Source organism: Cyrtonyx montezumae, unplaced genomic scaffold (assembly GCF_038088225.1).
Source record: "Cyrtonyx montezumae isolate F1298 unplaced genomic scaffold, pur_monq_1.0 scaffold_2, whole genome shotgun sequence".
NCBI lineage: Eukaryota > Metazoa > Chordata > Aves > Galliformes > Odontophoridae > Cyrtonyx > Cyrtonyx montezumae.
The window spans coordinates 66,303,114-66,447,292 of NW_027071936.1; the positions used below are offsets into that span (position 1 = coordinate 66,303,114).

The 144,179-nt window shown below is 44.8% G+C and overlaps 2 protein-coding genes across 3 annotated transcripts; both read right to left on the minus strand.

Moving 5' to 3' along the window:
* Positions 1–558: 558 nt before the first annotated feature.
* LOC136048529 (5-hydroxytryptamine receptor 7-like) lies at positions 559–9,426 on the minus strand. The gene is given in 3 exon segments (XM_065736178.1): positions 559–1,330; positions 7,684–8,246; positions 9,322–9,426. Coding segments are annotated over 3 exon segments (1,440 nt in total).
* A 12,173-nt stretch (positions 9,427–21,599) lies between these two features.
* Positions 21,600–108,535, minus strand: SLC4A11 (solute carrier family 4 member 11). 2 transcript variants are annotated; one of them, XM_065735987.1, is made up of 21 exons: positions 108,376–108,535; positions 92,604–92,654; positions 81,666–81,818; positions 70,552–70,598; positions 66,054–66,285; positions 65,409–65,471; positions 64,795–64,876; positions 58,058–58,181; positions 54,981–55,187; positions 50,299–50,383; positions 43,864–43,989; positions 43,151–43,264; positions 42,223–42,355; positions 41,844–41,917; positions 37,283–37,532; positions 36,432–36,538; positions 35,128–35,296; positions 32,290–32,463; positions 27,374–27,569; positions 24,892–25,061; positions 21,600–22,025 (listed from the first exon to the last, which is right to left on the minus strand). In XM_065735987.1, the coding sequence occupies exons 1-21, from the start codon at positions 108,434–108,436 to the stop codon at positions 21,962–21,964; spliced, it is 2,682 nt and encodes an 893-aa protein (XP_065592059.1). In that variant the 5' UTR covers positions 108,437–108,535; the 3' UTR covers positions 21,600–21,961. The 2 variants fall into 2 exon arrangements, with proteins under 2 accessions (XP_065592059.1, XP_065592060.1); XM_065735988.1 differs by lacking the exon at positions 65,409–65,471.
* Between the last annotated feature and the right edge of the window lie 35,644 nt (positions 108,536–144,179).

Sequence of the window (144,179 nt, forward strand, 5' to 3'; positions counted from 1 at the left end):
AAAAAGTTTGTATAAGCTGGGATGGTATGAGTGCTTGGACTTACAATGGAGCCTATAGCTGCTGTTGCGTCTGATAGAGAATGGCAGTCAGCATCATCTTTACATGGTATTATTATGTACTTTCCAACAATCTTAAAGCCCTTTTTGAAGGTGGAGAGCCACAGTCCTATCAAGTTGTTCTGTTTTGTTTTGGTTGGTTGGGAGGTTGCTTATATTTCCTCTTTTATTTATATTGTTTTTTAACAGATGGGGAAACTGAGGCACAGAAAGGTGGTGTGATTTGCCCACAGTTGGTGGTAGACCTTGGAACCCCCATTCTCTCTCTCAGCTGCTCAACTGCCACCTGGGAACATGGTGGAATGACTGCTTGCTTGGTTCTCCCGTGGAAATCTGTATCTCCTCCTGGAGAGAAGGAAAAGTGTCACTCTCAGTGGCAGTGTCTGGCAGAGGACACCAGCACCCGTGTTTTCTGCCAGCCCCAAGGTACAGGAGAAGCAAGAAACCTGAAATGGAAGGGCAGGAGTTTGTTGGTCAGGCACTGACTTGGAGGACACGTCTCTACAGGATACACTCGTGTCTCTCTGTGGCTTTCAGGGCCTCGTGCATGCTGGCTGCGGAGAGTCTCCTGTTGATGTTCCTGTACCTGCACCTCAGGAGGTTCCAGAAAGTAGTCCTCAAGTCTCGGTTGAAGAAAGCATAAATTAAGGGGTTGATGAGGGAGTTGGTGTACCCCAACCAAAGCAGTGTCCTCTCCAGCCTCAGGGGCAGGCAGCTGCAGTGTATACCGCAGATAAAAGGCCGAGCCGTTGACATAAGGAAGAACGGAAGCCAACAAAACGTGAAAGCCCCCACGATTATACCAAGGGTCCTGGCTGCTTTTTGTTCCCGTTTGAAGATGGAAATATTCTTCCGGTCTTGCCGGAGCAGTTTGGAGAGCGTGGCACATTCCTCCACTGCCTTGGTGCGCTTGGAGCTGGGGTGGCCACGGCTGGAGGCCTCCAGGCAGTAGACACCCTCTTCTTCGTAGTGCTTGGGGAAGTTCATGAAGCGATGCTTCTCAGCACTCACCTTGGCAGCTTTGTAGATCCGGCTGTACATGACGAGCATGACTGCCATGGGGATGTAGAAGGCAACCCCCGTGGAGTAGACCGTGTACCCAAAGTCCTGGCTGATCAGACAGACTCTTTCCACGGTGACGTTCTTAGCCCAGCCAAAAAGAGGAGGAAGAGTGATGGAGGCAGACAGGAGCCAAACGATGAAGACCATCTTGGCCATCAGCTTCCCGTTTTGTCTCACGGGGTACGTCAGTGGCCGAGTAATCCCCAGGTACCTGGAAGAAGGAGAGTTGCAAAGCTTAGGAGGGTTTCCAGGCACAAGTACTTCTTATGGGATCATGGAGTCATTAAGGCTGGAAAAGGATCATCTAGTCCAACTGCTCACCTGCCACCAATATTGCCCACTAAGCCCTGTCCCTTTGCACCACATCTACACATTCCGGCTGCTGCTGGGTGATTTCCATTCCCAACCAGCTTTTGAAGCTCTGTCACAGAACTTCAGCCTGGAAAGGGAGTAAGAAATGAATTTCCCAAGAGAAAATACTCCCAGGGAGCTGCAGTATCTTCTGTGAAACTTATTTCACACTCCTTCAGCTCTCTTGCCTAAAAACCCTGTTTCAACTATTCCCTGCTGCTTTCTTGCAGCCTCTCCATGCATGACACAAGAAGTCATTGAATTTATGAGCACAATCTGGGATTCACGTGGTTTCCTTGGGAATAAAAATAAATCTAATTTTTCCACCAGAGATAGTTTATACAGAGAATACGCAACAAATTCCAGCAATAAGATGTAAAATCATAGCATCACTGGAGTTGGAAAGGACCCTTAAAGGGCATTTGATCCCACTCTCCTGCAATGAACAAAGACAACCACAGCTCCATCAGATGCTCAGAGCCCTGTCCTTCCAGATCTTGGATGTCTCCAAGGAGATGGGGTTTCCAATGAATGGAGGTCCTAAGGGGAGACACCAAAAGCACGCGACGACCCATGGATACATACATTTTATAGGCTGAAGTTATGAGTTATCATAGTGTGTATCAACTGTCAGCACCCGGGTTGACAACAACACATGATTTTTGAAACATCCCCCGTGTTGAAAGGGTTTGTATGACTAAGAAATTGTGTCAGTTGGTAGTCAGGAAATTGCAGTCGTACAAATGAATAGGGAGTTAGCCACCGTCAGCCAGCGTTCCCACTGGAAAACTTCTGCTTCCTATTCAGCCCCAACGAGTGCAGCAAAACCCTCCAGCTGCCGTATGGATTTCTTTCAGGTTGCAGCCTCTTTTGTTCAAGTCCTGCCTGCTGCCAGGAATTTGTAAGGGATTTTAGGCAGGATGGAGTCACCTCCTAATTGTCTTAGATAAACTGGGTCAGGCTGGAAAAGGAGTGAGAATGGCAGCTGTACAGGCAGCTTTTTGCTGAAAGCTTTTCCAGGGAAAAAACGGGCTTTATTTTTTTTTTTTTGCTAAAAGGAGAATTTCTGCAGAGAATTGTACCCTTGATGTACCGTTATTTCTTTCTGACACTCAAACCACCTCAGTGTAGGTGTTAGAAGTCTTTTCTTCCCTGATTCTCTTCCCTTCTCCAAATCCTTCCCCCAAGAGTGGAAAAAAGACAGAAATAAAAAATAATCCAATTCTCCCTTCCCTCAGCAGTGCCAAATATATTCTGAGACGAAGTATTCTCCCCTGAATTCCAAATAAAATGAGTTTTACTTCACTGAATTGTTCTTTACCTATTTTCCTCTGCATTTTCGTCCTCTGGCCTTAGTTGCAAAAGACAAGCCAAACCTTATACAACCACCTACGTTGCTGAATGCCTAGCACTTCTACAGGCTGAAGGATGATGTTCATAGGCACAAACTCAGTGCATCCTCTCAGGAAAGCACTTCTAACCCCTTCGTCCCCTGAGACCCTGTCTGCTCATTGCAGGGGAGTTGGACTGGATGACTTTTAAAGAGTCCCTTCCAACTCAAACAATTCTATGATTCTGTGCTTTGAGAACAAGATCTGATGGGACAGAGGCAATGGGACTGGGTTTAGTGCTGTGCTTCCAAAAAATATCCTCTCCATCTTCCTGCCTGATCTGAGCTCGGGGAGAAGTGATGAGCGTGGATGGAAGATGGGGCTCCAAGGGATGGATGGGGATGGGGTGAAGGGTTAGGATGATGAGAGTGAATGGCCTCAAGCTTCACCGGAAGGGGTTCAGGTTGGATATTAGGAAGCATTTCTCCAAAGGAGTCGTAATGCACTGGCACAGGCTGCCCGGAGGGCTGGTGGGGTCACCCTGCCTGGAGGTGACCAAGAACCATGGCGATGTAGCACTGAGGGGTGTGTTTATAGGCATGGAGGGGTGAGTTGGGGGTGGACGTGGTGTTCTGAGAGGTCTTTTCCAGCTTTAATGGTTCTATGATGCTAACAAACATCCCTCCTGCTGTAGAAACCGACTGCAGATGGATATCCTTGGAGCTAGGAGAAAACCATGCCCTGATGCTGCATCCCCAAATCCAGCACCAAAAAAAAATAATCACTCCTCTGCACATCCAGGCCAAGAACTTTGCAGGCTAATATATGCTGTGCTGCGTGATACCCTTTGTTACGCTATTACCGAGTTTCCTTTAGAAGCTGATCCACTCGGGATTTGCTGAAACTTCAAGGAATTTACAGGCAAGCCAAGCAAAATGCACAGTGACAAGATTTAAAAGGCAGGCAAAGCTGACATGTCTCAACTGTGGGTGCCTTGCTCTGCCTCTGCTGGAGGAAATGGGGCCGGTTTGAGGTCTTTGCTGATGGCTGCGATGAGAGAAGGGAGACCTCAAAATAGGGCAGCATGTGCCGCAGAGCAGAGCCAGGCACTGAAATTCAAATCAAATTCCCTCGCTTTGATTCCTTTTTGTGTGTGTGTCTGTTGTTGTTAATCATGTTTAGTGGTAATGAGGAATAAAGGGCAGTTCCTGGAACAGGGATTTCCTTGTGGTTTGTGTGATCTCTGGACCAGCCATTTCAGCACATGCTCAATGGCAACCACTAGATTTTTACATCAGGGATTAAATAATAAAGAGGGAAAATCTCCCCAGCGTGCCCCGTCTCCATGCTGCCAGGGAGAGGACAAAGTTGTACTCAATTGGGTCTCCTGACAGGATAAGAAGGAACTGTTTCAAGTCATGTAAGGGGAGGTTCAGGTTGGAAATTAGGAAGTATTTATCCCCTGGAGGAGTGACTGGACATGGGAACAGGCAGCCCAGGAAGATGGTGGAGTTAGCATCCCTGGGGGTGCTCAGGAATCATGGAGATGTGGCACTGAGGGGCATAACCATCGGGCATGGCAGAGGTGGGCTGGGGTTGGACTTGATCTTAGAGGTCTTTCCCCACCTTAATGATTCAATGATTTTAACTGATCCCAGATGAGCCCAGAGTTCAGGTTTCCTGCACCCCACTGTTTTACCACATCCCATGCTTTCTCTTTGGCCAAATTCCAGATTCCAGGATGATGCTTTTCCTGCCCCATCCTACTAAGGAGGAAGGGACCTGCAGGTGGAGGACAGTGGGCGGCTGGAGGTTGTGGCTTCACGTGTCCATCCCCAAAGCATCCCTGGTTGCTACTCATCTTGCTGGAGATGCATCACAGGGACCTCTCTGGGCAGGGGTGTGTTCGGATGAAGCACATGGGAAAAGCAATTCAGCATAATGCTGTGCTAATTTCATCCCACCAACACTTTCATAGAATCATTAAGGCTGGGAAAGACCTCCGAGATCATTAAGTCCAACCCTGAGCCATCACCTATGCTCACTAAACTTCCAAGAAGCATCCCTTCCATTGAGGACAATACCAATTTGAGGCGTACATCATCTGATCTGGAGTAGGAAACACCAGGAAGAAGGGAGAGCCCCACAAGGACTGCCTGGGAAATGGATGGGTATTTCATTCTCCATTCCTCCAGCAGGAAAATTAGAAGCATTGAGGAGTTTTGTTCATCCATAGCTTGGATTTTTTACAGAGAGCTTCATCAAAACCTGAACATCCGAAAGGTTTTTTGTTTAATTTTTGCCTTTTTAAAAAAATATATATATATAATAATGAATCCATAGCTTTGGCAGACATTTATATAAGGAAAATGCACGGGAAAGATGGATGTTTCCAGCATTTTTCATTTTTGATTTAAAGGAAAATCAATCAAATGCTGCTTTAGACAGGATTCGTTCTACCAGCTTCAATCAAGAGGCTTTTAGAAAGCGCTCTGCATTAATAATCAATAATAGCAGCCTACATTTTAATAGTAGCCATCATTTTGGGCAAACCAAGCATCTTTTATATCTAAGCTAAGCAAGGCATGAGGACACTCCAGCCATCAATAAAAAGGTAGAAGCAGGCAGCTGCCCAGGGGTGCTGACCAATTCAGCATTCAGGAGAGCACTGGAGGAAGAATTTATATGCCTTAGGACATGCCAAGGGAAGGAAACACAGTGCTGTCCTTTTTTTCCTCGCAGGGCAGGAGAAATACTTTTGGTGGTAATTCCAGTTAACCCCTCACTGAACAACGCTTTCATCTCTTTTAGATCAAGTGTTTCAGGCTGTCTGCAAGCTCAGCAATCCTTTTGCTTCAGCCCTGCTTTGCCTTAGTATAGGAGATCCTTTTGGAGCTCTTTCCATCAGGGGTTAAGCCCCGAATCCCACCCAGCCCAAGGTCCTGGATCCACATTCTTCCTCCTTCCACCTCCATCAGGTGCCTGATGTGAATAGAGCACATGGTGGCTTGATAAGGAGTAACAACAATTTAAAGGATGCTTGGAGCAATCCACGCAGCCCACAGCCCTATCTCTAGGGATTCTTGAAGCAGAAAGCAGTGGAATAATACCTCATTCTCTCCTCAGGGCACCAGAGGACATCCAAAATATTCCCCTTCCTCAGGCATGGGACGGACTGAGCCCAAGGAGGACTTGGCCAAGAGGTTCACCCACCCATCCCGCTGCCATATGACAACCTTTGCTCTTTTTCTCCTCCCTGCCTCAAAGTTCATCTTGAACAATTTCCCCCCTGCAGCAATCCATGCATCCAATCCCATCTCAGAGGTGAAGGGCAGATCAATGCTATCCAGGACGTTCGCTTGCACTGTGCCTGCTCACATTGACAGTGGCATCAGGCTGGAGAGAAGTGGTTAACACATGGGATGAGATGCAGTGATTTTCATAAAGGGTTTGTCCCCTTTGCTTGTGTGTTTGGGAGAGTGTTTCTGGAAGGAGGGAAGAAGGAGGGGAAAAAAAGGGAGGAAGAAGGGGAAAAGGGAGGAAGGAGAGGAAAAGGAAATTTTGAAGCCAAAGCCAACCTGGTTAATTTGCATCTGCTGCTTCACTCCTCACACATCAAGAAGAGATGTTCCCACATCTCATTACTGCATTTGATCTCTTCCCTCTGACATAGGAATGCTTTCTTCCTGACTCTGAATAAACTTGCTTTTTAGGAACGGCCTGTTTGTGAAAGCTGGCAGTTCAGCAGCAGAGCTGTGAGGTTGGTGGGGATTTTGCCTTCCAAACAGCAGCACTCTGTGCAGAGCAGCGGCTGGGAAAGGGTTTGGGAGCATGCTGCTGCAGCAGCCAGCTTGTGTCTGACCCTCCTGCTGCCACACCTGAGTGAACCACCAGGCAGGTGTTACCGGCACTGTGGCCAGGACACACATCTTTGCAACCCTTTCCCTTCTCGAGCTGCTTATCACAACCCAGCCTGGCTCAGAAATGCCAGCACAAAGCTAAAGCACCTTTTCAGAAAGCCAGCATGCATGTCAGATCTGGATCCATCCCACCAGCTCATCAGCACGATGTCCCTAATGACGCAGCCTGCTATAATTGGACCCATAGGGTGCTGGCTTGCATTGCTTTGGCAGACGTGCTTAGCCTTTCCCTCTGCACATCAGGTGTGGGAGCTCAAACCAGCAAAACCACACCAAAGCACGCATTGAGCTACATCAGGGTTTTATGGAACTTGGGATGGGGTGGGGAGATGCCAGCACCCTTGGACAAAGCATAGGCCATGGAAGCAGAAGAGCAACCCACACGGTTGGGCTGCAGGAGCTCCATAACCCGGATGTCCAGACTCTCTGCACTTCTTTGGTTGAATAATTTCATTGAGTTGGACTTGCTGATCTTTTTGGGTCCTCATCTGTCCCCTCCAGCTCAGGTTATTCTAATTTTATGAGCCAACCCCCTTCCATGGGGATACGGCTGGACAAACGTCTATCCTTGGGGCTCCGTTCCACAAACCAAGAAACACCAACATACTGTCCGAAGGGGGGAGGATAAAGCAAGAACTTTGAGAAGTTACTTGAGCTGCAAAGGCCACTTAATTCATACAGAAAGCCCTCACCCACCCTGTGCACTTGGAAAACACATGGAGAAGCACTGTGTAGAGAAGTTGTAGATACTCCGTCCCCGGAGGCATTCAAGGCCAAGTTGGAATGGATCCTGGGATGTAGTGGCTGGCCACCCTACCCATGGCAGGGGGGGCTGGAGCTCAATGACCTTTAAGGTCCCCTCCAACCTAAGCCATTCTGTGATTCTACGATCTTAATTCCGACAGCCCTCAACCAACTGCAAATCCCTGCACTCCACCACGCAGCTGCCCCCTTTCCCTTACCTGTCCACGCTGATGATGCACAGCGTCATGATGGAAGCGGTGCAGCACATGACATCCATGGCGATGAAGACGTTGCAAAACACCTTCCCAAAGAGCCACTCTCCCCCCACCAGGTCCGTGATGGTCACGAAGGGCATGACAGCGAAGGCCACCGAGAGGTCGGCGGCCGCGAGGGACACCACCAGGTAGTTGGAGGGCTGCCGGAGCTTCTTGACGATGCAGACGGAGATGATGACCAGCCCGTTGCCTGCGATGGTCATGAGGATGATGATGGAGAGCACCGCTCCGATGACGATCTTCTCAGTGTCCCCATAGAGCAGGATCTCCTCTCCGCAGTCCGTCGCGTTGGTGAGGTTGGAGGAAGGCAGGTCTGGCTCAGCAGGGACGGAGGCTTCCTCAGTCATGAATGGATTCGGGAGCGACTCCCGAGCTGGGTACTGCTGCTCTGCGTTCTCCACAAAGAGAAGATGGTGCTCCAGAAACCTGCGGGGGCTGCCCCTCAGCAACATGCTCTGAGCTCACCGCAGCGGGCAACGGCACGGGCTTCCTCCCAGCACTGACACCTCCAGCGACAAAGCAGAACATTTTATCACACACGGGCTAAGAAAGTCAAATACCACCCTCCAGCTCTCTTTCTTGCCTCCCGGAGCTGCAGATGGAGCTCATGTGCTCTGCTTATTCTGCCTAAACACACAGTTAGATCCGGAGGATGCTCGGAGGAAGCTTGCTCCACTTCTAAAGGAGCACAAGCTGCCCAGTCTTCCTGCAGCGGCTACCTAATTGCCTGCATGCTTTTCCAGACAGCAGCAGCTGATTGCAATTGCTCGCTGTCTTAATCCCTGCTGCCAAACCGTGCTGCTGGGCTTGCAGTTGCGCATCCATACGCCCTGCACATAACACGGGTGGATGCAAAAGTGTGGACGGCAACACAACCCTCAGCCCCAGAGAGGGATGCCCGCGCAGCACCGGCTGCACCTCCTGCATGTGTCAGCGTGCAAACTTCACCCTGCAAACCCATGCACGCGGCGTGCAATGCCAACACACAACGTGCTGCAGCGGGAGCACACGCAGCATCGCTGCCCTCGGTACCACGTCCAGGCAACAGCGGAGGGCTGGGGCATCCCTGAGCTGTGAGATCCCCGATGAGCACACGAGCAAGCGCTCCCACCCCCCAATATTCACCCCTGCAAATGTAACCGTACCACCGATGGGGAAACTTCGGGGCTAGGCTCACCCTAGGCAGAGCTCCGAGCATCGCGCACGCCCTGCATCCTTCTCTTTCTGCTTCCCCCCTGGCAAGGAGTTTTATTTAAACCCAAGCTACCCTACAGCTCCCTCTTCCCCTTTTCTCATTCCCCCCCCCCCCCAAACCTAGGGGTGACGGGGGTCCCGCATTACCTGTGCCGAAGGGGTGAGACATCCTCCAGGCGAGCCCCGCGATCTCCGGGCAGGAGAGGAGCCGAAAGCCCCCGGAGCATCATCCTCACTCCCCTCCCCGGTCCCTCCCACAGCCCCCCTCCACCCCCCCTTCCCCGGCCGCCTCTCCCAACCTCTCTACCCGAGCCCCAGGAAGAGCGAGGAGAGCACAGAGTTGGGGGGGGAGTGGGCTGACAGTGTCAGCAACGGCCGACACTGAACCAGCCCCTACCAGGGGAGAGCTGAGGGGCACAGCTGGATGTTGGGCAGCCACCTCCGAGTGCGGTGCTGCGGATGAAATGCAGCTCTGGGGGCGTGCGGGACCATCAACATCCTTCCCATTTTTTTTCTTGATCAATTATTTTGCAGGAGGAATTGGGAAAAGGTGTGTGTGTGTGGGGGGGGGGGGGGGGGGGGGGGGTCTACCCCTGTTCCGTGCCTTCTTTCTCTTTTTTTCTTCCTTTTTTCCTCCCCTCCCTTGCCAGTAGGAGGTCCCCTATTCATACAGCTCTATGCTAAAGAGATGAGAACAGCTCAGGCTGAGCCTTCTGCTAAGGAAATGCAAACAGAGGAAAACCCAACCTGACAGGAGCACCCAGCCACCTCCATGGGTTCAGCACTCCACTGGCTGCGGGAGCACTGAGTGCCCCATCCCTGGGGGAGGGGGGACAGCACGGGCCCAGGTTTCTCTCTTTGCCCCATCCCTTGAAGAGAAGCACACAGAGCAGTGTCAGAGCACTTTGCACACCTGGAAACTGTTTCCCAAGGCCTAGCTTCGTGGAGAACACACATGGGGAACATAATGGGCATCCTTCCTTTGCCCACCCCAGCCCTATCCAAGCCCCCCCGGGTGCAGCACAGGTTGGTGATGGGAAAAAGCACCTTTATAACTCAAAGTGCAGAACACTGTGGTACCTCAGGTCGCTGCCAGGTATTCCCTTCAAAGTGCATCTGCAAGAGAAGCTGTGCCGAGCTGAGCTGGGGCTAAGGCTGTGTGTTTCTTACCATTTGTGTTTCTCCTCTGCTGTTCGTGCACTGCAGTGCGTGTGGGAGGATGGCTAAAATAGCTGCCTCGCCAGGGCAGGCTGTGCTGAAGCGATGGCTCTTTTGCTTCTTGCAGTAGAGGAGTGGTTGCTGCAGTCAGGTGTTAGGATGGGATGGGGCTGATCCCAAAATTTCTTCTCTGAGGGAGCCCTTCCTGGAGAAAAATGCAAGGGTTTTGGACAAGGGAGTCCAGGGTGCTTGGAGCTAGATGATCTTTGAGGTCCCTTCCAACCCAAGCCAGTCCACGATTTGGCTTCTCCATGCTTGGAGGTGTCTGTAGTAGAATATCACTCACACACTCCTTGGCAATGGCTGCAGCCAAGCACCTCGAGCTGAACCCACCGCAACCCAACACTTTTTGACCTTGGGGGAAGGGAACCTGCACCAGGGGAGCATCTCTGTGCAGCACCACAAAACACATCGGTTTCCCCCTTCCAGCAGACAAGAGGTGAACCAAGTGCTCCAACCCTCTGCCCAGCTGCATTCTTCCATATTCACGTACCAGTGGCCATTGAAGCAGCTATTTTAATAACTATTAATTGTCAACATTAATCTCTATTATCTCTAATGATGAGGTAAAAGTTATTAACATGTAAATTCTGAGAAATCTCATTAACTCCAAGGTCCTCAAGCTCCTAAAGTTTGTGGGATTAGCATCCCAGATCAGGCTTTCTGCATTGCAGGTGTCGATATTTCTCCCTCTGAGCAGGCAGAACAAGTCCAGAGAGATAAAATTACTCACTTGGCCCAATGGGTTTTCAAGGACCATCAGTAAGGATTGCTCTTGCCCTCAGGGAGTATCTAAACTCTCACTGATTTGGAAATGGATGCAGGTAGCAACCTGACCATCTGCAGACCCCTTGGTGTTTTACTGCTGGCTATAGTCAGGGATGAAGTTTTGCCTGGGGTGCTTTGAGGATCTGGAAAGCTTCCAATGTCACCTCCTCCCCAGGGGCTCCCTCAAAGATATCCAGGTCTCCTGATGGGTGCATAAGCCCAGCTCCCAGAGATGTTCATCCAGCAAATGCCACCTGGATGCAGTGGATATCCAAGAGATGGTTTAGGTCTCCCAGATGTGGCACAAAACTGCAGCAAATGAACCAGAGCTTTTTAGGGAAAATGAGCCACTTGAGGTAACCTTTGAAAACCAAACCACAAAGCTAAAAAAGACATAGAAAGGGGCCCTGGTCCAATCAAAACCAATAGGATTTCTCAGCCCTCTTCCTTGGCATGAAGTCCTCAGCCTGGCTTATCGTTCTCCACCTTCCCATTTCTTTTGCTTCCCCACAGCAGCAGCACAGGGCATTACCTTTCTGCAGAATCACGGAATCATTAAGGTTGGAAAAGAACAGTGAGATCATCCAGCCCAACCATCAACCCATTTTGACATGCTTATAAAGCCATGGCCCTCAGAAACCCATCCTCAGGGAAGGAGGTAGAGGCACAGTGATGGGACACTGCTCATCGTGCCCCATGGGGCTGCAGGGACCAGTGGTGGCAATGGTAGCCAAAGGATTTCAAGGGGTTGCAATTAGCAAAGGACTTCCTGCATATAATTCTCTTTTCGTGTAAGAGAAAGCCGAAGGAGATTTGAGAAATAGGTTTGAGAAATTGGGTTGTTGGGTTTTTTTCCCTCTTATTGGACTTGTCCCCAAAATAGTGAAAGAAAACATCCAAAAAGTTCTTATTAACGAGGTCAGCCCACGAATTGTGCTGTCAGAACAGATGGGAAGCAGCTGGGAACCGTGTGAGAAAACACTGCCCCAAATAGAGTTGCAAAACAGCTCATCTCAGCCCAGAGAAGTGGTGGTGCCCCATCCCTGGAGACACCCAAGGTCAGGCAGGAGGGGGCTCTGAGCACTGATGGAGCTGTGGGTGCCCCTGATCACTGCAGGAGGGTGGGACCAGGTGACCTTGAGGGGTCCCTTCCAATTCAAACCATTCTGTGATTCCTCGAGAGGTGTTACAGCATTAGGCATGGTCACGCTCCCTCTGCTGGAGTCTGCACAGACAGCACTCAGCTTTCAGCGTTTACGCCGCCGAAGATGTGCATGCTTTGAGTTACCAGGACCAATTATCACGAGGAATCTCTGTTGAGAGTTATCTGCGTGCCCCACTGCAGCCAACCCCTGTGCTGGTGGTGCCACAGTGTCTTCTTGATGTCCCAGAGAGATGGGAGTGAGCCAGGGTGGGATGGGGATGAGGCAAAGGGACATCAGCTTCAGGATGGAGAGGAGAGGAGCCCCCAGCAGTGCCTGGAGGTCTGCGGAATCAGAAGAGGAAAGAACAGCAGAACTTGAAGAGGAAAAGGTGAAAAATAAGGGATTTAGTTGAAATTTCTAACACCACAACCCTTCAGCCACACAGCGTGCAGCCTTAATTGCTCATTTGCCAGCTTTTATTAGCAAGCTGTTACCAGTAGTACCCAATCTTGACTCCAAGCAACGGCCACACGTTGGACGTGCAGCACTTCCACCTACTGCTTTTCCATCCACTGCCTTTCCCATCCAGAGCCTGACTTGAGATATCTGCAGTGACTATTTCATTTTTAGGGGCCCATATAAGGAACATACCACCCCCTTCAGTGCTAGCACAGGTGTTCCACCTCCATCCCATCCAAAGAAAGGATGGAGCAAAGCAGGCGATGCAGAACATTGTTGGACCAGATGATCTTGGTGGTCTTTTCCAACCTCAATGGTTCTATGGCTCTCCTGGTCAACCTTCTTCTAGGTCTCAAAGGGACACAGCCCTCAGCACAGCAGCAGGGAGGTTCCTCCCAGTTGCCTCCACCAGATGGGCCCAAAGCGATGGTGAAGAACCACGGTGGTGGGCTGAGGACCTTTGGAGGTGGGCGGGTGCATTGGGGTCAGGGAACAAACAGCGCAGGTTTGGAAATAAAACCCTCCTTGTCTTCTTTGGTCTGTCCCCTAGATGGCACCTGCTCTCAGCAGATTAACTCGCTGATGAAAAACAGTAGGAAAAAGATATTACAACAAAACAACCCCATAAACCTCAACAACAAGAAACTAAGAAAAGCAAAGAAAGAAAACCCAAATAATCAAATACATCTGTTAAACAAAACCTAGAGTTTAAAGCTTTTTTTTGTGTGTGTGTGTGTGTGTGTGTGTGTGTGTCTCCTAAAGCAGGAACTTTACATACCTCACTCCTGCATCATTTCTGCTGCTTCTCCCTCTCTGAGTGTTTAATTCCCCACTCTAAATGCCATTAGGAGAAGGTAACAGGCCTGATCCCAGCAGCTTTCTGTTGCAGCAAGGTGACATCCTGGGGCAATAATGGGCCCTATCAGACCTGCAGCAGCTCTCTGAACACTTTATCCATACATTTTCTGGCTGAAGGACGTTAACCCCCCCCTCCTGCACAACTGCCATCATCGTGTCCTGGTGAGAAAGGGAGGATGAGGTGCAGGGAACATGATCCCCATCTGACCCCTTCCTTCCTGAGCACTGAATGGTGAACACTTTCAGGCTGACTGCTGTTGGATTTGCTTCGATCAGGACACTTGGCACTACAGACCTGTAGGATGTCCTGGCTGAGACCTGGTCCTCACGGGGTGGAAGATGACAGCTGAGGGACTGACCACAGGGGAGGCAAGGATTCCCTCAGGAGCTGTTGGATTCACAAGCTGACGCATGAAGGTCTGCATAGCAGCTGGCTTCTCCTTCCCCAGGGAGCCCATCTGCTTTGGTTGTTAGCTCATTCATTCCCAGGCATCACTGCAGCCTCACACATGGAAGAACATCACGTTGGACCACTGGACTCACCCACAGAGTTTGGCTTTAACAACCCAGGAGGAACATCCAGAGCTACACCTTCACCAAGGGCATGAAGAACTTCTTTAAAGTGATGGAGCCCTGGAACAGGCTGCTCAGAGGAATGGTGGAGTCCCCTTGGAAGATATTTGAAACACATCTAGATGCTTTCCTGGGCAACCTGCTTTAGGGAACCAGCTTTAGGGGGTGGGGGCTGTACTTGATCTCCAGAGATCTTTACAATTCTGAGACCCTTCTCTGGGTCCAGATGAGCCCAGGGCTTCCAGGCTTTCTTTGATGGGTTACTACTGCGGGAATGCCTACTTACACAAAGTCATTCAGGTTTGAAAAGGTCATCAAGTCGATCTGTCAACTCATCACCACCATACTATCAGCCCCTGTCATGCTGGACGGAGCTCTGAGCACCTGAAGGAGCTGTAGGCATCCCAGGTCATGGCAGGGAGTGGGACCAGATGGCCTTTGATGGCCTTTCCAACTCAAACCATTCTATGATTCAATTCTACATGCCCAGGACACACACCAGGAGGGACATGCTCTGGCTCTCCAGTCATTTTGCAAAAGTTGGACCACAGGCAGCTTCATATCAAGCACAAAGCCCTTGAGGTTCTCAAAATTTGGGGTCGTTCTCATGCTGAGCAATATAAACCAACAAGAAGTGTTTCTAGGACCCAGGCAGTAGGGTAGAGATGCCTCAAGGCTCCTCAGAAGCTATTCTATCATTGCTAAGTTCTCAGCTGAGAGGGTCACACAAAGCCAAGGAGTCCTTGGGAAGAGCTCTCAGTTAACCTTACCTTCCAGGTAACAGCTGTGTGCTGCTTCAAGAAGGATGAATCACTTGCTGAGTACAGGTGGTTGGAAATCACCTCTCACTCCTTCTCCCCCCTGCAGCCTGTCCATATGCATATGTAAATTATTTTTAAAGAGTCAGCAACATCAGTTGTCAGCTCATGCTGACAGAACTGGTCCTCTGCCCAGAGGAAGATGCACAGCTGGCTCCTTGCACGGGATGCCACCGTGCTCACGCTGTCCTAATCTTTGCTTCAACCTCAGCTCACATTCACCTTCAAACAGCCCCACATCTGCAGTACAGGACTCTTGAGGAGCCTGGTGGACTACAAGGAACTGGAGAGAAACTGTTCAGGCTTGGGTTCATCTCCAATTTGGGCAATACCAATGAAGACAGAGCCATAAAGGCAGTGGTAGCCGGGTCTTGACTCTGCATCAGCTGAAAGGTGCAGTTACTTCTTATTCTTCCTTGTTAACCATAGAGTATCCCAAGTTGGAAGGGACCCATGAAGGACCATCACGTCCAGCTCTTGGCTCACAGCAAAAAATCAGGCCCTAAGACAGGAAGCAATCCTATTGTGGCTGCCCAGGCTCCACCTACAAGGTAACACATCTATTTACTTTCCCAGTTGAGATGCTCAAATGCTGCAAGCGTTGGGAATTATTAGAGAATTATATTTCAGCTACAGGGATTCCTACAAATAGCCAAAGAAATACATATATCTGCACTGGGACAAAGATCCAAGCTGTGTTGGGAGCTGAAGGTTAAATAAAGGACACCGATTAGGCACAAAGTAGAAATATATAAACAGTATATTTCTTTTTATTTTGTTTTTAAAGACAATTTCCTTACACAATAAAGGAATTCCCTCTCTCCTTCCCCTCCCCCGTCCCAAGCAACTCTTATCAAAAGAAATCATCCACTGTAAGAGCAACACTAGATAGAGGCATGTGCTTTGAGAGCGTATTTAGTAAGAGCTGTAGGTCCTACCTCCATGAATAGCAACATGTGCTTTCCTTCACTTAAAATAATTCCCCAGCAACCTGGGGCAGAAACCACCCAGACAGCAAACCCAGAGATGCTTAACCTGTTACGTGGCACACGCAGCAGGAGATGGGGCACTGAGGGACGTGGTGGGGATGGGTTCGGGTTGGACTTGGTGATCATGAGACATTTCCAACCTTGATTTTTGGGGGAAATGAGGAAGCACTTGAGATGCAGCCCCTGCTTCAGGTGGGACCAAGGGGAAAAGGGTTTGGCTTACACTGATGTAGGACCACACACTGGGGGAGGGAGGGTTTGCAGATGCTGAGCTGACTTACTTCAAGACAACTCCTGGTTTAAGGGTAATACCTGTGTGGGAACAAGGTGCAGCTCCACATCGGTGAGGATGGAGGAAAACAGAGGGGAAACACTTCTGAAAGTAACAGAGCAGCTCCACCAAATGCACAAAGGCGGAGATCCTCCATGGGTCAACAGCACAACAGGTTTCTTGCTCTCCAGAAGCTGCATCACACTTTCACCCACGTAGGGAGGGGACTCCACGGTGGTCCCAGATTTGAGAAGCTCAGAAATACACGATGACACGGATAGATGCTTTAGAAGAAATGAAAGAGGAAAAACAGCCAACTACTCCTAAAGGCCAGCTGTGTCACTCAGGTGTCCGTGTCAAAGGCTGCACATCAAGGCAGGACCACACAAGGCCTGCTCCATCAGGCAGGACCATGGTTGCCCATATGAACGAGGGCAGAAGCTGCCCAAGTCATCCAATCCGGTGACACGGATGGAAATTTGATGCTGAAGCACTGATGGTTGCTGATAGATGCAGAGACAGCTGATCACAGCCCACCAGCACGCTCCTGAGCACTGAAACCTATACTCCAGCTGCTGAATTTGATACACTGGTTCTCATCAAAGCCCCGATCACATAGCTCCACTGCTACCAGAGAGCTTTTGTTTTGTCATTTGAGAAGCAAAAAGCCAGCAGAGCTCAGGTCGAGAAAGGGAGAACTTAATTGCCAACTGTTGGTTTGTTTTTTTTCCCAGCACTTTGCCCTTTTGATCACTTTGGGACTCCCACCTGTGGCAAAGCAAGGGATGCTGATGGCCTTTGTGTAGCAGCAAGAAGCATCACATGGAGGACTGAGATGCCACACACGTCCCCTCCTCCTGCAAGGAGATCTCTGCAGCAGAGATGCAGATGGGGAGCAGAAGGCAGCACGTCCCTCGGGACACGCTCTTAATATTTAATGCAGCATCAGAATTGTGCCAAGTGATCCAAGCTCACGCAGAGTTTTTCTACAAGGGAGAGAGTGACAGCCAAGGATTGTCTTTGCTTGGAAGGAAAACACACACAGGCTTGAAGAGGAAAGTGCTAATTTGTAGTTCTCAAGCACGCGCTCGGGCAGCTCCCTTGTATGCCTGCTCCTTGCACCATATTGATGGCTTGCTCTCCGCAACTAGAGCCAGAGTAGTATAATGGACAGGGCTGGCATTTAAATGCCTTAATTAGATATGAAAACAATTAGAGGAGGCTATTCTCTTCTAACATCCACAGGCCTCAGCACAGATAGAAAACGGGGTAAACCCCTCCCATACCGCCTATTTAAGTTGTTTTGGAAGCCTGACAGATGAAAAAGACGACAGCCCAACTGGAACACTGTGCCATAAAGTAATCAACTAAAGAGATGCAGAAGACAGCACAACAGCAGGACAATTACAAATCCTTCCTAATTGCCTATTACAGCGGAGCGAGCCCCAAGGGAGCAGCCTCTGCCATGCTGCTGCTCAAGCACAGGCTCGTGTTCTCCAGAGAAAAATACCCACTCAGCATTTTGGCAGCACTCCTGCAGTTGGGGATGCCAGAGAGCTTCCAGAGGAGGGCTTGGGGAAGATGAGAGCTGCGTCAGGAGATGACATCGGAAGCAGCTCGCACTCAAGGTTTGGAGGAATGAACAAGAGTAAGGGGATTTGAGCCAATTCTCATTTATCCTGTCAGACCATTTTTGGTTAAAAAAGGGGAAAAAAGCATACCAAAGGACAAATACAGAAAACAGTGAACGAGATGAAGGAAAAGCATGAACATGTCCCAGCTGAGAAGGCAGATCCCAGTCTGCCAGCCATTAACTATCTACGCAGAAGGAGCTTGGTGGCACGGTACGCCTCAGGTCCCCTCCAACATCCTTCTCCAAGTGCAATCCAACTTCACATGCTTTTCGTTGTTCTGTTTCTTTCCCCAAAGGGGTGCAGAGAACACAGTCAAATGCAACGTGCACAAGTTCACAAACTGTTTCAGTCTTTTGGTACAGCTGGGGATGGGGACCTCGTGGGAATAACTGTTTGAAGCACAGCATATGGGTAGGCGACCATCCACTGTATTTGTTTTCAGAGCATCTGAGTTCACACAGGTCATTCGGAACGATGCATCACATCCCATGGTTGTTGGGTTCATGTTGAAACACTTCACCAGATGGCACAAACTAGCTGAATTCGTTTTCTCCATTCCAACCCTATCACAGCGATGCCTCGACACATCACCCGATTCGAGTTTGACATTTATTAGTAGCTTTAAATGTTGATGCCAGAGAACGTGGGGGGTTGTTGTTAGTGAAGCTGTCACGCTTGCTTTTCTAAGCAATCCAGAAAGTGCTATATTGCCTGTTCAGCAGTCTGTGTTTCACCAACTTCCCGTCATTTACATGGAGAAACCACCATTTCCATACTTCAGCGCGTCAACCACGTCTTTGAAGGCAACAAAATGAGTCTCAGACCAACAAAACTATTCAGGTATAAATCCAGTTTTAATTATCAAGCTAATTTCTAGCTCCTACATTCAGTGCAAGGATTAAAAACTACAAATTTGAGAATAGAAATGTATTCTATTCCCAGTTTCCAATAGCTTTGGCAACTGACAAAAGGTAACTCCCCAAATCCATTTATTTCAGAAGCACTCTATGACCTTTGTGGTTCCAGGTGAGCATCATGGACTCTCTCAATAGCTACCAACATCCTTCAAACCCAACTCTTTGGCAACAGTTATACATAGCATTGTGCGTATATAAAGAGCTTATAATAAAACTTCTTTTACATTCTAATTGTCTTAACCTTCACAGAAGTATTAAAGTGCTCGATCAACTCTCAACAGTCCCTCCTTCCCTAGTTAGCCTACTCCCTGGAGATGCCTACACTTAGGTCAGCAAAACCAGAAGTGAACAAGAGAAAAGGTTCTCGTGTGGGAGGAAAATCCTCTGCAGGACCATTGCAACCCCTCCACCAATAGTCACGAGGCCTTCGTAGTCCCACATCTCTCCACTACCCCATCTGTTTAGACATGGGTGCAAAACATTTGCACGGGCTAAACCAGCACAGCTTCATTTGTGCAGCTGTGCTGATTTCCCCATCACTCGATTCTTTGGCCCACGCATCCCTGTAGAAAGGAAAACTTTGCAAAACAGAATCCTAGCGATGCTACTGAGAAAACACAAACACTGAACTCATACTGGTAAAGCAAGACCAATAAAACCCCACCCCAATAATTGTGGTGGCTACTGAACTCCCCCGTTATCTGGATTTTAAGCCATATTCAACTACGTTTGACTCTGAAATAGACATTTTCAAATTGACATAGAGACGCTTTTGGTCCTTGTGAGCAGTGGGTTGGGGGACACATCTCAAAACAAATTTCTCTTGCAACACTCATGTAACCAGCTCATCTAAGCTGCTCTGCACTGGAGGGGATTTCATCCAGGGCCTCTGCTCTTCCTCAAAGAGGACCAGAGGTACATCCCAGCAGTCACATCATCTCCTCCTTCCACCCACAAATACAGTTTAAACTACCCTGAAGGGTGAGTTCTCCCAGCCAAGAGCTGAGACACCAGCATCCCCCACTCCCAGGACACCTTCAGGTAATAGCTTTCTCAACCCTAAGTTAAAGCTCCTCATTCTGCTTCTGGTTAAGTCTACCATCCACAAGAAAAACACACTTAAGCACTGTCAGGCCTGTGCAGTTGCTCTTCCACAAGAAGTATTTAATTGTTTGCCATCACCTTTTTCCATTGACTAGAGATCAGAGGTGCTTTTACCACCTCTGCCTTTACATGGTCCCAAAATCCTGTTTGCTGACTGCCCACCTTCTCTTTCTACATGAAGACCACGGTCACAGCCACTAGTGTTTTCAACACAGAAATGACACCATTGGTCAGACACGGCATGAGTTACCTCAGCTGCCTTCAGAACTGACTGAAAACCCAACGTGTGATGGTTTACCTGCTTTGACCTACTGAGTGTCACCCTGACCTGGAGCCTTCTCAGCATTCACACGAGAATGCTGTGGCTGTGCTGCTGCTTGGCTTGCTATGAAAGCTGACAGCTTGCTCTGTGACAGCCCTGGGATGTAGTGACCATGCCCCCAAGGGAACACTTGCTCTTGGCAACGCTTGTAATGTTCTCTTTCATTAAGATGAAGAGATCCCACAAGAAAATTGCCCTTTTCATACGTGTTTTAAATCCACAGGTAGCTACACTGAGATGAAATACCACCTGGTACAACGACACCAAACCTTCAGTGGCTTCAGTCTGCTCATGTGCTGAGATGTTTTCGCTGCAGCTCTACTCCCTCATTGTAAAGCTGGCCTTCCTCACCATGCAGAGGAACACCCGACCTGTAGGGAACTGAGCAAGCAAGCAACATTTCTCTGCTAATTTGCAAAACAATTTCCCCTCCCCTCATTCTGAAAGTTTGATATCTTCAGAGCTCCACGTTTTCCTTAACTTTTTTTTTTTTACCTGTAACGTGCAGCAATGGGCAAGCACTGAACTAAAGGGCAGCTGGTTTCACAGTACTTCAAATAAGAAAACTGACCACTGTACAAGCAAAATTAAATAAACTGAAATATAAAAGACTGCAGAAGTGAGATTCATCCAGAAATATAATATAATGTCTGGGAGCAGGGGAAAAATTGGAGATTAGTTACAGAACAGAAACAATGAAATGACCAACAAATATTGATTAGGCAAAGGAGGAGAACTTTCATTGCATGCTGTACATTAAAATTAAATGCAAAATTCACATATCAGACCGTCAAGACAGAATGATGAAGGTCTCAAGCCATGGGAAGAGGAAAACAAAGAGATGCCTTGAATAAAGCAAGATGAAAAAACACAGTAAAAACAAGCAGCTTCAGAGAGGAAGAAAACCAGAAGTGACCATACATTAAATGAGAAAAAGCAACACTAAAGCAGAGAACAAGTATATGGTCAAGACACCACAGGTAACACTGATTGCACAAAACACTTCTGATATTTTGAAAGAATCAGGCCCATTTGAACATCTATGCAAAATATATACATGAATCCATATGTATATATGTACACATAGGCACTACTGTACATATGTATATGCAATCATTAACACAACTGCCCCTTGACACGTATCAGCATCTGATCCTGGGTGCGAGCAAGGCTGCTGCAGTTGTGCAAAGCTACACTTCTGTGTTTGATTACCGAGTGGTAAAATTAGAAAGAGACAAAATAAATTCCCCAAGTAGCTCAGACCCAGATGTGGATCCACCAACACCACCACGTGAGCCCAACTTCTGAATGTTTCCAGGTCATCTGCAGGAATGAAATACTCATCCAAAGCTGTGGGTTGTAGCAGTACAAATTAACTTGTTCCCAACCCTTCTGCTAACGAGTCTGAAGACACAGACAGACATTTCCCCTGACAATGGTTTACCATGAGGCCATCCCACCTGAGATAACAATTTGGGAATACTGGATTAATAGGAAACAGAATTCAAAGGCCAAAATAGGACTGTCACTCTGTAAAAGGGTCAGCTGCTGTCTTTATAGTGCTTTGGAAAAAAGGGACGTGATGCAAACAAGGGATTTCCCCCACCCCTCAAAACAAGGGAACACATGACAACTCTGAATGCATGCTCCAACTGCATGGCATGCTGTTCTTTGGGGTTTCCAGTTTTGGGATGAGAAGAGGGGGATTTCCATTGAGCTTTCTTGCCTCAGTTCCAAAGATCACTGGCCTCCCAAGTCCACGGCTGTTTTGGTCTGACACTTCAGTGCTCAATTGGTCTTCGATATGTGCATTACCAATGCCATATTAGAGCAGAAAGAAAGTGGTGAAAGAAAGAACTGCAGATAGATTGTTCTATGCCTCAGCAAAGATGCCCCATCCTTCCAACTCCAGAAGAGCCATCCCCACAGCCCTGCATGCAGCAGATCTTGTTCAGTGCTCTGCATCCATAGCATCCAAGTACTTGGCTTCAATGATTCTAGGGAGCAGGTTATACCTAAGAATGAACCAGAGAGAGTGCATTAGAGCCAGTTTAACTCAACTGCTTTGTTTGTCTGTCCCAAGTCTTACTTCAGTTTGTCCACAGATTATGGATTATGGGTACTGCCTGCCTCCCCAGCATAACAGGATTATGCTGGGGAGGCAGGCAATAATTTTCTGCTGTCCCCAGTGTGCCAGTGGATAGACTACTTGCCCATTTGTATCCAGTTTATATTTTCTTAAGTGCTCTCCCTACAGCTTCCCAACACAAAACCCATACCTGTTGCAGCCTTGCATCCAGTAGTTCAACTACATCAGCAGCAAGCATTGAGAGCTCACAGGAGAAACCCTTCCCAAAATTTCAGGGCTGGTACAAGTGCTAGGACAGAAGGGATATTTATCTTCTATTTCCTCAGCCTTCCAAGTACACCAGGTCGCTCTTTCCAGCTCTCCCCACAAAGAAGTTTTAATGGGAAGCCAGCAGCTTCAGTCGGTCTTCTAATAAGCACCAAACATACCAAGCAAGACTTGAGATCAAGAAGCTGAGCAGAGCAGTTACATTCCAGCTGCTGGTAAGGCTCCATGCCTACCTGGCACTTAGCACCCACTTGATCATGGAGGTGGTGATTCCCCAGTTCCCTTACTTTCTTCTATTTTGAAGGGTTGGCTGGCTGTTTACATAAACATCTTCATGAATTAATGTATTGGATGAGAAAAGAAAGCCACTAAGAACGTGGTAGGAAGTTGCTCTCAACAAATCCTAGTGTATTAGTAGTTTGTCACTCTTTTTGTTTAAGAAGGAATCGATTCTTCAGCTGTTCTAACAGGGTACAGTACTAGAAAGCCATTTTAAGAGATGAAGAACAATTTAGAAAAGACAACTCTTCTTTGAGCAACCTTAAGAGTGCCCCAGGGGCAAGGATATGAGTGTAACCAAAAACTAGATACTCCACAGCTTTGGCTCAATGCTGGGAATTGGGTAAAGAAAAAAAACAACACATTTTCTCCCAACAGATTGTTCCACTGCAATAGTAAGTCACTGAAATCAGTTATGTTTCACACTGACACTGGAAAAGATTGGACCCAACAAATGACAACGCAAAGCATGTGTTTAATGCAGTTGGAAGGAAGGGAATGCAGCCTTGAGACAAGCAAACCATATGGCAAGTTTTCTGGATGGGACACTGAGCTGTGACTCACTCAGCTGGGTTTGATCCTTGACTTTGACCCCTGGCTATTCTCCTCTTCCTCCCTCTGCTTCTTTTAAAGAAAGAATTTCTTCTATTCTGCCTCATCTGCCAGATCTTCATGAAAAAGTCATTATTTGCTACAGAGCTATGCATCACAGTGCAGTCTTCTCAGCTGGAGCCCACAGACATTTCATGAAGGCAGTGTGGAATTCAGAAGAAGGAAGCAGAGAGCAAGTTTCTATACCAGGTAGTACCACTTTACCCCTTAGCAGCAGGACTAACTACAAATGCTATTTGGAAAAAGCTGCTCTGGAAAAAGAAACGACTTAGCAGATGTAGTATAAGATGACAGTGCCTTATTTACTCTAAAAAAGATGCATTTGCACCATTTCATTATCTTGCTCTAAGAAATTCAGGTTCTTTGACACGGCACTCTCCACAGTAATTTACAATATGTGTTACTTGAATATTTAGGTAAGGGTGCCCTGAGTTTTCTCTTCTGTACTCAGATACACTGCATAGGCTTGGAAATCCCACAAGAACCCATCATCCACAAGTTATTTGCCAGCCATTACACCAGGCATCCCAAGTGCCATCAATGTGAATGGTGGGCGAGGTACTCCTATCATAGGAGCAATCATTTCAGTGCTCCCTGCTGTTTGGTTCACCTTCCAACACCCAGCACAAATAGCTCCAATTGGGATCCTGTTGAAAGACAGGGCAGCTGGCATTGGCTTTTGTTTTGGAAAGAACTGAGTCCACCTTCAGCAGCCAAGAGGTCTGCCAAAACAATAGCTGCCTTTGCAGATTATCACATTGGTAACCCCGAGCTTCTGTATCAGATGGCAAACCTCCAGCACTGTCAGCTCAAAGACAACTAGATATCACTGGATGCCATACAGGCCTAAAAGTATTCAAGTGCACTGGAAACAGATCTGTTCCATCCAAGATCTTATTATGGCTTCTCATTACAGCCAAAGAATGGAGAAGAAAGCACGAATGATTTAACTGAAGGATGATGGACGGTCACTGTTCAAAGAACATTAGGAAGAAATTAAGCTTCAGTGATTCTCTTTCAGGAATTGGACTTGATGATCCTTACAGGTCCCTCCTAACTCGGGATATTCTATCACTGCATGAGGACTGCAAGGTATCGTGGGGTTCTTGTGGTTTTATGTTGAGTATGTTTTCAAGACTTCACAAGGTCTGTCTGACCTGGTTATTTATAATGGCATTCAGCAGCACAGGTTGTCTGTAAGGTCACTGCATCCCAGCATTACATAAAAGATGAGGATTCCTCTTTACATTCATATGGTGCAAAGGAAAGTTTCCAGCTCTGCCCTGAGTGCAGGTCTCAGGAAATCAGAATGCAAAGCAAGAAGGGGCATTCTCAGTACCAAGAGAAAAGGCTCAGACTGCAGCAACTCAGGAAGACATCTCACAGGCACTGCAAAGGGAGACCCCCCCTTTGCCAGCTAGGTGGTGACTAACCAGACCACATCCCTTTGCACAGCGCTTAGCATCAAAGGCTCTCCATGCTATCCCTCCTCAACCCATCATCATCTTTCAAGATCTGGCTACTCAGGAGAGCACTGGATGTCCTTAACCACTCAGGCCTGCAGCAGCTGGAAGACGAAAAGCATAGGAGAGAAGAAAAAACACAGCCAAGCTTCATTGGGAAAAGTTTCTTACCTGATTGGGATCATTCCTATCATGATGAGCGGGAAGATCATCTTCATGTAGGGCAATGGTGACATGCCAAAACCACAGAGGATGAGGAGCTGCAGGACCTGCAAGCCTGTGAAATAGTGGATCTTCCTTTGGGGGACTCTGCGGATGTAATGTGTCGGAGGATAAGCAGTCTGGGAAGAGAAGAATGGCATCTTAGAAATGCAGCAACCTGGACTTGTGAGTGCAGGCTTCAGAACAAGGGTCTTAAAGCCTGCTTACACCACGTTGTGCATTAATAGTCCCTAATGTGCTCAAGAGCTGAACGTAGGATTTGTAGGGTTAAAGCATGCAACAAACTGATAGCATTGGCAACAACACACAGAAGATGACTGGGCACTATTAACCCCGGGGGAGAAATAACATACAATGAAGATTGCCTCAGGGAGCATCTGGAGCGCAAGAAAATATCTTGATAAGTACAGTAATGAGATTCCCCTGAGTAGGATTATCAGGGCTTTGCAGCAACACATGAAGTGCCTGTGGGGGTGTGCAGAGGGTGATGGGAAGCAGAAATATTCATCCAACAGTCCCACCACTTGTTTCTGCACCTGAAACCCAGCTCTTCATTGTTTTTAGAGCCTTCCTCCTGCTGATCAGACTATGCTTGCCCTGGTGCCACTTTCCAGCTGAACCCTTGGTACTGGAACAGCAAGAGATGAGATTGTGGAGGTGCTGGAAGAGCCTGGACTCCAACTGCAATGATTCTCCACTTACATGAACTACCCGTTTTTGACAAAGAGGAAAAAGTGACATTAATAGGCTAAATATCACTCGTGGTTTCTTCTGACAGTTACTTGCTCATGTCTGAGCACAGGCTTTGACTCACTGTCTATACATCAATGAAGAGTATGAGCGACTGTCTGCTGGCACTGATACAGACTCGATGGATTTCAGATTGTGCCATGACTCATTAAAAGGTTTCCAGAAAAGTGAGAGTTCCATATTTAAGATTACTTTTTAATTTTCCAAGCTGAAGCTTGGAAAATTCCACAGAATTTGTATTGGCACCAGAAATAGCATTCCACATACATCACTATTCAACCACGTAACTACTCAACCTCCATTCAAAAAAAACTGCCATGACAAAGGTAATTTTTACCCAGGTTTCAGAGTTTTAACCTCTGAGATGTAACATCAGGGATCAACACAGATTAGCAGAAGCACACTGCCAAACACCAGCTTTGCTAAGCTCTTGACCTATTACATAAGGGAAGGTGAGCTGGAGACTTGTTATTACTCCCAGGTACTGCCCACGCTGTGAACTAGGGCCTCAATGCACTTGTCATATAGATGGCTTGAAAGCAGATCTTCCAGATTTGTTTTCATCCCACATCAGAAGCATTTCAATAGCACAAGGCATTTCATTTTGAGTTTAAAATACTATCTCATGATACTTCGCACTGGTTGAGATGAAAGTATGAAATGAGGCAGAAATGACCTTTACTGATTTTTGATTCTGCAAGCAGATCTTTCATCATTATAGATGTGGCCTTTTTTTTTTCCCCTAAACTATTCTTAAGATTCACATACACTACAGCTGACAGACACCAGGGGGGTTTTAAGACTGACAAGCATCCCACATGCAGTGGGCAATAGTGTCTGCAATTCTCTCAGGCAGTGTTTGAATGTATGTGTTATATTAATGTGTTTGTGCTCTACAGAGCTCAGGGCAGGACTTCCCTGGTCACAGCTCTTCCAGTTTCTGTCCATGCACTCATTCTTGCCCCCTGGAGAAAGGTGTTCTAGGGCAAACAAAAAAGTGGGATTATCTGAGAAACTATTCCAAGCGAGAGAACTCCAACGCTTTCACAGCAGGGAAAGGCAGAAAGCAATTTATGCAAAATTTGAAAGAAATGAGATGAGGTGCAATTCTCTGAATCATTTAGCTATCACCTCTTTCTAACCCAACAATAACCTCGTCACTTTTCTTCTTTGACACAGCATTATTCTCTCACTTGTTCATCTGCTCTAACGCAGAAGAATTCTCCTGCTCACGTCTCAGTGGCAGTCAGTCTCAATTAGAGACATCACGTTTCACTCTCTCCCTCTCTGCAGAGAAAGGTGAAATGGATATGCAAGGTGCAGGCAGAAGATGGAAAACAAATCAGTGGAGATCAAGACAGAAACCAGCCTCATGAGAATGTAAATTTTGTGGGTAAGCCCATTCCCAGCACACCTAGCTTTCCACACCACATTAGCTCTTGGCACTGGCTGGTCCCAGCCTGTAAACATGACTTCATAGAACCACTAAGGTTGAAAAAGACCTACAAGATCATCCAGTCCAACCACCCACCTGTCACCAACAAGCTCTCGCTAAACCACGTTCCTCAAACACAACATCTAAATGTTCCTCCAGGGTCAGTGACTCCACCACCTCCCTGGGCAGCCCTTTCCAGCACCCGCTTTAATCACTCCACCAAGCTGGTGCAGCAGTATTCATTACCTGTTCTTTGAGCAGCAAAGCCACCCTCTCAAAGAGCTGATTCCCATCAATGGAGGTCAACGCAATGTAGAGGAAGAGGCCGTAGAGGACAGGTTTTGGGATCCATTGGAGAGGGAAAGGGAGGAGCAGGAGCGAGAGGCCAACCAAGAAGTTTGCCACCAGACTTGTCAGCCGGGTCTCCTTCACGCTCACAATCCTGGAAGCAGGAATACAGGAATTAGTGGAGAAGCATAAGAACCCCAAGTACCCACGTAAGCTTATTACCAGGTCCTGCAGCTCAGAGTAAGCTGAGGACACGTGCCACACAGGAAAGGGAAACTCATCTCCACCGCACTGAGATCAGCACTTCTGGCTCCACGCTGACACTGAGCAGGGAGAGCTCTGCTGGATCCAGGCCAGGCACTTAATCCACAATTCAAACAGAGCACCTGGAGAAATGCCAAATTCCCCCTTCTCCAAAAGCTCCACAGATCCTATCCCTGAACTAAATTGCCCTCTAAACTAATTCTGTTTAGCACACTGCGAGAAAATAGGCAAGAATCCTCTTTCTGGGCACGAATCCTTCCCTCAAATTTACCCAGCACATATGCAACTGGCTTCTATCCAGGATAAAACTCCTTGTCTTCTACAGGAAATAAAGAACCTCTTGGAAAGAAAAAAAAATGGATCTGCATTCTCAAGTGAGAACCAACACTTTATATATGCGAAGACCTCCTTGTTCACTAGGAGGGAACACTGAATGCACTATGCAGGGAGCTAGAAATCCAATTCCGCTGTGGATTACAGCAGTCGTGCTGTGAACTGCCTGCTACTGTGCAGACCTTGTAATTCATTAATGCAAATTTTATAGAGTGATAGAACACTTTTTTTAATAACCAGGAATAAAAGACGGACAGGAAAGCATGCAGCAACTTTCAGAGCCTGCTCAGGGGCTGTTTTGTTTTCTTCTCGTTCCAAATAAGCCCAGAACAATGGGAGGAAATAAAACCCTCATCTCTCAAGAGCACTTATAGAGAAAAAGGAGATCCTTAGTGTAATTTATATTTATACACATATTTTAGAAGATAAATCCACAGTATAGGCGGGGAGTAAATCCCCTATTATAGGTGAAACTCTTGTCACAGGCTCTCCGGGCATCATCTAGTGGCTTCAAGACATTCTTTATTAACCCTCTACACAAAGCACTCTGAGGATTAGCACAAGATCTATGAAAACATTCCTCTCTTTTCCATGTGCTGCTGACACTTTGCAATCCCTTCAGTCCTAAAGAAGGTTCCGTCACAGTGAATTCTTTCAATATTGAGAGCTTTCCTTTTAAACAGGGTCAGGTTGAACATCTGTCTGTGCATTCAAGAATGTAATGATGCTGTGGGGGAAAAGTGGATGAAGGAGTCTTCCTCACCTGCATTTAGGGACCAAGGGGAAGCATAACAGCCCAAGGCTTGCTCTTATCCCTTGGATAACATTGAATTAACAAGAGACCTAAGGAAGAATGGATATTACAAACAGAACACCAAGTCCTAAGGACAGCTTAGGACACAGTTCCTCAGTGAGTATTGGGGCAGATCACGTGTGATCCAAGGTTACCAAAAGAGGATGTGCAGAAGAGACACAGGAGGTATTGACCTCTGTGGAACCCCCCTTCTTCCCTCACATCTAGATTTAAACAGCCAAAACCACAGCCCTCCTTATTCCAAATGCACCTTTACAAGTCTCCTAATAGGACAAGCCTCCCATTGCCTGGAGAAGCCAGAGGAGGGGCACTGCTTCCCCATGTTATTTCCAAACTGCTCTGGAAGAACAGGAACATCAGCTGGAGAATATCATTTGGCATCATTTGCACAGCCTCCAGGTCTGCATCACTGCAGAACAGAGAAAGACACAAGCAGGCCTTTAGTGCAACTGCAGAGGCTATTTCAGATTAACCTGATAGTCCAATAAGGGAGCAGTCAGACCACTTTAGTGCCATCAGAACAACTATAAGCCTCTTGAGTGTCACAGTAATGCAGGAGGGAAGGGATGCACTAAGTGATTTAGTTCATCCAGGTACAGAAAGAGTTCCCCTAGCTTTCTCTTTGGGCAAGCTACCAAAGCAGCATTTCTTGATTCTGGAAAAAAGAATAAATCACATCCCCACTTCTGTGGATGCTCACGATCTGCAAAGATCAGAGCATACACAAGACAGCTAGGCTCCTCGTGAGTGCAATGATGGAAGTTGAAGAGCTCAGGATCAAAGTTAGATATGAAACTAGCACATTTCAATCAGAGACAAGTCTGCACAGATAGGAACAGCCCAGAGCAGCAGCCTGGTAATGGATTTTTGAAGTTCATCACGTTCTGTCTGCTCTCTCTTGGGGGATGCAGCAATCACAGCACTGAAGAGCATCTGATCACATACAGGTTCTGCAATGACTGTCACTTGCTGCTAATGCCACATAAAGTAGTCTGGAATTCCTTATCAAAACAGAATTGCCCATAATTCATCAAATTATATATTTTTAAAGCTGAACTTACCCAACCCCTAAGATGCTCTTTTGCCAACTCTGGCACCTTTCTTATTTCCAAGGTAAAGACAACAAGGAAAAAAAAAAACCTCAGAGTCTGGTATGTCCCTTGAGAAAGCCGTCCCAGAAAGCCTGTGCTGCAATGGGAATTATGTAATTAACAGATTATAGAGCATAATCTGGGCTCCTTTCCCTAGGATCCTTTAGTATGGTTAGCGTGGGATTAGCCATTCCCTACCTCCTCCAGGTGCCTATTTGCAGATTGTCAGATTCCCATCAAATTGAAGTGGTTCATCCATAGGAAAGAAAATTTTCCTTTCATTAAGACAGCTTTATTTCTGTTAATGCCATCATCCTCACAAGCTTTGATTTGAGTGCAGGAGAGGAACCTGCCAAGGGAGTCAGCACCAAAAGAACTCCTGACTTTCTAATTGAGGTACAGTAAGTTTTCCTTTTCAGGAGAGCTAAGAAAAATGACAGTGTTGCACAGAGCCTTCTGTTTACAGCTCAGTGCTCTGCACAGAACAAGCAGCTTCAGTCTCAAAGGGAGTTCAGACAAGCAGGCAGCCCTCGTTCCTGTCTTTGCTCCCTATGTTTGGTTCAAAGCACACATTTATGCAGAGGCAGAGCAGTACCACAAAGGAAACTGCTTGGCGAGATTAGGTCATCTCTCAGTTCTTTTTAGGATAATCACTGGATCTATAATCTACGCTAACGCAGCCAAAGAGGGCTCTCCCGTGTTATTTTGGGGGCAGGTGGGTGACAGAGCAGAGGACAAGGACAGAAGGCCCTTAATTTGCACAAGAAACTGAGCTTTTCCAGGGAGAAAGCAGAACACAGTATAAAAACTGGGTGGCAAAAGATGTAAGAGCCACAAGGTATTTGACAGTAGAAAACAACAGGGAGGGTTGGCTCCTGGGTTTCAAAGGGAAAATTGTGCATCTCCTGAAGTGCAGATGTATTACAGAAGAGATTATAGACACCAGGAGAAACAGCATGAACTCCAGAACCATTTCTTCTCCAAAAGAGTGGTGATGCACTAGTACAGGCTGCTCAGGGGAATGGAGTGGTAGAGTCACCACCCTGGAGGTGTTCAGGAACCATGGAGATGTGGCACTTAGGGACATGGTTAGTGGGTATGGTGGACCATCAAGTTGGACTTGATGATCTTGGATGTCCTTTCCAATTGAATGATTATATTCTATGAATACAAGCCGACAAAACTGTTTAAAGCAACTCAAAATTTACTTTTTTTCCCTCTTCTCATAATGTAAGGTTTAGCATTGATTCAAAGCAAAGATATAGTTGTGGGAACAATCAATACCAACACATTCTAATGGGAACATGAGCCCAGGAAGTGATATCCCAACAAAGTGCTGCAAAAGCACTGCAGGGGACAGCAACAATGGATGTGGTGTGTGAAATCTCCACCAGCAACCCAGAAAGCAGACATACCCAGCTGGGTTGGGCCAACAGGCACTGAGAACATAACACCACAAAGGCAAGGCTGAAATTAAGAGACAGATCCACACCATTTCCCTAAAGTAAATGACCACTTAGTCTCACTTTTGAGAAGTGAAGATTCAGAAAACGGCAAGAAAAAGATAGCATAATTAAAACTAATGGCATGTTGTTATGGTTTTGTGATTTTTTGGAGTGGAAATTACCACTTCTGAGGTAAAAGCGCTCAAGTGTAATGTATCGAGATCAAACAGACCAGATAATCTCTATTCTGGAGGAAGTTTCATAAGAAATTGGATTTTTTAATTATTTTCTTAAAGAGGACTCTGATAAGCAAGCATTTGACAACTCAGAGCAGCAAAAAAAGATCTTGTCTTAAATAGAATGGTGTGACCCGGGCATGGCTTCATAGCTGTTTTTGCTTAAGAAAAAGAGAATTCAATAAACCTCTTGCCTTTCCAAAGCATGGTGGAGGACTATGGCAGCCCTGAAACACCGCTGCATTTTTCCTACTCTTTGTAATAACCACTAGACAGGTCCCCATGCGATGAATCAGACTGGATTTTTTCTGGTGAAGATATCGAGAGAAGTCTGGCCAAAACATCTCTTCAGCTTCACGCAGAGATAAAATAAAATTAAAAAAAAGTATTGGCTGACTCTCTAAACCTAGATTTGCTGAATTCCTTCAGGCTGCTTCCAATCACTGAGGAAAGTGCACGTTGGTGGCTCTTTTAAAATGAGCTCTCTAGGGAAGGGGTACGAAGTAAAGCAACAAACCATGGCAGCTGAGGTGGCTTCGGTCCATTTTCCTCTCCACCTTCATCTCTCAGAGCACTAAAGACCACAGCTAGAACCCCAAACATATTCTCTATTATCCCCCTGTACCCAAAGGGTAAGGAAAGCTCAAATCAAACCAAAGAGACCCACGATAGCTCTGTGGTTCCTACTTACGTCTCATAGATGTGTCCATTTTCAACCCTCTCCTCTACATAGGCCAGAGCACGGACGTGCATTGGAGAGTGAGGGAAGGCAGCGTGGATCCAGGGAAGGCCAAAGATGGACAGCCCTGTGTTAATCAGTGCCACAAGCAGGAGGTCCCAGTGGTAGGCTGTTCCTTTCACCAACCTGAAATGGGGTTTGGTTGAGAGCCATCAGACCTGGTGCTAACAACAGCAAGGCTGTCATTGCTGAACCTGAGCCTGAACGTTAAACCAAGTGCACTTCCACACACACAGCAATTTTACACACCTCTTGTTTTAGAGCTAACGTTACGTGGACACAAATGGTAATGAAACTTGATAGCTTTCTCCCAAAGCAATCACCTTCTGGAAAGAGCAACACTGAGCTAAAAGGCAATCCACTAAAATAACAGCCCACAAGAATTGCATCAGCATTTTGCCACTGTTTATTGCTGAGTCAATTAAAAATATACAGATATTCCTGCTAACAGAGCTGACACAGGCAGTAGTGTGAAACCTGGGCAAGGATAGTCAAACCAGCAACAATGAGGTTTCCCACCAGCCTTGCTTCTAACCCTGATATTCCTCTTTCCCCACAGGCAGACCCAGGAACTGAGTGCATTCTTAGTACACCGCAGTAATCCCCCGAAATTACTGCTTCTGCATGATAAGAAAATAGGACATGAATTCATTAAACTTCAGCTCTTCCTCATTAGTCAGCCCAAGAGATATGCTCCTAACTTCAGTTAACGCAGCACAGCCCTCCCCCTTTAGTTTAAGGGATGGTTTCCCTTAAACTAAAGGCTAACCAGGATATTATCCACATCACAATCACTTTGGGCTTCATAGAGAACAGCTGCTAACACCCTCTTCTAACCTCATGATTTTTTAGTAAGGTCTGCCCCCTTCCCAAACACCCACCTGGTACCGTGAGCTCAAATGATTTGAATAAAGTTTAGATAAAGGCTGGGTGGGGAAGTTCAGTCCTCAGGCTGTGATACATAAGTTAAAGGTTTATCAGTCATCGTTCTGTTTCTGAGCAGAGCAAGACAGCACTTGAGCCCACTCAGACACAAGTAAAGGATCAGCTGAAACACTCTCCATGCACCATCAACTACAAAGTGTGCTCAGATATCACTTAGGCATCTTAACGTACATCAGTTCAGAGACTTGGAGCCACCTGACTTGCTCCAGGATAGTGTGTACCTGGAGCTAACAACTAATCCAGCACAGAAAAGATTGTGAGTATGTGAAAACAGCAGCAGATGTCATTATCTGAGCAGCAGAAATCTTGGGTGGAATTCAGCTTTGGAACAAAGACACGTCTCACTGGAAGTGTTCACCTCCATTGAGGGAGGAGGCAACAGGGTGACTAGGTCAGATGGATGTCTACAGTGCTGTGCCTCTGAAGTTGGAAGGTGCTGGCAGGAAGGGTGGGATTCAGGAGGGTTGTACGCTCTTCCTGTGTTGGATTACACTTCGAAAGCATGGCCCTTGCCCATGTGCTGATTTCTCAGAGCAAAGGCATCACCCAGCTCCCCAGGGTTATCACCTGCTTGTCCTATCTGCTGTTTTCTGTGTACAAAGGCCATATGTTCAGTAGAAGCATTATTTTAATACATGTCTCAGTCTCTCAGTGTTGACTGTTGTATATACACCCTTCTGAGCTTCTGTCTAGCTCAACACATACAATAGTTCTAGGTGTCTTGTCCTGGGTTATTCTCATACTATCCCATCAGTCTTACCTCTTGGACTGTCCAATAATATTGTTTTGATTATTCTTTAGCACAGTGTGCTTTCGGGTACATATCACATTTTCCCTGTTTATTCTACAAGAAGAAATTGCTACGTTTGGTCGGACACCAGAGACCATATTCTTTACTTGGCTGTGATAGGCAATGGGATTTTTATGCTGTGTCACCACAGAACAAGCTGTCAGTTTCTATTCTCCTCCTTTGCAAACCCCTGCCCTGACACACAATCAGCATAAGCTCAGCATTATACACAGCATTAGGATAAAAGCCACAAAGACATATAAAATGTTTTTACATTCCTTAAGGGCACCCTAATGGAAACAACAACCCGTTCTAGGACAAAGACAACCCACTCACATTACAAATTTATGTAATGCTTTACCTGAACAGCGGGGTGATATAATCAAGATAACAGGAATAACCATGTAGTCAAAGAAAACCAAATTAGTATAACTGAATTTGAGCTTGTCTTTTTTCCTCTAATTGTGTCACTCTAGCTGCAATGTGGAGAACAATAATTTGCATTACACAAGGAGAACTCTCTCATGCATCACGTTAGTGGAAAACCCTGAGACACTGTAGTTTCTGGAAAGAAAGCCATACACATTCAGTTTCCAAAGCCATCTGACTGTGATTGGAAGAAAAACAAATGAAATATCTTAATACACAAATCAGATCTACCAGATAAAAGTGAAACCACATTAGATATAATTTACTTCACTCTCCCATTCTCAATTAGAGATTAATAGCTTCACTGTCCTAATTTCCAGCTGCAGCATACGAGGCTATGATATTCATGCAGATCACTGACTCAACATTTACAAACATGCATCATTCTGAGAAGAGCTGTGTGCACGTCCACACGGATGTGATGAGCAGGTTTGAAAGAACACGACCCAAATTCAGGCTAGATTTGGATAAAGCTATCAGAAGACAGATAGATTTACTTGAGGAGCGAGGTGAAAAACGTAACACAACAACTTCCTTTTGTTGTTGTAGCACTAGTTGAGATGCCACTGCTACAAGTCAGTAGGTTAGGAAGAGGCTTGAGGACACCAAAAGGTTGAAAGCATTACCTGTTCTCTGGAGCGTTTGTGAGCGACGCCACAATGTTCTGTTCTATGAAGAAGAGCATTGAGAGGAGGAACCCCAGCCCCATAGCACTCATCACCGACCCAATGGAGAGGGACTGGACAGGAGCGAGCACAAACAAGCTCTCAGATGGGTTGTAGTTAAATTTGGACACTGCAAAGAGGAGAAGAACTAAGTTAGGTCACGCCTTCTTGCCACACCATCTACAAGGACTCAAATTGTTCACAACATATTATGATCTATGGGGAACCAAGGCAGAAAATGAGTCATGATGCTCTGGCATGTGCGAGCCAGAAGGCCATACAAGACAGGCCCATCTGGCTGCTTCAGTTCAGTTTATTCCCATACTCTTAGAGCTTGGCTACCATCCTGACTTGATGGGTTATGGCTAGCTCTAGTGAGGCATTACACGTTTTAAACAAAAAAAAAATTGAAAACTTGTTTTCCCACAGACACAAAGCATTTTCTAGAGTAGAAATTCTTACTTTTAACTAGCTGTAGACTCCTACTGCTCAGCTCATCAACTGACAGAGGCATTTCACGTAAAACTTGCCCATGTGCAACAAGCTGTGCCCCTGCTTTCTGCCAGGGGAAGAAATCTATCAGTAGGGGTAAATTACATATGGCCACACATCACTTTGCAATCCAACTGAATGGAATGGTCATCACAGAAAAAAACATTTCTTATGTGTTTCCATACATTTCCTCACATCACCCACTCACGTCACCACAGGACAATGCAATTCCTGTCCCCATTATCACTTCCTGATGTGGAAAAGCTGATCTATGTGGCCAATGAATGGTGTATCATTTTTAGATTTCCTAGTGCAACTTAAAACTGTCCAGATGCTCTGCACCGTTTCACCTAAATTAGGAAAACGTCAAGTGGAGACAAAGAGGACAGACTGGGATCATCAAACTCTATTCTGCTCAACTGGCAACTAACCCTTCCTGCCTGCTAATTACTCTGCCCTTTGTTCTTTGCCAGAAATTGTTGATTCTTTTTATTGTAAGAGATGCACACTTAAATTGTAATTAAATGAAAAGACAAGCTGAAATAACTCATTTAAGAAAACTTTACTCAGTCCTGCTTGATTACGGTTTCAAATGACTTATAATGATGAAATTAGAACTGCAGGAGTGGGAGGCAGTATGCACACTGTTTGAAATACTATGTGGGGGAACATAGATGATTATTTTTTATTTCCTTGTAGCCAAGGTTCTCTTTTTTTTAATTGCAGACCAGATAGCATCCCCTCGTATTCCAAAGAATAAAAACACAACTTACTTTCAATTTCCTTGAAGATATAGGAACCCACAACAGAAAAAGTCAAAACTGAAATTGGTAAGGCACAGTCAGACAGAATTTCACGGACTCTTGCATGCAAATACGGGCTGTAATTTAAAGACAGAAAACTTCCATCAACACCACACTGAAGGGACAGTTGCCCAATCCAGACAGCGTTAACATTAACAAATGTAAAGTCAGTCCAATCTTGCCATTCTAAAGAGATGTCTGGAGTGAAAAAATAGTCTACAATTCAGCCTAAATCCTATGGAATCTATCATCTTTGAAGGTTGACGAATGCATAAACAAAACCCAGACAGAAACAAGAAAATAAGACACAAGCTGGTCCCCCAGCACCAATTGGCATCTGATTTCCACAGCAGTTTTAATCACTTGCTTGGGCAGTTGAAAGATTTTTAAAGGCAACAGTATTAAAGCCCCCATTAGAAGTGGGCATTTGACTTCCAAGAGCACATCAAAAATATCTTCCCAATAGGCTTTCCTAAAACCATCAGGGACCTTGCCCGCTAAACGGTTCAGTGCTTACTTGGGGGAGAGTTACAAGAATTCCAAATGTTCAATATGATTCATCCAAAGCTTTCCAAAATTTCACCTGTGATGCCAAATCAAATACGGAAGGGCATCAGTCAGTGACAGAACATTTTGTCCTGCTCTAACATTTTCCAGGTGGCCAGCCAAGGTCACGTCTGGTTTTGGCTTCCACTGTCACTAATAGGAGAGTTCCACCTGATTTCACCGAGTTACGAGATTTTGGACCTAAACCATTAGTGACTCTTCATAGGTAATATGAAATCATCAGTAGTCTGAGCTCTAAGACTAAAGTAACTCACCTTTTCTTAAACTGATAGAGCGTATGGCCAAGCCAAAGGGTACCCAACATCAACATGAGACTAAGGACGGCAGTTTCACGTCCATAATGCACATCATGCGTGCCTGTTTGATTCTCTAGGGACATGGATCTGCTCACTGATGAATTCATCAAGAAGGTGGTATTGATGCCGAGGCTTGGAATAGCATCAGTTCGTGCTTTTTCCAAGTAACTGTCTCCTGTGCGCCCATGGTAGTAATATTTCTTAAAAACTGTACAAACAACCAACAGGCAAGCATTAGGATAGGTTTGTGACAATCAGAGCAAGTAAAATAATGTGTTTTTTTCTTGCTTGATCATGCAGTATTATTAACGTTATGCTTCACCAGGTTTATAGCTCGACCCCTCAAGCCAGAGAAAACAAATCAGGAGAGCTGCTTCACTTACAAAGACAGCACTTGACAGATTTTTCTTTTCACTTCTTTTACCAAGTAAAAAATTACACTCATCTAAAGCAACAGATATGAACTGTAAGAACTTATGGTGCTAATTATTTATGCGAATTTGTTCCTCTCATTGGAATCACTGCTCTTAAGTATAAACAGATATAAAATTTCAGCGAGCTGCTAAAAAATTACATCAACATCTCCAAAAAAATTAAGAGCAGACTGATTACTTAGACCCTTAAGAGGGCTGCACAATGCACAGTAATTACTTTCCCTCCAGGGCTGCTCCAGATTCAAAGATATATATTCGATGACATGCAAAACCTGGCTGAACATTTAAAAATCACACTGCAAATTGAAATAGAGTTATAGAGCATCTGAAGTAAACCTTCACAAGTGAAAAAGTAATGCCTCTGGAACTGTCCATAAGTGTATTAGATTAGCTCAGTTAAGAGTCATTTATACAAGTAATTAACAGTTGTAAATGTGCTCTTGCTCTTGAGTATTTAGTCGTGTTCCCATTTGTACAGCATTTCCTGGCTCCAAGCATACAAATGAGGTATTGGGATGACTTCATATCTTTTTGGAGTAAAAGCCTAGAGGTACCACAAGGAAAAAGTGAAAACTGAGATGGGAGTTGGCCTTTGTAGTCTTGCTACTCCCAGGATGAGAGATAACGGCCTCAAGTTGCTCTAGAGAAGGTTCAGATCGGATATTAGGAAACATGCACCAAGAGTGGTCAGGCACTGGTACAGGCTGCCCATGGAGTGGTGGGGTTGCTATCCCTGGAGGTGCTCAAGAACTATGGAGATGCAGCACTGAGGGATGTGGTCAGTGGGCATGGTGGGATGTGTTGGACGTGGCAATCTTAAAGATCTCTTCCAACCTGAATGGTTCTATGTTGTCAGACTGGAAGCCAGCAGACAGCAGCTGCTCTCCCCCAGCACCAACAGGGAGATATGGAAGGATGGAAACTATGTCAGAGCTTGGCAGCCCCTGTGCCTTTCTTTGCTTTAGGCAAAATATTCCTTCTGGCTTCACAAGGAAAACACAGAAGTTTAGTGCAAGAACATCTCCTTTAGACAAAAATACAGCAAATTCAGTCCAGAATACTCTTCATAGCATTCTGTACCTTGCACCTTTCTCCACTCCACAAAAAACCCCAAGCACCTCTCATTTTTTCATGCTGTTCTCAACATGAGCAAAAAATGAAAAATATTGTGCTTTCAATCATGAGAACCTCTGCCATTAAGGAGCAAACCAATTATGACCTCCCTTCGTACCATGTATTTCTGCATTGTGTGCTGTGTAAGAGACTCTGCTGTTATTTCCTCCCTACCCTTACAGCTGCATCCAGCCCAGTCAGGACTCCCACTTCTGTTCTGCAAATAGGTAAACTGGGACACAAGATCATTGCCTCAATTTGCACAGAACAGGTTGAAGCGTTCACTGCTTCTGGCTCTGAATACTGAAGGATGCTTTTGTTATCACAAAAATGATAACAGGGGAATTTCCTGGGGATTAGCAGCTGGCCAGGGCTGAAAGCCTGCTCACGGTCTCAGCTGACCCTCACATCTACTAAGTCCTAGAGATGCACATAGTTACTGAGCCTATGATAAACCAACAGTTGCAGAATCACATGTGCTATGCAGAATGCACTGACACGCCTCTATTTAGATATTAAGAGCTGAACTCACACAAAATTCAAGTTATTAATATAAATGTGTTTTGAATCTCGGGGATTGTCTCAGTCCCCCACACCATGTGCATCTCCCAGATGCTTTAATAGATCTAGGGTTGGCCACACCTATGTGCAGCACCTCTGGGACTGCAATTCAATTTGCACCCACCTCAAAACTAGGTTAGGGCTGCTCCTGTTAACCCTAGATTTAAGTGGAAAATTTAAGGGGAAAAAGCTTTCTGGCTTGTTTACTCCTGTATTTTTTTGTTTAGTGCACTGAGGATGTCAAGATAGTGGTGGATTGAGGGCTTTTCTCCGCACAACTTGCTATAAAATATTAATTGCTGCAGATTTTGGCATTTTTGATTGTTTTTCTAACTGAGAGCTATGTGGATCTCACTGCCCCATTCACAGCAAAGCATGTGGTGCTCCAGTTGAAACAGAGCCATCCCAAGCCCAGCACACACTCAAGTTCCTTCCAACAACATTCACTTGTGCTGTTTGCTTCGGCCGGTTTGTCGTCGTTTCCTGCAGAGTGCAGATGTCAAGATCAAACAAATACAGCTTTGGTGGCTGGGCCACATGCTGAAAACAGTGTCAGTGGGGATGGCTGGTGCACCTGGCCCAATTCCTCTGCAAAGGATTGCAACCCTCCCCCATCATCTTCCTGCACGTGTATAGTAACTTGCAAATCCAAGGCTATGAGCAGACTGAAGAGAACGTATCTGAGCAAAAGGAACATATCCTTTAGCCTTAAAGAAGCATTAATGTTGCTGATAGCTGTTACTAGTATCAGCTTTCTCCTTTTACCTAACTGCTCAAACTATATTATGAGAGGAAAGGGGTGATAGCAGCAAGTATCACACCCCTCTATAAGGTTGGAGCGGAAAAGGAAAGACTAGCACGAGGCTATTCTGGTGTCATCTGGTTAAATATGAGCATCAGGAGGGTTTAGGATCAAGGCTGTGCTTGCCAGCATCGCTGCCCTTCTGCACCTGGGAGCCTGGCTGGACATGGGGTCCCATCTGCTGATGCATTCAGTGCTCCCAGGTGCAGCTCAAGCCAACAGAAGCTGGTGGACAAGCAGAGCACTGGCTTGATTTCATTACTGTTGTTCCTATAACAGCCCTTTCCCAGTTCAAGGGAAAAATTAGACTAATTAGACTAATTCACTAATCACATTAACATCCAGCCTCCTCTGCTGTCCGCAGTGCAATACACTGATTGAACTGCTACTTGCATACTCCTGAAAGTCTGGCAGCAAAGATAAATGGATGCTTTCTGCACCTTTAACCCACATCCCCATGCCCTCAACTAGGCAGAATTAGCTCTACACCACAGAGCCACTGTGAACATTTGCTGGGTTTTTTTTTGTTGTTTTTTTACAGAGCAATTTAATACTGTTGAATAACAGCCTAGTGCCACAGGGAGAACGCTCCATGCCTTCAGAGAAGGGCAATGACAGAACACATTTTAAGTGCCACACACAGCTGCACATTAAGCAAGAAAGCAGCAAAGAATCCCAGAGCAGCTCCCTCCTTCACCAAGCTTTGTCTTTGTAGGATATTTGATAGACGTAGGTGTGAAAAAGCCCTCTGACTGCACACCCAAAGCATATGCTCAAGGAGTCATATTAGGCTTCTCAAAAGCCAGGAAATGTCTTGCTTCAAAATGCTTCGCAGTGTCCAGCCTCCTCCTTGAGGGTGTTCTTGCAAACAAGATACCACAAAGAGCCAAGCCTCAGAATCTGGAGAGCACACTACATGTTCATGTGGTTAAGCACATCTTGAAAGATATCAAACTTCGGGTGGCTGAACAATGGATCATAAAAGGAACATAGACTTAGCTAGCTCCTTCTGTTGGGATGAAACGAAAGACTGCCATCCAACACAACACTTCTGTAGATGACTTTTACTTAAGAGTGCCAGAGAAACACGGAGGCTGCTCATCTGGGTATGCAAGTTAACCCATAAATGGGGAGGTGGTGGCTGGAAAGGGATGAATAGCTTTGTGAGCATGCTAGAAGGCACTGCAGTCACTAGGTTACCATTAAGGGAGAAAAGGATCTTGCCCATAAGAACAGACAGCTTTGACATATCTTTTGCCTCTCATTTAACACATTCAACAATGTGGTGAGGAGAAAACTCAGCTTTCAAATAAGACTTGTTTTTGTCAAGACCACTCCCATATCATGGGAAGACTCTCAACAGCAACATTAATACAGTTTCTCTACCTAATCCTTTCTCAGCCAACAGAAACGAGAGCTAATGAATTTTGCATATCCAAGTACACTGCTGACGTAGAGCTGCTTATGTCTCAAGCACTCTGATTTTTTCCTGAAGACCCTGAGTGAACACGGATCAAGGAAATGTCATGCATATTTGCAGCCTCATATTTCCCTGTGGCAACAAAGCAAAGCAGAGATCTGGACTGAAGAATACTGTTGCAAGACTTACCTTTAATAATGCCTTTGAAGGCGTCAAGCACAAAAGTGATTGATATAAAAAGTGCAATTATTTCTTCTGTTGACCTGTGGAAAATTTCCATGAATTAATATAGCTATTAGCAGAGGGTGCCTTCAACTCCATTCAAAGGAAATCAGAATATTCATGCACTCACATCAAAATATACAAATTTCAGACTCCAACTCAGAGGAGAAAACCCAGCAAATCTTTAAAAGCTCCTTTCAAGTTGGAACAATAAGTCAAAATGATACCAGCTTCATCTCGCAAAATACATTTTGCAGCAAGTTTATAATTAAGGAGCTTGTGGAATGTGTAATTTTTCCATTTGCTGAATAATCTGATCAAAATAAGGCTTCTTGAAAATAGCTACCTTTTAAAGAGCTTCATCAGAAGACTGAAATTAAAGAGGGAATACACCACAAGGAAAAAGCTGTTCCACAGTCCAATCCAAGCATAGAAAGCGCTGAAATCCAAGTTGTAGTCATCACAGATTCCTCGAATGACTGCAGAATTGAAGCACCCACACATCAGATTATGCTGATTCTCATTTGCTTGGTGGCAAAAGAACTAATTTTAAGACTTTGCCCAACCACACCACTAGCAGATACCATTAAATGCGTTCTTGTACTCCCTGTATGAACACTGGACCAGACTTACTCTTCCCCTCACCCCCAGCCACTAGAAATAGGGAAAAAAATACTTGAAAAACATTCTCCCACACTGCTCAAAGCATCCTTCCTAAGGATTAAGTCTACAAAATCCCCTTTAGAATTTGCTCTATATGACGCTCAGGTGCTGTTGAGAAAAGGATCTCATGTATGTTTTTGCACCACGTTTACTCTGTCATTCCACTACAGACTAAATCCTTCCAATTTAGTTGAAGTTCATTCAGTTGTTTCTAGAGACACTGAGTTTACTCCTTTACATCTCTGGTTCAGTAATATCTCCCAGCTGTAACTAGAAAGCTATTTATCACACCATCTCAGACTGATAAAGACCTCTCACTGCTGGCTCCTATCCTCAAGGTGGTGAAATGCAGCTCTGTGAGAAAATAACCAGATAAAAAGATTTCCTCCTTGAAGCAGAAATGCTTAGTCTCCAATTTTTTTTCCTGGATGAGTCCATTAAAACCCAGCCTCTTTAACTAAACATGAATCAAGCTCCTTCTCTCAGCCCTTTAAAGCTGACTTAAGAAATGCGACTAAAACTCTATTAAGAGTTGCAAGATTCTCACACAGAGTCACTTTCCACTAATCTCAACCACATCAGCCCACAGTGCACATGTTTAACAGGCTTACCATTAATGTAGAGTGCTAAAGGAGCTGTAGTTAGGAGCACAACCAGAGGCTGCCCCGAAAAGAGTGCATAGAGCAGCCCTCCAATACACTGGCCAACAATTGTCTTCTGCACATCTGTGAGTCATTGGGAAGGAAGGAAAAACAATTTTTCTTCAAACCAAGGAATGTGGTATTCACAGAGCAGATACTGATGGATAGGAGCAATACTTAACGTGTGGAGGTGAGACATTGTGAAAACATGATCCTTTGCTGGCAAACTAGCACAAATATAGCTAAGTGTGGGACCTACCGGGATCATCAAGACTAAATGTGTAATGATTTTGGATGTCAACGCGTTTCACCCAGAAGACCTTTGGGACAACATTTTAACTAAATCCTATGAATTGCTTCAGAGACACAACTGGGACAGAAGAAAGTATCCTCCACTGTATCAGCATTTCAGACACTGCTAATCAAATTCAGAATAAAATCCAGGAGCTTGTCTGGGGAAAATGTTTTGTAACTACACAGTTACCTATACAAGTGTTAAACCAAGAGCGTATTTCCAGCTTTTCACATCTGATGATACTACCCTAAAGTAGTCAACTTGACTTCTCAGAAAACATAAGGTCACTCAGTGGCGCTTTATGCAGCAAACTACAAAAGCTGGGTGACTAGAGCTACAAAACTTGAACACATGGGATGTTAAAGAGACAGAAAGAGGATAAACTTACCAATAGCTCCTCGGGTGTTTTCATCATTGAGGGACCCAAATGCAATAGAAGGAAGGAGGCAGGCAAAATACAGAAAAATCATAGTTGTGATGTATTTTCCTATAGCCTTGTTGTTTCCAATAATACCTAATGTAAACCCAAAAAGTTGTTAGTGCTGCACTTGGAAATCACTGAAACCTTGCTCAAAAAAAGTCACACATGCCATCAGATCTTTTAATACTGAAACACACCAGGAAAAATTTAGTCTGCATCAGTCTAAAAATACAAGCAGCCTTTCACACTTGCTTTTGCACAACTGCATCATAGGTATTCTGTGCTGTGATGCCTCACGGTGATCACTTGCCTTTGCAACACGCAATGCTCAGGGCAGGAAAACATGAAGCACCTCATTTTTCCCCTAGGTAGAAATCTGAGATTGTAAGGCTTGAATCAATAACGTGCTTTTCTGAGCCAATTAGTGCTAGCAGACTTCTCAAAACAAATAGCACAGGAGGTCAGGAATGCGTACATTAAAAGAGTTTTGCTTTAAAATAAAAAAGGCACTTCTGAAAGAATGGCTTCTTTTCCAGCCACTCACCACTTCTCATCTCCATCGGAAAAAACACACTGGGCCATAACAAAAGCAGCCAGAAAGAGAATTAAAGTGTCATAACATGAATTTAAGGGCCTCTGAAGTAGCTTCCCTTCCCTTTCCTGTTTTCAGGCTGATGTCCATCCCCAGTGAGCTCATATCACCCCGTAAGAGAAAGGATATGAGATGAAAACAGCTGATATTGCTCAAGAAGAACACAAGGTTTTTCTTGTTGCTGCACTGAGTAGCCTCAGAATGGTTATGGCAGAAAAAAAATCTCTTCCCAAATAAAACAAGTCAACACACAGACTTCAGTCTGCCTGTGCCACCAGCCTCAATGATGCCTCTGCTGAGACAGTCTCCCTTTTGTGTAAGCCACCTGAGTAGGGAGCTCCCACCCACCTAAATGGGCATTTGGGAGCTTAAGTCTCTACTAGCATTAGCATCTTGCCAAAGGAAGCTACTAGCACAAGAGTTGAAGCTGAGAACAGTGTTTTGCATCTGCAGATGTTGCAGTCACACAAAATCTGGGCATTGCCACAACAGACTGACAATCACTGGAGTGAAAAGCAATCATTCGATTTCTGGATCTTATCTAGCATCTGCTTTGTGCACTGCTTGCAGTGCTGAGATAAAGACAAAAGGAAGATGCAAAAGCCAAAAAAAGATGTGTGTAACGATCAAGCAGCCACGTGAATAGAGGACACCTTATCGGGTCTGCAAACAGGAGCCTTCACAAGTAGGCATGGAGTAAGGATGCTGAGCATCAGTCCTAAGTAATAAGAAAACAGGGAGTGCTGAAACTTGACAGGAGACATCTCGAGCACACAAATAAAAGCCTGACCTTCCAAGAGTCATGGGATCAGCTGTTTCAGGGCAGATTCTTTTCAGTTTATTGTGAAGATTCAGAAACCACAGACCACATTCCTGACCACTCTTGGCAACCACAGGGCCTGAAATGTCCTTTTTCCAGATAAAGTGTTCTCATGTGATCATCTTAAACAGTTACAGGCTTCTACCTCACACTCCCAAGTGTCTGAGACCTTTAGGAAAGAAGAAAGGTTCTGCAGGGCAAAGAGGAGACTAAGCATTAGTTTTACAAGTAGAGACTATCACTCCTCGTTCTGAGAACTACATAGGTCCAGAACACAGTCTTTTTGGACAAAGGAGGCTTTCCAACATGAAAGATCATAAGCAGCCGTTTAAAAGCTTCGCATTCATAAAAGGACAGGCAACAAGAGAAGAAATGAGTGAAAGAAAAGGCTCATTTTCTAAACAGAGAAAGGTTTGTAAGTGGTGAGGTGCTTCCTAAAAACCCAGTTAATTAAACCATGGTGTAAGCAGGTGGAAGGAAGAAAGGAGCCTTGAAGGGCATCACTAAGGTTTATGCATGGCTTTTTGCTTCGGCCTTGTTCTGCAAGCAAGCATTAGAGCAGGAGTCTTTGCCGACCATGGAGATCCTTATGCTGCATTATGGCTGAGTCCAAGATTCCCAGCAGAAGGAAATCCACTTTCAGCCACAAGAGATCCAAAGAGCAAAGAAACCCTTCTGGTGGCCGGAAAATCCATTTCATAATGGAGATCACTACACCAGATTTAACATACCTTTCCATAAATATTGTTGATTGCTCTCTGCCTGCAGTTAAAATCATGAGCAAGTACCTCCCCCTTGTACAGACTCCACTGAGACAAGCACTAAATGCCACCATCAGTCACAATTTACCTTTTACCTTTTTGAAATCAACATCTGGCTAAACATTTTCAGGGGTTATTAGCAACCTAGAGACAGTCATTACTTCATTTCTAAAAAGGTGGGCTGCATTATGATAGCATTTCATCTGCAGCAGGCTCATAAAGCCATTGAAAAATGTGTCACTCCAACTGCACCTTATTAATTTGTAGCCAAAAAATCAACTTAATTACTCAAATTTTGCAGCTGAACTAACTATTACAGAAGCAATCCCTTGAAATTAAGGTACATCTGCACATTGAAAGGGGAAGCGATTATGTTCACTGACATGACAGTTCTATTCTACTTGCTTGAATTTCAGAAGTGTCTTTTTCTTTTTAAAATAACAAGGTTAGAGTTTCAGAGAATACCACGTTTGTTGGCCTCACTTTGCCTGGTATTTTGCATCAGGAATTTAAGCACTAACAGACCCAGGGGCTGGGATTGATGCTCCTTACGTCCACTAATTGTACATTTACTGAATCAAACTTGAGGTGGACATACCATGATTCATCTGACTACTGAAGTTCCTTCCCAATTCTCCAACATACCTAATGCAAAGCAAGTTTAATTAAACCAATTTGCATCACAGCAGCAAAGATGCGTCCATTAAAACCTTGACAAGCAGAAACATCTTCCAAGGGTAAGAAGCTAGAGTGTTAACACTACCTATAAGTCTCCATATTTTAAATCATAAAAACACAAAGCATTATGAACTTCTGCCAAAGCCCTCCAGTTGGGCTTTCCCTTCTGTTAGGAACTGCTGGACTCCACACAACTTTATAAGGTTATGCAGAAGATCAATCTTCCCTAAGTCCTAAGTTCACAAAGTAAATCACATTTTAACAAGACTGAAAACTGGAAGAGGAGATCCAGCTAATCTTGGGGCAGATAAGCCAACAATATGCTCGGCTAGAGAACCTTGAATAAAATCATATGTTCAAATGCCACCAATTCCTGAGGATGTTGCTGGCAGGAGCTCATTCAGGACCCCCTGCAGGACCAAGGACAGGGAGAAGTCAACAGCTCCAGCCAACTCTTCACCCACCACAGCTAGGGGCAAACAAGGATCACAATAAACCTCACCCTTAACTCTTCTGCTCACTCTCCTTCTCTGGGAAGTAAAGGGATACAGCAGAACCTGGCACTGAAGCTCACCATAAGAGCTTCAGACACCTCAAGTTCCCCCGAGAGCTCCATGCTCTATTCTTATTCCTCCATGCTGTCCCAGGAAATATAAACCAAGGAATAAGGGTAGGGACTTTAAAGGGTGGCAAGAAGCTTGTAACTGAGTCCAGGCACAGTTCCCTCCTTTCATTCAAACCAGCCTCAAAATCCAAAGCTTTTCAGAAGCTCCTAAGCTTCAATTGAATAACTGAGTAATAAATAATCAGTAACACAAGTGTTTTGAAGCTGTTGACAGGACCAGGAGGAAGTTCTGTACAAATTTTGCTTCAAAGAAGAAAGTCTCAAACAATGCAATCATTAAGTAGAGACTACGCAACAAATTGACCTAACTCTAGCTTTAAAGGAAAATAACATTTTCTTTAGGCTCAGCAGAAACCCATTTTTCATCTTCATACACTCCTGCTAAAATCTATTTACTATAAGCCACTCATACCATCAATTCTGGAGCAAACCTTGAGAAAGCTCTTTGATCTTTGCACATCCAGAAGTTGAAGACCTCTATAATCCAAAGGAGATTTAAGCTTGACTAATTCCTAATCTAGGAGAAACAAAAAAAATATGACTCCTTTCTGTCCTCTCCCACACCACGACGGCTACGGATAACTTAAAGGCCAGCTTTCTACAGCATGTTGATAAGATCAATCACAAAAAAGTTCAACTGATAAAATACTTGCTGGCCCAACAAAAGCCTTATTTATCACCCTGCTCTTAATCAGTTTATCTATCTCAACCAAAATCTCAGGATGCTTCTCAGATTAAGGATTTAAATTCCAAGCATTCAGCAAAGATGCATCTTCCCTATTCAGAGTTCTTTGATGAGGCACGTGTGATTGTCTGGAGTGCAGATACTTGGACAGCTCAAATCCCTAATGTTTTGGTCCACTGCTGCTTTGAGATGGTCCAGGAATTTCACATTCTTGATCACCTTCGGACTTGGTGGTTTATGGCAGATACTTTCTACTCCATCTGGTTTTCATTCCATGTAGATCCTTAAAGAATTTATCTTAACTTTCAGTTTCTGGGAAGAAGTAGCACTTCTTATACTAATACATTCAGGTTTTTAGAAGCTCTCCCTCCTTTCCCTGTATCCTACATGAAAGAGAGCTTGACTGCTTCTAAGGTGAACTTCACATTTGAGCTGCAATAGTTCCCAAGTTCCACTCAACTCACTTCTGCATCTTTACTCTCCCCAATAGCTATATAGCAGCAGTCATTCCTCATATAGTTATGTTTTACACCAAACCAATTCTCTGCAATGTTTGCAATGCTGCATTCTCACCATGACAGTATTTCATCAGATACAGCCAAAGAAACAGTTCAAGTCAGTCAACCCCAGCATCTTGTTTAGGGCAAGCTGGATCTACTGCATACATTGGTGTGCAGAAAGCTTGCCAACTTGGCTATAGTAGGCAGGGCAAAGTCTGAGAAGAAACTCACTTTGGAGGCATGCAGAAGCAACAACATGAACCCAAAAATGGATTCCCAACCTGCTGTTAGCCTGTGTTGGCAACATAATCCAATGCACTTCTGCCTGTGAACCTGCTGCTCACTCAAGATATGGACAGCTGTAAGCAAAGTAAGTACCCACAGCTAAGCTTCAGCACTCCTCAAAGGATGCTTCTCTGTGCTGCAAGTTCCCTGCTCACTTCCCTTTACAATTATCAGCTGAAGTCTAGCATCCCTACAAAGCAACAGCCATAGAGACAAAGCATCCTGAAACCATTTCAGGGGTGTACAAATTAGGAGTTCATGTCCTCTGACAGATCTGCTGCTAGTGATACAACGGCCAAGAAACTGTGTTTTTAATCAGGTTCATTGCTGCTACTGTGAAAGTAATTTCTTAGCCCTCTTCAGTAAGCTCTCAAATCCCCATGAAAATGTAGCTTTAGCTTGACTTCACACAGACCTGCTCTCCATTCACCTTAGACCTCACAGAAACAGTGCCGTTCCAGCAGTTACAAAGCTCCAGTAGAGAGCATCCAGCACACCCATGACACTAAGCCAGCAGCTCAGTCCATTTCATGCTTCCCAGCAGAATGGGTGCCACCAACTGCAAAATGCCCGTGTACGCACCTTGTCTTCTTATGCCACCTGCAAGAGCAATGCAAGGAGTGTTCTGGCACAACTGTGCCTTGGGCTAAAGAATTTAACAGCAAGAAGGCATGTGATGATCTCCCAGATTCTCTTTTTTTCTCTACATTTTTCTTTTACTCAAACTTTTTGGGGATGATTCCAGATGACTGAATGTATTAACCAACTCCCCCAAAAGCTGTAAGGAACTGAACCCGTTTTGATGTCAGGCTGAAGCTTTGCAATCATGGTTTGCTCTGAAGACTTTTCATAGTTTAGAAGAACCTCTGGAAGTAAAAGCCCACAGGTAGAAAGGGGAAAAGCAACTCTACTATCATGGGAACTACATAGAACCCCACACCTGAGGCTCAGTATAAACATCATATTACTGCTATTATGATCTGACTATAAAAGAGAAGTTGTATCTGTTTTTGAGAGGCACTGAGCTGAAGTTAATGCAGCTCAGGTTTTGTTTAAGCACTCTGCTCCCACTGCATCACCATAATTACTGTTGATGCTGGCTCGCAAGGACAGCAGAAAGGGTCTATTAGGCCACTGCTGACTAATTAGGTTGCAATGAGTTGAACTGTGTTTGCACACAACAATAATCAATCTATTTAATCGCCTCATAGCTTAATAAGAATTAAAATCTTCATCTACGTACAGCTACCATCTTCATTAAGGGAATACTGCAAGCTTCCCATCAATAACGTGCACTGCTGCCTATTCATAGGCTTGAATCAACACATTTGTTTAAATAAGAAATCAGAGAGCTATTACACATATCAAAGAACACATTGAATGCACACTGTAAACAGGACATCATATCACAAATTCAAAATCAGGCCAATGTTTCCATACATAATGGCCAACATACCGTCAGTGAAGTCCAAAGCGTACACTGGAAATCTTCGTGCAATGTCATCAAAAATCCCCTTGCCAACATTGAGAAAGTCATGCAGCTAAAGAAAGGAAGGAAGTCCTGTGTCAGTTTAAAGGCTCATGTATTGTCAAAGAGATTAACCTCTTTATTCAACACTGATAGGAGCAAAACTGGTCATTCTGAATTGGTCATTCAAATTGGATTTCATCATGATAATAAAAAGAGACCCTTCACTCTTCAAACTATATCTTGAAAAGCATTTTCAGAGAGAAAAATTCCCCAGACCACCCTATTTTCCTCCCTTCCTTCCCTCTTTCTCCTCCCATTCATATCCACACCCCTGCTTCGTAGATGAGGGAGCTGATACACAGCATGGAAGTGACCTGTTAAAGATACCCCTTAGCCAACAGCAGGATTAGATCTCAGGGCACAGAGATAACATCTGGGTACCCATAAGATAGACATGAGGATAGCGAGCCCTCCCCACTGCTCCAGACAGCTTGGTGATATATCACACCAGGAAATTCATCCCAAAAGCCACATGAAGTGTCTGTAAGGGGGTCTGCAGGAGGTACTCCTTCCCTTGGCATGGCCAAGGAAGGAAACATCTCAAAATAGCGTAGTTAGAGACTGCATCCAAACTCAGCTCAGAGGGAACAAGCTGAAATAACTTCACACAATCTAGCAGTAGTTTCTGCCTATTAAAAACCAGTAAGATTAAATGGTCCCAAAAACCTGACATATCCCTTACCATTACTGGTCTGGGGGCCTGCAAGGTGCAATATGCTTGTTTATATGAACTGACACAACACAGGCAACAAGGAGCTTTTTCAAAACACATGACATCTGCTACTGACTTACAGTCTCCCAGTTCACAACTGCATCTTTAAGAAAAGCACATGGAAAGCATCAGCATAGACAACACTTTCTTTTCCCTGTTATCCACAACTCAGAGTAACACATACTACTCCAAAAACCAAATGCAGCCTGATACACTTCTAATTACCTGAACTGCCTCGTGAGAAGCACTGCATGTTTCCAGCAGAACAAGGGACACAAGACATGTCACCCCTGCTAAGGGAGCATAAAGGGAGTGTAAAGTCACAGATCAATTCTACATTAACAGACCACCTGAAACCAGCACAGAGGTCATCTTTCTAGATGCTTGGCTGTTTTACATAGCAGTAGCTCCCATCCATTTCTATAGAAAGAATTGATTCTGCCCCGCTCTTAACACACAGCTTTGCTTTTCTTACCTGCTTTGAAGTACCTGGAAGTACCTTTATGCCACAACATAAAGCAGAATAAGAAAACCTCTCTTAACAAAAGGAAAGCACCTTAGCACATCAAACACTTTAGGTTTTTGGGTGCAAAAGATTTCTCAAAGCTCCAACTCCTTTATCAGTCCTTATCACATCTTATGTCTCACATAAGTCAATACTACTGCGTTTTACCAGTATCCTTTTGTTACTTGTGAAGAGTTTCAGCTCTCTACAGTGAACAACCAGGAGGAAAGGAAAACAAATGGCACAACATATCTGCATCTTAAGTATTTCTGGAAAAAAAAGCAACAAACTGTGAACTCAAACCAACAGGCATATTTGGACATCAAAGCCATCTGCACTTAAAAAGCAATTTAATTTCTCCCCCCAGAATGACATTCCTAAAGGCACAAGTCAGCCAGGGAATCACAATGGCTTCAATGACTAATATGTTTACTTGTCTTGCTGCAGTGACTATGGGAAAAGGATGCTCAGAGCAGCTCACCTTTGGGGGGAGAAGCCACACACTCACTGCTTGCCTGGGGCTGAGCAGGATGGAAATGCGCAGACAGGCTGCCTGCTTGTAGGAAGCAGGGAACACAAAAGTACTGATCTTAGTGTCTCACAAGGCACACAGGCAAATCTGAGAGAAGGTGAAGCAACAGGTTATGTTTGCGACCCTTGAACCCTTCTTTACGCATTTATTTCTTGCCTGTGGGCAAGTTTGGCTTGGAGTGAGGATGTCAAGCTAAACCTTAGTGCTGTTTCTATAGAGACCACTGACATTAAATCCGTGTCTAAATACGGGGAGCACTGTTTATCCTGCACAACTTATTCTTCCCTTGCCTTCCTCTTTCTCTAACTTAACATTCAATTCTTCTGAGTTTGAGCCTCTCAGGATTTAAAAATATATAATCTTAAGGATAAAGCTGGCACTTAGTTTTCCCTCTATGTATTGCTTCCTCGCACCCTCAAGAGCTGGGAATTTCTTGGATTGCCATTCCTTGCTTCTTTCCTCATCAGTGGGAAGAGTTCGGCTGGACTTCTTTTCCACTTCCATTCGTGCTAGCAGCTCTCTCGTGGCCCTGTCCCCACAGCAAGCTCACAGCTTATCATGAACTTTCCATCTTCCATTCTACAACCCTCCTCTAAGCCTCTTTCATAAGCTACCATCATCTGAGTTAGCCTACTTCTCTAAGCCAGTACTGTAAAAAGCCAAACAGAAGATATCTGCCCCAATAACTCCAACCACCCTTCTCAAGTTCTCCTCTAAAGTACTGTGGGCCTGTAAAACTGTTTTGGACAGCCCAGGAACATAGGCTATCCTCTTTCCTTCCAACATATGGCCCAGCCCACTCAGCAAATGCACACTCTGCCATATATGCTAATAAAAAGAGCACACAATCACAATTAGCAAGCATCAAAACCATCTCTGTGAGGAGAATCATGATTAGATGCCTCGGCAAACAAAAGGATTTTAGGCTGACTTAATTACAGCTGTGAGGACGCTGTCTTGTCCAAATAAGACCTCAAAATAAGCTGAAACTGATTGTTTCTGTAGGCACAGCATGGTACACAACTGTTGTGTCTCCTTCAGTAGCTGAGGTAGAAATGAACACTTGAAAAAATTCCACTTACACAACATTTGAGGCCCATTTCTCCCCCATCACTGCAGGATCAAGAAAAAAAAAAGGGATTTAGGAAGCAGATTTTTATGCCATCAGGACTTCACCCCCCACAGGCTCACTTGCTATCACAAACAGCTCTGTATTTATTTCAGTCAGGGGTTGTTCACAGGTTGAAATTACACACTTGGTCTCATATGAGCTTGTCCTCACATTAAAGTGGTTCCTTTCTAGAGGACTATCACACAGGGCAGGCAGGAAGGGAGGGCTTCTGGATACGGCTTTCACTAGAACTGATGAACACAGGCTACAAGCTCAATTCAACACCTCACTTCTCCAGGCAAAGCTTTGCTTGCTAGGGACATGGGAAGAGTTCCCAGTCCACCTCCCAAAACCACTGCTGTAAAGTCCCATTTCAGGCAAGGGCAGCTTCTTTCAAAAGAGATGAGAAAGTAGAACTACTATTGCACAGTCTGCATCCCTCGGGAGCTAGAACACATCTAAAAACAATGAATTACTGAAGTCACACCAAGAGCAATCAATGCCAAGAGTAAGTGTTAAAGAAGCAACTGTCACTGTTCCCTGTGCCAACTCAGAGCTGTGGAAGCTCGGCCTGACCATGGCTGCAGACCCAGTGACACAAGCAGAAACCATCACTTCCCAGGGCCCACACATACAAGCGTTGCATCCTCCTGCTCACCAAACCAGAGCAGAAATTCCTCCACGTTTCAAATAGGATGCTCTTATGAGACTTAATTTCTTCTGTGGGTACAAAGTCGGACACCTCAAATTCTCCACCAGCACCATCTTTGGAAGACCACGTGCAAAGAGTCAAGCTTGCTTTACCTACATTACGCTACTGCAATTACTCCTAAAGCCTCCACTCTGAATGACACGTGCTTGAGAGCGTTGCAGGACTTGCCCTGCAAACTTAAGGGCAGGTATGGAGTCCGGCAAAATTAAGTGCTACCTATAAGCAAGGGGATTATGCTGGAAAAAGAATTGCTCCTTTCCAGATGTGCAGGTCAAAACCCCTTAAGTCTTCTTCAGTTAAAAAAAGTTATACATTATCCAGCCTCTGCACTATAGGCACCCCAAAGCTTTAAGCTTATTTGCAATTCAAGGACAGGAACATCAGGCTAGGGATGATACAGTTTGTTTTTCAGGTATGCTGCTTGGTTAAAGAATGAATTTCTGAACAGAAGAGCAAAGCAGTGACCAATACACAGGAAATTCCAGAAAAGAAAGTGGAGTTACAGCATTTCCCTCAAACTTCAGAGTACAAAGCAAATAACATTTTACAGAGCTACAGATCAAACAGCGGGAAGTCAGGCCAAGCACTGACAGGCAACTTTTAAATGAAATTACTGTGCAGGGACAGCCAAGAAGTCTTTTGGCTGCAGGAAAGACAAGCAGCAGCTTCTTCAGAGACTTCTGATTGTAAGGATTAAGTACCTTGGACTGACAGCACACAGCGATCCATTAATCCCATCCACAACTTAGCATCTGGATTCAAAATCCTGTAACCATTTCAACCCCCTACTGTTCTGCATCTCCCTCAGCACCTGCATCTTTGAAGTGCTTCCTTGAGATTTACAGCAGGAGCTGAGGAACGTAGACATGCATATTGGAAACACTTATAGCAACCTCAGTCCTGAGAGACTGCTAGGAAAGTCTGATGGATGCAAGCACCGCAAGCAGTTCATCTCCTTTCCTAAAAACCCTTCCATTTATTCATTTTGACACCGAAGCAGTTGGGAGGACAGCTGAAGATGCTGGCCAGCCTTACCTTGAGTGGCTTAGGACCGTGTGGCATGTGCCCGTCGCTCATTGCTGAGGGCCTCTGATTCACCACTGTCAACAAGTGGCGTTGGTGGACTAAGGCTTCCTTGAACTCCTCCTCAGTTTTGGTTTCCAGCAGTTTCTGCCGAAAGGTTATATCTGAAAACATCGTGGCAAAAGTTCGGCCCACTTCCGTGGCTGTTTTGGTACTTTTCTGAATTAAAAAGAGAAAGAAAAACTTAGTAGTTGTTAAGCCCTACAGTATCCCAGCATTACTCCCACTGGGGTGGAAGGACACTGAAGGCTCCTGCAGGTTGGGGTGTCTAGATGTTGTTTCAGGCAGACAGATTACTGTGCATATAATCTCGATCAACTTATTTTCTGAGCACTAAAACTCAATTAGGTTGGCTTCTCTGCAGCAACACAAGCTTTCAGCTCAAGTAACTACTGGAATGGAGGAAAGCAGAGGAGAAAAGCAGCTGAGCACCCACAAGCAGCAGGGTCTATCCTCACCAAATACCTGGAAGGGACAGAAGGTCTGAAAAAATGAAAAAGGAGCATGCCTGATCAGTGTATTATTTCTGTGAGTCACAGATCTGGTCTTTGAGAGATCAGCTTTAATGGTATCTAAAGCCTGCTCTCCTGTTGCTCCAAGCACTTCAGAAATTAGGAAACAGTAAAGGAGACTGAGATCCTCATCCCCACACAAACCCACTAAATTCAGGCTCCGCAGACTGATCTGCTCAACAGCTTGCATACTTTGGTCAAGGCAGGCAAGATACCTACCAAGTTATGCAGAATCAGAGCTCCTTATGAACTTCTTGATGAAATACTTTTAACTCCCACATCTCTCAACTATATTCAACAGTCATAATGTAGCCTCTGCTAGAAATACCCAAACAACCTCCTTCTTTTAGACGTATTCCTAACTCCTTGCATTACTACAGGAAGTGGGAGTGAGCATGTGATTAATCTAAATCAGTTATAATGATTCATAACAAAGTAGATGAACAACTTCTTCATGAGCACAGCCAGGCAATTCAGTGCTGCTTAATGCAGAGGCATGGAAATGCAAGTGACATTAAGCTAGTCCCAGTCACTACTAACACTATACTTGCTTTGTCACTCAGGGAATCATTACAGTTGGAAATGACCTCTAAGATCCCCAAGCTCAACTCATCCCCACCGTGTCCCACTGAATACATCCACTCTGTGCCACATCACAGTTCCTGAACACCTCCAGGGATGGCGACCCCACCACTTCCCCAGGCAGACCATTCCAGTGTCTGACCACTCTTTCAGAGAAGAGCTTTTTCCTGATATCCATTCCTGTCCGTCTCCACTTAAGCCTACTACCTCTTGTTCTCACACTGCCCTACGAGCACTCACATCTTTCCATCCTACATATTAGAGAAAGACAAGGAACCGAGTTCCTCAGTACAACAAATGCTCACTTTCTGGGCTTTTTCTCCCTCTCCCCAAGCAAAACTCATTTAATCTGTTGATGTCAGCAGGTTAATTACTTTAACTGCTGTACCAGAAATGCGTACTAGAGCAGGCTAGTTACTTGGATTTAAAAGAAAGCACGTTGGCAACCGTGGCTTTGCTTGCCATCCCCTCCCTTTCCTTAATTTCATGCTGTTTATTGGAATTGCAGACTTTCAGGATACGAGCAGACACAGAGCAGTTTGTTTGGCACTTTGCACGGAGTTGGCTAGAGATAAGCTAACTGCCATGCATTAGAAGATCAATGCAATTGTGAGCAGGTTCAGTTTTTGCCTGCTGTTTCTCATAGGGAACGCCAATATGTTTTCAGCCTGCTGGCTTTGAGATCTATGCCAGAAGCACTGAACTGCTCAGTTGGGAAAGACCTGCCAGAAATAAGGAAACACCAGTATTTCAATTTAAACAAAGGTGATGGTGGATGTGCAGGAGACGGACCAGACCAGAAGGTCCCAGGGTCACTCAGATAGCATTGAAGGGCAGGAAGCTGAATCTGGATTTGTCCTGTTCCACACAAGGTCCCAAACCTCCCCAGTACCTCCCAGGAGCACAGACCTAGTAACCCCAAGGTGTGAACAGCTAGCTTAAGCATGCAAAGGTCTTTAGCTTTGAACCTTTCAATCATTAGTTCATAGGACACACCAATTTGATTAGGCCAGTGCTTTCTAAGAAGGGAAGATGTTGATTCCCAATTGACCTTGATGCCTTCCCCCAATACTGCAATAAATGAGCACGTTAACAGGTTATTAGTTCAGCATGTCTGTAGCAGAGAACCACTAAGTACACTCGAGCAAACTTTAACCTTGCTATTTCAAGGTATCAAAGCCAAGAACACACTTCTCAGAACACCTCAGCATAAGCTGACTTCCCACAGCACTCCTCCTACTCCTCACTGTTACAATAAACAGTCTGGGCAACAGCATGCAAAACCTCAGACTTTTTTTTTTAGTCCCTTTTGCCTTAAAAATAAAGATTGTCATTAACTGTATAGAAAGAGACATAGAAAAACAAATGATCTTGGGAAGATCCCCTTAAGTAACAAAACAAAGAGCAATAGCTGAATATCATGAAGATGATCAGAGGGCTGAAGCACCTCCCCCCCGTGAGGACAGGCTGAGAGAGCTGGAGCTCAACAGCCTGGAGAAGAAAAGGCCTGGATGAACTTTCTAGCAGTCTTCCAGTACCTAAAAGGCTTACAGAAAAGCTGGGGAGACACATTTTGTAAGGACAGGTAGCAAAAGGACAAGGGGAAATGGCAGGGGGGTTGGACTAGATGACCTCTAGAGGTCCCTTCCAACCCCTCCAATTCTGTGTGAAATAGTTTTAAACTGGAAGATGGGAGGTTTACACTAGGCATTAGGAAGAAATTTTTTATTGTGAGGGTGGTGAGGCACAGGGACATGTTGTCCAGTGAGGTTGTAAATGCCCCCTCCCTGGAGGGGTTCAAAGTCAAGCTGGATGGGGCTGTGAGCAACCTGGTCTAAAGGGGGGGAATCCCTGCTGTATAGCAGGGGATTAGAACCAGGTGATCTTAGAGTGGTTTAGGTTGGAAAGGACCTTTGTGATTCTACGAATACTCACCATTTTAGGAGGTGCCAGGACTAATATCACAAATCTGACTTCACAGGAGTTCTCACCCCAGTTCTGAGGCCTCTCAAGGCGACTGATGCAAACATGACGTCGCTGAAGGGACTTTATAGTGCAACTGTGGAGAAAGGTGACATAGTTATACACAACAATATAAAAAATGCTGTCCACAATTCTCCCTATTCCATCTGCTTTCTAACAATCAAAAATATTAAAAAGATAGCAATGTACCTCTTACTTACAGTGCTACAGAAACTCTTGCAAAGCAGCCCTCAACATCTAACACCTACATTAAACCAATGCAGTTCACACCTAATCTGATCCAATTTTATAAAATGCTTTTTAGAAAAGGCATGACAGATGCTTCCACCCCTTTCACCTTGGGCAGGTCTGTTCCAATTGCTTTTCCTCTTTGCTCAGAGGTGTTATTCTCCTACGAACTGTACCAAGCCAGTTTTTAAGTTACCACCAGTCTAGACTGCAACACTCCTGTTTTAAATGAAGGCTCATACTACTTCCCAGTTCTTCTAGAAGGCACAGTGAGATGTATCTATCAACAATGAAGTATGATTTCCCACCTCAGAGTGACTTTCTTTCTGGTTTAAAGCCACTCACATTGCTTGTCCCATTTGATTTGTCCAGCAAGAACATATCACAGTCTTTAAACCATCTTCCCTCTTATTTCTCTGCCGTTAAACTAGCCCATCTTTCCTTTTAAGAGATATTCTAATGCTCTCACATCCGTATGGTCATTCCCAGTAGTGGCAGTTGAAGATCTTTGGCTGGAGATTCACTAGCTAGAAGAATATTGCATTCTTCCTCAAGTTCATAACTTGCATACCAAATCAGCCCACCAAATATCTCCTTAATGAATTTACTTCCAATCTGTCATCAGGAAGTCAAGCCACCTATGCAGATTTGTCTCACAAAGGTACTTGCCCTAAAGCAACCCAATAGATTCCCTGTAGTCACATGGGTTATGACTATTAGGACAGTATTTCATACTTTCTGCTTACCCTTTACTGAGGCCCCTTGACCTTTTCCTACTCAAATCATTTGAAGCAGCCTTGGGAGAGGAGGGGAGTGGGTGGGAATTAAAAAATCCAAACAGGTCCCAACATCAAGAATAAGTTCCTTTCAAAGTCACTGAAATAGAGCACAAGCTATCCTTCCCACTAGGTCTGCAGTTCAAAGGCTGCAGTTAGTCTCTAGCATACTTCAGAATTGCAGCAATCCTTACCCTCCTTCTCAAAGGAAGAAATAAACACAAACACTAGTTTTCACAAGTAAACCAAAGCCCTCAGTAGCAATCTTGCTACAGCTCAACAGCATACAAGATTACCTATCTCTCTAAGGGTATCTAAGAGCTTTCCTAGCAACCACCCCAAAATTTTGCATTCCTCTCAGAAGTCTGATATTTCCTTACGTAGAGGGACTGGGAGAGCAGACAATAAGACTGTTCATGCAGTGTTGGAATATTTAACGCTGAGAAGCCTGTTGCCATCATCTATTTTTATCTTGAACAGTTTTATCTACAAATCTGGACTTTAAGACTTCTCACACAAGATAGATTCTTCCAATGCTTCTGCAAAGAGGTCTGCTGTCACTGACACATGCATCCTAGCCCGCTTACATCAGTCAGACTGGGTGTGGATCACTGACCTAATGGTCAACTTCAGGATACAAGTAGTCAGTAACACCTGTACAAAACAAGCTACGTTGGTTTAGTAAAAGTAAACCAGAGGCAAAATTATATACAGGATAAAAGGTGCCTTAAATTGCAGCAAAGGAGGTTCAAGTTAAATATTAAGAAAGAATTTTTCTTGGGAAGAATGGTCAGGCATTAGAACAGGCTGCCCAGGGAAATGGCAGTGAGACCATCTTGGAGGTGTTCAAGAACAATGGAGATGTGGCACTTGGGGACATGGTTGGGATGGGTTGGGTGGGGTTGGACTTGATCTCCAACCTCAGTGATTCTATAAGATCAGAATCAGTGCTACCTAACTGAAATCCAGCTGTTTCTTTGTCTAGCACTTACTGCTCCCACTTTGTTTTAATTCTGCAAATCAGATAAAATGACCCCACACTGAAACCATTTCAAGAACTCTGGAAACACTCGTAAAGAAAATAAAGGAAGTCTATTTGGTTCAAGTGGAGTTACCCTAAGCTGTGCAAATCTGCAAGTAAAACTGTGCAGTTCAGACTGAAATAGAGTCACTTGAAACATTTCCTTCGAGTAGCTCTTGAGTAAATTTCCACTTAAAAAGAAAGCTATCGGGATGGTAAACAGCCAAAGCTCCTCCAGAAGCCTGAAGACTGACAAGACATTTTCAGCTGACTAAATCGAGTATGGTTTGGCCAAAGCCTCCAAGTTCCTTTTCAGATTGGGTTGAGCTAAATGTGATTCTCCTTTGGTTTGGCCAGCAAGCAGAAAAACCCATTTTCTACCCATTATTACTCACATAAGGAAACACTTGGTTATGATTTAAAGAGATGCCAGGTTGCATTCTCAGCAGTTTTATCATTATTCTAATAATTGAGCTCATAATAAAAAAGCCATTTGAATTATAGCACAAATTCCTGCTTTACTGTCCTCCTCCTTCCAGGCTGCATATCTTGCAGTGTCCAGCATGGGACTTGGATGGTGAGAACTGGCAGCACTCCACTAAAATCACCAGCAAAGTCACACATGCCATAGTTCTGCCCCGTGCCCAAGATGTTATCAGATTAATAACATCTCTCAGAGAAGTCATAAAACAGGTCAAAGTATGGAGACCAGAGAGAAACAGAAAAACATCTTTAAACTGGGCAAGAAAGGAAGTCATTTTACAAAGAAATTATCCCCTGCAGTAAGAAAAATGCCCAGTAGAGGTAATCAGCTAGCCAACCTTTTCCTGTCCCAGTGCAGAACAATGATGACACTGCTTGTTCTCATCCACTGCAAATAAATCATCTGCAAAGCAGCTCCAGGCACAGGGCTTTCAGAAAGCAGAATTTACAAGCAAGGAATTAAGCTGCAACCAGCAGGCAAGCTCACCAGCAGTTGGACACTAGGATGGTTTGGAAGTACAGAGCAAAAAAAATCACTCCAGGATGAGTATTATTTCTGAGCGACAAATGTACTGTGCTCCAGAAAGACACACTGCCTCTGGTAGTTCATCTCTAGAGGAGTTAGGAGAAAGCATTTCCTATAGGACAATACAGCCCTTCCTCCTTGAACACGCTTGTAGGCACTAAGATCTACTGTCCTTCCCACCAATGGTTCTCCTTCAAGACTCAAAACTCCCAACGAAGATCTTCAATTTGACAAATCCCTTCCACAATGCAGCATGTGCAGGAGTTTTGACTCTAACATGCCAGTGAGGGCAGCTATAGGTACATCAAAAGTCCCTGCTTTGAACCCAAGCAGCATTTAACGGTGACTGCTGTAAAGTTTGGAGGAAAGGCTCTCGTTTCCACAACTGCAAGTTCTGCAGACATCTGTCTAACAGTTTTTAATTATTATTTTTTGAACAGCTGAACTGTTCAACAGCTGCCTTGTTTGATATCCAAAATAACCTCAAGCTGCTAAGCTTTGAGGGGCTACGTGGTATTTTGAGAACTACCTTCTTCGTATGAATTTTTGCAGTGGGGGTTATCTAAGAATAAACAATTTTATAGCAACAAGGGACACAAGCCATTGTGTCTTCAGTTGCAGGGAGGCTTCTTTCCCTCCTTCATCTGTTCAAACAGCTCTAGTAAATCATATGAATGCGCTGAAATTAAGTCCTTCACTAATCCACATGCCAAATGAAACCAAACTCCAATCCAATCAAAGGAAATAAGCCTTCAATTACTCAAAACAGACTACAGAGCAGCCCGGATTCAATTCTGGAAAGCAGAAATTATATTCACCTCCTGGCAATTAGAGTATGGAGCCTAGAGGTGGTACTGCCTGAGGAGTTCCCCTCTGCTCAGGCAGTGTTTGTTCAGTAGCCCATCAGTTGGTGCTGCTCATGGAGGATATCAGGGAGAAAGACACCAGCACTTAACTGGCAGTGACTTCAGTATGTTTAGAATTACGGATTCTGCATCACATCCCAGGAAACAAAAACATCAGGCATTCACATCCCCACTTGTCACATGGTAAAAGTAGGGCTTGATAAGACTTGGTTGTGATTAAAGCCACTTTTCCATACAGTCTCTGCTGAAAAATGAAGCTATCCTTTGGCTTTTTGAGCCATCAAGTTTGGCAAGACTAAACCAATAGCTCTTATATTGGCTTCTTCCCCACCTAGATGTACAAAGCATCCAGTTTACCCCTTCCAGACTCTGGGTCATGGTGTATCCACCCAGTTTCTAGGAAAATCAGAGCTTCTTCCCAGCAGTATGTGTAGCTACTGCAGTCACAGCTTATGGGAAGAGTATCAGTGTCTCCACAAGCACCTACTAAAAGCAGAGCTTCCTCATGTCAAATGACCAATTAAACATGATTGATAGGGCACTGGGCAGCTTAACCAAGTGCCTCATTTAGTGGCTGGCCTCCCTGAGCAGAGAAGAGTTGGAACCAGATCTCTGAGTTCCCTTCCAACTCAAGCCATTCTATGATTTTATGATACACAAATACTCAGCAATCTTCACTTCTCTGCAGGTGAGCATCGCTTGGCAGTTGGGCACACAGCCCTGCACTGCTCACAGCATTTTAACGAAGGAATGTCAAGGTTTCCATGTGCACCCTGGCTATGGCTTTGGTGAGATCAGATACAGGTAATTCTTCAGATAAATAAAATCTCTGAAGTCTACTGTGAATCAGAAATCAGTTCTTCTCTCTGAGCTGCTCCTCCTCATTAATATAATATTATGAGGACTCAAATTCATTACATTTGCTAGGAAGAAAAAGTTAAGGTGCACAGAAAACAGCAGAGCTCATTTAAATCTGTATGCTTTGTTAAATTTAAGAGCAGTAAAAACCAGTAGAAATCTATCTTAAAGGTTCTTCTCACTCAAAAAAACCATCAACAAATTCCTTTTACTTCAGAGTTTTCAAAGTTGTTTTGCAATCTGACTTCAAAAAAAAATGTAGGGTCTAAAAATACTCTCAATCCATTGCACAATAGCTACAGCAGCAATACAGTGCAATAATTACATAATTACAGTTAATAACTCATCACTGCTTTCTCACCACTTTCTTCTCCCTCTTCAGAGTAACAAAAGGAAGAAACGAGGAAGTTTTGCACAAGACACCTTCAGGCTGTAAGCTTGTTTCTCAGATCATGGCTTGCCATGGAAGCCAGCATTACTCACATAGATATATTCAAATTTTTGGCTCACTTTCTACAGAAAAGCTGAAGCTACTCTTCTCAGCTTTGTGTATATCATCACAGCATTTGTATTATCACAGCATTTGTATTGTGACCTCTGCAAGTGCTTTGTTATTAAGTTGGTACTCTCTAAAGCTTTACACAGAGCCACGTCACATGCCATGGTAGGAACTCCCACCTCTGCTCTCCCTAAAGTAGCATGCAGGTTCTCTATCACATCTGTGGTACGCAAGCAGGGAGAAAAAACCGCTCAGAAGCCCTCTATATTGAAGCACAGAAAGACAGTTTTTGCCATATGAACTCATCTCACTTGTGCAAACTGCTCTGTGCATCCCTGGGATAAGAGTAGGAGCTGACAGCAGCACACACAGCACAGACATTATCCGACTGACTTACTTCATAGGACAGACCTCTGACATCCAGGAGATCGCTCTTCCAAGATTTCAAATTCAAAGCAACAACAACAAAAAGTCCATTTCCAAGGCAGAGTACTCTTTTTTTCTCCCCCTACTATGAACAGGAACACTGCTAGGAGAAGGAAAGCTATCGTGACAGCTGTACTACCAAACCATTTTGCTACAATGCATGTCTGTGCTCTGTGAGAGCCTATAGGCACCTATACAATATAGGTTAACCCCATTCCCAGATAAATGACTGTGAGATCTCGTGACAACTTGACTGGAGAACACATGAATACAGAAACTGATTCAAATTAGATTGCTTCAGTTAGCTCAGTGACTCAGGTTCTGGCATCTCTCCATGAAGGGACAGCTTGGCTCACCCAACATGCTTGATTTTGGGACAATGATTTCAAAACCAAGCAACCCAGCTTCAGTCAAGTGGAAACCAGGGTGAAGTCATCTCTGCTCCTAAATCCCAAGTAACAAAGCCCTCACTGCTCTATGGGGCTGCTCCAACATCCAACAGCATTGAGAGTGTCTGAATTAATTGCCAGACAACAATCAGTGTCTGAATAGTGTCTGCAATTCTGACTTCAATTTCTAGCTACAAGGTTTTGATGTTTGCAAAAAGCTTAGGAAACCTTTCAGTAGAAGGCCTCAGTCTTTGGCAGTCAAAGCAGACCACGATCAAGTTCACTTATCCTTTTTTCAAGAGCTCCTAATTAACAACTGCAGTAATTAGAATCTCTGGGCTCTGAATTTTTTCAGCATTGTTCGTTAACCCTAGATGTAGACAGCATCCAGCAATGTAATGCCTTGTAGAGGCTATGGTCATCTCTGCCCAGGCTGCTGCTTGCCATTCATTTCCAAAAGAGCCCAATGCTCAGAGAGCCCATACGGTCAGAGAAGGCATCACCACCTCAACTTACAAGAGATGTATTCTCAACTGCTATTCCTCCTTGCAGCAGGAAGATTTGCATGTTTTGAGCAACCCGTATGTATTCTGATTATCAACAGCCCAGGTACTTACATGATACAGAGCCAGGACTGCTGATACTGCACCCCTGTGACCGTCGCCGTGACCCCTTGAATTGTATCTGATAAGAGGTGAACTAGGGGAGAAGAAAAGAAATGTTACAAGCTTGTTCATATTTGTATGCAACTACAAATTACATTTCCTTTCAATCTGAAGCTAAATGCTAATACCAAGCATATTTAGCTGCATACTGGATAGATGCAAGGACTGGGGATGACAATAGGAAGAAGGGGAAACATTTGAATTGATGCCTTTGAATTCTGCCTTAAACTATTTGCAGCTTGAAGAGGCAGCTGTTTTCTCCCTCTAACATCACTCTACCACAATATTAAATTATTTGAGTAGCATTATTCAACACACACAGGACTAGAAGAGGCTTCATCTGCCAACTCCCATGCCCTCTCTCTCCCCTCTTTGTAATCATTGTTCTTTCAAATCATTTTATGGCACTGCTTAGTGTTTCTATATCAGCAGAAAGCCTAAACTCAAGATACAAATGCAAAGCTCTAAGACAGGCAGCAAGAAGTAACCAAAGCATGAACATGCTTACTACATGCTCAGGACTTGACATATCTGTTAAACAAATTCACTCAGGCTGTGACAGTTACATTTGAGGTGCGATGTACATGTTTGTATATTCATTCCTGTTGGCTCTGAAACGTCATGGATGCCTACAGAGAAACAATGCTTAGTTAAGTTTCTTTTCATCTTGGGCTAAAAGGCAGTGTTTTAGGCTATGCAAGGTGACACTTAAGCCAATGTTTTTAAGTCTACCCCACTTTTGAGTTTCTAGAGAGGACCAAGGAGCCTCTTGCTCCTTTTACTGAGCTCAACCTTCTCCAAAAGAACTGCTAATTCAACACAGATCCTCAACCTGTGTGAATTCGGATGGAGAATCACAAGGCAAAGAAGCCACTTCTCAAGGGACACCAGAAAGCATCTCTCAGAGAACATCTGACACTTTTTAAACAACAATCACTCCTAATGCAATTGTCCAACTGACAGGGAATACCAATGCTGGAAACTTCTCCCCCAGGAGAACATTAGTACATCTCATCTAAATGAAACAGTGACAAGACCCTGCTTAAACAAAACTTTGGAGATGAGGCCCTTCAGCCTAGGAGACCAAATAACCCCCAGCATTGCATGCAACATGCAAATTTGGGGAGCATGCATTAGTGAGTGGTCAACACACCACCCACGAAAAGGGTGACTAACAACAGTTATTGGGAAACTAATCAAGTATTGATTACCATTCCCTTCTCGCGGGGTCCCTGAATCCGTGAATAAAGTGCTCATGATTTTTTCGAAGTTACAGCTTGGCTCTGTGTTCTCGGGGTCTTCAGCAAAATGTTTCAGCATCTCCCGAAGAACATCATCCAAAGAAGTGGCCGTTTCATCAAGAATGATGCTGGCTCTGGCCAAGAACCCATCCAAGTCTCTGTGGGCTCTGACTTCTTCCTCAAAATTCTTTAATTTCAGGTACTGTATTAAAAAGGAGGTCAGAGTATTAGACAGCTGTACACAACACCAGACAAAGGATTATAGGTTTGTAGTTTACAAGACAACAGGTTTTTCTGATATCACTGCCAACAAACCAATGATTTTAGAATCACTCTTCTCAGGTCACATTGTATTAGTAGCTTCATTTTTTTAATACTGTTAATTCATCAGAAAGCAATTTTGAGGCTTATGCTAATTGAGTCACCATGAGTGATTGCCTAGTCCCAGTTTATACCCTGATGTTGAATGTAGTCACGAAAAAAAATAAATAAACCAATTTTATTTCCTAAGATAAAAGGCAGCATGCTTATGGTAGCAACTTAAACCTTCTTTTGGTTTAAAAAATTCAACACATTTGCAATGACACGGGCAAAGCTGCCATTAACTCCCAGCTCAGCAGAGTGAAGAACTGCTAGCATGCCTCTCTGGACATCCTAGGTCAGCTCTTCCCATAGAGCCATCTCTCCTTGTCCTCCTAGTTCAGGAGCTTGAAGAGGGAGATGTGGGAATCCTGTACAGCCCAATGTCTTACACTTTCTAAACTCTTACTGTTCCTACTCACAAGGAAGTTTTCTTCCTCTCTGCATAACACTTAGCTTTGAATCAGTGAGCGAGAGGTGGAAAAAACAGGTGACAAGAAGGCCAGTAGTGTCTCTGATGAGTCTGTTTGCTGCCCCAGTCAGGCTTGTAGATAGAAGAAACAAGCACGCTGTATTACAGAAACTCAATTCCTTTCTTCATTTGTCAGGTATGACATTTGTTAATTGAATTATCAAACTAAAGATTTGTTGTTCTCATTTCACAGTTCTCAGAAATCCACACACGCAGTTAGCACACTCTGTGGTGAGTCAAGGACTGACAGTCCTGTCCTCTCCTTCAACAGCTTGAGGTAAAACAAGGAAACAGGACTTGCATTTCATTATATGGATCTTCCATCCCACAGGAAGCCAGAGAAGACCAGGAGGCTGAGGACTGGATTTTAAAGATGCATTTAAACCTACAGCTCCCCTGTGACTCAGTAAGATGTAAACCCCAAGCTGCTTTAATAAAACTGAAACCATGCTGCCTCCACAACAAAGACCTTGGCACGTTGTCCCCATGTTATAGGGACCACCACACAGCCTGAGTCATAGATCCCTTCCTTTCACACATACCCACTCCACCTTTTCCATTTATAGCCTAGACACTAAGAAAAATGCTAACATCTCACTAATTACTGTAATTATCACAGCAACTATCAAGTTGTCAGTACACATCCATTGCAATTAACACTGTTTTACTTTGCATCAATCACTTCTTACACAGGCTTGGAGGACTGAGACTGAGGATTCTCTGAAGGATTTTAATGCCATCTGCTCTTAGGAGAGGAGATAGCAACACAGCTATGTCACCATCCCACCTAAGGTGGGAGGTGAAAGAACTGCAAGTGGCCAATCCATCTTAGGCTATCACTGCATGAGTGGAGGTTAAACACCTATCACCATCTGTAATATTTCTGTTCATGGGGTCACCAGCTGACTATAACTTCTCTCTTAAAGGTGACATTTTCCATCTTGTCTAGCATGCAGGGTCCAACCTAGGACAGGTGTTCAAACAGTGGAGAGGTTAAGTTACCTATAGAGCATTTAGAGAAGGTTCTAACCAGATTTCATGAAACAAGTCTTTTCCTAAAGAGTGGAAAGGCACTGGTGCAGGTTGCCCAGGGAGGTGGTGGAGTCACTGTCCCTGGATGTGTCCCAGAACTACAGGGATAGGGATCTTGGGGACACAGTCAATGGGCATGGTGGGGATGGGTTGGGGTTGGACTTAGTAGTCTCAGGGGTCTCTTCCTGCCTTAATGATTTTATGATTTAACAAAAAACAGGAGGGAGCAAGGAAAGTATGAAGGAGGTTAAGAACTGGAATGTCACAGCATCACGATGATCTCAAGGAAGCAAAAGTAGCTTCACATCATCAATTCCTCACATGCTTGAGAGAAGTCAGCAGCAGCTCCACAGAAGCAAGAAGTTGGCTGATGGATAGCAGAAATTAATCAGAGGCATTCAGCAGATGGCTATTATCTGCCCACATCATCTCAACACTGATCCTCCACTGATCTGCACAGGACAGCACCATTTACTTGCTGTGTCAGGAGAGCAGATGGCCTTTAAAGGTACCTTCCAATTCTAAGGATTCCATGATAACTTCAGCTCTGCAACAACCTTCTAGTAACACCTCTGTAAATCATTTTCCATACCTCAGCCCTGCTTTATTCCCCTGCTCCTGTTCTATTATATGAAATAAGTGCAGTAACTATCCCCATTATCAATCCTATAACATCAAGCAAGAAATACAAATGAAGCATTGGAGGGCAACACGCCACCGTGAGAGGATATAAATACACTGCTCACCAGCTGAGGCAGACCAAGAGCAAATTAGTTGAATTGCTGGTACAGCAACACCTCAGAGATAGCTCCAACAGAACCTGTTCCAGTCAGGACACCCACTGTTTTAAAGAGAAATTAATGACTACTCCCTCACAAATATTTTTAGCTAGATAGTCAAGTCACTCCAGGATACTGGATGCTGGAAACTGCCTAGCAAGAAACTCAAGACAGCTACTCAATAGTCATTTTAACAGTAGTGTGTTTCCTTAATTGCAAAGCTGTACTGTGCATCATGGCAAGAAGAGAGGCCGTCATGCATCAGGAATAAGAACACACTGAAACAGCCTCCCCTAACATAATGCAGGCAGGACCCATTAGACCAAGTGGCACACAATCCATGCATAACAGAGCTTTCAACACTCATCAAAAACATCCAAAAAAATCAATGTCATCTGCTGGCCTGCTGCTCCATAGACAAAGTCCACTCAGAGAGGCTGCAAAAACCTTGGGGGAAGGTGTTCCCAAAAACCACACTGTCCTGAGCATAGTTCCATCTCTGCTGCTGCCAGACACTCACAGCTGTTTCCTCAGAAGCATATTGGGATGGTCATTAAGTAGTTCAGACTGTGAGCAGCTTCCCCATGTGCCTATCAAGGGACATACCGAACTCATCCAAGACATGGATTGCCTTTCCAGCACTCCTTGAGCCATGGAATATCAAAGGATGAGGACACTCCTGAAAAGCAGTGTCTACAGACAAAGCTTCTAACCAAACCCTTTCTCTTCCAGTGATTCCTTCTCCTGTGACCCAGAACCCAACTTCCTTTACATCAAGCACAAGGATTTTACTTGTCCAACACAGTAATAGTATTTATCTTTAGCCTTGCTAAAGCATGCTATCCCCTCTGGTATTCATTGCTCTACAGCACACTAAAATGCTCACACCAGAAAAGCAGGAATCCTACAGCTCTGAAGAAAAAAATTGCAAGACAAGACACTTTGAGCTTCCAACAGTTCCTTATCAGTAGATCCTGCATTTGGGCTTAGAATTTTCACCTTAAGCGATCAAGTTCTTAGGTTACTTTCAGTCAAGCGTAACCAACTCAAAGCAGCTTAGGCAGTTGTATTAGATAAGACAAATTAAACAAGCACGCAATATTAAATTGGCCAACATCAGCAAGGCTACAAGTTTACACAGCCAGATCCTCCAGCCTGCAGGTGGGACAAGAGATGACAGCCTAAAGCACCACAGGTCATGCTTCGGCCCCAAAGATCAAGACTGCAAGTGATATTAAATATCAGTTCATTTCCTCTCTGCATACTTGTACTTTCATAGTTGGAGGTCTGCAGTAACACAGCCTATGGGAGGTTTCTCATGTTTCTGCCTTATCATTCTCAAGTTACTGTCTCGAGAGTAAACTAAGCACTGTTTCCCAATTGTCCTCCTAGACTGAGCGTTTCCAGGGAATTCACTCCTGCTGAACCTCATGGAGGCAGATCTGATTAGTGGGAATAAACAGGAAATCAAGTCACAGCAGTGTCTATGGGGTGTTTGTGCTTTCAGCTGGAGGGGAACTAAGCAGCCTGAGTCTCTGTGGTGTATGCTTGGATCCCTTCGCAGGCAGCTGCAGAAGAGAAAGTGATGAATTAACATGTCAAGGAATTGTATGGGACAAAACACAGTGAAACAATCTGGATTACAGAGAAATTGTTTGGAGAACAAGCAGCACATTGGCTTCATATTTTTAAATGAAGACTGAGGAATTTAGGGAAGAAGGTATTAATATATCCTGCTTAAAAACATCTCCTCACTCCCAAAATGTGCTTCAAGATCCTTTTCTCTGCTTCTAGGTGGAGTTTATAATCTGGAATCCCTACTTACCTTCCTCGATGTGTGCAGTAACACGCAGCCAGCACTTTCATTTTCAGCTGGAAAAGGAAAAAAGGGAAGCAGTGTTACTATCACAGGCATCTGACAGGCAGCACAAGGCTCAAAACAAGGTGAAGCATCACTCTTGGCAGACAGAGGACTAGACCTAGAGAAAAGCAGAGATTCAATTTTCATAACATTTCCCACTTAGGAAATATAAAGCAAGCACATAAGCAGCCTTCTACCAGTATCCAATCAGTCACAATTTAAGTCTTGCAGCTTTTTGTTTTGTTTTTCAAATTCCCTATGTATTTTTACCCTTTACTACCCACCCCCTCCCCACAGCTTCCCCCAAATCTAATTCTTAATACTTTAGGTAATCATTTAATCCCATGCATCGTTGCTTGATAGATTGAGGCTAAGATTGCATGAGTCACACTCGTTTGGAAACCATTGTCCTCGTTAAAAAGTCAACAATAACACCCAGGCACTTCCAAGAGAGCAGGCTGTGAGAGATCACATGCAGTGACTCGAGGATGAGCACATTAGTGTCCCATCAACTCACCACTCTGCCTCCATAAATCTCAGCATAAAGGAACAGAGCTCTTGAGAAAGCAAACTGCTGTTTAGAGACTATTAACTGTCAGTCACTATCAAGCTGAGTTACAGGGACAGAGGCATACAAGAGTTGCTGGTTCAAAGAACAGCACTGACATTGTCTTAGGGTGCCTATGAAGCTGGTTTTGTGATATAAGCTAAAAAACAAATGAAGCATCTTGGCCACAGCTCCCTCTTTAATGCCCACAGCCACAGTGGTTTCTCTGCAGCATTACTAACACTGCAGGTATTGTTCAACCCCTCTCTCAAAATCTTCATCTTCCAGCTCTTCAAAAGAAACCACAGGACTGTGCAGCTACTGGGATTATGAACAGTCCTTGTTCAAATAAGCGTAGCGAGCACATGAAAGAAAGCCACTCAAGACCAAAAAACCTTTCCAGTGTCAGGCTGTGGAAAAGTACAGGGATGTAATACGGAGCTGCAGTCATTCACGGGAGATTCATTTCTTCTACATACCTGGTTTTCCAAGTCCCAGCCTCTCAGAACTGCTTCAATCCCACTCCACAGGCTGACCCCACTATAAGCTCAGCCTTGCTGCCCTCTGAACTCAGCACTTTGAGTGCTGCGTTCTGTTTTGGGTCCTACACTACAGGACAGACATTGAGGACCTCGAGTTTGTCCAAAGAATAGCAACAGAGCTGTGAAGGGTCTGGAGCACAAGCCTTATGCGGAGCAGCTGAGGGAACTGGGATGGTTCAGTCTGCAAAAGAGGATACTCAGAAGAGACTTTATGATGCCCTGCCACTGCCTGAAATGAGACTATGGTGAGACAGAGGTCAATCTCTGCCCCCAGGTAGCAGTTAGAGGGACAGAGTTGATGTTTTACCTTGCACCAGGGGAGGATTGGGTTGGACATTAGGAAAAATATTCTCAGAAAGAGTGGCTGGACACCGGCACAGGTTGCCCAGGGAGATGGTGGAGTCACCATCCCTGGAAGTATTTTAGAGCTGTGGGAATGTCACACTGAGGGGCACCATCAGAGAGCATGGTGGGGATGGGCTGCACTTGGTCTTGGAGGTGCTTTCCAACCTTCATAATTCTGTGAGGATTCAACTCTATTCACACACAGAGCTTTAAGAACTGACCAACTCATTGCACACAACACTGCTTTAAACTAAATCATCCTTGATCAAATAGGAAATCAAGTCATTCACACAAAAGGTTAAAACACTGGCAAATCAAGCAGGGAACGGAGTTGATTGAACAGAGAGGAAAAGAGGGAGAGGACTGCATTCATCTTTGAATAAAATGGTTCAGAGGCGTTGGTTACATCACTCAACTTCTTCTGAAGTACACTTGGATACTCCACATGTGATTAAGAGCATCACTTAAGTCTGCTAGCACAACAGCTCCAATTATTACTGCTTTTGACACACTCTTTGGAAAGCACAAGCTGTTTTATCTTGAAAATACTATTTATTATTAAGAAGTAAGCACGCAACTAAACCAGAATCATCAAGCATTTTCCCCAGGCTTTTACATTTGTAGTTCTCCAACACTCACTTACTCAATTTACAGCCTAATTACACATGCAGAAGTATGCTGGAAGATTTGGAAGCCATAAATATTCATTGAAGAGAAAATGTGTTTTGGTTTTTCAGCTTTTGCATGAAATAGTTCCAGAGACAAAAAAAATACCCACAATCCTGAATAATAGCAAGCACGTGTTAAAAGCTGATATCTGTGGTCTGTCCTTCACACCATGCCTTCGGGTGCATGCAAATGCAACAGAAATTTGTGTTGTCCTTTTATCATGCAGCATCTCTTGGCTCCTCTTATCAGCTTCAAGTGCATATCAACCCTTTCTGCTGACAGCTTTCTCAAGTGCTCATCATGAATGATGCTTTATCAACACAAGCAAAAACATCTAATTATGTCTGTTGGAGCAGAATCTTTCAAACCTCTCAGAAAATGCTGTTCTGGGCACAGAGGTGATGTTTTGGGAGCCTCATTCATCATTTCACCAAAGCAACACACTGTTCCAGCTCAATTCAGGGAGAGGAAACTGAGGGATATCACCATCCCAGCTCTAGGCTGTCATCTTGAGGACTTAAGTGCTGAAGGACAGTTGCAAACTAACAACAACATGGAATCACAAAAGGACAAGAGGTAATGGGTCAAGTTGCACCAGGAGATGTTCAGGTTGGAATTTTTCCCAGTATCCTTCTCAGAAACAGCAGCTAGACATTGGAATGGTCTGTCCAAGGAGACAGTAGGGTCACCATCCCTGGACATGCTCCATAACCATGAGAAGAGGTGCATGGTGATATGGTTTAGTTGGCATGATGGGGATGGGTTGGGCTTGGTGATCTTTGAACCTTAATGATTCTATGAAGAATAGGGAAAAAATACACATCCCCCAGGTGTGTTTGTGCCTAGCTTAAAAGACTTTACCTACTGCAGACAGAAGAACCTGATAAGCAAGCCAGGGTAAAACCATGCAGGAAGTTGCCAGTGATCTCTATTAAGGGATAGCTGGGCTCAAGCCTAAGATCCCTGATGTCTATTTTCCTCTCCCCCCGACACTACTGCTACCCCCTCCAGTTTTGGAGGGGTCACAAAGATGCAACAACCCCAACCTTTGCACCTCACTGTAGGCAAAAAGGGTGCAGAGAGCCATAGATTCACCTACAGCAAGGCAGATCCTACCAACCTATCAACCACCAGTTACACCTTGCTACCAGGAATAATTTCATACCTGAGTGTCAGAATGAAGTATACTTAAACAGAGAGGTCAGGGTCACATAGTATTCCCATTTCTATTTTCACAGCTCTGCATGCTGAACAAAGCAGGCTGCACAAGTTTATTTTGGGCAAGCAAGCTGGTTATGGGTATTTTATTACTTTTGTCCTCTCACACAGAGAAAACAGAGCTGCAGACCTTATCTGTTAGGCTGTGCTCCAGGTTCTGCCCAGAGGATAACCAAGAAGTCAGCAACACATCTCCAGCATTCCCTGGGATCACACCAAGGCAACACACAGCCCAGATTTCTAGGAGGTATGCATCCATGCACACAGCATTACCAAATGCTCTGCAAGCAGCTTGCCAGCAGTCAACATCAGTGTTAGTAACAGTGATGAATTGCCAACGTTAGACTTGCTCTCGTGACCTCATGTGAGCACACACAGAGCCCTGGAGGGACACCATGGCATGCCTCCATTTTTTTCTTTCCCTCCACTTGCAGAAGTCAGACCAGTCGTGGAATGAACAAAGTGACTTCATACATGGAAGCAAGAAATGCAGCAGGAAATTTATTCCCTGTACCTTAAAGCAATTCCACCCTGGCTGCCTTTATAAAACATTACTGATAGTGATACAGACAGTCTAACTGCCTCTATGCAAAGGCAGCCCTGAAAACAAACCCACAAACCCATGCAAGTCTTATGCCAAAGATAAAGGTTTTTCCACCTTCTGTCTTAAATGTGGTAGATGTTCCTCCTTGAAGACACTCAAGATCAGGCTGGACAGGGTTCTGAGCACCTGATGGAGCTGTCATTGTTCATCACAGGAGTGCAGGACCAGATGGCCTTTAAGGGCCCCTTCCATCTCAAACAACTACATGACTCTGTGATCTTTCCACTCCTTTTTACACAGGTGCCCAGTGCTACCCTCAACACCTGAGAAGACCTAAAGCCATCAGAGCAAAGCAGCTCTGCAGGAGCTATTTGCAGCATCTTTTCTTCAGAATGTGGGAAAGCAAACTGGAGAACAGGAATGTTTTTGACTGCAGAGGTGTCAGCGCATGTTATTTTGGATCTACGTGCACCCCTCAGCCTATCTGGGTAAGCAGGCTAATAAATGACAGCAGAACACTATCTCAGCATTTTCATAGTCTTAAAAAAAAAAAAAAGGAGGATCTGATGTAAGAAGAAGTACTTGAGCACTGATTGTTCTTTTTTATAAATGAAAAATTGTCTAGGTATTGGCAATTTCTCCAGGGCCCTAAGCAAATACAAGCTCCAATTACTTGCATTGAACAACACTGCAAGCAGCAAAAGCAATCTCACTTTTACAATTTCTTACCTTTAAAACAAAATTAAATCTCATCAACACATGTCACAAGAAGAGCTCATTAGCAGTTGCAGAAGTACCACTGGCTCCTTGCTGGCATTGCACAAACAGCATCTCAAGGGAATCCTTTGCTGTTCTACAGTATCTGTGCTGAGTCTGGCCTCATTCTCATCAGACTTGATGAATTCTGGTTGAACATAACTGTTTGATAATTGCATCCCAACTATCCTACATCACCAAGATGGGGCAGTGGGATAAGGTGCAGGAGAAAGTCTAATATCAGGACACCCAGGTCAAAGGCAGGTGGCAGTAAGAAACTGGCTGCCAGTCTCTGGTTCAGAGAGGGTGGGGAGAAAGTCCTCACCCAAATAATGCTCAGCACAGACACTGGAACAGCTGACTACTGCTCTGAACTCCTCTCTGGTCATTGCAAAAGGGTAAGGAGAAGGCAGCACAGAGAGGACAGTAGAGTTGAGTACTGTGCCGCTCATCACACCTCCCAAATCAAACATGCACACACCACACAAGTGAATTTTCAACAAAAAAATAGAAAAAGCTACAATAACTTTTGTGATAAAATTAGAGGCAGAAGGGGGAAAAAGCTAATCCCTAAGCCAACTGGAAGGATAAAACACTCCAAATTTTGGGGAAGCTGTCCCAAAAGCAAAGGGCCCAAAAAGGAGATCACAGCCTTTGTGCAGAGCTGCCTGCACTCCCACCCCCACCTCCTTCAGCTTTGCGAAGGTTGCTTTGAAAACACCCCAGCCAGGAAATTAGGAAGGAGGCCGTCCATCCCCCCCAACACAATCGGTGCATCCACTTTCCATTAGAGTATAGGAAGCTTCAGGAGTCCAACATCCCACCCTGACATCAAACTGCTAAAACAGGAGTTATCAGATGGAACGCGTGGGTCAGCATTGTGCCTCAAGACATAAAAAGGACCTTGGTATTAATGTGAGGAAATGTGACTATTGTGTGCAGAATGATACCCATTCAGGCGCAGACCACTTGTCTCTGGATGCTACTCTCCCTGGAATATCCTTGGCGCCAGCATCCAGTGTTTCTCCTTGTCCCTTTTAGGAAAAAAAAACGCCACCTCGGCCGGGGCCAGCCATGAGCCAGAGCCCCGTGTTTTGCTGTGCACGTGCATGGCTCCGGAGTGCATTACAGGAAACTGTTCATTCCCCGTATCTAGGAATGATCAATTGTCCACAGGGTGGAACAGGCTTTCATTTCTCGTGAAGCGTAAAGCGTGTTCCGCCATTCGCCCCCCATTCCTGCTCTAACAAAGCCACATCCTGCCTCCCAATCAGCTTCGGGCTGCCAGAGGGATTTTGCCTTCTCCCACCCCTCACCCCCAGCCCTAAAAACACTTGAGGCAGCCCTCTGCAGCCAAAGCCACTGATACAACCAGCAGCTGCAAGCAGAAATGCATGGTGCAGAAGCTGAACAACTACAGCTCTGCCAACTCCTGACAAACCGTGCTCAGGTTCAGGGAAACACTACAGACCCCAGCTGTTATAAAACCCCAAAATGTAAAAACAAGGTCTCAAGAGCAAAGCTACTTGCCTAGATGACTCAAGGGACCTGCCAAGCAGGTGAGACCACCACAACCCACCTGCAATGCCATCTCCCCCATAAAATCTGCAGAGCCACTGTGATATCAGGCTTGAGCTAACACACATACCAACCTTCAGACTCCCTGTGAACCAAACTGCTGCACTAGTTTGCAGGGATTTATTTCCTAGGGTGCTGCAGGTGAAGCTGGAAGAAAGCAGTTGAGCCAATGAGCTTGAAGATTTGGTAGAAGGTTGAAAGAACACTTGCAGACTTGGCTCCAGGAGAATTTAGGTACAGTTTTACATGTAAAATACAGGAAGACTTGAGTAAAATTGTAGATAACATTGAAACAGAAGGCTTAGCACACCTCTAGGTGAGAGAACAGGGCAGAAGCCACAGGCACCCTTGCATGATTTTTGTAAGACAATACACAACTTGGACTTGATGATCCTTACAGATCCTTTCCAACTCAGGATATTCTATGATCCTACAAAATATCCAGAGCTTGCAACACATGGATCTGGAGAGGAAAACTTCCCCACTGCACACCAACTCATTGATGCTCCCCCATCACCAGTTCCCAGCTGGAGCATCAAGCTTGATTTTCTCTGTTGCTCTTGTGAGAACTCCTTATTTGGGACAGGGATGACAGAGAAGAATAACTTCATTCAGTGCAGGACTTGATACTTATCAACAGTGGGATACAGACCTACCATTAGGGAAAATCTCTCTTCCAAGGGAGTGGTAATGCACTGGCTGCCCAGGGAATGGTGAAGTCACCACCTCCACAGTTCTTGAAGACCTCCAGAGATGTGGCAATGAAGGAAGCAGTCAGTGAGCATGGTGGGATGTGTTAGGCTCAATAATCTTGGAGGTTTTTTTTTTTTCCAACGTTACTGAATCTATGATTTTGCTCATACACCTTCACTGCTATCTCAGCACATGTCTCAGTCACTTCATAAACCATCCTGATCTTTGCTCTGAAATGCAGACTTGAGATGCTAAAGCATCCAGTTTCAAAGAACAACCCACCTTCGCGGTGGAAATACCAATATCAGAACTGGATTCTTTCCTTATGAGGATCCCTTCCATTTCTGGATATTCTATGATTCTCTATTTGCTGAAAACAGATGCCTCATTGCCAAAACACAAGCTGGAAGACTCAGAGACAGAAGAGAATAAAATAAGTTTTTATTGGCTTCCACAAGGAAGCAATAAAACTCAGATAAAGGACCCAAGTGTCAAGATCGAGAAGCATTTTAGTACCTGTGCATCTGCACTGGTTTAGGCTCAACATTCAATGCAACATCAACCAGTATTAACTAAAAAATGAGACAGGCAATACTTTAAGCCCTAGATTTCTTCAGGTTTCTTTTATCCTGCATTAAATACATCTGTGCCTGCAGCCCAGCATTCTATGACAATGGTTAATTGTCAGGGTTTTATGGGCCACACTATGTTTTGTCAGCTCAATACTTAATCCCATGCAGAGGTCTCTAAAAACAGAATTACAGTAAAGTGCTTCCAATTATGCTTGAAGCAAGCTGTACATCCATCATATGAAGATTAACAGCTCAACAGGATGATGGCAGAGCTGTCACCATGTCTACAATTCAATTTAACTTTACCTGCCAGCATCCAGACCCTGCAGTACCAACTCAACCCCTCCACAGGGGGCAATTATGGATTATTGGACCACTGCTATGCTAAGGTAGGTAGAAACCTTGGTGTTTGCCATAAGGTCTCCAACAGAAAATAATCTGGATACCACATTCAGCCAAGAGAGCAAACTGTAATGATCAGAAGAGGATCACAGATATTTAAGTCCCCTTAAGTTCTGCCAGAGATTAAGCAGCTACGTTTTAAGCAAAATATACATCAAACACTAGAGACCAAATTAACACAGACAGTACTAGAGAGATCTTTACAGATGGCCTTCAGCAGTCCACGTGGCACAAAAGGACAACATCAAGCTCCTTGGCACAAATAGGAAAAAAAACCTTTGAGTGATCAGACACTGGCACAAGCTGCCCAGGGAAGCAGTGGACTCACCATCCCTGGAGGTGTCTGAGAACTATGGAGATGTGGCACTTGGGGACACAGTGGGGATGGGTTGACTGTTGGACTTGATGATCTTGAAGGTCTTTTTCAACCTCAATGATCCTATATAAAAGAGGCCTTTAGACTCAAAGGCTTCATTTAACCAGCTTAAAGAAAGCAAGAAAACAAGATGAGGATAAAAAGATGTCATTCCCACATTCACTTTTCCACTGTGTTTAAAGAATATCAGAATCTCTGGAGCACGAGCTCACTGTGGAGTTGAAAATGAGCTGTGTAGGGAAGGGTCTCACACTGCCTGGAGAAAACCTTACATTTTCCTCCCTCCCCAAAGCTAGAAACAAGCTTTGCACAGCTCACAATGCTGGGTTAGGGATTAAAGCACAGATGTAGAACAAAGTAACCAGACAGCAGCAATGTAAGGGAATTTCTGAACCTCCTCCCTCCCTTACAGAGTTCAGCAAGGAACATTACATGCAGAAACACCTTTGTCATGGTATAGTTGAACTTCACTTCTGGAAAGAATTTAGATTGCAAAAGATTGCAAAAGATTGCTCCCCCCTTGCAGTCCCCCCCTCCCCCCAGCAGTTCAGGCTGCTTCTACAAGCCAAGGTGAGCCCTAAGAGCTCTTCAGCTGCTTTCAACCACCTGAGAAGTCAGCTATGCCTCCACTACATCCAGAGGAAAATTTAGTATGTATAAAAAAACAACTCTGTAAGATGCTTCAAAAGCATCTTTGATGAAGAGCTGACAGCCTGGATAAATTAAACACCTAGATTCTGAGGAAGCCTATGCTTGATACTCACTGAAGAACTTGGATTTTTGATACCTGCCCTACTTGGTCATTATCAAACAAAAAAGATTCACTTTATACCTTTCCTTCTTAAAGCCTGGCTTTAAGATCTCCATCCTTGTGTTTGGAATGGAGACTCCAGCACATCAGAAGTCCATTTTAATTTAAGCATCCCAAACAGAAGAAAAAAGATGCAACTAATTCCACCACAAATATCACTGCTTGAAGCAAATATGCAACTTCTTTTTTTGTCCTCTTTTGAATGGAAGGGAAAACATTCACAAAAAGCCCAGGAGGACACACAAGAAAAGTCAAACTTCTTCACATGCAGAGGAATCCATAGCACATACATTCCTTATCCCCAAACAACACACCCCAAGGCATTAAGTCCAGACTCATCATAGCACAGTGGTTCACCTTAAGTCTTTCAATTAAGATGGCATTTGTAAAATTGCAGGCTTGAAAATTGCTAGATGTTATCCTTAAGGTAACGTCACTGCTCAGATCCAGAAAGCAGACCAGTAGAGTCAGGCAGAGGTCTGCATCACACCACATGTTTTTCTGCATCACCATTTCCAGCAACTGCACTCTGTAGATCTGTCAGGATTTGCTTGTAATCCATAAATAATGGAGCAAACTTAGAGGACTCCCTGATACTGTGAGACCAAGTAGAACCCAGAGCCCTCGTTTCCAAAGCAGTAACTACACAAGCAGGCTCCAGGCCACCCCCCAGCTGCCATGATGAAACCCAGCTTACAGAGTCTCTTTTTTTCCCTTCAGCCTACTATGAAAGCCAGGCTTGCTACCCTACCTCCTTTACCATTCAACACACACACTGCAGAGCTAAAACCACATGATGGGGCAAAAGCACAGAGAGTAGCAGTCCCAGGGTACTGCACTGTTCATTTGGCACCAGTACCAGCAAACACAATCCCACAGGCCCTCCCTCCCCTGCACAACAGTGTCCTGCAGCAGGTACAAACATTGCTGAAGAAGATTTAGGGGAATTTGGCACTCGGGCCTAGGAACAGGTTGTTTTATGTTCATAAATAGAGCCTGGCACATGACAGCATTTCTATACATTGTGGACATAGTGAAAATCATTTAAACACAACACAAACTGCCCAAACAATTGAAGCCTTTTGTTTCCACTGATCAACCAGCCAGTTTTTCAAATTGTCTCCCAGATATAGCCAAAAGCACACAAGTTTCACCAGCATCAGGTCATCCTGTGGTTTGTACCTTCCCTAGGAGCCAAGGGCAGGGACCAGCTTCACTCAACATGATTATCACAGCAAAACAACAGTCCTGGATTCACATGCTTAACAAGGCAAGGCACATAGGAACATCCATTATATTTGCTGATGCAAAGCTATGTTTGCAAAAGGGGATCACCTGCTTTACACTGCAGGGCCTGACCTGTACCAGAAGTGTCTAACAGGTGGTTTGCCCACTCACTTTCAATATCTGCCTCAATGCAGCAGGTGCGGGGATTGACTGCAGCCAGCACAGTTAAACCCAAGAGGCACGTGCAACACCAAAAGCCCCTCTGCACACTTGCTTTTTTTAAACCAGCAGCTGCTGGAGAGCAGAGACTGACCTCGACTCACCCCTAGCATGTTAAATTTATGTAAAATGAAAAAACTTCAGCTCCTCATGTTTTAGAAGCATCAGGATGACACTGAAGTTACATAAGAGACAGAATGTGACCCAAAAAGAAAGTTCATATCTCACTAGGAACTATCTCCCCACCAGTGACCATCCTGCTTTTGCTACTGAAAAGCCCCAGGCTCCAAACTCAGAGCTATGTCTTAATTTTGCAGAGGTAGTTGCAAAGTCACCGAGCCCAACGCTTCACATCGCTGTACTGCACAGCCCAGGTGGCTGCACTGGGTGAGCACTTCATGCTTTGGGAAAAGGAAAGGGAATGTTGATGCAGATGGCTCGAGACCAGCTCAGCAGCCTGTTTTTAGTGGTTTTTCCTAAAATTGCACAGAAGGACTCGCAGCTGGAAACCAAAATGCTCAGAGGAGGGGGAGGTACTGCTTATGTGCCCCCTCCCAAACCCTGGGGTCCATCACTCACCAGCAGCGTTGGGTGGCACCTCCAGGTTGACGTTGACGAAAAACCGGATGCTGTCCCCTGAAACGATGGAGGAGTTCACGGCATCGAAGAGCTCCTCTCCCCCCGTCTCCTCCTTGGCCTCGCAGCCATCATCCGTGTCACACTTGAGGTACCCTGCCAACGAGAGGGGCACACAGTTACAGCCATACCAGGAGCTGTGTCAGGCCCATAGGGGCACACATACGAACCCACAGATGCTGACAATGGTGGAAGGTACACAGCCTGCATAGCCCCACGGCCTTGCAAGGCCCTTCTCTGTGCACTCTCGGGGTAGCTGCCACAGGGAAGAGATAGCAGGTTCCCACATGGGTCCCCACAGCAGGCAGCAGAGCCTGTGTCCAGCATGGCGGCTCTTCTGTCCGGCCACATGCTTGCAGCCTGCAAGCTCAGGCACCAACGGCCTAACGGAACCAACCAAACCCCTCTGGAGCTCTGCACCAGAGCCTGGAGAAGGGGAGGGTACTGATTTTAAGACCCTATTGGTGGGGCTGGGACACAACACATCTCCAGGAACACCACTGAGCAGCTGTGCCTGCTTGGAAAAGTTCAGGCCTGCAGTGAGCCAGGCCTTCAGCAGAATAACACCACCAAGCAACGGGCTCCCGCCGATCCAAAACCTGGATGAAAACTCAGCCTGCAGACCCCAAACGTTTGTATTTTTCAGCTGTGCCACAGCCCTAACCCTTGGGTCTTCACCCACTCAGCACATGGTAGGGCAGTCACTGTGCTGGCAATCCAGTGCTTTCAAATCGAGGAGGAAAAACAGCTTCCAAGGAGATGCAGATGGACAGACAGACAGCTCCACACAGAGCTGAGCAGCACGTCACAGGAGGGGACAGTGCAGAGAAAAAGACAAGTTTCTTAATTACAGCGGACAACTCCTCACCCTCTTGAAACATTTTAATTAGAGTTTAACCTAGTCGCATTCAGCAGTAGAGCTGGTTTGCTGTGATGTTTTCTTGCAAAGCAGCTGGAGGATTCTTGTGGTGCACTCACGTATTATGTTTAATTGGAAGAATTAGGGATATTACAGAACGTCAATTTTTTTTAACACATTGCTAGGATTATTCAGCAGCTCCTATCCATCTCCTGACAAGCCCTTGATGCCTAATTTGAAGAATTAGGAATATATTTCATTATCTCACTTTGGGCACTATTGCAGAACAAAGAGGGTAGGCTTTGAGGCAGAAGATTGAAAGGAAACTCTAAAATATTGATGGCTTTTTAAAAGCAAATATGCATGAAGCAGCACGAGGGGAAGCAGTTAAAAGCAGTGCATGCAGTCTCGCAGGGCTCTTGAGCCAACAGCTCAGCACTGCAAACAAAACAAAACACTGTGAACAAGGGAAGCCACAAACAGGAACTCTGCAAGGCAGGACAGGGGCTGCAGCCCTTCCTGCTGCAAGCTGCACGCCGGCACGCTCCTCCTGACTGCTCAGCATCTCCTAGGGAGAACTTGGAGGGCGCAAGGGGCTCAAGCTTTCACACAGCTTCAAATTTGCCTGAGGTTTGGGATGCAAAAAAATAAAAAACAACCAACCAACCCCAAAACCTCGACCTCCCCTCACCACCTCTGCCTCAGTGACTGGAAACATGAACTGATCCATATTAATCGTTCTGAAGGCTTTAAGAAGTGTCCAAGCTCCTGCTATCTCTCCTCAGCCTGTCAGTCAGCCAGCACCATGCAGAGTGCTGTCCTCTGCTGCTGATGGTGCTTAGGCAGCTCTTTGCATCCCTGTTGCCCAAAACAGACAGAAGATAGGGAGATATGAAAGCACAGAAGGTACTTTGGCATCACAGCCACCACCAGGCATGAAATAGGACTGGCAGATGTGCCCTAGGACACATATGAAGCCTGTGCTATAAACCACCGTGCAAACATTTCAGCCTCAAGCAGTGTGCCAGATCTGGGGTTTGGCTCTTCCAAAATACACAGTCACCATAACCTCTCCTCACCCATAAAAAGCACTATCAGTGTCAACAGCACCCTGATGCCAGGAGAGCTCAGGCAGCCCTACAAAGAGAAAAATTAAAAGAAAGTCAGCCTAAGGTAAGCAAAACTCCATGGTTTTAGCCTCAACCACATCCAGGACAGCAGCCCCAGGGAAGATGTCAGAACAGGTCTCATCTCTGTCCTCACTGTTGAGTGGGTCAGACAGAAGGTACGTGAGATGAGATTTGAGCACACAGCACATGGTTGACCCTCCTCAACCTATCTCAGTACAATTAAGGCTCAGGTAAGAACAAAGCAGGAAAGCTTGTACGTTTGCTTTCCAAGCCCTGAAAGCAGAGAAGGCTGGAAATGGGAGAGAAATGGTGCTGGAGCTGAAAGAAGGGCAAGGGTGGAGTAAGATCCCAGGGTTGGGCAGAGGTCAGCAAGGACTCTGGCAAGGGAAGCATCCTCAGTTCCTCCCTCCTAAGGGGAGGAAAGAGCAAAACAAAAGGAAGCCGAGCCACGCGTCCCTTGGGCAAGGGACGGACAGAACACTGCTTGCAAATAATCCCAAACCTGGGCTGCACTCCCAGACAGGTGTCTGCTTCATCACTAAACCACCTCAAAGCTTCTAACTGCTCCTGTTTTGAATCCAGTAGCTTATTACATCTGCCAGCTATTAAATTGTGAGCAACTTATACCTGTCGAGCACCGGGCCCCCCCCCCAAGGTGAGTGTGGCAGATGTCTTCACTCTGAGGACAGCATAAAAGTTGTCTCCAGCCCTAGCAGCTTCTTTCTCCCATCAGTCCAACAATCTGTGTCACCCTACATGACAAGGTCAATGTTTCAGACCTCTCTGAGCAGAGGATGTGCCACCTTCAGCCTTCAGAATCTGGAAGCACCATACCAATGATCTTGCAGAGTCTGAGCCTGAACTCAGGAATCAAGGTCAGGTTGGCTGCAAAGATCAAATCAGCAGAGCCCCCCTGAACCTTGAAGAACACTACAGTCAAGAAAATTCACCTCAGGATTTATCTGATAACGGACAGAAACAGAAGAGCATGAAAAAAAAGTGGTCAAGAACAGGCACCATCCTGCAGGAACAAAATCCACTCCTAACTGCAGGCAGTCAGAAGCAGCCTTGACCATAAGTCCTGTGCCTCAGCCTGTCACCTGCAATGTGAAAATAAGCCCCTACCCAGTTTTATGCAGGTTCTGGGAAGATACTGTGAAGAAAAATGCAATTTTTCATCCCCATTCTCCTCTAAATCACTAATTCATCACCCTACTCCCTGTAAATCATTCCTGGCTCATACCTGACTTCTTCCACCCCAGTATCCATCCCAGTCTCTCTCTTTACTCCCATCCATTTTATCATAGCTACTACCAACCACTGCAGCATAGATGACATAATTACCCTGCAGCTTTTATTATTGTTTTCTTTTCAGCTGGTTTGTAGAAGCCCTGGGCTCTGACTGGGAGAACAATAACTAGAGCTGCAGCCATTGGAGGTGGCAGTAGTTCTCCCACTGATGTGTTAGTAGCATCTGGCAGCTGCAGCAGTAAAATCAGGAATAGTTATCAGGAAGTACAACTTCATCCCTATATGCATTCCCTAGGAAGGGCTGCAGACTCCAAGGAAGCAAAGTCTTAATAAAAAACCTTCTAGGAAAAAAATGCAGCTTTTTTCCTCATGATATCATCCCACATCCCAAGCTATGAGCCTCAAGCCAGACACAGCCATACCATAACCCTTTGGTGTACCTCACAAGGAGGCACACCACCAGTCGTGGTATTAACCAGCATCTGCCAGCACGAGGCTAGGAGTGCAAATGCATCTAATCACTTTGCTGCAGTTTAGATTCTTTGCTTTCCTGTGCTAAGGAAGAGTCTTTGTGGCGAGACAGGTATTTCTCCTCCTGTGATACATAGGAGGAGTTCTAAATTTAGGTAGAGAAGCTGGTGAAGATGTTTTGGCAGAAATTGTTGCATAGGTGAGAAGATGCATCCACACACCAGGATCAGCAGAGCAAAATAGGAAGGCCAGGATCAAAGCTTAACAGTAGCTGGCAACTTCTGACAAATCTCTGCAAAAAAAAAAATTCAGGCTTTCTTTTTGAAGGACCACGTAAGATTAACACTACAAACACTTAAGTGGTTGCTTAAGTGAAATTTCAAGAAATCTCACCCTCAACTTCCAAGACTAGTTGAAGCTAAAAGTCCAGAAAAGCAAATGTTCCAACTTACAGCACTCAGCTTTACATACCAACGTCAACTCCTTCATCCAAACCCAGCTCCCAAGCTCCTCTTCCAAAATGGTAGCTTCCCCCTCTCATGAAATCTCAATTCCAGAAAGCGAAGTGTCATTAGAAGAGATCTTTTGAGCTCATACAATTGGCAGTTCAATAAGATCAGTTCATTGCATTGTAAGAAATAGATTATTTTTAAGATGACTTCTAGTGCAACTTCTAAGCACAGATGGTAGCTAGTTGCAGAACGGTCATTTTCCCAATGCAGCATGGGTCACCTCACCAGAATATCAATAACATGCACAGCACTCCTGTCAGATTCAGCCAGACTTCTACCCTGGGAAATGCAAAGGCTTTCCTTCCAGCTTCACTGCTTTGGATGTTTTTGTCACTAATCCTAATCCACTCTGAACTGAAATGGAATGGTTGGCCTTACTCTTTGCATTTCAAGCTACAAACTTCACATAAACCAAACACGCAGCTCTGCCACAGTTAAGAAAAAGAGAATCATTAAGGATGGAAATGACCACTACGATCACCAAGTCCAACCTTCAACCCATCATCACTGAGCCCACTAACCTACGTCCTTCAATCGAGCATAGGAGTTTGGAGGTTCTTGGATTGAAAGAGCCTAGAAACATACCTACTTTCTCAAAAGGAAACAAAGATTAATTGTGAAATTAATTACAGCAAGATTAACAGGAACAGTAACAATATACATACTGTAGCTTTTAAAAGTAAGGGGATTTAGAGTCATGGAAAGGTTTTAAGGGACCTTTAAGATCATCTAGTTCCAACTCCCCAGCTATAGGCAGGGACACCTTACACTGCTCTAAAAGGCATAACTGGGATACGGGTATCACCTGCAAACTAGTTCTGATGCAGGCACTTAAAACAAGTGAGTTTCATCTGATTTTTCCAGTTCTGGGGATTTTCAGCTTGCTTCTAGCCAACAATAGGCTTTAATTTTCAAGAAAAGAACAGGGCTTTAGCCTAAAGCAACCTACCTGAGCTGCAAGTTATCAGAGGGTTTGCTTTGTCTCCTGAGCACTGCAGGCTTGTAGATTCAGCTCATCTCAGATAACACCCAAACTCCCCTTGTTAAGTGCAAAAGTAAACTCAATAATGGAGCCACCACCTCCATACTGACCTTTACATGCTGCACAAGAACAGGGGCTCTTGTTGACTCTCAAGGGCAAATAACCTCACACTTTGTTAACATTGGCAGGGATAAAGTAATCAAGGGATGCAAGAGATGGTTGGAAGCACTTTGCACAAACGTTACCAGTTTTCCAGCCATGAAAATTTAAATAGCATCCTGCACACAGACACAGAAATGCTAACCAGGGCGAGCTTCTGGTCACACATCATGCTGATTCAGAATCATAGAATCCTTAGAGTTGGAAGGGACCTTTAAAGGTCATCTAGTCAAATTTCCCTGCAATGAGCAGGAATATGTACAGCTAAATTAGTGTGATTACTTAACGAAAAGTCATTTGAGACACAAGAGCAGTTGTATAGATATATGAGCAGGTTTTCATGTAGATATTTGACTAGATTTTACATGTGCCTGCTGAGGTAAATCTTCAAAGCCATTTTGGTTTGGTGGTTGGTTTTGTGCGTGCATGTGTGTCTTGGTAACTCAAGTCTGAAAAGCAGACATGAAAATATTCCTTCTTCTGACAAATGGTTTTATGTCAGACAAGAAAAAAATAGTGCTGTAGCAAAGGCTGCTATCAATTCACATTATGCAAGGCATTCTCCAAAATTAAAATTTTAAGCCACACTGATTAAATAAAGCAGTTCTGCATACAGCTGGATGCTTGCTAGAACATTAAGCTTGTCCTTTGGTTCACAGTTGAGAGATCCCCTGGCAATGCTCACTATTTTCAACCCAGGAAGGTTTAGCCACCCTGTGGCAGGCAGCCATGAGGTTCTGCCAGCCCAGTGCTCAGGAGCTGTCTGTAGGCTGTGACATTGGACTGCTTAAGGCTTGCTGACAACAAATTGGCAAGAAGGGTCCAGATCTGACTCCTGAGCTTGTGTAAGAGCTCCTTCGTTACACTGAGCACTTTTTGTCAGCATAAGCATACAGACTCACAGAATCATTAAGGTTGGAAAAGACCTTTCAGATCTCTAAGTCCACTCCCGACCCATCCCACTAACCATGTTCCTCAATACCACACCTCCATGCTTCTTCATATGCTACATTCAGGATACACTAGCTTCCCAATGCCTCCAGAATGAACCTGGGACTAGAAAGACATTTTCTCCATACACACTGCTTGGAGAAGAGCTATGGTAGCTGTGCTCAAGGAGGTTTTCTTGTGGTTTTCTCTTCGGAGAGGACATCTTGACTCAGACCAAACTGAGGAAATGTGAAATTAACTCAGTCCACTACTAAATTAGAGATGCCCCACTGAGGAATACAGTCAAAACATTTCACAGCATTTGAATGAACACTATGTCACCTTTGATATTTCATACTGCACCTTTGATATTGCTTGCATATAGCTTTTCAGAAATACTAGATGGTCACACTGACTTCTCTAGATCATTTACATGAGATTTAGAGAGTGTCTTCCCCAGCTCTTCTGTCTCTCAGTCTCTACCTGTAGAGGGAGTGGAGCTGGAAGTGTTGATGATGTTTCTTGGCTCTAGAGCAACTAGAGCCAACAGACACAGGTTTATTGTCTTTTGTAGTAATGGCCATGTGCTATAGAGATGTCATCCCACTACCTGAGCTTCCAGAGTGCTTCAAGACCACAGATTAAACCACAATTTCTTCAGGTAAAATTAACAAGGTAGGTATCTTATCTAGCAGGTGAGTCACTAGACAAGAGCCAGCATCCTCCAGGTAATAAATACTTCCACTACTGGGCAGGCATAATTTCTCAGTTCACCACTTCCAACCCTATTTCAAGTCTGTCTTTTGTCATGAAGAGCCAGATGGAAGTATAAACTTTCCCCTGCCTCTTCAGTAATAATTCATAACAAAACTGAAAGAACAGATCTGCTACAGAAAACACCCAGGCACTTTTGAATTAATTCCAGTATTGTATTTTGCAGCCAGATTTCTAGGAAATGTTGCAAATAATCCAAGTAATTCAGTGGGGCCTTTTTATTTTTATTTTTTTTTAAAGCAACACGTGGAATTTCAGTTCTGTATCAGAGCCCACAGAAATTGGGAATGCTTGTTTCATTTTATACCTCCTGATAGAGGGTCCTTAGAAAAAAAAATCTGCAAGAGATCTTCTCAGTGCCTCCATCCCTAGGTAGGGGTAGCAGATCTCCCGCCCTTAAACTGAGCATCTCATCAGGGAAACCAATTGCAAAAAATATCTGTTTTGTGAAGACATTTAGATTAATCTCTTAGAGAAACAACCCCAAAACAAAGACAAATCTTAAAAATACACAAATGCACTACACATACTGAACTGCAAGCTGCAAAACAAAAACAAGTAGACAAAGTATATCCAAATACATTCCAAGCTAGACTGGGGCCCTTCAGCACAACTGCAATTTATTCTGCCAGCAAAGCCAAGTAATAAGTCAGAGGAGACCAAGCAGTGAGGGATTCACTCTAGAAGACAAAATTTGTGCTGCAATGGCTGTTGAGCCAGCTTTAAAACAATGCAGCAATTCAGATATTCCCAATGCTACACAGGGATATCCCTCTCCACAGAAATCCCCCTTCCCCCTGGGATTTTGCACTAGAACATCTTCGGTTTCATATCTTATCAGAGAAAGTTCTTGTGGCAATTAAAAAGCTCATCATGCGTTGGCAGAACTTAATTGCTTGCAGCTAATACTGATGCCTTTAGAGCTAATCCACTTGTAGTGAACACTGGAGGCTCACTCTCCCCATTCCCTCATTACCAGGGTGCAGGAGGTTGATGGCCAAGAAACAAGACAATGCAGGATTTGACAAGTTACTCTCAAAACCGATTGCCGAGCTGCATCTCATCAAGACTCCAATTATCTCTCCATTTGGATTGGGTCTACAGTCATCTCATGGGTTACTTAAGTTTGCCAAGAAAACTCATTTGAGAAAACAGCTTGAAAGGTCAAGTGACTTAAATGGACAGCTCCATCACACTACCACACCATGCCAGATTTGTTCTTTTGTGTGTGAGAAAGGCTTGCTTCAGACAAGAGCATGAGTAGAAAACACAATTTCGGCAAAACATCGTTGTCAGAAGACAGCTAGTAAGTCTGATGAAACACATGAATCAAAAAGCAGAACATGGCCAACAGCCACCACCACACCTCCTGTCACACCGTGCTCTTCATCATCAGAAGCTTCTAACTGGGCAGATATGAAATTACTTCCTCATTTTTCCTCTTAACATTGCCACTACAGAGCAGCTTTCCATCTGGCTCCTCCAGCAGTAGTGGAGAACTGGAAGATGCCATAAACCTGCAACTTGAGCTCCCTCAATTATCTTTCCAGATTTATTTATTTTTTTAAACAACTAAGAAGTTAAACACATTAGCACATACCAGGAGACCATAAAAACCTCTGAGCTTTCAGAATAGCCACTATTAGTATCCATTCAATGGAAATTCCTTCCTGGGCTTTCCTCAGTTCTTCACTGTCTAATAAAAAGAGCTACAGATTATTAAATGCCACACTAAGTTTTCATCCAGGGGAATGTTACAAAGCACTGGGTTGGTGACACAGCAGCAATTACCCTTGCTACAACAACTTAAAAACTGAAAGTTCAACTTGAGCTTATGTCTTAACAATTCTGCAGTTCTCACTTAGAACACAAGAGTAAGAAACATTTACTGGCAAGATTAAGTCTTTGAAAAGTACACCTAAGATCTGCCCTGGAACAAAAAAAAAAACCTCACTACTAAAGGTACAAGAAAACATATGTGAGATCCCATGAGGAGATGAGGAAAAATTATCAGGAGATGTTTTTCAACCAAGGAGGGGGGGGAAAAAAAGTGGTAAGTACACCACAGGAAAAGTTTTTTTTTTCTTGTTGGTTGTATTTTCTGTGGTTTGGGATTTTTGCTTTAAAAAAAAAATCTTAATTCTTTGTTCTTTGAAACTTTCAAGGTGGGGCAAGAGCATCTGTTGTTCTCAATATCAAAAAGAAGCTGATATAAACAAGTGGTGCCAAGAAGCAGCTTAATGGTAACATTTCCAAAACAAGCAGTTTTGAAACCAGGCTTTTTTTCCTTTCTCCATATATTTCCTTTAGTCCTGATGAAGTTCCTTGGTAATTCCTCAAGAACTCATGTGAAACTTCCACAGAGAAAGCCAAGGTACTGCCTTGCTACATGAATTTTAGGACAAAAGGTAATGGCCTCAAATTTGCACCAGGCTGGATATTAGGAAATATTCCTTCCCCAAAAGAGCAGCCAAGCACTGGCAAAGGCTGCCCAGGGAGTGGTGGGGTCACCAACCCTGGAGGTGTTCCAGTAGTGTGGGGATGTGGCACTGAGGGACGTGCTCAGTGGGCATGGAGACCTTAAAAGTCACTACCAACCTCAGTAATTCTAAGGATATAGACATCTTTCAGCAACTTATGAGATGTGTTCTCTATATATCCTGTGAAGAAACACAAGCCCTCAAGTTAAACTATGATTCTACAAACTAGGGCATAGAAGGTGACTGATCACCAAGCACTAAATTCTTTCTGGAGGTCAAGCAGCGTCTTCTGCCCTTCAGAAGTTACTTACTTCAGCCAGCTAGCAGAAAGAATCTCTTACTAGAGCTGACAGTACCTGCTCCCAGTTTCATCCTTTTGCTCCTAGAAATTGGCCCCATATAGCCCTTCCAGAGAAGGTGAGTGAGCCCAGAGGAAGTGCTGTCAGCAGCAATGCTGGATCTACTGCAGCTGCATAGCTGTATCTGGCACGTATTCCACTTCCCTTTCCCAGATGTTAACCTAAAAGCTTGTCCCTGGAACAAGAAAAACGAGCCTTCTGAGGCTATAAGCATCTGCAGCCCTCAGTAACAAGAGCATTTCAGTCCTTTGGCTTTTACCATTTGGAAATCCTGAACACTTTAGCTCTATAAAGGACGAGGAATTCCACACCTTCAGAGAGCACATCCCACTGAGACTCATCTTGGGTTGGTACCTCAAAGCAATCTCTCCTTAACAGTATTTCTCCAAAACCAGAAGAGAAGTTGGAACCTCACTGCTGTTCAAGTTCATTTGCATGCAATTTCTGCCCTTCATCATTATAATGTCTTTTAGAGCTCAACCACCTTTGCTAAGGCAAATGATAGAAGCTTACAAATGCCTCAACTTAATGTCTGTCAGTTCAAAGAAAAAACCTTGAGAGCATTCTGCACTGAAGCATGCATTTGCTGAAAACTCTTGTGTTTGTTTGATGCTCTTGGCAGAATGTCTCCAAAGGGATCTGACACTTACGCTTGATCTCCACTCCAAGAAGAGTGAAATAAATACACTCAAGCTGCAATACAGGAAGCCATCCTAAAAGAACTGGGAAAACAAAGAGCTACCCAGAATAGTCAGTGCTGACAACATGAAGGTGATTATTAATTTGAATATCTAGAACATCTACAGGATATAAAAATGCAGAGTCTGCTTCCAGTACTAGAGATTACACAACTACCATGCAAGCCTGCATTTGCATGCTCCTTATGCTACATGAATTTTGTATCACTCAAGTTTTTTTTTAACTCTCCTTCCAATAAAGTGATACAGCGCATAAGTCAGTCAAATAATACTTGCCACTCTCTTCAAAGAAGTATCCATTTCTTGACATCGCCGCTGGTGGAGACTCTAAAAAAGAAGAAAAAGGAACCACGTGAATCATCATGATGCTGCACATCTTCACCTTATTGAAGTGATCATTGTAAACCCAAATTACAGCCCCAAAACACCACAGAGATTTCCCCGAATGTGGCGACTTCATCCTTTTGTTTATTGACTTCAGCATTTACCAGAATAGCTCATGCAGTTGCAATTACTGTGTGAAAACAGTTTGGCAGTCTCAGACAACATGGGCTGGAACCACAAAATAGCAAGACTGAAGATCAGGACAAGCCTGACTGTATCAGAGTGACCTACTGAATCTGAACAAATGCATGCACAAATAATAGATGCTAACCTATAAGGCTCCTTTTTCAAAAACACAAGGCACAAAGAAGTCCAGCCTGTATTTTACACATGAATAAAGAGAACCAGTTTAATGCAGCAACAAATTCAGGTAAGAACCAGATTTCATATCTTATTCCACTCATAAGAACATCCCCAGAACAGTCTTTGGTACTCAGGAACCAGAACTCTTCAGTTCTTCGCAGCAACCAACATCTGCACTAAAGGGGTCTTCCAAGGAAAACACAGATGGGACATTACACCAACACAAAATCCACACATAGCAACACACTCAAACCTTGGCAATTCATTTTGGAACACGTTCTACTTACTGCAAGGTAGTTCTGCAATTACTGCTGGCAAATTGGGTGCCTAGCAAGCACAGAGATGTTTCAACAGCACAAGAGCACCTGCTTTTGGTTGCCATCCAAGTCTGGTATCACAGCCTAGTCTGGTTGTTAGCAATGTTCAGCGATTCAGAATGTCAGCTGGAAATATCAACTTTTCCCTACAGGTGCATGCCCTGCTTTATAGCGAGTTAAAGCTCTTTGTTTCAAGCCATATGAGTCAACTAAGCAGCACTTTGTAAAGGAACTTCTAGATGCCGCCTCTTTGTATGTCACTTCCTAGCCAAAATGCAATCAGAAAGAGGAATAGATGTGCTCCATCTTTCCCCACTTCATTAGGCTAATCAAACATTACCTACGCAAGCCCGAGATGAATTTGGGCCAACAAGGAAAGAGGCTTTGCCTGCTTTATTGTTCTACAGATTAAGTTTCCTGCTTTTCGTTTGAGGTATGAGACTGTACTTCCCAAAGACCCCCTTTCTATCCCATAACTTTTGGCTTACAGGTTGTATACACATTATTTCCCCCCCTTTCCCTTTATTGTCACATGTTCAAGCAATGTAATTCATCCTGATCCACCAGGAGCCTTTGTGCTCCCGACAGACTCAAGTCACACCACCAATGACAGCATCTTCCAGCCCTACTACTCATTAGAGCTCAGCACAGCTCAGATGGTTCAGAACAGACAGCATGAGCTACACAGTTCCTGGAAGGATACCCTGATGGCCATCTCACATCACACACAAATCCAAGGACAATTCAAGTGTCTGGTTCAAGAGAGAGACACGATGTTCCAAGTTCATCCCAGAACAATGGGCTAGAGGAACAAACGCACCGTGGCCCACTGCACAAGTCAATTGTTTCCCTCCACCTGGAAGGGAAGAAGATGATCCATCCAGGCTGATTAGCATGCTAACGATCAAAGGAAAGTTGTTCTTTCTTTTTGAAGAGGCTCTTATTGTGTAATGATTGCATTTACGTATTTCAAAGAAACAAACAAAATATGCCTAGGCAGATGGACTGCCCAAGGAACAGAGGACAGCGTTCCCCTGGGAGAATATATCAATTTCTCACGTCTTTTATGGTTTTTAAGGGAGCCTGAAGCAATGCATTCATTCACTGCTGGGCAGAACGAGGCACAACTTGCTGTTCCTTTAGCTGAAAACACCCACTTCTATGGGTCAGATAACACCTAATGAACTGGATTTCAGAGTCAGACACTTTCATTAGAAACAACTTCAACTGCAGCACTGCATGGGTTGTCTCGGCCCCTTTACAGGTGTCTCTGGTCAGGTTGCTCCTTGGATTCAGGAGAGTGAGGGGAGCACGGTTTGGGATTACTGCAGGCAGTACCATTTCATTAGGTGGAATTCATTCCTCTGAGTCACAAATGAGCGACAGTCCTCTAGGCAACACTCCCAGGCAATTATTTTGAGGTGCTGTTTATTCAGGTGAGTCATAAAACAGAGGTCTTAACCTTGTAATTAAAGATGCGATGGCACATTTAGGAAAAAAGTTGGGCGTTCACCCACAATGTCCTGCCCCATTAATCTGCCTTCTTCCTACATAACATTGTCCCACAACACCAATGGGATTTGGTCTTCAAAACAGTTGTGTTAGAGCCTTTTGACAAGTTGCTGCATCCTCCACGGAAGGAGTTACGCATATTGACATCAATAGCAGAGTGGAAGTGCCCAAGAGGCAAAAGGTAATAGAGGTGTTTACACAAGTATGAAGCTATAGGACTAGATTAAAGGTCAACGTTTGCAGAAGCAGAGGTAGGAAAGGTAAATTGAGGGCTACATTATCTGCATCTCGGGGGACCTAGAGACAGTAAGATACACTCAACTTTTTAGCAACATGGAGTGAAGGAGACATCCGGGGAGAGGAGGAACATCATATCCACCAAGCTCCCCACTTTGACCCTTCAAGCTGTTTGGCACAAGCAAATTAGCACGCCATAAAAAGCCATGCCAAGAGCAAGGCCTGCTCGACTGTAGTTAAGTAGATGCTTGGGTAGCCATCAGAAAGGCGAACATATCAGCAAGCTCCATATGCCTCCTCTTCCACAAGGCTTATGGGAATTCAATTTCTGAGGTCTCAGCTCCTTAGTCACGTTTTGCTCAAGACTCAAGCAATGAGTTTGAGCTGTGCAGAACTGACAGCAAGGCTGTTATCTTTTCTGTGAGGCACATACCCACGTCCTGACACACAAAACTGCATTTCCTCTCCCCATCTCAACTCCATTCCCTGAAATTAAACAAGCTCAACTAAGAAGCCATTACGAAACTCCACTGTAATCAATGTATTTGCTTTGTTGAGGAAACCCTGGCCAGGGACAAGTCTTCAGTAACATCAGAGATCAACATTACAATGCCCCAGGGTTTGCCTGGAGTTGCAGAATTGTTTCCACAGAGTATAAATCAGTCCCTGCTCCTTTGCAGGAGGAACAGACTGCCTGGGCAGTGCTGTCTTATTGTGGGGTGGGAGTTCTTCCCCCACACCACTTCTATCAGATTCAAATCCATATTACTACGCACCCAAGCTTTCTCCTGGATTTCAACAATTAAAATCCAAGTGAAACCATTTCAGCAAGACATAAGGTCAGACTTCTCAGGACAAAGCTGGAACACATTACCCTGAGGGGATAAGGTACACAAATTCCCTCTCCATCCAATACCTACAAGGACAACCACACTCGTCAGTTTTCCTCCCTGTCCAAAGGTACAACAAGATGCCATTGCCAATTATCTGCCAGAAAGAACGGGATATAGATCTTTTGATAACTTAGCTGTTTTTAAGAGAGTTAGTTTACTCCAATAGCTACATTTCTACTGCCACACCACCTAAATCCCAACAAGGATGCCTTAAGAACGCCCAAATTGAACAGGCATCAAGGCACCACAGTCACTTCTTCAAAGATAAGCTTCTGACTACTTTATCACCTCTTTAAGAGCACTGAATTCAAAGGCAAGAAGAATTGAAGTACCGCGAAGTGGAAAACAAGGCTTATTTCTCTAGACTCAGGGACACAGCTCTGGTTTCAAATCGAGCCACGGCCCTTTGACTTGAAGCCACTGCAGTGACTCAGAACCATACCAAAGGGGAGATGAAGTTCACAGCACTTCTAACAGGTAGGATATAGTGTTTGATATAGCATGAGGTGCTTGATCTTCAGACTAAGATGATGCACAGTGGGAAGCATCAGGCAAGAAGTGGGCGTGCTTCCCAATTTCCTGCATTCTTACCATTTTTACATTTGCATTTAACAACAAAAAACAGACTAAAGCCGACCGTGCCATCTCCCATTATTAAATTCCTGCGGGAGATACTTCTCAGATCACTTAATAACCCATTTTAAGTCTCTTGTTTTAAGGTTAGTAATAAGCTCTCTTAAGCCTTGCAATATTAGCGGATTACAAATAAAAACACATTCTCTGGATACTTTGATAACTCAAAATGTTCTGCTGCTGGCATCTTCTGAGTAAACAGCTCTCTCCGCAGCTCAAGCCTTGTACTGAAGCAAAAGGTAGCTCTAACAAGCTTATAGCATGGTTATTTCTAGAAGTGGTACTACAGTCTTCATGACCTTCTATATCCCACTTCTTACCATTTGCAACTGATCAAAACATTCACCTACTGCCTCCCAGAGAATTAAAGAAAAGCAAAATCATCTGAACAGCCTTGCTGCAACTTCTTGCTCAAGTGCTCAATCTAAAGGCTGAAAAGCCTTTAGATTTCCCCAACTTTCTCTGGAGAAATTCACAGTACTCATATTTAAGCACACTGAAGAGCCTGAAAACAAGTGCTCTTCCCAGAAGACAGGCAGTATTTCAGCTCTGAAGCAAGGGTTTAGGCCACTTGAGTTCCATGAACATGCTTGTCAATGGTAAAAACATCCATCACTACCAGCATAGAATCATAAGATTGGAAAAGATCTCTGAAGATCTCCAACCCCAGTACGTTCCCCCCATCCATGTCCACTGACCACATCCCTCAGTGCCACATCCCCACAGTGCTGGCACACCTCCAGGGATGGTGACCCCACCACTCCCTGGGCAGCCTGTTACAATGCCCAACCACTCTGAGAAGAAATGTTTCCCAATATCCAATCTGAGCCCCCTCCTCTCCAACTTTACCATGAGAGACATCTTTCCTATGCAGTGAGGTAATTTGCAGTTGGTTGCTCTACCTCATACTGAGATCTTTAGTCAGGTGTGTGGTATCATTCAAAGACCTGACAGAAGAAAACAAAGCTTCCCCTATCCACAGCACCAGTAAGCCACTTATTATAATATAAACTGCAAGCTCAATATTATTCTTTGATTCCCTCCATCCCTCCACATATTAAAAACTCACAGAACAAGGGGACTGCAGCTACACAGGTGACCAGGGAGCTGCACCATCATCCGTGTGAGTTGGGAAGAGAAAATAAACTATTCATTTCACATGCCCACTAACTAAATTATACTACTTCCCTTCTCCACCTGAAGTCTGCAGAAAAATCAGACAGGAAAAAAAATCCCAAGAGAAACCTACAGGAGAGAAATTAAAAATAAAATTATTTGGAGCATTTTGTGAAAGGAGCCTGCAGTTGGGAGCCTGAAAAGCTCTGTATGCAGTGAGAGCTCAACAGCAGCCAGAAGAATGAAGCTTCAAACCTCCTTCCTAACAACTGCATCACTGCAGAGGAATAGAAAACAAGCTCAACAGGCTGCCAGTCTGATCACACCGACTCACTCATCAAGTTCAAAGGGTATCAATATTGCAGGATCCTCCTGCATACCACTGCTCATGCCCACAAAACAGGATTCAGTAATTTTCATGGAAGAGCTGAGCAGTAAGGTCTCCCGGTGTAAGCATCTGCTGCAAGTTACTTAAAGCCATTCAAGTCATCAAGAATGAATGGACACCCGCATGTGAGAAGCTGTTTTGCCTCAAGTTACTGCTTCTCACTGCCATCTCCACAATTAAGTAGCTGATCTATTCCCACTTCAACTGGAGAATGCTGGAGGGAACTCAGCTCTTATTGGGTGGCAGAAATGAGGTGTACCCATATGCTGCTGTTCTGGGCAGTAACGAACAACAAACAGGACAAAAACTCAAAAGTTTTACCCATTTGGGACAAAAACGAACACCACAAGACAGGGTTTGAGAACTGATCGCCCTGATTCAAGGAGAGTATTGCAAGAAGAGTAATGCTTGTTAATACTTGGCCAAGAAAGTAGCTGATGAGCACAGCATGCAAGAACTGCTGCCTGCAGCAATCCCAAACATAGATGTCTCCTGAAAGCATTCCTCTGCATCAGTAAAAGCAGAGAAAAACATGGTAGAAAAAAGAAAATCAGTAAGTATCAGCAAAAAGTCCTCTTGCAATTCATTAAATGGGCAATATGAACACTCCTTTACCTTCTAGGGAGTTTTTACCTTGAAGAAATGAAAGTTGAGATCAAATGAAAATCTCTTTTTCACTGTGGTTTTAGTTGCTCCCTCTGCAAGTATTGCATAGCGCAGAAACCTATCAGCATCTCATCCCGAGTGGAAGCTGAGAGGTCTAAATCCCTCTTTTACAAGGCAAGTAGAAGAGGCAAAGGGCTCCTCCTTGTCCTCTGCTCATCTGTGTGGCACAGCCACTTGTGCCTAAAAATCTCAAATCCCTAATGCTGCTTCTTCTACAGCATTGTTTGAAGAGATGCTACCTCCTTTCAACACCTTAACCAAACAGGTTTAGTACATTGTCTGTGTGCAAACACACCAAATCAACATGTGAACTCTTAAAGATAATCTAGAATCTCCAGTTAAGAGACTCAGATCTGAACCACAGAATCGTAGAGGTTGGAGGGGACCTCTAGAGATCATCTAGTCCAACCCTGAGTCTGCTAAGACATCAGCTTTGCTCTCCTTATCTGTAGAGACAGCTGCTCAATAGCACTTTAAGAATTTATATATAAATTCTTAAATACTCCACTTGCAACAAACCTGTGTAGATGTCACGTGCACTCCCAACTCCTATCTCAAAAAGGAAGCATCCCCAAACTACTTGCTGTGCTTCTTTGCTTCCCAGATAGGTTCTAAAGCCAAAAAACTCCTATTTATTACACCAAGGTCCATATTTCCCGAACCTAAACTCTAAAACCCCTGAGAAATTTCAATTTTGTTTGGTTTTGGAGGACCAGCATCAACCCTCTGATATCTCCTGGGGTAACCCATGATGCACTGCAGTCACTCAGGTCTAGCTAAAGCATCCACTACAGCTTGACCACTCTAGGATGCCAGTAGGCAAGTTTATGGCTCCACAGTTCACAGAGCACTAAAACACTTAATCAGGGCCTATACACAAGGAGCTGGATATTCTTCTGATACAGAGAAGCAGTGAGAGATCTTAAATCATGCCACGGTCACTCCAGCAAGCAAAACCCTAGAACTCACTTTCACAGTTGCTGGCTGTAAAAATAGAAAACATCACATTGAAAGAATAGAGCAGGAAGCATCCTCCTGCCTGCTCCCTCCCAGGCAAACACCCACCCACACACAGGCTCAGGGATCAGATGAGCCCGTTTCCAAAGCATTTTCCTTACTGCATTGAGTAATTCCCCCTCCCCCCTTCATCTCTTTCCCCAGAACACCCATCACAATAAAACCACCTAATGAAAAATAGTCATTGTCACTGTCACAGTTGGCAGGACCTCCTCTCCCTCAAAAACACGCATGCAGAAGGCTGGCACCAGGCTGCCCAGGTTGACTCATCACAATCAAGCTCACCCCAAGCAATTAATATCCAAGGGTGCCTCCCAGAGGCGAGGAGGCAACTCTAGGAATTGAGAGCAGCACAGCTGCTTTGCTATTTCTGACAGGTTTCTTAGTCATCATCTCACAGGTGACCAAAGCAAGCCAAGGTGCTGAGGAACAACGACACCCTGAGATGTGGCTGACAGATGAAGAATTTGGGCCATTAGCTTTATTTCTTAACCCCCAGGTTTTGTTGGGCCCTCTAAAAATGTGATTTAAGATTTGTAAGGATTTCTCGCATGAGTGCTACACAGAGAGGAGTGAAAGCAAATACCTCCAGAGAACCCACAAGCTGGCAAAGACCCAAGGACCAACCAGCAGAAGCTTTCCAGTAGACTTTTCCTGAACATTTAAATAATTTAGAAAGCTTTAACTCTTCCTGACAGCTCTTCAGATGGCTTTTTCCACTTGCAAGGCCCCAGCAAAACAAAAAAAAAACAAAAAAACCCTCATGTCTCCACCAGAAGAGATATGGCTAAAGCCCAGGTCTTGGTCAGGGCTCAATATGAGTTGAAAAAGGCAATTCTGGCATTTTTGGCTCAAATTCTTACCCTGCACAGGAAGGTCTTCCAGATGCCATCAGTGCTGCTGTGTAAAACACCAACGTGGTTTAAAGTTGGTTGAAATTCCACCTGCTTGGGGCTATTCAGAGGAACAGAGCTGCTCCCTGCAACTGTTCAACTGCATTAAATACTGTGAAAATCATGATGCAATGTGGAATCGAGGAACTACACACCTCACGTTTGGGATTCTGGTGGAAGAGATGATCCAACTGTACACACTCCTGTATTCCCTCAGTGTACCAGGACCACATTTGGTAACACAAAGTGTGTTAGTGCAAAGCTTTTATTGTCACTAAGCAAGAAAAATGTTGGTAAAGAGACAGCTGTGGATAGGCCAAGCTTTGTGCTGAAGTTCATCCTGCACTTCTTCCCACCTCCACAGCCCAGAAAACCATCCAGGTGGATCAGAAGACCCACTGTCATTCACACAAAGCCACAGGATCGAGAGACAGATCTACACTGAGAGCACGAAGAGATAAAAGTAGAGCAGTGGTCAGCCAACTGATCACCGAGAACTTCAGATTTCCAGTTGTGGTTCCAGGAAAGTTTCCAAAAGGAAAACATCCCCCAGTATTAAAAAGCAGCCTAAGGGATACAGCAAAGGCAGGCAGCTGACTTCTGCTGCCTCAACCCACCCTGCAGAAGTGGCGATTTCACATCCCAGCAGGCTCAGCAGGATGGCACGAGCCACACCATAGCATTTCTATATCCAGGAGCCACTAAACAGCAACAACAGTGACAACATCATCATCATCACGGGCAGAGGGAGAGCCAGCAGCACCAGATCTGCTCTTGCCATCCATCATCAACCCAAAATAAAAATGCTTTGGTCCAGTGATGAAATAACTACCGTCTGACAACACATGTCAGAGTGTTTATCAGTAGGACACTGTTTATGGTTCGTCTACATGGCTTCCATGGCTACAGCATCAGGAACAACGTCTGCTAGCATTTTACATCACATGCATGCATTTTGTTTTCACTCAGCACTGCACTTTCCCCATGTGAAACATCAGTATGTAAAGCCTCTCTGGCAGGCTGGGAGGATGTTTCAGCATTAATTTAAGAGGGAAAAAAATAAAAGAACAGGCAAGACACGCATAAGGAGATGAGCACAAGATATCCTGAAACTAAACCCAACCCCCCAAAGGCAGCACTCTGGATAAAGTAAACTAAATTCAGGAGGTATCCTCCATCCTTAAACACAGCACAGACATCCAGCACAGCAATAGACAGCATCACCGAGCAGCAGAGCCCACTGGAAATACATCAAGCACTGCCTTACTTTAGCGAATTAAATAATTCAAGAGCTGGCAGAGCTGCCTTTCTGGATTTCCTGTCCAGATGCATCACCCGGCATCAGCAGTGTTCCAGTATTGTTGCTTCAGACCACAACTTACCTGTGTTAATTCTTTAATAGAGATGCTGTTCCCATCCAAACAGCCCCTGCTCCTCTCCCAGCTGCTCTGAACCAGCACACTCGATCCCCAGTGCCACTTGCTCAGGTGGCCGAGGCGGCAATAGCTTGTGTTTTTTCAGTGCCTCCAATATTAATCCAGCCAGAGCATCTTTCTCCCTCACTTCCAATTGGCGAGCAGCAGATGGGTGGAGTGAGAGTGTGACCCATTAGCTCCCAAGCTAGGCACCTCCAGCTCAGCACCCAAACCCAATGCCGGGCAAGGGATGCCAGCAAGCTGCTAACTTCACAATGCAATGGGATTTGGGTTTTCTTCTCCAGCCTCTCCAGATCCAGAGCTATTCCCCTCTGGAAGCGAGGTAGAAAAACAAATTAAAGCAACCCTGCACTTGGGAGCCGGAGCTTTTTGCTGGATGCTCTGCAGAGAAAAGCTCATATGCCTCCTTAAAAAAAAAAAGCTTTGTGACAGCCAGGCTCAACCGAAGTGAGATGCTGTACCTTACCAAAGAAGTGCAGAGAAAACAAGAGGATGCAAAGATGCAAAAGGGAGAGGAGAAGAGCTGCTGCCGAGAGGTGGATGTAGTGAATCTCTTAAAGACATCGCTGCCCTACTCCGACTGCACGGCTGCCTCCTATGTCTTTCCCCAGCGCAACAGTCCAGCAGCACGAGCGACAGCAGCACAAGGGTTAACGCAGGCATTCATAAGCAAACGAGGAGCCTTTGTAAGGGAATGGGAAACAGGGCAGTAAGTCTGCGCTGTTATGGCAAGTTGCTGAAAATAAAGCCCAAGAGAGCTCACCTCATCCAAGGAGGTTTATTTGCCCACTGACAACCCTGAGCTTTGCTAAGCAGCGCCCAAAAGGCTCTTGGGGGGTGAAGATGCCGCATCCTCTCCCCTGCTTTACTCCTACTGCTTCACTTCCCTTGCAATGCAAGATTCTCATTACAGCAAGGCAAGTCTCCCCCAGCTGGATGCTTCCAGCCCAGAGGAGCGATCTATTCCGGCCAAGAACAACAAGGAGGAATAAATCAGCTCCCCAAAACAGCATCAGGTCAGCCTCCCAAGTTAGAACCCTACGGAAGAAACAAGCAGCAAGTTCTCCAAACACCGGCTCACTGCCATCTCCCTCAGATCCCTTACACCAAATCTGAGTTGCTGTAAGTAACAATCCCCCAGCGACCGTATTTACCAGGAGGCAGCAAACACTCTCCGTGCAAAGAAAGGTGGGGGAAAGGCTTTGAGCAGAGGGATTTCAGAGCCACATCGCCCATCCTCACTCCTCCTTGCTACAGGCTTGTTTCCGCTGCATGAAACCACATCTCCTGTTTTTAAACACCTCCCACACATTCTCCTTGCTGAGACTGCTCAGCCACTCTCCTCCATTTCTTTGCCTGCCACCTGACCAGCTTTGCCAGGTGAGGTGCATCGCTGCTGGCTTGTTATTAAGATGTAAAGCAAGTTTGCTTTGAGGGTGGGAGACCTTTGGAGGACTCCAGCTTGGCAATATGCTCCAGGCAACTCAGCCTTAAAGCCATATCAAAGCTGCTCAGGACCTCATCTCATCAACTGTGCTATCTCCCCTGAAAAGATTTTTACAAAATATAAACCCTTAGGACCAGCACTTCAAGCTCTCTCAACTCCTACAACACGATTTACCATTTTCCTACGTAGATTCATTGTAATAACAGCGCTGACAGTTCCGAACCAAGCTAACACGGACAAGGAACTTCCCTGTAGTGCTGAAATCTGCAATGAAGGATCTTAATCACCTATCCCCACACTTGATAGCTTTAATAACAGTTTAAAAGATAGAGCTGAAAGCAATTGCAACCCTAAAGGTGAAACAAGCCTGCCGAGCCTCCAGCAGGTATTTCAGGTTTTGGACACAGTGAATGAGCAAGCTTATGAGACAAAGGACTGCCGAAGAGTGGTTTCTATTTTTATTTTTTCCACGCTGAGGTTGTTTATCAGCTCCCCTGGCACTCGAGCTGCTCCGCGGCAGCAGCCAAGCAAGCATCATCACCAGGAGAGACCCAGAGAAGGGAGCACACCCACCACCTCACCAGCATGCCCACCAACCCTACGTGCATCACCTCGCTCTTCCATCCACTGTCCAACTCCAACCATCTCAGCGCTCATCTCGGTTCCCCAATGCCGCCCTCCTCGGTCCCACAACCCACTCACGTACCGTCCACCGGCCCGCTCCATCTCTGTGGCACTAAGCGTTGTGGCCACGGGGCCAGGTCCTGCGAAGAGCCAGCACTGGCCCCAAACTGCCCATAGGGTGAGCGCAGGAAGGTAAGCTGGGGGTAGCAAAAAGAAGCCGGCTCCATGAGGACGGAGAAGAGAGGAGAGCCAGGTACGAAGCAAACCGCGTCTGCCTTCACCTCCTTCAGCTGGTACTGTTGGGACATGCAGTCTCAGAGCCTTCTTCCCAACAAATTCCTTTTTCAAGAGGAATTAATGCAACAACAAAAAAAGCAGCCTCTTGAGAAGCCCTGTTCCTGCTGTCACGGCCTCACAGAGCGCACTGGAAGGCTGCGTCTCCAAGCCTGTATTTAAACGCGCCTCTCAGAAAGCAGAGATGCAGCACAGGAAGAGACAAATTCCAGCCCTGCGTCGGGCTGATAAGCCAGGTTTATAATATTCAAGAAGTATTGGCATTACTACAGTTCCTCCCCTCCACCCCTCCCCAACGAGTATCTTGGGCAGGAGCTCGTTGTGCACAATAAGCAAAAAAGCCCAATCCCTGAAATAAAAAAAACCCCGTTCCGGTGGGAACAGCCAACGCGTTGAATAAAACAAACACACGCGTGCTAAACCCTGGGGATGCAATTAGGCTCAGAGCAAGGGGAAGAGGCATTCAGCTCCAGGAGATGGAGATGACAGCGAGCAGGAGGAAAAGGAGAATAAAGCTTAATCCTAAGGCAGTGCCCCATCAGGTGGGTTTTTCTCCTAAGGCGGTGATCCTGAGCAACAGTCCCCACTGCTGTGGGGTAAAGAGAGGAAGGGCACCTCATCCTCAGCCCCTCCTCATAATTCTCTCTCCCACTCATCTGCACCCGCTGGTAAATCACTTCATCACCTTTACTGGTCAAGGTCAGATATTAGGAAGAATTTCTTCTCAAAGAGGAATCGGGCATTGTCACAGCTGCCCAGGGAGGTGGGGGAGTCACCATTTCTGGTTCATGAACTGTGGAGGTAGGCACTGAGGGAAGCGGTCAGTGGGCATGGGGCTGGTGATCTTAGAGTTCCATCCCAACCACAACGATGCTATGATTCTTCCTACCCACAGCATCTCAAAAAAAGCTGCCCAGATGAAATTCAGATCAATGATTTCCTGCATTACCACCTGTCCCCATCTATCCCACTGTAGGACAGCCATAAAGATGCACAGTTCCAGCCTCACGAGCCTGCACCAGCTTCAAACTTAGGAAGCTTGAAAACAACAATAGGGAAGAAAACTCGAAGATCAGTGTTACCCACTCCAGTGACTTTTCTCTCCACTTCCTCCAGTTTCTCTGAATCAGAGATGCCCCAAATGCCCTCCGTTCCCCTGTGCCCTACCCAAACCAGGAGCACAGACCTTTCCTCAATAACAGAGGGACATGCAACTTTTCACTCAATCACGAGTCGGAGCCAGGGATGAATTTAGAAAGGAGGAATAGAAAAACCCATGGAGTTAGAAGTGACAGCTGAGTGCTTTGATATCAGAGCCAGCACTGACAGATGCAGGGCTCTGCTCCTGGGCCAGCACGTCACCGTGCTCAGCACAAAGACTTCGTGGGGAGCTTATGCTAGAACCGTATTCAGGAAGTTACACTGCAATGAGAAAAGTCCTCCCACTTCACCCCATCCTGAAGGAGATGCTCTACAAAGTCACCAAACACACTCTGATGAACTTGAAAGAGTCCACCTGAGCACTCTTTCTAACTTCTCTGCAGCGCATCGTTGCAGAAGATCCCTTAATCCCAAGCAGCAATGGCACCATGCTGTGCTCTGGCAGTGGCCACAAAGGTAGTTGGGATGGATATCTGCTGGTGCACTTGTCAGCATGTTTACAGGGTGGATGACAGTTTCACGATGATAAGTCATTAAAGCATCCCAGACTTGTTTACTCTCAGAGAAATCCCACAGAAGGAAATGGGACTTTTCCAAAAGTGGTTTTGCACTTGGAGGATGCTCGGTAGCTCAAGTGCCACCTACGCTTGAGTCATAGAAAGCCTTCAGATAGCATAGCTGTCACTGGGGCTTCCTAGAGAAGCACAATGTAAGAATAACTCAGTGAGGGGACAAAAAAAATCTAAGGGAAGAGCAGATTTATTATGAGTTAGCACCTGTCTCCACAAAGACACTGAAGTTTCAGTAGGGTCTAACAGAAAAGTAACACCAATCAAACCTCACAGCCCCCTTCAGCAAGAAGCACCACACTTTTCATCAAAGCCCTACTTTTGGAGGTTGCACAGAGTGCTCCTATTGTGGGTTCTTTCAAAGCCAACACATCCTCGTTTCCACTTTGAATCATTGACTAGCTTGGGTTGGAAGGAACCTCAAGGATATTGACTCGAAGATGAAGCTTGCCTTAGGAACCTTCTACAGCCCCAAGTGGTTTATTAGAGCTTTACTGTAAGTCCAGGCAATCTGGGTTTACACACAGCTCTTTCAACACTTAGGGAGTCGAGTGAGCACAGCACTGAAAAGCCCCACTCATACTTCAGGCTCTGTTCATTTAAGATGCCAGATAGGATCTTCCACTGCAGTACAGAACTCTCACAGAGAGACAATCATATAAAAAGCCACAGATGGCTCAGAACCAGAAGCTCTTGCCGTGAGGGATTGTCCAATGCATCCCAGTTACAGCAGGGGAACAACAGCATGCAGGGTGGCAGCAGTGACTGAGGTTGACAAGACTGAAAGCATTGCATCACCACTTCCTTCCAACCTCAAAAAAAGCAACCTACCCAAAAACAAAACAGCCACAGAACCCACTCCAGCAGCAACCCAGGTGAGATGGTTGAAACACTGCAGGGCTTGTGCAGCCCTGGGTCAAGCAGCTCATCCCATGTTTCAGCCACACTGTACGGATGGGAACAGTGCCCAGGAGAGACAAGGCCTTACATCTTGAGAAAACCCAAAGGTTTATAGAGAAATCTTGCACAGAAAGACATCACAGCAGCTTGGAAAGGAGTCTGTATGCACCCAACAGGCACTGCTCTCGTGCCTCCTGCTGATGGCCCTCACCACCAAGTCTTAATGACAGCCCTGGACATGAAAAACAACAGCACAGGAAGTATCGAGGAAATACATCAGTACTGAAGCAAACTTTTTTCCTTCCTTAAACAGAGGTTCAGCCCTCCCTCTCCAAGGCGAGATCCCAGAGTGAAGCCTGCACAGCCCATTTTCCCCGGCTGCAGCTTTGCAGGCAAAGCTGTTGTGCCACCTACAGTTGCTTCTCCTCCAGAACAAACTTTCCTATGCAAACTCAAGTCCCTGTCATTTAATTTGGTGTCGAGCCGGCATGCAGAGTAAGGAAGCACACCCTCTAGGGAGACACTGGGGGGGAGGAGGGGGGGGACCCCGCAGAAGATGCTATTAAAAACTGAGCAAAAGCCAAAGAGTGCATCTCAGCGTGCATTTAAATCCACCCGGTCACAGGCACTCCAAACTGGAGCTCACAAACACATCGCTGGGGTCCTGCCAACACGCACGGCTGTCGGAGTATCTCTGCTCGTGCAGCTCAAGCTGCTTAACTTCATTACTATTATTATTCACGCCATTACCAAAGTGAAGCCAAACGACCGCATGTGCAAACGGAGTGCTGGAGCGGAGCTAACAGCAAGCCATGCCCTCCTCCCATGTGAGGTATAAACAAAGCACACAAAGGGGGGAAAAGAAAACACCCAGAGCACCAAAAGGTCCCGAATGTAAATTGCTCCTTTATCCTCTTCCACACCGTATCTGTGCCCTCTGAGTTTATCCTCCCCAGGTCTGTGCCCACCCGGTGCGAGCAGCTCAGTGCTGCCCGACGAGCCCAGATGCAAAGTGCCATCACCTCTTCAAAACAGCAGCCGGCTCGCCCCCTAAAGCCCCCAAAACAACGACGCAAAGCCAAGCTTCCCCACTTCCCTCCCCAGAAAACCCCTTCCAAGAGCAAAGGCAGCAACACGCGTCCCTACTGCATCCCATCCGCAAGCATCGCGCTCGGACATCCCCGCTCCCCACCCTATAAGAGGGGACAAACTGCGGACCCCCCCCCCCCCCCTTTTATCCCATCTGCCGGCTGCTCACCGCATGGCTGGAGGTGGAACACCCGCCTGGCTGCCATGGCTGCCTCGCTTTTTCCTCTCATCCCGTCTTCACCATCTCGACACTCTAGGGACTTTTCGTCGCGGTTTCAGGGTCGGTGGCGGTGTACTTTAATTATTTATTTCAAACCTTTTTTTTTTTTTTTTTTTTTAAATCCTCCCTCCCCCCACCTCTCCCCTCCAAAAAAAAAAAGATAATAAATAAATAAAAAGACACAGCGCAGCCAAAACTGAAAGTCCCCCGAGCAGGACCGCGGCTGAAAGGGAAGGGCCGGGGCGGGGGCACAGCCCGACGGGTCCTAGTGCCCTCCCAGCCCGAGAGCAGAGCAGCTCCACGTGTGTTCAAACGAGAGAGCAAGGTTTCAGGCTTCAGTTGCCTTTATTTTTCCCCTCCGCTGAACCCCGTGCTACAGGTGAGATGCTGCCGTAAGCTCACAGCTGGGCAAAAGCAACAAGTGGGGAAAAAATCCCACTCCCCACCCCCCCACTAGCAAGGGAGATTGGGTTGGAAAGGACCTTGCAAATCACCTCCCTGAGAGGAGATGTAGCTGCCATGAGACCTGAGCTGAGAAAATCCAGGGACTTCACTACTTCACGTAAACATCGAGACCTTTATCTTCATACCTATAACTAGATGGGTAACTTTAATTATCTTGATTTCCTTTTTGTGATAAAATTAGTTGACCAAGGGAAGCCAGCTGATGTAGTCTTGTATGAAAAGCTTTGCTGGAATCCTACTGTTTCTTCTGGACAAGACGTCCAGCTTACAGCTAGGCAAAAACAATGTGATGGGTAAAGAATTGGCATTCAGTAGAGAATGGGTAATACAGGTGTACAAAGGCAGCACCAAGATTCCTATCAGTTTATCAGCTGTCCCACACGCCAATAAAGCCACCTCCCTTTGTCCTGTTGCTCTCAGCCCACATAAGTTACTCCCCCTCCTGTCTATAAGCTCCCTTTCAAGTACTGGAAGGACAGTGAGGTCTTCCCCAGACCCATCTCCAGTCTGAACATCCCCAGCCCTCAGCATATCCTTATGGCATATCCTCATGTTTCCTCACATCCAGAGCAAACTGCAGTGGCTGTTGCCTCAAATCCCTCTCCCAGCTCCAGCTACATGCCAGCACCAGGAGCAAAGGAACCAGAGGAGAACAAGGACTCAGTCAGGAGCCCATTCTGTATCTGGTGTGTGGACACTTGCAGAGGAAAACAGAGATTGAAACCTAACGCACTGGAATAAAAGCAAGGTGGCAGAGGATGCTCACTGCCTCCAGAAGCTATGCTGTACAGGATAAATAGCTGTGCAGCCACGCAAGCTGGATGGTTTTGCCCTTGCCCATCTTTCCTTCCTCTAGGACACTCAAATCAAGTCCCTGCCTTTTGAACCCAGTCAGAGATGATAGTGAGTGGGATGCTTTTCTAGAAGTGGGTGTCTACTGCATCCCATAGAGCTAATGGCTCTTCCTTCCTTCTCCATGGCAGTGAAATGTCCTGTGCTTTGCAGGATGCATGACCACACCAGCATTTGGCTGAGGGCACTGGGACAAATACCATTTCCCAACCTCACAGGAAAAGGCCAGGCCAAGTGAACTGAGTGAAATTCAGGGTATGGAGGAGAGTGGTCAGAATAAGAAATACAAAGAGGAGAGACATTTGCAGCTTTGGAAGATCAATGCTAACCGGGTATTTCTTACCCATCCCATGAGTCTACCATAAGGATACCAAAACATGAGTCAGCCACGGGGAAAGAAACAGGTCCAAATCTGCACAAGTTTGGAGAACTCCTCCAAGACATGTATCCTATAGACACAAAGCCCAACTGTGGGCAACTGAGCCCCGTATTCTTTTCCTTTTACACCTCAGACCTAACCATACTTCACCATGATGAAGAATTATCTAACAGCATATATCCCTTGCTAGAAATGTTACCCCACTACCAGGACAGCTTCCTGGATGTTGAACACAGGTATCAGTTTATCTGATTTGATGTGTGGCACCAGAAAAGGGATCAGATACCTTCTGTCTGGCGCTACCCAGTCCATCCCAATGGCTCCAGCCCTGCTCTTTGCAAAGTAGACTCCAGCAGCCCAGCTAAGCAGAGTCACCCAGAGGGAGCAGGATCCAAGGAGCAGACATTAAACCCAACCCTGAGCCTCAATGAGAAAATTTCATGCACAAAGACAACCTCTCTTTAAAGAAAATGTTTGTTTTCCTCGTAACAAGTTTTTCTTCTTGAATGTCTGGTTGGCTTTGAGTAGCTTTGTTCCAAGGCTGGCTTGGGGCTGCACTCAGCTGGAATGGGATTTCTGCTTGCCTTCACAGCCAGATCACACAGGACCTAAATCCTAAGGCAGCAGGATCAGCGTCTCCTGAGCAGAAGATACCTGGCTTTCCTCCAAGTCCTGAGGAACACTAAGCATCTTTGCTTTTCAGTGGGAAATCTTCCACCAACACCACAGCTTTTGTGGTGGGCTAGCACCAGAGACTGCAAGTGTTTGGAGCCTAGAAAGAAACACTAGGTGGATCCAAGCATTGCAGAGAAACTCCTACCAACTACTCATACACGAAGTGGTGCTGGGATTTTCATCCCTGCCACACAGCCATGACTTGTCACAAAAACAAAAATTGCTCATGGGATTAAAGTAAAAAGTGAATTAAGTACAACCATAACCTGCAGTTAAGAGTTGGTTTATCCTGTCTTAAAATCATGCCCTGACCCCCTTCAGTCCCTCCTGCAAAGTGAAGCAAAACAAGCTGCTTTGCACCAAGCTCCAGTGGAACAGCCTGGTCTGACCCCAGCTGCAGGAGAGCAGCTCTGCTTGCAGGACCATGCAATAAATGCTGCAGCACAGCAGAGGGAGCACAGGGTCCTGCTGGAAGCCCCTCTTGGGGAGCAGCAGCCAGATAACAGCTCCTTTTTTAACACCTTGATAACAAAAGCATCAGCATTTATCCCACTGAGTCCTCCAGAACCCTTTGGTCTCACCCCCGGAGCTGAGCTCTGCAAACTGTAGCCACAGCACTGAGGATCCCATTGCAGAACACATGTTGGAAATCACACTAGCACAATGGTGTGCAGAGATCCGTGCTGGGTTGGGGCATCAGATTTGTTTTGAGAAGTCAAGGGAATTCAGTACTGAAGGCCAAAGTGGCCTTGCAGGTTGAGACACCAGAGAGAGTTGCCTTGCTGTGATCATCATCTTGTGCCTGTCCTCCAACTCACAGCAAAAGCAAGCAACCAGGTCTGAATTGGTCCATCCAGATGCAAAGGCACACGTCTCATTACCCTGTAAGAGCCAAGTCTTTTGCTCTTAAGGTTGTTCTCCTACCCCCACCCAAGAGTACTCATCTGAACAGGAGATGAGGGTTCAGAAGTGGTCACTGAAAGGTAACTCAAGAAGAGGCATCGAAGCAGCACCAAATTATTTATAATATCATCTCCCTCCTGCAGATCTGTTTTCCTACAGATTCCCAAGCCCCTCAAAGCTCTTTCCTGCAGGCTTTGAAGCTCCACAGGGCAGCAAGAACCAGAGCTGGCACCCAGCTGGAGAGCTGCTGGGAAGGGCAGGCTCCTGGATTGCACCCAGATGGTGATTTCCTCCTGGCTCTGGTAGGAGCTGGGGAAAGCAGCCAGCCTCTCCATCATGCTCTGCCAGAGGCAGAAACTCCTTGGCAGAAGTCACACCAGCATGCCCCTTTTATTAGGGCCAGAACCATGCAGCCAACTTGTATTGCCACCAATTGCAGGGAGATGCAAGCAGGACTGAGCCAAAGATCATAACAGTATTTACTGCGATAATTACTCTAAATACAACCCCCTTCCCCAGGTCCCAATATTCAGACTGAGGAAGGCCCTCTCACTTTTGGAGCATTTCAGAGATTTCTTGTCCTTTTTGGAGGAGTTCTCCAATTGGAAATGAAAAGGGATAAGGATCCCCTAACAAAACCTAGATGGTCCTGTCAACATGAAGATCTCATATGCCAACAGAGCTGGGGACAGTCATGCTGGGCACCACAATGCTGAAGTGTGGTTCACGTGGTGGACACCAGCATCATCATACTTATGACCAGGCTGGTAAGCATGGACACAGAGCTTGTCAAAGCACACCAGGCTCAGGAACAACAGCACACCACATCTCTACTTCTACCACTGCTCTCCAGGCCTCACAGTAGCAGGTGAACAGGGTCTGGGGCAAGCTGCTAGCAGGGAGCTTTCTCAGGAGCCACCTCACCTTCCTATGAGGTGGCTCCTGAGCATACACCTGAGAACTGACATATCATTATAGGGCACAGTACACACTGGCTCAGCAGAACTGCTGAGATCCAGCCACTGCGCTCACAGATTACATTACAGGAAAACGTTTTTCAACTCTTTGCTTTCTATCCAGGGAAGATCATGGGAAAAAAAGGGATACCCTTAAAAGATGCTACAGCTATATAATGAGCCGTGTTAGCCTAAGTAGGTCTGAGGCAGAGATAAACACAATAGCTTTGCACAGAGACACATCTGAATAGCCAAGTTCAGCCTCAGAGCATTAAAAGATTGTTGATCCTAGTAGATAAGACACTGGCCAGCCTTTTTTTTTTCCCTGCAATTTAAAGAAAAACTCTCAGTAACCAGTCCAGCCACAGAGAACCCACCCTCCCTTCTGTGCTTAGCAGCAACTCAAACAATGTGAATATTTTCACTACTGCTGGAGGCAACATGCTGGCGATAAGGAGTTTAGGTTGGTTAATTTCAGGACACTAATGGATTTAGAAATAAGTGTCGCTCCTTACCCAAGACTCAGCTGAACATGTTACGAAGCTCAAAGAACAGACTGGAGCAGCAGATTCAGATGATGTCACATAATAGAGCAATAAAGAATTACACAACTGAAGGCAATAGATAAACAAGAACAGTCAGCAACATCTAAAGGCTTAATGAGGAATAACCTTAAATCTCAGCTATGCACAGTGGCAAAGCCCCTTGCCTAATATCCACTTAGCTCACACCATATCTACAGATGTAAATATTTACCTGAAACCTTCATGATCAAGAAGGGGAACACATGGGAAGGAGTGGAGAAGAAACAAGACTAATGCAGACCAGCACTTCCTAGGCAAAGCCATTTTTAGCAGACTCAGCAGCAGTTCATAGAAACATAGGATGGCCTGGGTTGAAAAAGACCTCAAAGATCATCTTTCACCCCTCCTGCTGTGGTCACCGACCACTAGAGCAGCCTGCCCAGAGCCACATCCAGCCTTGCCTTGAATGTCTCCAGGGATGGAGCATCCACAACCTCTCTGGGCAACCTGTTCCAGTGCATCACCACCCTTCGAATACAAAACTTCCTCCTAACATCTAACCCAAATCTTCCCTGTCTTAGTTTAAAACCAAACCCTCCTGTCCTATTACTATCAACCCATGTGGTCATTCCCTCTCCTGCTTATATGCTCCCTTCAAATATTGGAAGGCCTGTGGGCTCCTCCCTGGAGTCTGCTCTTCTCCAAGATAAACAAGCCCAGTTCCCTCAACCTTTCTTCATACAGGAGAGAGGTGCTTCAGCCCTCTGATCATTTTACTGGCCCTCCTCTGGACCAATTCCAAGAGCTCTGTGTCTTGTGCCCCAGCCTGGACACTTCACTCCAGATGGGACCTCGTGAGAGCTGAGTAGAGGGGGACAATCACCTCCATCTCCCTGGTCACCCCTTTTTTTTTTTTTTTTAAGGCAGCCCAGGATATAGATGGCCTTCCAGGCTCCAAGAGGACTCACACAGGGGAATTGGTAGCCAAGAGCAACTAAAGCAAATTTTAAACAGCCTAAAACCCCACTTCTGACAGAAGAAAGGATCATATGCTGCGATGTGGTTCTGGAGATTCTTCACAATTTGGGATGACAACTTTCATCTCCCTGAGCAGATACAATTGCTGGCAGCAAACACACAAGAACAGAGAAAACCTCAAGTTCCACAACGGGCTTCAAAGCCCAGTAGTGTTTCACTTGCTGCTAAAACAGATTCACAGTTCGCTATGCTTGTTTAATTTAATTTGAGTTGCATGCAAAGCCTCTCACTTCTCCTTGAGGTGCTTGAGACAGCAGTGTACAAAAGTAGCATGCACTCATTCTCTGCCTTCGGTGATTATGATTTGGCACCTCCAGCTTTGGCACTGCATGGATTGGAGTCAGGGTTGGGAACTTGGTCAGACAATGCAGTAGAAGAAATAAATATGCCAAGTGCAAGTAGCCAGCAGAGAGTTTGAGCTGAGCATATGCAAGCCATAGAATCATAAAAGCTGGGAAAGACTGATAAGATCATCATACCCAACTGTCTACCTACCAATATTGTCTACTAAACCACATCCCTCTGAGCCATGTCTCCACAGTTCTTGAGGATCTCCAGGGATGGTGGACTCCACCACTCCCTGGGCAGGCTGTGGCAGTGCGTTACCACTCTTCGGGAGAAGGAAATTTTTTCCTAATATCCAGATTCAACAGCCCCAGCACAACTTGAGGCCATCAGCTCTCATCCTATTATTGTTACCTAGAGGCTGACCCCCCACTTCTCACAGAGAGTAGATTTGGGTGGTGCTGTGTGGATCCAGGAGCCAGACTTGGGATATTCTGACTCCATCCTCATGGAGTTTTGCACCACTTGAGCTACCACTTCAACAGAACATCCATTCTAGATAAGATACCAGCCCTCTAAATACAATAAAGTGGAGCTAGAAGCTAACAACACCACAGCTCAGCAGGGGAATGACACTACACAAATTAACTTATTAGGAAGGGAGCAAGGATAGACAGTTACACCTGGTCACTATCTGAATTGAAAAGCCTCTCGGCCAACCAAATACATGATTTTACAGTGATCTGAAGACCCCACTAGCTACAGCTTTGTTTTAACAGTGTTTTCACTTAAAGATGACCAGATTAAGCCAAGCTAAGTAGGAAATCAATTATCACCCCTGAACAGGTCAGTCTGCAGCTTTGCCTCCCCACCACTAGCACAAACACAGCTTTCAGGCTGCAATTAAGAGGATCTGTTTTCCCCACTGTTAATAAAAAGCCTTGCCACAGGAGTTACTAAAGCACCTCAGTGGCACAGGTAGCTGTTAAAAGGGGTTTATCCTTTTAAAACTTGTTTGGAACACGAAGGATCAAATGTAGAGCTGTATAGCTTGCAGTCCTCTCCTTCTGTTAGGAAACTGAGGTGCTCTTTGTTCACCTACAGGACAAACACACAAGGAGGTATTAGCCACCTTCAGCTTGCTCAGGAGCAAATGCTTTAGCCCTGAGCAGCCAGGTAGCATTCACAATCAAAAGTTGCTGGAGTTTTAACTAAAACCAAACCCATTCCAGCCCTATAAATATAGAATGTCATTCTCCCATTAACAAGTGAGCCTTTCAGAACTAATTAGAGCATGAAAGCAGTAGTGGGATTATACACATACCGAAGTACAGACCATTAAAATTGTGCTTGTTACTCAAAAGCTAAAGTCATTTGCTTAATGTTGAGGACCATAACAGACTGCATAAGCCACTGCCTGAAGTTACAGCCACAGCTTTGCCTTGCTTCCACACTCAGGTAGGAAAAGTGGGCGCAGAGGGATCATCAGCTATTGTGATTTCAGATGCCAGTACAGTCCTCGCCATCACTCCAGCATAAGCACTAGTTGCACCTCTCAACAGCAAATTCACGATTTTGTAATCCAACTCCCATACAAAGTTACCCTTCCTATTGCCAGATTAAACAAAACCAAGCTCTTTTGATGTTAAAAAGCCCAGCTGACCCAAATATGCGAGCTATTAGATAGCATTTGTTATTTAAAACTAGTTTAGACCAGTAGCATTCCCACTGCTTGGAGAACTGGATAAATAAAGCTCTTTTTGCCATTAGGAAGCAGCTCAGCAGCAGTAAGTTTTTACATTAAATGCTATACATTAATGCCATCAAGGGCTTGTCTTTCTATAAAGAGTGACAAAGCCAAGCAGGAAAAATGGCTATTTGCAAAGACCATAGACTTCTTCATCCTCACATAGTTGCATTAACAACCAGAAGTTCTCTGCTGCAACCGTGCAGAGCTATGCAAATAATCATGTTGCATCTTGGTGGTAGCTGGAGTCAACTCAAAGCTCTGTTTTGGTGTTTTTTTCCCCTCCTCTTTCCAAGGGCTACCACATATTCCCATTTTCCATAGGAAGGCTTTTCTCATTGTCAAGGAGAACACACACAGACACCATTACTCAGATGGATTAAGGCCGCTTTCAACAACACTTCATAAAAGAGCCTGACATGGGTTCTCTATCTGGAGGCTTCTAGCTTTCTCTTCAGTCTTTAAGGCAGAAGATTTAAGCATTTAGGAACCTAAAAAACACACTATAAGTCACCAGCCAGTCTACCAGGGCTTCAGGGAGAAGCTCTTCCATGAACACTTCCAGGCAGACTGATAGTAAATGTGAAACATGCAAGTCTCTTTTGCTGCTTACATTTTCCATAATCAAGCAGCTTAATATTAACAGCATCTTAGAGCACAGAGCTCTGTTGCTTGGCACTAAGCACTGGGCAGGTAGACTCAAAGCCTGCAACTGGAAGCGCTCACTCCACCGTCGTTGGCAGAACTAAACAGGATCCTCAGAGCAAACAATAAAATGATTAAGGTTTCTCAGAAAACTGACCTGTGACGAAAGCAATCGTGGATAGGCTTCAAGACAGAGGAACTGGAAAAGAACAGAACAAATCCAAGCAAGGTAATTTTGGCTGACTAGCAGGAAAGCTTTCAGTGATGAAGCCAGTTAGCAGGCTATCTTCTCCCAGGAGATTGTTATTCCTGCACTAGCTGGAAAAACCCGAAGGCTGCCATATAGCAAACAAGCTCCTTTTGTCTTGGGCTTTTTTTTTGGACAGCAGTTCGAAGGAAAACAAGCAGTTCTTATCTCTGAATTCAGTGTCTTACCTCAGGTCCTGTGCCAGAATATAAAGTTACTTCCTCGTGACAGGAAAGATCTTCACATCTAATGGGACGCAAGATACTCACTGTAGGATTCATCTCCAAACCTTGTGTCTGTGCACTATATAGTCATGTTCAGATGCACAAACACTTCAAGACAAGTATTAAGTTCTGCCACTAAGAGCTTGCCTTACCCAATCGAGGGTTTGCAACCCATTCAGATTGTTTCAACACTTCACCGGTGTGAATGGGCACATTCAGCCCCAGTGAACAACGTTCAACCTACAAAGCATCCGGCTAAGCTTGAAAGCCACAGCCTGTTTCTAGATCCCTACCACTTTTCATTTATTTTAAGATAGCTCAGCCATACTTTATTTTCCCTGCCCTTGCCTCATTCTTCATGTGAAGTTGCAGAATCAAGCTTTGTGCACCAAACTGAAGAAAACCAGCCCTAATTTGCCTGTTTGAGAGTTGCATTCAGAAACATTCACCATGATAGATGTGCATACACCAAGCTGCAGAGCCTGTTCTGCAGACAGCTGCAATTACAACATCTATCCACCAGCCTTCACTTCCAGATTCTTTGGGTATCTTAGCTGAAAGATAACTAATAGACTTTGAAAGCCACCTACAGAAGTGCTGGCACGCCACCATCCATTCAGATGGCTTCCTCCTGCAGACAGGCTGGCTCCTGGCTGGGGATCCTCAGGAAGTAGATAGAAAAGACTGAAATTAAGGCTGAGAGTAGCCTGAGAGTAATTTCCTTCTCTGGGGAGCTCCCACATGCCCTGCCCTTTTACCAGCCTTACAGCAAACAAGAAGGTCCTGAAGTCCAAGGATGTGGCAAGCAGTTACACTGAGAACTTGAATAAAACAACTGGAAAACAACTTCCTTGCAGTAAAACACCATATGCTCACACAAAATCAAGGGAAAAAGTTCACAGAAGTGTAACCAGCTTGAAGTAGTCTCAAAGATCAGCTCATAGGCTTGACATTATTGATCTCTCAGCACCAGGACAGCCAGATCTAGAGCTCTGCTTATAGAAGAAGAGTTTTCCTCTTTACTGCCTTCATACTGGATAGAGAACTACCATCTGGTCACTGAATTGCCCAATACTGTTGGTAGACTAAAGGCTTTACTCACTCAAATGCTTGGGGAATCACATGTGCCAAACCTTCTGAAGGCTTAGAGAAGTTGAGAACACTCCTACAGACAGATACGAAGACAGATTCAAGAGAACATTTTTACAGCCTGGAAAGCCAGAAAGCAGTTTGTTTTTTGGAAGTGTTATAGTTCAGGGCTAGAAACAGCTCCTCCATTCACAGTATTTCTTTTCTCCTGAAAACCTGCTCACCAATTCCTAGCTTTCTTCAAAGAAGTGCCATCATTTTCTCTCTGAATTTTGATATTTTGGACTAGAAGCCAGCTTGGAGCCAAATGAGTAACCAGAATTGGGGTCACAGAGTTGACATAATTAAGCTAATGCATGACGTCTGCTGAACAGAAGATGTCCTTAAGTGAACAAATTCATTGCAGTTTAGTCTTATTCTAGGCTTTAAAGAAAGAAGTCCGGTGATTTCTTCCCCAGTGCAGCAAGTAACCTGCCATCCCCTTCTAGGTACCCAATATGCTGATGTACAAAAGACCTTCTCAAACAAACAAAACCCCCAAGCAGTAATACTACAGGTATTTATATATCTTTTATGTAGCTTTTATATCATTGTGCTAAGCACTTATGACGTACATTAAAAAGCATGGCTTTCCCACAGAACACTGCAAACACACTTAGTTGAGAAGTAGTATACACATCTCCTTGTCCACATAGCTACTCCAACAGCCAACATAAGATTTATTCCCTCAAATCTTTCACTTTCAGCCCTAGCTATCAACAGGCAATGTACTGCTGTCAGCTGGTGAAAACAGAGGGAAGTAAATCCAGGCAGCACTGAGAAAGGATGACTTGGGCAGATAGCTGTTCTTGCACATTTCTGTTTTCAGCTTGGAGGCATAAAAGCAGATACCTACAATGTGTTTGAATAGAGGGCTTGCCTGCCATTACAAATATTTTACTGACTATATACTAGAAAATGATACAGCACCTAGCTCCAGCCATCTCCTGCCAATAAGCACTCCAGGGCTCCTTTTGCTCAGTCAGGCTATTTTAAATGATTGCTACCTGAACTGTCATGGTCAACATACTTTACTATACTCTGAGGCAATGCTATGAACATCACTAAGCATTGGGAGCTCAGCTGGGATCTTGATTTGTTGAGAAATATCATCTCCCCAGGCCTTTTGCTTCTTCCTCAGTACAGAGGAGTCAGAGCACAATAGTTTGGGACTAAAATGCCCATCTTGGTCCTCAATTATAAATTAAGTGCTCAAGTTCGTACTAAAAAGAGATCTTCACTGAAGGGCTGACCTGAGCTTGCTATCCACCTCCAAACCACCCACCTACATATTGGGTCTCTGGTTTCTTTAACCTAGTAGCAGATGGAAAAGCTATTTTAGCCCAAATTTGTGCCTTTCCACACCAGAGGTATGCTGGTTTTGTCTCAGTACCAAGAAATCACTGTAGGTTTCACACTACCAAAAAGCAGGTAAATCACATCTGACAGTCCTTGAGAAATTTAGAGCCTGTTGTCTTATTTTTTATTGCCCAAGCTGAGTTCCAGCTCACAACTGCTTAACGATGTGCAGCTGATCTTAGTGCACATCAAGCTTATCACTGCCTAGATCTAGAGTGGATTGAGTCAGACTGCTTTCAACCTCACTCATGAAAGACACTGAAGTCACTAAATAACACTGTCCCAATTCTAAACAGCATATTCAAGTGCTGAGAATACCATCCTAGCCAGATTTGAGCCAATTATCTGCCTTTCTGAAAGATGAAGAAAGTCACCTGCTACATTTCCACCATAAATGCTGAGATCATCAACAAACAATAGAAACGGTGGGGAAGTAGTTCAAGTCCTGTGAAAAAACTTAAGGAAGATCAGTAATAAGCACAGAAGAGATGAGAATGCAGACAGAAAAGCCCATCTTACACCACCCATGCCGTGGCAATACTTCCTCCAAAGACACTGCATTAATGTTTTAGTCCTGCAGAGAAAGGCCGGCAAACTGTGGGGCACTCTTACTATTGACACGACCTTTGAACACAAGGGGAATTTTCAGGGATGTTTGTGGGACAAGAGCAGAAGTGTTATGAGAGCTACTGATCAACAGAATCTGCATCCAGAAAAGCACCTTAACTGACCTAAATAAACACCAGTAGATACCTAGGAGAGAACTGTAGCACCAGTAGTGCCGTCTGGGAAGACCTTGCAGGACATCCTGAGCCTCCAACTGCAATGATGACCAAGGCCTTCGAGCATTAGAGATGGGTCTCCACACTTCATTGCCTGCAACGTCTTCCAAAGAAGGGATCACCACTCTTTGATAAGTACTACCTGCCCTTCAGCATCTCCAAAATCCTGCAGCCCAGAAACCCCTCCTTGTGACAATATGATTTCTGAAGCAATACTCAAAACACCTTCATTTCCCACCTTCATTCACTCTCTTCAGTGACCTCCAGCACAGAACGAAGTTAGTAATTATTCCCTATTCCTTGCACAGAAACCATTTTTAAAGCTCTTTTGTTTGTCTTCCTGGCCCCACCACTGGGCACGGGCACCACTGCATTTTGGAGCACAGAATGTTAAAGCATACAAGCCAGGTTCACAGAACAAAAGGAGCAAAAAGATGAAGAAACCTCCCCTGGGCTTACAGAGGTAAGTGCTTTTTCTCCACTGTCATCTGGGTAAGCCACAAATTTCTCACTCTATTTCCACTAGCCAAGAAGCCCCAAGTCACAGAAATATCATATCACAGGAAGCCATTCAGACCTACAGCACTTTTGAAACAGAATTTGCCATAGCTTGAAGGAACAGCTTTGTTGAGGTAGGCTGGGCTCAGTAACACTTTGCATTACACTGGAACTGAGGACAGGTTTGATGAAGACTGACTTGGTTAACAGCTGTGAATGAGAACAATATAGAACCAGTAGGTCAAGGTGAAAAGTAGTTGTCCTAACAGAACAGTTGCTGCTAACACAAGGTTTCCAGAAATCAGAGTATAGTTGAGGTAGTAGCACCTGTGCAGCAATGTGAGGTGATTTGCACAGCAATCTGATAACTATTTTTTTTTTTTTTTTTTTTTAAAGGTACAAACCATGGCAGCCCATAAGAACAAAACTCTGGGGAAGAAACTGAGAAGCTTTGAAGAGGTGATTTTTTTCAGATAAACACTTCCCAGACGTATTGAGATACATACAAACTTCCATGTTACTACAGAAGGATGCAAGCTACACATAGGTGTAGGTTCACGACATGAGAATCAACAAGTTTTCCCACACTGTACATTCCCTTAACTTCACAGCATGGGCTTCCACATGTGCTGGAAAGAAAGTGACCCCAAAGTGGTCTTTCTACTGCCAGACTGCTGTGCCAATGGCTGGAGATCATGAAGGCAACAACAAGGTGCCAAGAGACCCAAAAGCTGGCAAAGGTCTTCTTAACGTGATAGGAATAATAGAATCATAGAATACTCCAAGTTGGAAGGTACCCACGAGGAGCAATCAGCAGTTGTACTTGTTCTCTCAAGGACACTATTTGTTGTGTCCTGTGTCTGAAAAAGGATAAAAACAACCCTTTTCTGTACACATCTTTTGATCCAGTTCTGAGAACTGGGAGATCATGATGAATCAGAAACCAGCAGGGTATGGGCAGGCTCTGGGTACTCCTCACCAGCATGGTTCCAGAGAGCTGCTGAGGGCTGTGAACGTCAGGCACTGCCAACACAGGCTGATTCTCACTTCACCGTGCCATGGAGCACTAATGAATCTGACTCTTATAGGGTTGCTACAGGACAAATGCAGGAGCTCTCCAGGGTATCCTCAAAGCCCTCCTCCCTCTTGCTCCACATGCATAAAAAACAGTGTCCCTGACCACATCCCAACACATTATCCCACCTTATCCAACCTCAAGGCCACTCACCACGCAGATACAGCTCATTTCCTATTTTAAAATCAGCAGCATCGCATGCTAACAGTGAGTTATGAAGCAACAGCTGTAATCTTACAGTAGAATAAGCTTTTACCACCTGCTTCACAGCCCACTCAAAACTCTCCTTCCAAAGGTAAGGCAGAAGGACACCAACCAAGCTGACTACCTCAGGCTGGTTTACCTCCAGCCTCTCCACTTGAGGCCAATACCATTTACCAGCCCCACCATCACCATCCTCGACTGTGGAGGAGGCAGCCCACAAGCACATCCCACTCCCACCGTCTTGCAGCTACTTCACCTCCAACAGACTCCATTTCTTCATCCTAACTCAGAGGGATAAAGGGATTTTTCCCCTTCCACACATCAGTCCAAACACAGAATGAAGGTTTGAAAGGATGTCTAAGATCATCAAAACCAAGAACCAATCCATCCCCCACCATGCCCCTCAGTGCTGCATCTCCACAGTTCTTGAACACCTCCAGGGAAAGTAACTCCACCGCTTCCCTGTGCAATGTCTGACTACTCTTACTGGGAAGAGACTTTTCTTAATATCCAACTTGAACTTCCCCTAGCATAATTCCTGTAATGGCCTGAAATTGTAAGGGTCTGGACTGCACAGCTAAAAAAGAGAGGGTGCCCCTGTGCAAGAAGAACCTCCTTCCCCCACTTCCAGGAGCTACTCAAGGGGAAGTTCCTTGCTCAACAGCTTCCTGGCCACGCTGGGGAAGTTGTTTGTGCTGTCAGCCTTGGCCAGGGGAATGCTGCAGCATTTCGGTTCAGCTTGCATCAATTACCCATGGCAGGGATGGCTCCAGGGCTGTCATGCAGCAAAGCCAAGCCATGAGAATGGTAAGAACACTTGAAAGAGTGACTAGGACTTTCAGCATCTCCTGGGGAGGAATCCCAGCTGTTTTTCACTCCTCTCCGAGCCTCAAAGAAGAAACTGTTGGAAACAGGCACAGATAGAGAAGCTTGACTGTGTTCAAGATGTGAATAGAACAATGAGAGCAAAGCTTCATTCCACTCTATGCCACTTGTGCATCTGGGCGACCCTTCCCCAGATCCTCACTCAGATAAGTCCAACTCCCTTCATCCCTGGCCCTTTATCATTCACAGAGGGGCTAATGCTTGGACAAGGCCCATCTCTGCCGGCAGCAGCAGGGAAGAAAGCCACAGCTGAGTACAGCACGTTCACTTGGAGCTTCCTGGCCTTTGGGGGGTAAAAACTAATTAAAAAAAAATAAATCAGGAATTGTGTGCAAGAAGTGCTGTGTTTTATTACTGAATGAGTTAGTCCATAAGGCAGATCCCAATTAAGGGTGTCGCTTCTGAGTGTCACAATATTCCCAGTGCAAACAGAGCCTGCACACATCACTCAGTTCTTAGAAATATTGAGGCAGGCAGCATGGGAGCATGCAGCACGCCTTTGAAGGCTGCTCTCTAGGTTTTCAGCCATCCAGAAGAAGGCAGAGGCACATAAAGCCCATATATCAGCTGCTCTTTATGCATGTAGATCTGTAATAGGCTTTCCGCAGCTGCCCAAAAAATAGTTTGGGTAAGCTACTTGAGTTTGAGACAAAGGAGGTCTGAGCAGATGTAGATAGAAGAGCTCTAACTTTTCCACCAGTTCCACTTCATTTGAAACTGCTCTGTAAATATATATATTTATGCAGAGCTCAGTATTTGAAGCCTTTAACCCAGCACCACCGCGTGATCCCTCTTGGGGTTCTCCTTTTCTCTCGCAAAGCCAGGGCCACCAACACCTTTCTGGGGTCCTGGTTGCAGCTGCTAAACCTCTGTTCTGGCTGGAGTCAGACCAGAGATCTCATCTTCCTCTTAGTGAGAGCTCCAAGGGAAGTTCTAAGACTTTGACAACCCATAGGTTTTTTTTTCCCCCCTTCTAGAGTTTATCAAAACTTCAGGAGGAAATTATGTCAGAGCAGGTATTCTGTTTTGCTCACTGTTAGTGACTAGATGAGCTTAGATGGTTGGACCTTACGATCTTAGTGATTTTTCCAACCTTAATTAATCTATGATGCTGAGTGTTACATTCAGCTTCCCCTGTCCACACTATCCTGACATGCATCTTTGCTCCCAAGGAGCAACATGGCCAAAGCCAAGGCATATACAGCCATTTCAATAGGCAACTGCACTTTAATGCAGACTATAGCAAGGCCACACATGATTAACATTTTGAAGTTGTCAAAATGGACTTGGCTACAACTGAAAACAGCATAATAGTGAAACATAAGGAGAAATAGTTTCTCCTTAGAGAGAGGCACCCCAAAAAAGCCCCAGGAAAGTCACCGTTTAGCAAATGGATTTCTACGTTTCGCCCAATGTGGTCACTCTTCTGTGCCAGATTGTTTCTGTGCTACAAAGTTAACTCTTCCAGACAAAAGAGGGAACAGTGAGTGGGTTATAGCTTCCTTCTGTTAAGTCATTTAATAAGAAAGAAAACCCCAGCAGAATACACAGCACAGCATGTCCTGCTTTGTCCCACACCGTAGGATTCCTATTCTACACATCTTGAATTTGACTGAATTCAATTGCAGAACTCTGCTTTTTTCCCCCCTTAAAGAACATTTCAGAGAGCTGACATCTCCCAGCATGAGTGCCTTCGAGTGTCAGGAGGCCTTTCTGGGGACATCATATTTCTACAGCCAGAAAAGCCATGAATGAACAGCTTGCTGAGGATGCCGACCACCATGCAACAACCAGGCTTTTAATTAAGGCAACCAAATGAAGTCCAGAATAGGTATGCACAGTCTACTCAGCTCAGTTCTGGCTAGCACTCCTCTTGGCCTTGCTCTGACATTTATTGCTTCATAGGGAAGTCTCCTGTGACATTACCCGTGATTTAGGCCTCTCAACCTTGCCAACCTCACACATCATTACCCCAGCCATTTCTCGTGCCTCCTCCACATCACCACCTTAGCCTACAGGCTCTCAGCATAAGTTGGCCATCAAACCCATAAGCAAGATGGCTTGACAAAAAGCTGTCTGAATTGGGTCTGAATTCTCACCGTTTCAGATTACAGATGGGCAAGTTCTGAATTTTTCATGCACTCCAAGTTGAAAGTCCCTCAGATGAGAAACTAAACGCTCAGCCAGAAGGAGCTGGCAGAGGCCAAGTTCAAAAAGTCTCTCAGATCTACCACAAACAGCCAAGTTGTGTGACCCAAGAGTCTTGAGAGATTAAACACTGCGTCTCTGAAAAAGGGACATTCCAGTTCTCACACGGGATGTTTATCCCAAGGGTTAATTTCAGATTTTTTTTTAATTAGCAGAACTTACTCACATGGCAGACCTCAATTTTCTGCATCTATCTTGCAAACCACTGGGACTTTTGCAGCACTTTAAGCCTAAGCTTTTCTCTCAGTCATACCTTTCTCATGAAAGTTCATTTGGATTGAGAAAAATGCCATTGCCAGAGAAGATGGAAGGACTGCTACCATGCCTGGGTGCAATAGTTTTCTGAGACATCCTGCATGATGTACAACCAGAGCTCAACCCGCTTCTACTCCATAAAGGATGAAGGCTCACAGGCAGAGCAAAGCATCCCCAAAGTCACATCAGCACTGCTAGAGCAAATAGGTGGAAGAACAGGGAACACCTTCAGTTTACAGCAGTTCACAAGCCACAGCACTGATGTCTTCTCCCTCAGAAGATAAGGGACTAGAAGGAAATGTCTGCTCAAGGGAAAAATAAGTCCCTGAAGTCCAGATGGTAGAGAATACTGAGGGACAGTTGATTAAGGTGGATCAAGATAGTTTTGGCTGGCAAGATCTTCTGCATCTACCCATAGGATGAACCAGATAGCAGCCACCCACGGGGAATTTCAGTTACCTAAGATGTTTTTAAGTGCTAGGTAATAGAGATAGAGCTTTTCCTTGTGGGAGCCTACAAGCACCATCTGGTCCCACTCTCTGAAATGGACAGGGACACCCACAGCTATATCAGGTACTTAGAGCTTCATCCAACCTGACCTTGGGCATCTCCAGGGAGGGGGCACCCACTATCTCACTGGGCAACCTGTGCTAGTGCCTTACCACCCTTCTTGTAAAAACCTTTTTTCCTTAAATCCAGTCTAAATACCACCTTTTATTTTGGAACCCTTTCCCCTTGTCCTATCACCACAGAAACTGATGAGAATTCTCTCTCCTTTAAGATCCCCTCGAGACTTTTCCAGTAGGGATATGAGGCCAGACTCACTGAGGTCACTGCTAGTGGTCATTTAACACAAACTTCACTGGACATTGGTGCCACAGTAGGCAAGCACAGGAGCAGAGCAGTTTCCCACTTTTTGAAATGATGTTACCTCAGATGCAAATGACCAGTGCAATCTGGATAGACTGCTTTCCAACTTTTTTATTCACCCTCAAAGAATGATCTACAGACCACAGTTATAGGTAGAAACTAGCTGGTGAGCACTGATTTTAATGCTGAGGGCATCCATGAGCTCACAGATAAATACCCTAGCCTGTCTACAGTGTATGCAGAAGTCAAGAAGATATTAGGGCTATAAAGTTGTTTATGCTTCCCATCCACTTTATTCCACATTGAAAGTGGACTTGCAGATATTTCAGTCTATCACCCAGTACCATTTATTTTATGAAATTCTTGCAGGCAAAACAGCGTGGGTGTTGGCTTCTTCTCCTCCATCTCCCTTTCTGCTTTTGCTACTATTTGCACAGAGCAGACAGATTGTATTTTTTCATAACAAGACAGCATGAAAAAGAAAAATCCTACCATAGGTTCATTTTTAAGCTGTCATTTGCCAGATTGGTTCTTAGCTGAATTCTGGAGGCAACTAAAACTTTGCAGTACAGTACACACACAGCATGTTTTGTTGTAACAGCTGGGCTGCTTATCTATTAGTCCAAAGTCAGGTTGAGCAGACCTCATTACCTCATGTCAGAGGTCACTGAGTGAAGAGCTGTTGGATGGCTGTCACCTGAAGAAGAGATTGCTTCACCTCACTCCATGGAGGCAAAGCAACGCACTTTGCTTCTAGACATCCAAACAACATCTAAAGCTTCAAAAGCCACCGAAGATGATCAGAGGTGAAAAGCTTAACTGGAACTGCAATTAAGCAAGAATCCAACAGTCAAAGCCTCATAAGGGTTACATGCATAACTGAGTTTCTATATCCAATCTTTAAAACAGAGCTCGTTAAATACACATTGGAGACTGCATGCCCCACCCCACATCTGCTCCCAGCCACTGGAGCCATTCTATTAGCTGCTCTCCAAATTCATATTTCACGCTACAAGTGGTGGGTTGAACAATCATCCAAGCAAGCAAATAAACACGCATTCTTCTCCAACACACACAACTACCCGCCTCCATGGATACATATTTAAATATCAAAGCAGCCTACTCTTTAAGACTCCTCCAAAAACATGTCATTCTCACATTCTCTCATCTGCAAAGCTGAAGAGACCAACTGACCACGGCATACTCATGACATTTTAATGCTCTCCAGTAAATCTTAATCTGCATGTGAATTTTAAGGCAGGGTCAGATTTACCCAGGCCTTTACTCCACCAACTTCCCATGCAAGGCTGCCCACATCATGCTTCTCATTATTCCTGATGGAAGACAGCAGGCCAGCATCAACACATCAAGATCCACCTAGCCATTCATGGGGTGTAGGAGGACATTTTCTAAGTGAGTCTCAGCAGCCTGCCAACAGGCAGAACTCAGCTGGAATTTGTCCAAGGACTAAGTCACACATCTCCCAGAGCAAGCCACAGGACCTCTAGTTGTTTTGCAAATCTTGTTCCATTAAAGCACTCCACTTCTGCCACAAAGGAGGATACTCATGTTGCGCAGACCCCAAGATAACTGAAAAGATTCTGCTGAACTTGAACTACACAGCCTCATCAGTGGCACGGACTAAACAGAGAGCACAGCTTAGAGCAGCTAGCCAAGACGTTGCGGTATTGAGGTCTTGGGTCTTGATATTCTATGCACTGAATTATTAATCTACAGCAATGCTGTCACCTACTCAAAGGTGACAGCAAAACTACTACTTCTAAGCACTTGGACTTACTTAAGAGTCTTACCTCCCATCTACTTTATCTTAAGAGTCATGTGTCCATCCATTCTCATTACCAAAGAGCACTACACCAGCTCATAAACGAACTGGACTACTCGTCAAGCTCATCATAATTAACATATCTCCCAGCTCCTAGGTGAACTGCATGCATAGAAAAGGAGAAATGCCTTAAGAAATGCCTGTGTATGAGGAAAAAGAAAACAACAAAAAAGAATCCCATCCAGATAAGTAAGCCATCCCTTTTCAAGGAGGAGAAAATCGAAACAAAAAAGCTACGTTTCAAAGACTGAACGATATATGGGAGACCCACAGCACAAAGGGAATCCTGGAGAATCTGAACAGGAGGTTGTCTGGTGGAACAGGGACATCTGGCGATGAAGATTAAACTTGGGTTGATAGTTGGCCTCAGACATCAGAATTTACTTCTACAGGAAAGTGACAACTTACTGATATACGTCAGCAGAATTCATATTTTCTACTAACAGCAGCTAGTGGAAGAGGAGAGGGATTTACAGCACTACAGTGCCCTCCAAGAGATGAGCACTGAAAGTAATCCTATTCGAGACGGGAAATGAGTAAGCATCAACACAAATATACAGGAATTTGTGCTGAATCCATATATTTTAGCTTGCTAAAGGATCTGGAAAGCACTGTGTTTCCAAAAAGGGAATGAAAGCAAGCTAACTTGATGTTAGTTCTAGCTGTTAAAAAGAGGTTACAATCATGGGAATGGGGAAAAACAAACAAGATCTGTAACTGCTACCCACACTACCCTCCTTTGGGAGAAAGGAGCTGTCACCCACAGACAACAGTGATGAAACAATGAGGATGCCAATTAGACTAGAACCTTGGTATTGGAAGAAATCCATCCCTCCTTCTGTCAAAAGGAGATTCGGTACAGGAAAAGGTCTGTGCTTGTTATGCTCAAGTTGTTTTTAAACAAGTAGCATCCTCAGACAGCTAGTTTTTAATCTGCATTTTGGCAACCCGAGCTATAAGCCCTTATCTGCCTGGGGAGGAACACACAGATCAGTGTAGTTACAGCCCTTCCCTGCAGTGCATTTATCCATCTCTGGTACACCGTGTACTGTTTAATATAGCCACACAGAAGAATCTCAGACAAGAGCTACAGCTGAAAATTACTCAAGAAATAGTCATGTTAATAGAAAATTGCCTCAGGGAATTAGTGCTCATCATTTCTAGTTTCCTGTGCTCATACAGGTCTTACTGGATAACTGTGTCACACTTGAACTGCCTAACTACCTACCAGACCCCCTCCTCCCTTTCACTATTTTAGATGCACTGACTCAAATGCAAAGGCATCACATTCATTTTCTGCTGACCACCAGAACTTTATTTCCTAAGAGTTACAGTAGAATGGAGTGCCCACTCAGTACTTTTGAGACAGAGCCTTATTTAAGTGCCATCCTAAAGTATACAGGAAAAGCCATTTTAAGAAAAGCTCAGGTAATTCAACAGGGAAAACTAAGTTTCTCATACATAAAACGTTTCTCTTCCAAGTGGCTTCTCAGAAGAGACATCTTATCTGTGACATTTTCTTACCCTAATATCAAGAAAGTGATGGGCTGACAACTGGACTTGATGATCTTAATGGTCTTTTCCAACCTTCATGACTCTGTGATTTTAAGATGAAGTCATACACATATTTAGACAAGACTCAGCAAAGCAATATCATTGCTCACTGTAATTCCTCACTCAGCCTTAAAGATCCTCATTAATGGAAAAAATAACTTGTCGGAAACAAGTATTTAATGCATTTTCAGAGCTAACATCATGGAGGTTAGCTTTTTCTAGCCCTCATTTTACACTGCTAGCCTTGTACCCAGGAGAAAGACAGCCCCAGACTTCAGCACCTAAGCTTGTTGTACTTATGTTCCTACTTGTTTCCCCATTACATTCATTACCTCCAGTATACAACACCTAAATTATGACATATTCCTTCCCTTTGGATGACAGAAAGGATGAATGAACATTTCAAATGGACTGCTAGCAGCAAGTCTGACCTGAAGACAGGTATTGGCACTGCAAGCAACTCTCCGGACAGCTGAGGCCCTGATCTAACCTACAGGATTGACCTTCCCACGTGAGGGAAAAGTTTGACACTTTCAGCACAGAAATGAATGATTTCTAGTTGGATAATCCAAGAACACAGAGACACATGGACTCATACTGCTTAGAATCAAAATAGGTTCTGAGAACAAGGTATCCTGAAAGCTGAGCTCATCAACATTTGCCAGTGATCACCACCCCATAGCAAGGACCAGGAACGCAATGACTGAGAAAACAATGTCCTTACACTTCTTTTTCCTCATCCTATGCTAACAGTAAGCACTTTGAGACCGTTTGTCTGAAATACAGATCAGCAAGCATGCCAAAGGTAACAGCAACACCTTGAGCAAACCTAACACAGATGCCCATCAGCATGCTTAAAGCCTGCTTGCCCTTGGTCCCTTCCCCAACTCGGTGAGCTTACTGTAGCACTACAGCAGCCCTGCAGAGCAGACAGCATCCTCAGCCCAACGTAGGGTGGGAACATTTGAAAAACAAGACTCAGCTGTAGGTCCACAAAGAGCTAGTGGCATAACAGCTTGAATTTGAATCCAGACAACACCAGATCCAGTCAAGTGCTCCTCCAGCTTCAGGGATGTTTTTTTCAGAGGTAGCAAGCAGGAGAACTGGCTATTTTGCTTCTTAATCCCATGGCTTGTTACCATGGAGCTCTACTGTGAGTTCAGTGCTGTTCGCCCACGCCATGCACCAAGGAACATTATTACAAGCAAGACCCTTTGAGGGCTTACCAGGGAGACACTGCCCACCCAAGATGCTAAGAGAAACTTTTGTTTGTCAGCAAATGTTGTTAGATTTTGAAGACACCCAGTAGAATGGGGGCAAGAAGGGAAAAGCAAACTTTGCTCTTCTGTTTGACACCCATGTGCATCCTAGGCTGCATAATAAAGACCAATATCCCTAAAGTCTCAGTCCACCTATGAACGAAAGAGTGTGAGATGGTGTACTTGCAAGATGTAGAGCTTCACTTAAACACAGCTGTTGTATACAACAGCATGATCAGCACACCCACACAAATGAATGCCATCACCACGCAGGCACCCCAGGAAGCAGTCATGGTACTGAGTTTGCTAGAGCTTGAGAAGCAATTGGACAATGCTCTAAGACATATGGTGCCATTTTTGGGTGGTCCTGTGTGGAGTCAGGAACTGGACTCCATAATCCTTATGAGTCCCTTCTAACTCAGGATATTCTCTATTTAATATGCAAAGAATAAAGATTTCAGGAAGTGCTGAGGGACACTTCTGATGGAGAAAGGGAAGCAGCTGAAGTGATAGAATAAGACCATACAAGACCTCTCACTTGCAAAACCTCAAGCCTAGCTCTGTTTGCACCTCCATGCCCTGCTTTCCAGCATAAGCTAATTGTGTGCTCCTGGGAAAAGCAGTCAGTAGTCACTGCTCAGAAGGGGTTACACATCAGCAGCACCTCCAAGTAAGGAAACAAGGTGGCAGGAAAGTAGTCTTTCAGTATCTGGGATGGGGGACTACAAGCAAGAAGGGGACAGACTCTTGAGCAAGTCTATTCTAACAGGACAGTGGGAAATGGTTTTGAAATAAATGAGGGGAGATTTAGACTGAATGAAAGGAAAAAGATTTTTTACAAGAAGGATGATGAGGCAGTGGCATATACTGTCCAGAGATGTGGTGGATGCTCTACCTCTGGAGACACCCAAGGTCAGGCTGGATGGAGCTCTGAGAACCTGCTGGAGCTGTATCATTGCAGTAGGACCAGATGGCCTTTAAGGGTCCCTTCCAATTCTAAGGATTCTGTGTTTCTACAAAAGCCTTAGCATAGAAGAGGACCCGAGCAGGAATCCCTCATGCTCCGGTAGAACATTGAAAAGCAGCAAGAGCAGAAGGGGCTCCCTGGAATTAAAGTCACCAAATGAGCATTACAACAGCAGGTTGGCTCTTCATTCTTCCCTCTTTCCTTCCAGGCAAGGGCATAGCAAAGGTCCTATGAACTGCTGAAGTTACTAACATGCTACAGCCCCCATACAATTGCCAAACAGGAAAAAGAAAACTTGGAAAGCACGATGAGAAGAGATGCACCATGAGCCCCTATCCACAGCAGGCAGGCAACAAAATCACCACTCCTTCCCCTCAGCCCCCCAAAATTGAGGACATACAGCCCCCTGCAGCACTTCCAGCCAGCACGAGAGCATGCATTTCAGCCATCACAGAGCTCATGCACAGATGCCAGATGGACAAAGGTCACTAACCTCTCAGAGGAAACATCTCCATGGCAAGGCACTCGCTTTAAAGGGTCAGATGAACACACTGCAAAGCTGCTGGTAATAGAGAGGCCAAGGAGCAAGTCTCGAGGACCAGACTCTGGTGTAACACTGATAAAAATACATTCAAAACACTGAAGCCAGCCAAGTCTGGCCTTCCATTTAAAGAATCACTAGATCAACACCAGGCTTATTCCTTAAGATACAGACAGTAGGAGATGAAGTTTTTAAGAAGTTGTTGAATCACACCCATTCTTAAAAATAAATCAACTGTTAAAAGACACGCAGCTCTAGAGATACGTATTCCTCATTGTCCTAATTACAAAGTTGGCTGAACGCAGCCCTTTGAAAAATGAAACATGGCTGTTGTCATGCTGTTTCAGCAGGGTGGTGTGTCAGAGGAAGTTCTCCAGCAGACAATGTTCTTTCAGGGTCTGATTGTATATCTAAGGGAGGGCCACATGGCCCATGACCCCTGAAATGCATCCATTAAAGAAAATAGACTCGCAAGCACACAATCACTTCCATTTGTCTTTTGTGCTATTGTGGTAGATTCAAGAATACTGGGCTATTTAAACAGGAATTATGTGGGGTCTGTGGAGGTCTGTGCAAGAGTGTGGCAAGTCTGAATTCAATCCATCGTGTTCCCAGGGGAATTTAGCAGGGCTTCATTTTTTATTTTTTTTTTAAGGAGACTTTTTAAAGAGATAATATTCCTTCCAAGACTGCATCTTTTGACAATATTATTAAGGCTGCCTAACCCTTCCCAGTACTGTTTTCAGTTGCTTATAAATTCACCAAGTCCTGGCTGTTCAAGATAGGACTTTGCATGCTAGCCGACTCTGCCTCAGGCAGAGTTGTTTTGGAACATGTGCATTCAACTGCTTCTCAGAAAGCAGCATGGGAATAAACACATTGTTTTGTTCAATTTCTGGTGACTTTTTTTGAAAAGCCTTGGACCCATGATTTAGAACTGGGACTTTAATGAGCAGGGGCTAGCTTTTTGTGTCAAATTTAATTTTTGTCATCGCTGAAAATCTAGGCAAATTATAAGCCTTTTGAGGGGAGCAGAAAAAGCAACTAAATTGCATATGCTCAACAACCCTTAGACTTTAGAATTTAAGACTCAAGGGTTTGGGCTCCGATGAGCAAAATTGGAAGCAGGTACAGGGCAGGCAGGAGGTAATGAGAATCAGGGGATGATTAACAGTTGTCAACAGTGGGAGATCTAAGAGGAGCAGTGACCATAGACGACTCAAAACCCAGGTTTGAGGACAGTAGGCTTTGCATCTTGGGTAAACCAAAGGCTTGTAGCAAGATGCCAGTCCTGACACAGAAAGACATCTACATGTCTCTATCTTGAGGAAACCCCATTTCATTTATTCCTCTTTTTCAAAATCATAAAATCATTTGAGTAGAGACCCTTAAAGGCCATCTGGTCCAAAATCCACGCAATGAACAGGGACACCCACAGCTCCATCAGGTGCTCAGAGCCCTGTCCAGCCTGACCTGAATATCTCCAGGGATGGGTCTCCCCCCTGGGCAACCTGTGCCAGGGCCTCACAACCCTTACTATAGAACTTCTTCCTTACATTCAACTTAAGCCTCCCCTCTTCTAGTCCATCTCCCCTTGTATCATCACAGCAGACCCTACTGAACAATCTGTCCCCTTCTTCCTTACAAAATCCTCTCCCTTTAGACACTGAAAGGTAACACCAAAATATGTTTTTGCCAACAGATCTCTAGAGCTGTCCAACTGTAGAAGCCATTTGCAATTGGAGGTCTTCATGCTGAGGTACAAAGTCTGCCCAGTACATCCAGAAATGCAAACCTGCTGATGGAAGACATGGAGAAACACTTTCACAGCAGCAGGCAGGAATTGGCTTCTGCAAGTGTTCTTATTTTAAGTGAAAGAATATAATCCAGTCTTTAATTATTCAACAATAAAACAGACAGCATTACTTCCATTATTTTGTGTTTTAGAGTGCTACTTTTTGTGGCCTGTGCTTTTTTTTTAAACAGCTTGGCATGAGGTTGTGCCTTGGACATTATGCTCAAGGGAAGCTGATCTGAAGCAGCAGTGTCTACTGAACCTTATTTAACTTTTACATAACCTTGTATCTGACTATTCAGCTACTGTACCCTATGCTTTGCAACAGAAATAGAAAATAGGAGCTAGGGACACATCAAGTCAACCACAGATGGGCTTATCATTAGAGTTTACACACTGTAGTGAGAAGTCTACATAGTACCAAGAGCCTGAACTCTGTGCACACAAGCCACGCAGGGTGTAAAGGTTATTAATACAGCTACAACCAAGTGCATGTCTCAAGTCTCCAGCATTTGGATGAAGGACACATCCTCCCACAACACTCCATACTTAAAATGAAATGCACTGGCAAGGGCCAATGCAACTGCAAAGACATAGTTACCCCATCCAAGAGCTCCACCATTTGTTGGTGGAAGATGCACGTGCCTGCTTCTAATCAATGCCATATTGATGTTTAAAGCAAAAAACCTGGAGTAACACTCCACCTATTCCTGTAGAGTTTGGGTTTCCATGCTATATTCAGCCTTACTCCTTAGTTGAAGTTGAAGAATTTTAACAACTGCTTTAAAATGTGAAGCGTAAAAAACTAGAGGTGCACATGACTCAAATGTAACCTCAGTTCTGATCCTATAGATCTTTCTTCCCCCTCCATCAGCCCACGCTCAAGGCCAATTTTGTATGCTTTTATCTCATTTTCTAGACCTTGCCAGCTTTCCATCCAGCACACAAAGTTTTTCATACCTTATTCAGGAGACAATAAAAGCATATGATAGCATCTGAAAGCAAGGCAGAAATGGATCTGTTACACTACTTTATTGAATTAACAGCCTGCAGAAAGGTAATGAGGCTTCAGTAGGATGGGACTCTACCCTTGAGTTTTGCCCCTTCCAATTCAATTTCATCATTTGCAAGTCCACAGAATTTGGTGTCATTTTACTGAGAATTTAAGAGCTGGTTTACAGTGAGATTATTTTCCTAAACTAGGATTTTGGATCCCCAAACCAAGGAGAGCCCTTATTAACAAGGCTATAACCCTGTGCTTTAAGTAGAGCATTGGTTTGAATAATCATTCTACCAATGTCTGCCTTTTGGTGGGGGGTCTCTGCTTATACTCAACAGTGAGAAAACTTTGATGGGTTTTTCATCTACTCCCTTTTAAAGCCTGCCTTGTAAATATCATGTTGGTAAGCCCAGCAGAAAGGCAAAGAGTACACCCTCTGAACCTGATGATGTTGGTACGGGTGCACTGCATCCAGCTAAATCTATAATCTCTTGGCTTTCCAATCACTGAATGTAGAGGGGGGTACTACTTCCACTCCATAGGCATTTTCTGCTCAGGAGAGACCAAAACCTTATATCAGCTTCTGTTCCTAAAACAATCCCAGTACTACCCTTGAGTGGAGGGTGAAGAACTAAGCTTTAAGGAGTACATATGTCCCCTGCACTCACCAAATTTATTTTCCCATTTCAAGCATGGATCAAGTTTAAGTGCTGCCCCAGATCTAACAGAAAGATTTGAATTGGAAGGGACCTTTAAAGACCATCTAGTCCAACTGCCTTGCAACAAACAGGGGCATCCTCAACCCTACAACCCCTCCTCAGCCTAATGAGTATCACTGCATCTCGCTACCAGCTTTTCCTTACTGAAAAGGGAACGAGAAGGAAGCTCCTTCTCTGCCAGTTGTGTTTTGTTTAACATCATCTGATTAACAGATTTATTTCATTAACAGAGATTCAGTTGCAGTGGTTTATGAATAGAGTTGCTAAACCACACTATCACTTCCTCTGTGCTCATGCAGTAAGTTCTTAAGCACATATTGTCTTGCAGAGTGACAGATGCAAAGTTATAAGAAACAGGGAAGCAAAGGAAGAAGTGCATTGTCATCTGCCCTAATTATAGGAAGTTCTCATTCTTGAGAACCTCACCCACACCCACTTCCAGTTTTTCCTTACAAACTGATACTACCCTATCAAAATTGCTTGCCATTTGACATCAGCCTCAGTGGAAGGTTCAGCTCCCAGCTCAGTTTCATGTCACTTATGGTTTTACATGTACTTGTGTGCACAAAGGTTTTGCCATGGAAATACAGAGCAGCTGAGGCTGAAGGGGACCTCAAAGATCATCCAGTTCCAACTTCAGTCAGCCTTCTCGAGGCTGGTGAGTCTTTTAGACTCATTGACCCACACTCAGGTCTCAGGAGTCTTGAATTTACCCTATTTTCACGAAACAAGGACATGGAGCCCACCAAAATACCCTGCTTCCAATTAGGCTGCAGGGTGCTACGTGCTTGGTACACACGCTTCAATAGCAGAAACTGAAGTTCACGAAGAATCCCCAGTACAACTTTCTGCTCATCTCATATCAACTGCATTATACTGCAAGCTTTGCTGTGCAGTCAGATACCATCTTTAAACAGGAAACACACCAGCTGAGGGAAAAGTGTCTAACAGCATAGTATTAAGAATGTCACTCTGATTTATTGCTATCTAGACAAGGTTTCCTCCAGCAAACATCTAAAAAGACTACAGTGCACTGAGGTGTCTGGTTAAAAGCAGCAACAGGACCTAAGCCAGAAAGTGCTACAGTTTTTGAGACTACTGATACAGGAAGAGCAGCTCTGAGAAACAGAATAAAATCAAGTGACTAAATTAACCCTGGGATCAAAACCAAGCAAAAACCCCACAGGTGAATTCCCTGGTATCCAGTACAGTGCAAGAAGCCTCCTTTAGCATGAATATACTTCAGCATCTCATTCCTCTTTTTAAGCTCTGAAAAAGATTCAGCACCTTTGAGAAGACCTGTTGAGTTTGGCTGTAGCTGATTGCTAGAAGGACATGTGGCACCATTACATAAGACCCAGCTAATCTAAGAGCACAACCTATCCTTTGTAGTTCTATGTCTTACTTGTGCTGGGGCCAGTCAGAGGTTCACAAACCAGCAGCCCCTAGCACAAATCCAAGGATTATTTCACACAAGGAAGCATTCAAAGACACCGATGCACATTCATGTAGATGCATAGAGGTGGTGACTATTTCTGTGTCAAAACCTCACTGCAAATCAATACTATCTCCAGCACCAGCAGACACCAACACACCAAGATGCACTGGTAGTTGGGATTGCTGAGACTGGTACGTCCCATCACCTGCTCTCCCTGCCCCATTCCTGGGAGCAGAAAAACTGTAGCAGAAGCCCATCAGCAATGGACAGCAAAAGGAAAAACTGGGACTGTAAAATGTTACAGAAAAACCGTTAGGTGAAACCAGGAGCAGCTTTGTGCATTAGAGCCTACTGTGATCTGCAAGGACAAAACAACTCCAGCTACACATACTAAAAGATAAAACTCCTGCACTCTCTTTACTTTTGGCTGCCCAGGGCAATTTAACAAGACAACATAGGTCTGGTTTTTGCAAGCCTCAGCTGATAAATAACCTTCTCCAACTGTTTTGGTCTATAGAGCATGCTCTTCAACATGCACTAAGCCCAGTGAGCCCAGGCAGACCCATGATGAACCACTAGGGAACTGAATGTAGGAGAGGCTCAGGCATTAACATATCTGCCTATCAAAGATGAGCTACACCTGCAGAAAGAAGTCTGACTTCCTGACAAAAATAAGCACAGACATCCTTACGGCATCCTTGTTCATGGGTTCAGACATCCTGTTATTGTCCTCGCATCATTTACACAACAGCATCACAATCCTAATGAGATCTCAGACATTTGTACTTGAAAGAAGCCTATGTAATGCCAAAGTTACCACCAGTTCAGGAAACAAAGCTGAGCCAAGGCAAAGTTGCCACATGAATGACCTGGCCCCATGCAAAGGAATTCAGGAAATCAGCAGAGGAACCCTTTGGCCTCAGTGCTCACCCAGGTAAAAGCCTTCAACTCACAAGTCAGTAGGCTAATTGCCTGCAGAATCCAATTGTTTTAGTGCTAGAACAGCTGGTACATAAAAATGTATGCCTTTTCAATTATGACTAATCAGAGCCAGCACCAAGGTACTGCTTGGTGTTAACTTAAACCTTTTGTTTATCACCTTTATGCAAGACAAGAACGAGCTGCCTGAGCATCTGCTCACCTCCTTCACAAGCAAGTGCGTCATCTCTCCATCTCTCATCTCATCTAAAGGAACACAGGAGGAAGCAAGTTGTTTGGGGAAATGCCAATATTCAAAGCTATTGAAAGAATATACTGATGCCAGAGACGTGGAGAGCTTATTGTTATTCCTGAAATCATAGAGGATGCCATTAGCTGCTTTCTTGATCCTTCAAAAATCAAGAGAAACAGCTAAAGCTGTGGATTAGCTCATCATGGATGAGCTCTCTCAGTAGATACCTTCATCAAAATGAACAAAAACAGTTGTGGTAGTACACTGCCCTCAAACAGCTAGGAGCCCAAGGCACTCTATGAGAAGGTGTACCAGTATCACTGCCTGTCCTTTGTGGATTCATAGCATCTTTCCTTCCAATTCCAGCCTTTTTTCAGCACTGGTGAGACTGTGTCAGGAACATCTGTCTAGGCCTGAGCTCACCAGCACACACAAGAAGCCAACTCGAATGAAACCTTGGCAAAGTGATCAAAAAGGTATCTTGTAGCTGCCTAAGAGAGTGATATAGAAGGCAGAATTCAGAGGAGCACAGCGAGATGACATTGGCCAACAAACACTAACTCTAGAAATGGAAGTTTCAGCTGAATATTGAATATTTTTCCCAGTGACAGTGGTTGAGCACCAGATCAGGACCACAAAGGTAGAACGGTCTCCTATCCTTAGATGTACACAAAGTTCATCTGGACAGAGCTGTTAAAAACTGCACTAGCTGTAAAGACCACTCAGCTTGGAGAGGTTGGACTGGAAGCCTTCTAGCCCCATTCTAGAATTAAAGAATGAAAAACTTATTTTTTTTCCATTTCTTGAGCAAATAAGTCCCTCCCCACTCAGTACAGCAGCCACACAGGCCAAGTGCAATGCCACTCCAGACTTCTCTATCCTTCACATATCAACAATAATCACACTGAAGGAAGCATTGTTTTTTTGCCATCCTTGTTGCTGGTGAGTCATGTCACAGAAGGAGCCCAAACAGCTAATTTTCCTGTGGGATAATTAAAAAAAAAACAGGCCTGAAAGTTTACCTGGACTGACCTCAGGGCAGGCACTTCTATGCAAAACAAGGCTACAGAGACCATTGCCTGCAGGTTGTTGTCGTTGAGTTGCAAGGTGGCCAAAGAGAAGATCTCACAAACTTGTTCCCTTATAATCAACACTGCAAGAAAGCTGTCCTGGAGGTGGGTAGCTCTTTAGTGACAATGGAATGAGAGAACTTAGTGTATTTTCTTCATCAAGCACCTCAGCTGTGTCTCAGAATCAGGCAAATGGTTGCTGGAGCAGAGGTTTGCTTGTGCAAAGCCTCCCACAACCTTCAGCACAGCTCTCCTGCCCTTTCTCTTCAGAGAGCTGCAAATCAAGCAGCTTGCATATACCTTCCCATAGCAGCTGCAGATCACAAGCATTCCTGACAGAATTCAAGTTTTTAAACATAGCCAAATCAGAGACAAGCCTGCCTTCCCTGCCAAGAGACAGCAATCAGAAGGAGGCAAAGCATAGTCCTCCAAGACAGCAAGGGGAAGAAAACCCAGTCTGCTTACAGAGAACATGTCAGGGTTGTGGCTTTTACATATACATCTTCACATTCCAAGTTGTAATGCAACATGTAAATAGAGGATTTACAAGACATAAGTCTCCAACTGCAGAGAAATATATTCACTTTCCTGGTCTTGTCACCCTCAATAGAACGTGACACTGTTTCTGCTCAGGATAAGTACGTTTGGGGAGAGGTGAGCACTTCTCCATGAGGAAACACAGATCTTAAGCAGTGTCATTTGCTCACCCAAGCACATCAAGTCCAAGTGGGTCATGCAGACAGACCAGAACATACTCCCTTGCTGTGTTGTGCTCACAAAAAAAAAATCCTTTACTTTCTCACTGCCACTATGACCACATTCTTGCACCAAGAGCTCTCAGCCTTGCCCCAGGGCTTTTAACAAGCGAGAAAACTAAAGTAGAGCCCCAGGCAAAATATCAAGCAGGCCTTTCAAAGCAAGAGTTCATACACAACCTCGTGCTTTCCATTGAACTGCCTCTTTGTTTGACTTCCATGTCATTGAGTCCTCTACAAGATGTGGAAGCCACTGAATTCAAGAGCTGTGGACAAGGTAACTCCACCATCCAATCCCGACAACAACAACAAAAAAAAGTCACTGGAGATTTCTGCAGCCTTCTGAGGCAAGAGCTGAACAAGAAATGAACTGACCTCTGGAGATGTGCACGGTCGCTCTGGGAGTGTCACAACTGCAGATCAAAGATCACAAACAGCCACACAATTAGGGGCTGCTGTAAACACAGACATGAAACAGAAAAGTGTTAACCAAGGCTAGACTGTGGCTTACTTGCTGTCCTGGAGCCACTCTCAACTGGTCTCCTGGGCATTTGTTCAGAGCTCTGCAGTTTGCAAGCTGGATGTCAGAACGAGTAGCTAGCTGGAACATGCTGTAGGGTTTTTGGAGCTTACCTATCTGATCTTATCACCTACAGGCATCAGGAGACAGGCTGCACAGCCTGATGAAGTATTAAACACAAACTTGGTCCCTCCTCTGAGTGAGAAAGGAACCAAAAGACATTTGCCCACTACCATCCAAGCCATTTCCACCAGATTGCATCTGCACCAAGACTAAGAGCCATTCAGGAGTGAGTGAGGCTTCTTCAGGCTCCAGTATCACATGTCCTGGTATGATCACCCATCCTTCAGATGAGACAGGAGTTGTGAAACAGTGGCTCTGTTGTCAACATATGCCTGCTCTCATTTCAATGTGACCTCACCACATTCAAATGGGGATCAGATTCTATCTTCAGACTCAACCACAACTGCACATCACTCTCCTGGCAAGGGCTGGGGTGTTGTCAGCACCTCCCATCGCCAGTCCTTCTATGTGCATTGCAGACATAGGAGTCTGTCTCCAACTGATTTGAGAGGCTGTTGAGCAGATATCCTCTGAACCAAGAGAGCCCAGCCCAAGTCAAGTTCAGAACTGCAACAGGCAGCAAGCAGTCATGCAGACAAAGCCATGCCCCAACAGCTCCATCCCTGAGTGCTTTTGCTGCCTATTCATAACACAGCCCTCACTGTGAAATGCAGTGTTTTCAGAAGGTATTTTTTTGAAGCCAGGCCCTTAATTTTAACTACAGTAGTACAAAGAGCCCTCAGAACAATAAAACTTCATCTACATCAGGGGCAACTTTTTGAGGTCAACTTTGCCTTTCCCACATGGGGCAAAGTGCTGAGGTCATCAGCTGTAGCATTCATCAGAACAATCACTTGGGCTGAGAAGAGGTTCCCCTGTAAGGCACATCTTATGCAGTTATTAGAGGAGCAAAGCATCAAAACCATAGGAAAACCAGGGTTCACCCAGAAAGGCTTCTCAAGCAACAGTGCTTCAGCAGCCCAGTCTAGAACAGGAGGGTAAAAGCAAGATGACAGCAGCTACACTACTGGCCAAAAAAATGTCCCAAACACGTTGGAGGTAATCATCATTTTCATAGGATACAGGCACATGCAGTTTCCTGATCATTAAGAAGTAAAATAATAGCATTCCCCTTAGTTAAGTCATCATCCAGCTTTCCCTGCTTCATAGCTGCACCTTTCAGATGATGTTTTGCATGACTGAGCGAAGTAAAAGTGTAATCTCTCTCCCACAAGGTCCACTACCCTGAACTAAACAAAGAAAAGCACTGTTGAGATCTGGAAACAAAAAAAAGTATTTTATAAAAAAGATAATATAATATAGATTAATATAACAATTATTAAATCATCTCCCAGCTACCTAAGAAGCCAAGAGGAGCAAGCAGACCAACAGAAGTCCACTACCTGCTAGACATATTTGCCAGCAGCTCACACAGAAGGAATAGGAGGGTCAAGGTCAGGAGCTGAGTTCATACATCACTTATGCAATCTTTGAGCTGGAAAGAACCCTTCAAGGCCATCTGGTCCAACTCCCCTGCAATGCACAGGGACACTCACAGCTCCATCAGGTGCTCTGAGCCCCATCCAGCCTGACCTTGCACATCTCCATGGCACAGCCACCACCTCTCTAGGCAGCCTATGCCAGTGCCTCATTGCCCTTCCTTATTGCAAAGAACTTCTTCCTTATACCCAATCTAAATCTCCTCTCTCTTAGCTTGAAACCATTTCCCCACGCCCTATCAAACATTGTTTGCAGCCACCCTCTGACCTATGAGTTGCCAGGGCCATCTGCAGACAGGAGCTGGCAGTATGGATTCCACTTGCTAACCACAAGCCTCTACCCAATTGCAAGTCCATAAAAAATGTTGGAAAACAAATGAGCATACCTTTCAGTTTTAAAGTAGAAATGCCTGCTGTTATTTCACAGTATTAAGATTTCAGCCCCTATTGATGAGAATCAACACCAGCAACAGAGAAAACAAAGCTGAGGAGCACATGTTTTTCAGCCCTCTCAGATTCAACAACTGCTCTCAGTTTACACAGCAATTATTCAAATTTCATTTGTCACGCTGAAAAGCAGCAAGAAAAGAAACAAGCTGGGTGCCTGCTCTCCATGCTAGGTGCAGACCAGCTTTCCCCAGGAGCCTTCCCATCAGGATGTGCAGCTCAGCTGGCTCCAAAATCCAATTTCAGAACAATTTCAATATGCCGTGTAGCCATGTAATCCATGCAGTGTCATTAAGAGGAAGGCATGAGTTTCTCTTTAAGTTTGGAATATTATTTTCCTACTTGATGAGTTTTGATATCATGCTTAGCGGGGAACCAGCGATAAGCTGTGTGCAGGGTGAGAGATCTGGGGGTTTTGTGCAGCATCTCTCACGAGGCAGATGTTAAACAGGAAGTGTTTATTGACTTTATGCTCACTTCATACAACATTTACATGGCTAAGAGGAGATAAAAAGAGCTCCCAACCAGTCAGCCTGCATTTCGGATCCAACAGTGATGAGTTTGTGCATTGTTCCAGTGCACAAGTGATAGCAAACGCTGGCCAATCTGAGATGTAAAGCTGCAATAAGCTCCTGGAAGAATCAAAACAGAGCTGTCCCATCAGGACTTCCTACTACTGCAAATAGCCACTGCAGCACCTCAGTTCTCCCTTTGATAACTTAAATCAGTGTAGGAAAAGTTGCCAGGCAAAGCCTTCCTTCTCTTCTGTCTTGCAACACAACCAGGAAGGCAATCAGAGCTGGCTGTCAGCATCAAGCTCAGCTGCCAGAGGTTGGATCCTCAACAGCATTCACCAGCAAGGCATCACCAGCAAGATACTGAAGTCAGAATCATAGAAGAGTTGGGTT

What these genes read in the sequence shown, in the direction of transcription:
- SLC4A11 (XM_065735987.1), bottom strand. Translation starts at nt 108,436, where the DNA reads ATGAGAGGAAAAAGCGAGGCAGCCATGGCAGCCAGGCGGGTGTTCCAC. An exon ending in TCCTGGCACCTCCTAAAATG is followed by an intron (nt 55,188 to 58,057) that starts GTGAGTATTCGT and finishes TTTTTAATTCAG; the next exon opens with AAAAGTACCAAAACAGCCAC. An exon ending in ACAAACGCTCCAGAGAACAG is followed by an intron (nt 32,464 to 35,127) that starts GTAATGCTTTCA and finishes ACCCCATTTCAG; the next exon opens with GTTGGTGAAAGGAACAGCCT.